Source organism: Musca autumnalis, unplaced genomic scaffold, assembly GCF_047663935.1.
Source record: "Musca autumnalis isolate F117 unplaced genomic scaffold, ASM4766393v1 scaffold_1, whole genome shotgun sequence".
Lineage (NCBI taxonomy): Eukaryota > Metazoa > Arthropoda > Insecta > Diptera > Muscidae > Musca > Musca autumnalis.
The window spans coordinates 151,314,488-151,436,304 of NW_027411644.1; the positions used below are offsets into that span (position 1 = coordinate 151,314,488).

General features: G+C 34.7%; 4 protein-coding genes and 1 long non-coding RNA gene across 16 annotated transcripts; 3 read left to right on the forward strand and 2 right to left on the reverse strand.

The window, feature by feature from the left end:
* Nucleotides 1-4,147: 4,147 nt before the first annotated feature.
* On the forward strand, nt 4,148-10,144 carry LOC141388447 (uncharacterized). The gene is made up of 5 exons (XM_073958364.1): nt 4,148-4,598; nt 5,407-5,696; nt 5,771-6,642; nt 8,444-8,563; nt 8,654-10,144. Exons 2-5 carry the CDS (start codon nt 5,513-5,515, stop codon nt 9,317-9,319), a joined length of 1,842 nt encoding a protein of 613 aa, XP_073814465.1. The 5' UTR covers nt 4,148-4,598; nt 5,407-5,512; the 3' UTR covers nt 9,320-10,144.
* An 18,193-nt stretch (nt 10,145-28,337) lies between these two features.
* CtBP (C-terminal binding protein) lies at nt 28,338-83,551 on the reverse strand. 12 transcript variants are annotated; one of them, XM_073958246.1, is made up of 8 exons: nt 83,408-83,551; nt 44,285-45,249; nt 43,916-44,221; nt 39,465-39,725; nt 39,238-39,378; nt 38,880-39,099; nt 31,258-31,457; nt 28,338-30,359 (listed from the first exon to the last, which is right to left on the reverse strand). In XM_073958246.1, the coding sequence occupies exons 2-8, from the start codon at nt 44,477-44,479 to the stop codon at nt 30,291-30,293; spliced, it is 1,392 nt and encodes a 463-aa protein (XP_073814347.1). In that variant the 5' UTR covers nt 44,480-45,249; nt 83,408-83,551; the 3' UTR covers nt 28,338-30,290. The 12 variants fall into 12 exon arrangements, with proteins under 12 accessions (XP_073814347.1, XP_073814343.1, XP_073814374.1 ...); XM_073958242.1 differs by having other exon boundaries at nt 82,620-83,549; XM_073958273.1 differs by having other exon boundaries at nt 31,258-31,433; nt 83,408-83,547.
* LOC141388299 (uncharacterized) lies at nt 74,512-82,884 on the forward strand. Its single transcript, XR_012408807.1, has 2 exons — nt 74,512-80,820; nt 82,524-82,884. It is a non-coding gene; the product is annotated as an uncharacterized lncRNA (long non-coding RNA).
* A 28,689-nt stretch (nt 83,552-112,240) lies between the features above and the next one.
* Nucleotides 112,241-120,949, forward strand: LOC141388310 (protein MEMO1-like). Its single transcript, XM_073958306.1, has 8 exons — nt 112,241-112,376; nt 112,437-112,503; nt 119,613-119,694; nt 119,761-119,829; nt 119,894-120,006; nt 120,072-120,183; nt 120,242-120,461; nt 120,525-120,949. Exons 2-8 carry the CDS (start codon nt 112,455-112,457, stop codon nt 120,762-120,764), a joined length of 885 nt encoding a protein of 294 aa, XP_073814407.1. The 5' UTR covers nt 112,241-112,376; nt 112,437-112,454; the 3' UTR covers nt 120,765-120,949.
* LOC141388326 (uncharacterized) lies at nt 112,568-113,554 on the reverse strand. The gene is made up of 2 exons (XM_073958307.1): nt 113,367-113,554; nt 112,568-113,294 (listed from the first exon to the last, which is right to left on the reverse strand). The coding sequence occupies exons 1-2, from the start codon at nt 113,444-113,446 to the stop codon at nt 112,634-112,636; spliced, it is 741 nt and encodes a 246-aa protein (XP_073814408.1). The 5' UTR covers nt 113,447-113,554; the 3' UTR covers nt 112,568-112,633.
* Nucleotides 120,950-121,817: the final 868 nt, after the last annotated feature.

Below are 121,817 nucleotides of genomic sequence, written 5' to 3' on the forward strand. Positions count from 1 at the left end.
CTTGCTAGATTTCGGAGTACTGGAACGCATTTCTAGCACTAAACGGCGGGGAAAATACTGCAAGTAGTAATATTTTGCAGTTTCTGAACAAAACTTTTATGTATCAAAATTTTTATTATAATGTCTTAACGATAAAATCATTTTTTAGTTTTAAATTTCTTAGTATTATAAACAATTAATACGATATATAGATAATTTTACGATCATTTTCGAAATAAAGCAGTAAAGTTCTATATTGTCGTAAATTTTTGATGATTAATTCAATTTACAACAACTTTTTTCTAAAATTCATGTTTGATCAGCTGCGCATTTGCATCTACCTTGATTATTGTGATATGCTTGAAATCAACAAAAAAATAAGTGTAAACACCGGGGTGTATTTCAGGATTTCGTGAAATCCTCTGGATTTTAGAGCGCAAGTGTAAACTTGGCATAAAATCAACGAATTTGTAACCATTCCCAACACACGACGAGATAGTCAAAATAATCAGTTTCTTATACTATGTTTACATTTACGAAATCCACTCGATTTCAGCTGTCAATTCCATTGCTCAAACGTCAAATGAAATCGAATCGATTTCAGATAAGTTTTCATTTGACGTATACACAAAGGAATTGACAGATGAAATCGAGTGGATTTCGTAAATGTTAACCAAGCATTACCACAACAACGCTAATGCCAAGTTTACACTTGCGCTCCAAAATCCACTGGATTTCACGAAATCCTGAAATACACCCTGGTGTTTACACTTATTTTTTGTTGATTTCAGACATATCACAATGATCAAGGTAGATGCATATGCGCAGCTGATCGAACATGAATTTTCACAAGTTGTTGTAAATTGAATTAATCATCAAAAATATAAAAATGTAGAACTTTACAACTTTATTTGGAAAATATCGTAAAATTATCTATATATTTTATTAATTCTAACAAATGAAAAATAAAAAAATGATTTTATAGTTGATACATCATAATAATAAATTTTGATAGATAAAAGTTGTGCTCAGAACCAATAAATGGGATTATTCGTGTTATGTTTCCAAATACATTATTCTTGTTCTTATGCAGTAGTTTTCCCGTTTAGTGCTAAAAATGCGTTCCCGTACTCCGAAATGTAGCAAGACTTGCACTTCTCTTTAAACAAAAATAGCGCCGAATAACACCTTCCTCTCCTGTTTTCTGCCATACAATTTTGGCCTAGTAGAAACTAGCAGCAAGTATTTTCATTGGCATCTAATATGATAGCTGATACGTTGATTTTGACATTTATGCCGGAGTTTCTGCAATTTCCGTCATTTTCACGTTCCCGAATTTTTTAAGAAATTTGTATGAGGAAGCAATTTTTGACAATTCGCTCTTTTTTCTAACATTGCCATTAAAAAAGTACGGGAACACAATAAAAAAATATCATTGTAACCATGGAACAATTACCCAGGTAGTGGCATCGTAAAATTTTGAATATATTATGTCAACACTTTCTTTATGTTGTTGGGGAAATTACAACAAAAATATTTTTTTTATAAAGGGATTTGACTTTTCATATTCGATCAGCTGGTGTGATACCACTACCTGGTAGTTCTGCCATGATTGTAACAAAGTAATTTAATAATTTTGTCACATTGTTTACAAATTTTTATACTAACATTTTTTGTTGCAGCAATTGACCATCTACCTTATTTATTATGATACGTGAAAAGTGTTGCAACTTTTGGTACTTTTTAGGCAAAACCAGGGTTGTATATCATGTGTACTGTGATTTCGATGTTGATTTCGCTGAAATCACGAAATGAGATGATTTCATTTTTGTATGCGAAATCATGATAAATTTTGCTTGATTCCGCGCGAAATCACAAAACGGCTTCGAAATCACGAAACGACGCCGAATGTAAACCAAACATAACTAGGCGTTTACACACAGACAGTATTGGCAAGACAATAGCAAAGTTATAGTACATTTACGGAATCGAGTGGATTTCAACTGTCAATTCGTAAAAGTAAACCAAGCATAAGAAACTGATTATTTTGAATATCTCGTCGTGTGTTGGGAATGGTTACAAATTCGTTGATTTTATTCAGCTATAGCCTGATTTAGACTATGCTGGATTTAGCAAATCCAGTGGATTTAAGTTGTAATTTTCATACAACATATGTCAAATAAAACCAGATAATTGCTAAATCCAGCGTAGTCTAAATGACCTATATGAACAAATCAGTACTCTAGCGTCGATTCATGGCACAAATATTACAGTCACACATATGAATTGTTCCCGTACTTTATAAAGTGGTAAAAGTCGTAAAAGTTGTAAAAGTCGTAAACGATTTTCATATAAATTTTATGTACGGGAACGCAAAATGTGTAAATGTGGTAAAAATTGTAAAAACTTTTTAGTTCTGGAACAGAGCTATATTATTTTCTGCATCATTGATTTATTTGCAGCAATTCTGAAATGTCACGGCGAATCTATTTTCTCGCCTTGTTTACAAATTTTGACAGATTATATTCTGTCAAAGGTTGCATTTGTGTAGTAATTGTACCATGTGCACATTGTTTTGATTTAATTCAATTTCAATTCAATTTCAATAAAATGCCGAAGGATCCAATTGCTCTGAGGGAATCATCATTTCTTGCGGAAAATAACATCTATTCAGAATTGGAACATGAAGCCGATAAGAAACCAATTGGCAAATTTGAAGACATTGACGTGACAGAAAATGAAATTTGGTTTCTACAATGTCCAAAAGGAATGGATTGGTTAACATTTACGAAATCCACTCGATTTAAACTGTCAATTCCTTTGCGTTTACGCAATGGAGTTGACAGTTGAAATCGAGTGGATTTCGTAAATCCAAGCATAAGAAACTGATTATTTTGAATATCTCGTCGTGTGTTGGGAATGGTTGCAAATTCGTTGATTTTATTCAGCTATTGCCTGATTTAGACTATGCTGGATTTAGCAAATCCAGTGGATTTAAGTTGTAATTTGCATACAACATATGTCAAATAAAACCAGATAATTGCTAAATCCAGCGTAGTCTAAATGACCTATATGATTTAAACTGTCAATTCCTTTGCGTTTACGCAATGGAGTTGACAGTTGAAATCGAGTGAATTTCGTAAAAGTAAACCAAGCATAAGAAACTGATTATTTTGAATATCTCGTCGTGTGTTGGGAATGGTTACAAATTCGTTGATTTTATTCAGCTATTGCCTGATTTAGACTATGCTGGATTTAGCAAATCCAGTGGATTTAAGTTGTAATTTGCATACAACATATGTCAAATAAAACCAGATAATTGCTAAATCCAGCGTAGTCTAAATGACCTATATGAACAAATCAGTACTCTAGCGTCGATTCATGGAACAAATATTATGCTTGCTGCCTTCCGATTGGCTAACACGCCGACTTTGACATTTGTTCCAGTTTTTTTTTGACGTTTCTGCCATTTTTCCGTTCCCGTACATTTTGGAAAAATGTGTGCGTTGAACTCATTTTTGACGGTTTTCTCTTTTGCACATTTTACCATTAAAAAGTACTGGAACGGAGCTTTAACTACGAATGTAACTCATGTGCCAGACACTGAAAATAACACATGAAAATATTTTAACTTTTAGGAGGGAGCGCAAAGATGTCAATATTACAAGATAGGAAAAGTCAGTTGTTAAAAATTAACTGTAGAGGGAGTTAACCTCTGTTGCTACGACATCATAGCAACATTCTGTTAAACGAAAACTGTTACTCATTGGAATATTGACAAGAAAAACATTAAAACTCAAATTTTACGGTGTTGACTTTAGTTTTTTTATTAAATAAAAAATAAAAAATAGTGAAGAAATAAATTTCAGCCGCAAAACACGACGTTAAGGCCCCGGCACATACGGCGAGTTGAGCGTTGCGTTACAACAACCACATGAAAACTGCAAGAACAAACTTGGCATCACTTACACATTTTACATGTGGTTGTTGTTTTCAACGCGCAACGTGTCACAAAACGGACCGTATGTGCCGGGGCCATTAATGTTTTCTGCCGCGAAAAATAAGAATCAAAAACGATTGGCATTGCTGTTATCAATTCCAGTGAGTTGTGTAGCCATCTGTAACCAAAATGTGGAACTATTAGCATATGTTTTTGGAAAATGCATTTGTTCGGGTCTTTATTGCTATACGTCTTTGGGGAGCGTAGGTGAAGGAGCTCCCTTTCTCCCTTCTTACCCATAAGCTCAAAACATTTTCATGAAAATTTTCATAGTTTGGCACAAGACTAATAATGGGCCATAATAGTTCTTCTTCGATGTCGTCACTTGATTCCCTGATTCTCTTTTCACAATATTCCCTAAGATTCTCTCTTCTTCGTGATTTCCGATAAATTTTTATCGTTTACAGATCCCTAAAGAAAAATAAAAAGAAATAAGAAGAAAACTTTTGATTCGGTTTTAATTTTTTGGAATTTGCATTATATTTTATTATTTTATTTTGTTATAAATTGCCAAAAGACAACTCTTCAATTTTGCATACGGACATACACAGGACCGGATCCAACGGAGAACTATTTCCGTCGTAAACAACAACCAAACAACTAATAAACCAATGTAAATGTGAGTGTTGCGAAATGATTTTTTACAAAATGTTTCAGTTTATTTTTATGATTTTTATGTGTTTTTTTGTTCTGATGCAAAGATTTTGTATTCTTCGTGCCTTTTCTGGATGTTTATACGCTGATTGAAAAAAGTTATGTTAGTTCTTTTGTGACGTGTTCAATTTTCAAATCAAAGAGTGATAATAAAAAGTTGATAATACCACACACAAGAATACATAATACCGCTACAACCTGCATTTGTGGTCCTTAATTCATAAATCAGTACAATATACCAAGCTTCCCAAAACGACAACATATTTTGGGGAAACACATTGATGTGAAGTGTATAACATTGATGTTTTATTTACCATTTTTTGGACATAAGATGAATGTTGTTAAAACAGTGTTTTATTATGTTGGTATGTTTGTTCTCCTGTTCAATCTGGCTCTGGGTTTATCTCCAGTTCCAGGAAAGTAGCTACTTCGATGGGATGTAACCACAGATCCACTGGAGTTATATGAGTAGGTTTGGCGGGGTAGTTGAATATGTGCTTAGTATCGTGCTTGCCCATGCCGCATACTGGGCAGATGGCCTGGACGGTGCGATCAATTTCCGCCCAATAGGAATTTAGGTGACTGCAATATCCCAAGCTCCGATGACTGCATTCACACTATAATTGCTTATGGCCTTGGCAACTGTGTCCGTGTGAATGCTGTTCAAACCTGCCTGATATGCGTGTTGATTTCTCTCCTATATTGCTGGTCATCTGAGAAATTGTATCCCAATTTACGCATAATTCAATTTTTTCCATTTCTTGTTTTTGCAGCTTTTTTGACCACTTTCATAAGTCCCATTTTATTTTGCAAAAGCAAGAAGTAATAGAATACTATCCTCCGATCAAACGAATTTTATGTGCAACAGATTCTTCCAAAATGGACTTATCATCCTCATCTTCAAGTTCCACAACACAGGCAACAGCGAAGGCAACATCATCGACTAGTAGAAAACCTTTAAATGCGGATAATAGTTTAGAATCACTCAATAACGATACCGCCGGCAGCAATAGTCTGTATGACAGTGCAATGGATAATATGACAACATTTGTTTCCTTTACTGGTAAGTGCAATTTTGCTTCATATAAAACCAACAATTCTCATGAACACCATTTCATTTGGAAATTCAATTTACAGAGAGTGCCAATAACAATAGCAGTACATTAAATTCAACAACCAACAGTAGTACACCCATTACCACAACGTCCAGTGACAACTTTTCCCATTTGAACTCCTCATCTGCATCGTCTGGTTCTATGGATTTCGATACTACCTTGAACGGAGATTCGGAATCAGCAGCTTTATCCGATAATTTAGCAGTACAAAATGATTTTGGACCATCATACCCCGTTAACCAGCTTAACAATGATAATCAAAATGTTATTAATGCCAGTATGTTGCTCATACAGTCGGAGAGTACCGAGACTAATAGTACATCTCAAGAGGAAGTTGATCCCAAATCGAAGTTAGCTAATAAGACAATATTCAAAACGGATAATCCGGATTTGTCAATTATAGAAATTAATGAAAACTCCATTAGGGATCAGGATATAGAAAACTCTGTTTTGGTAATTGAGACGTCATCGGACGAAGATTTGTCCGAAACACTCGATCAAAAGCCAAAACAAGGTGATACAGCTCTAAATCCAGATACAACATTAGCCAACAAATCGACATCGCCTCACTCGACACCAGCTGAAAATGCAGCCGATAAACGACGCAGAAAGGCTGAAACGCTCATATATTCCAGTAAACAAAAACTAAATATAGCCATTGCAGAAGCCTCTGCTGCAGAAACTGCATCCCCAGCCTCTGTGGGTGATGCAAGTGCTGTTGGGAATGGCCCACAACCACAAACAAAACGTGAAATCAAAATTTACGATACAATCGAAGAATTTGAAAGGAATCTACCGTCAACGGTAACAGTGCTGGACACACCATTCGGTAGTAAAGTATATTTAGTTGGTACAGCTCATTTCAGTGAGGAATCGCAGGATGATGTTTCATTTGTAAGTATACAATGCTAAGTACAACTGGAATAACCTGTGTAAAAGCTTCAATACGATTTGAACGACTGACTGCTCAATCGAATATTAAGAAAAGACTTATTTTGAAAATGTTGAAATTTTTACGAATGATTTATTGCAACCTATACATTTTCTTTCACCTATACAAACGATAAAAACTTAATAGGAGGATTTGGAAGTCACTCTAAATTAATTTTAACGAAAAATAATTGAAGAAAAAAAGCTTAAATATTTCGGATAGATTTGAAATTATTAAAACGGGTAAGTCTTACAATGCTGATTGCGCCAATATATATCATTTCGCGGAAATCCATACTTCCCGAAATATAGAAGAAACCAACCCTACGATTTTGGCATAAATTTGATTTTAGGACACCTCATAGACAAGAGCAAATCTCGGGTACACGAACAAAATGTTCTTTAAAATTGAAATATATAGTCAGAAACAAATCCTGTTCAGGTAGACCCTATTACCTGCATAAATTAAGTAGATAATTACAATCAACACAACAATATCTACCTTTGATACAAATTTAATAAAAATTATGAGGTGGCATTATGTCCTAGGGCTTTTCCGATCTTTCAAAGCCGTAGGTCTTGGAAAAGCATGGATTTCCGCGTATGGTATATATTGGCGTATTCAGCACTGAAAGACCAACACGTGGTTAAATCCATTCCAAACATGCTTCTTGTGCAGTAAACCTCCATAATTCTGACGACACAAGCAGATGTACATATGTACATTAGGATTATGGCTTTTTGACTTTTTTTCTCAAAAATGATTTCCTGTAGCGGGAATGAATGAACTTTTGCCTATTAATCAATAAAATGACGTATATTCTATTCTACTAGGTGTGAAAAACTCACGCTTTGAAAAAAAAAAAATAAAAAATACTATGAAAAGAAAAAATGATTTCCTTTTACTCGAATGAATGAATGTATTGAAAAAGGTCCCACACGAACCACTATTAATTGATATGATATATGAAATAAAATAATTTAATATTTATAATTTAGTGAGAACGGCTCACTACCGTATCGTCAGATGCTTAGCAGTTTTTAAACTTCTTCAAAATATTTCAGTTGCAGACTTATGTATTGTTCCTTGAAAATTTAACTAAATGGATCAGAAATAAAAATGATACATGTTTTCCTTTCACCTGCTTCAAAAATGTGCAATTGTGACTTTTTGAAGTACATAGCTTCGCATTTGTTAAGTATTGCGGCGTAATGAAATACAATACATAAGACATTTTCGGACTTTTGCAAAGCATCTGACGATACGGAAGTCAGCCAAACAAAAGGTTATGTCATTTTGGGTCTGTCGTGTGGTTCCAAAGCTTATTTTCAGTTATATATGTATGTATATCTGATTATAGTGACTTCAAAAGTTTGTTCAAAAAAGCTCGTATACATAGAAAAATTTCCAAATGACTTTGTGAGTTTTTTTTATCGAATCACATTATAATTAAGATTTTATATAATCTTAGGTGAAAACTCATCAAAATATTATACAGGCATACGAGGTTGCAAAAAAGTCATAACCCTAATGTACATAGTAATTTCAATTACAGTTTCTATATACTCTGTATCCAATTTCATAAGTTCTGCAACCTGCGTCCACAGGAAGGCAAGTGATAAATTTCACGTGATAAATCTATAGATATAATTAATTAAAAACAAGACTAATTAAAGCTCTTTTGAGGCTAAATAAATTTTGCTGGTTGTGTGTGCTAACCGATAGATACACTATATCTTCCATAATAATTTTGTTTTTCTTTAGGTTATCCGTAATATCCGTCCAGATGTTGTTATGGTGGAGTTATGTCCATCGCGCATTCCAATTTTAAAACTCGACGAAAAGACACTTCTGGAAGAAGCAAAGAGTTTCAATTTGGCCAAGGTAATTGCATGAAATCCACAATTAATAAATTACATTATATATCATGCGTATTTTGTTTTTTGCTTATTTGTGTACTTTTAACTTTTTCAGATACGCAGCATTATCCATTCACACGGTTATATCAATGGTATATTCTTTATTTTGCTTCTCCAAATGAGCGCACAGATTGCCAAGGATTTGGGCATGGCACCGGGTGGCGAATTTCGTCGTGCTTTCGAAGAAATCCACAAATTACCCGGTTGTATGTTACACTTGGGTGATCGACCTATACGCATCACCTTACATCGAGCATTGAGAGCATTATCTCTGTGGCAGACTATGAAGTTAGTATGGCGGCTTACATCTTCGGATACCATAAGCATAGAAGAGGTTGAAGAGTGCAAGCAACGAGATCTTCTGGAGAAGCTCATGCAGGAAATGGCTGGAGAGTTTCCAGAATTTTCCGATGTATTTGTCAAAGAACGTGACTTATTCCTATGTCATTCCCTGCAAATGGCCGCATTGCCACAGCCTGCTGAGGGAACTGGTGAACCACGTCCAGTGCGTGTTGTCGGTGTTGTAGGTATCGGTCATGCCAATGGCATTGCGAAAATGTGGGGTCGTGTAGATCCGCAAATAATACCAGCCATTATGGAAATCCCACCGGCTAGTTTGAGTACCCGCATTTGTAAATACACAGTTAAATATGGTCTAATTGGTTTGACACTTTATGGCGCCTTCAAATTGTTAAAACCGCATTTGGGCCGCTTGCGTTAAGCGACAATTAAGGCCCTTCGCCACAACGCATTATCCTTGGTTCTGTTGGATCTTTTAGTTGGTAACATTCAATATCATAAATATATTTTGTTTTGAACAAATCAAATTAAAAAAAAAGAAAAACGTATACACATCATTCTTTAAGAAATTCAAGAGAAGAGATAATATTTACTATCTTATTTACAATATACATACATACATAATACATTCAAGCGTAAATATTCAATAAAAGCAACATGATCATGTCACGAAGAAGAAGAAAAATAATATGTATTCCATTCAACTTTTTAGACATTTTAACAGGAATATGTAATAAATTACAGAAACAGATTTTTATTCCAATAAATGTTAGTTCCTCTACGCCGTTTTTTTCCATTACCACCTCAAAACCCCACACCCCGCCCCGCATGTATCTTCAACAAAAAAATAATGTGATTTTGAAAAAAGTGATGTAAATTTTGAAACATTCCGCATTCGTTATACTTACATATACATACATACATCATACATATTTAATTAAATAAACATATATATGTTGCCTATGTCGTGTCCAATAATTTGCAGAGAAATTTTATGTGTAAATGTAAGCAAAACGCAAAATTCCTTAATAACAAAATTTTAATTACATAAACAAGAAAGAAAAAACAAATTCAGTTCGATATTATGTTAATAGTATTTAATTGTAAATGTTAAAAACAAACTGTACTCTAAACTCCCTCAAAATTGTAGCCTCTGTGCATTTATTACACATTGCATGTAGATTATATGTAAATGTAATAAATTTAGAATTCTAATAAAAAGCCAATCCCAACTTTTAAAATATAACTAAGAGGGATATGTTCTTGGAGGTTTTTAATATATCGTCGGTGTCATGCTTAAGTGTTTTTGACATTTTGAAATAAAGGTACCTTACAAGTTTTTGAAACATGCTCTTTTAGATTGTTTAGTCGATTTTTACCTATCTCTTATATATTCAGAGATATTCAGATGCCAATATGTTCCATATCCGCCTTGCGACACCGAAAAATTTATCATTTTGTTCCATATCCATAAAGCCTGGCGTATGGAACAAAACAACTTTGAACTTTTTAGTTCCATATCCATGTCGTTTGGCGTATGGAAATAAAAAATAAATAAAAAATAAATTGTTTTAAAGGACTAAGTTTAAAAACTGAAATATTGTACTGTTATATGAAACTACTTTTACTTTCGCTTAATTTTAACGCCTTCTCCTAACACAAAACATATAAGATAAAGGCTGACTTCATAAAAGCAGTATTTACATTGCAAAAAATGGCAATATCATAAAAGGATGAAGTAAATATGTGTGGCAACACTGACATTGTCAAAAAAGAGACGTGTCATTTTGCTGCATTCATGAACGCACACATTGCTTTACTTTTTGTAAAATTTCGTTTTTTGAAAATAAATTTATTTTATTTATTTATATTTATTTATATTATATTGAATAATTACCACAAATCCGCCATTTCTAATAGTTTCTTATGTAATTTTCCTGTTTTCTTTGCAAATGTAAGTTGGCATAACAGTACTAAAGAAAGGTCAATTGTTGTACAGTCCACTTGGAAACACTGCACAAATTCGGCAATTGCTGAGCAGTGTGATGTGTCGCGTGACATTTATGAAGTCGCGACGATGTCAATAAAAATACATGCTGCATTTATGAAGTCGCGACGATGTCATTTGACGCATCATACTGTATTTATCAAGTCAGCCAAACTAAACAAAAAATCGCGATTCTTCAATGTGACAAGTGGCAACCCCTTAAATAAATGTAAAGGAAAAAATGGTTTTTATTGCACTTCTTTTTCATTTCCCGTTCTCAGTAGCACTTCACGTAAGGGAGGTGGAACACAATTGACAAAAAGTTGGTTTGGTGAAATGTGACATAACGTGTTCTTCCATGTGAAGCAAACTGCCAAAAACACGAAAAAAAGAACTTGATTTTTTCTCGAATCAGGCAAATGGCGTATGGAGCACTTAAGCATGACACCGACGATATGTCTGGGGGTATTCTGTGGGCCTATTCAGTAACTTTTTAACAACTTTACTCATCGTTTATTTTACAACAATTTCATTTATTTTGTAGTTGTTTCAAAAACAAAAAAAAAATGGTCCGCTACAGGTGAGTATTGTGGTAATGGGTGATATTTTGTGAATTTTGTAAATGTTGTTTATGTTAATGTAGGAGGCATTGGACTTGGGAGCGTATGTCGCGGCATGTCGAGTAAAGACAGCACTGTACAAGTACATGTTACGTTGACTTCTCCGAAGAGTTGCGCAATAGGGTTATTACTTTTTTGCAACCTCGTACTCCTGTATATGTATATTTTAATGATTATATAAAATCTTAATTATAAGGTGATTCGATAAAAAAGCGCACGCACAAAAAGTTTATAAAGAGTCACTTTAAGCACATATGTATGTATGTATATAAAGTATCCCATACACTGTGGGCATGCACGACAGCATTTGTAATAGCATTGGTAAATTTTGAAGTTTTTGTCAATGTATGTGTGAATATTTTAAGCAGGATTGAAATCAAAATAAATTTTAATTTGGAAATTAACCCCCTTTCAATTTTTGAAAACAACAAATATTAAGTCTGTGTGGTTACTTCCCCAGCAAGAACTTTCTCAGAGAGTAAGGGATTTTTTATTCTCTTTTGCTAGAAAAATGTAAAAAGTAAACAGACACCTTCCCAGCAAAAACCAGCAAGCAAACAGCTGACTTGCCCGCCAATAAAGGAACCAAAGATGTTGCCTTTAATTAAAAATAAAACAGAAAATTAACCAAAAAGGATATTTCCGCTTTGCAAACTTGTTCTCAAAAAAAAAAAAAAAAAAAAAATATATTACAATTAGGCTTGCTATTTCCACAAAAAAATTGTTTTTTTTTCCGCAGTTAAGTTAAGAGTTTCACTCCTTGGCCCACTTCCTTAGGTGTTAACGGAGGTTAAGAGCCATGACCAATTACGTAGATCTAGTCTACATTATTCATCAAAAACATTGTGAATCCAGATTACAAGTCAATCTCAGCTTTTTTGAGAAATTTCGCTACAGTGGTTAGACCCTCTAAGCCTTGTGATTGCACGAAATCTTCAACGGTAAAGAAGTCGTACAACTTAGGGAAGTGCCTCCTCTGATAGTCATATTTTGCACAGTTGAAAATTATGTGCGCAGCATTTTCTTCTACTCTACACACTTCGCATTCGTTATTTTCGACGACACTCATTTTGGCTAGCGTACTTCTACAAAAACAGTGACCGCATAGGATTCTGTTCAATTGCTTTTGAACAATTGGTGATAAGTTTGAGTCTTTAAACCAAGGTTTTTTTAATAAGTTCGGAAAAATTCTATAAAAATGTGAGTTACCATTTCTTGATTTCTCGGCATATTCAACAGCCCACTCATCCCAGAGATTCTTTGCTATTTCATTGATTGCATCGCCTACCGTCCACATAAGGTCTAATCTATTTCCTTCATTAATTGCATTTTTTGCTGCCCTGTCTGCCAATTCGTTATATTTAATACCTGAATGACCTGGAATATAATGAAATTCAATAACAATATTCAGACTATTTACCTTACTAATCAATTCTTGGACAAGGAAATTCCTGTGCTTCTTATTACTTAGCGCTTGCATACCGCTTAGACTGTCAGCAAGAATGGCATATTTCCTGATATTATTCTCTTCGGCATATAACACTACTTGCAAGAAGGCTATTATTTCCGCAGTCATAGATGAAAGTCTTTTTTCCACAAAGAAAGATTTAGTGGTGTTAGAGTTAATATGTACAAAAGCTGCTCCGGTTAAATTATTGCTTACGGAACCATCCGTAAAGAACAGTTCAAAACCGGCTTCCTGTAACTTGTTTGTTTTTTCCGTGGCTAATTGGAAAATCATTTCCTGACTGGCTTCGGACTTTTTTTTACCACATTGTTAAAAAAGTTGTCGTAGATAGATATTTTACTCGCTGGACTGGAATATACTTTAGTAAGAGCCACATTATTGAGCACCGTTTCAAACTTTCTCCAGATCATAGCGTAGCTGGTATTGATTGGAGGCTTTGATTTTAAAAGATCAATGCACGGCAAATCATACGCGACCGCTTTTACCAGCTCCTTGGCTGTTGCGAGCTGGAAACGATAATGTGGTGGCAGTTCCGTTGCCATATTATATATTATTTCTACCGGCGTAGATCTTATCAGTCCAAGGGCCTTCCTGAGGTTCTCTTGCGCACAAACCTTTAACTTTCTCTCGGATTCTTTCGTCAAATTTGACAGCGCCGCTGCACCGTACTCCAATTTAGATCTCGCATACGCTTTATAAAAATGCAGGGCTCTTATCGGCTCTCACTGGCCTATAATTTTTGACTTCAGCAAGGTTTTTACCTTTCTTTGGAACCGGCGCTATACGTACCGTTCTCCAATCTTCGGGAAAATTGCCATCTATCCAAACCTTTTCCAGATGCTCAAAAAACTTTGTCCTTTCCGTTTCCATTAAACTAGATATCATTTTGTAAGATATCAAATCCGGCCCAGCCGCTGATTCTGGGTTGCGATTTTTAAGAAAATAATCCATCTCTTGTATGTCCAATTTTGGTTTTTCGTGCAACAGGTTGCCAAAAGCCACAGGTACCGGAGCCGATCCAACTAACGACGTTGATGTGATGTGTTGAAGAAACTCTTTATTCTGGTCCTCGTTCCAGCTGTTATTTAATGGTTTGACTTTCTGGTATTTCTTGATGTTTTTCATAATGCTCCATGTATTTTTGGTTGGGGGGCCTTCGGAAAGTTCGCTCTGGCATTTTTTAAAGTTTTTCCTCTTTAGCCTGGCTATTGTTGTGTATAGTTTTTTCTCTATATTACCAAGTTGAACTAAATCCTCATAATTTTTTGTACTCTCATACCGTCTTCTTAGCATAGATCGTTCTTTGTAAAGTTCGTCAACAACTGAGTTCCACCAGCATTTCGGAACATAATGATTCCTATTGTCCACAGTGATCGTGTTTTTATTGACTACTTCCTGCATTTTCCTTTGAGCCTCCTGTAGACTGTTGCCTACACTGGTGTTTGCCAGCTGTTGATGCATTTTGTTGCGAAGTAATATTTTGGTATTTTTGTGCGGCGTGCAGCTACCTTCTAATTCCATAATGACCGGCCTATGATTACTGTTTGTGAGTTTAGTGTTATCCACTCTCCAGTTAACTTTGAAACGCATGGTGTTTAGAAAACTAAGATCAATTGCCGACTGGGTATTGTTCAAAACAAATGTTGGTTCGCCTGTATTGAGACACTGGAATCCATATTTATTCAACATGTTGTTTATCACTTCGCCTTTATGATCCGTGTGAGAGTTACCCCATAGTGTAGCCTTTGCATTAAAATCCCCCGCCAACAAAGTAGGGAATTTCAAAGCGCTAATTTGTCTGAATATTTTAGAAATCATGCTACTGAACGACATCCTGTCTATGTTGGGAGGCATGTAAACCACCACTATGTTTAGCTTTTGCCTAAGATTCAACAAAGTTATTCCTATTACATCCGCATCATTATCAAAATTTATCAAAGAATACCTTAAGTTCCTCCTAGTATACACTCCAACACCGCCGTAGCCATCCGCTCGTTTTTTGCCATAAAAGTTGTAATTAGTTATATTTGTTGTTGTTTCATCACGTAACCATGTCTCCGTCAATAAAGCTATTTCTATTCTCTCATTTTCCAGGTATAATTCTAATAAATCCTTGTTTTCTTTTTTATTGATACTCTGTATGTTATACTGCATTATTTTTAACATATTAAAGATAAGATTTAAAAATAAAAATTAAGAATCTGAATTAATTATCTTCCTGAGCGCCGAACCATTTGGCAAAAGATATGAATTGGCATTGTTCTCTGCTAATGATTTCTGATGCTCCTCCATAATTTTTTTTGCATTCTCAGCCTCCCTTATTCTATTGCTGTTATTCCTTGTCATTCTTGCATAAGAGCCTCTATTATGAATATGTCTTGCAGATTCTTGATTATTGTTTATAGTTTCATTTAACACTCTTTCAACACGATTCTTTTTTCTTGCATTCAGGGCTGGAAAAGCGGCATCCATATCTTCCGCTAAAATATCGAATCTGTTGGAAAAGAAAGCAGAGTATTTATCCCTGGCTTCCTTCCTCGAGATGTTTTCCATTGTCATGATCCGTTTGAGCTGATATGCCTTCTCCCTGGCTGGGCATTTTTTGTCCCAAGGCTCGTGACTACCGTCACAATTTGGGCATGATTTTATTTCGCTACATAACTGATCTTTCTCATGAGGCATAAAACAAGTTTTACATGCTGGTACTCTTTGCTTACAGTGTTCAGCGAAGTGGTTGAACCGATAGCACTTGTAACATTGCCCGAAGGAAATGTAGTGATTAACCTCTTTCTTGTGGTACCCATACAATTTCACATATTTTGGGATCTCCAGCCCTCTGAAACATATTTTTACACGTTGGGTTGGTACTAGATTATCCTGATCCTTCCTTTTTACTCTGGTAATACTCATCAATGGGATATCGGACTCAATGGCCCTCTTTAATTCCTCATCACTGATTTCCGTAGGAATTCCGAAAATTATTCCTATTTTCGAAATGAAGTGTGGAAAAATTTTTGGTTGAAAACCCTCATTAATTATTTGTTCATTGTAAGCAAACATATTAGCGGTCGAAGCACTTTTTAAAACTACCTTGGCTCTAGCATAACCTATCTTAATAATATCGATTACCCCTTCAATTTTGAGGTTATAGACTATTCTAGCAAAATTGACAACATTGATTCCAATGCGGTCACCTTCCTTTTGTACCTTGTCTACATAGACTACATAGGGGCCTTTATGATTGTCGTCGTAAATAATATCACAGTTATTAATATTCTCTTCCTTACCACTTGACTTATCATTGGAAATACCTCCCATGTTGTTGTTGGTATTTTCACCGAGGCTATCGGATAACGGGTCACCACATTGCATAGCTACTAGTTCTCTCTGGCTTCGATTGATGTCCGCATCGCCTCTCTTCTTCTTTGCTGGTATGTCTTCGGTTTTTTTCCTCTGAATGCTGCGACTTCTGTCTCGATTTAATCTGCTCCCTTCATGACGCCTCGGCGACCTTGGAGGGCGCAAATTTTCGTCCTCCTCCATCACCACTCACACAACTGTATTTCGTTTCCACTCCCGCAGTTGTATGTATTAGTTATGAATGTTGCTCCAAACAATTAAAATTGATGAAGAATTGAAAAAAGGTAACGGGACTAAAGTCCCGTTGTTCTCGATTGCAATAAAACGAATGACAAAATGAATGTATTTGTCTCAAAATGTATTAAATTGTCTTTGATTTAATATTGATACTCAAATTCACAAAAATTCCGTATTCATTGTTTGTAAAAATCGCGCTGATAATTAATCAAATGCTTAACCGCAACTTCCGATCGGTTTCACAAAATTCTTTTACTTCTTTATTAATAGCAAACGAAAGCCACTAATTTATTTTGATCAACTTTACAGTTCGGCGTTTGGTGAAGTAAATGAAAAAAAAAAAAAAAAAATTGTTTTAATTTTCACAAACATAAACCAACGAAAAAATTACAACAGATGATTGATTGTTTTCAGGAAGAAGAAGAAGAGTTAAAAGTTCTTGCTAGAAGAAATTTTTCCAGCAAGAATTTGCAAACTCTCAGCGAAAGATCTGTCAAAATGTCTCTCTCGAATCGCTCTCTTTTGCTGGTTTTTTGTGTTAACAGACGACTTCCAGCAATAATTGGTACAAATTGTTACAAATTTTAGGGTAACCAGACACACCTATTATTTGTGAGGAAATTAAAAAAAATTGGAAAACTTCAACCCAAAATCGAGTTTTGGAGGAAAATTCATCATTTTTGGAATATGGATTGAAGGAATGTCACACACACACACTATTCAATCACACACGTACACAAGCGTTCATCGGTAGCTGTCCTGCGTTCCCATAGTGTATGGCAGGCATAACTCAAAAGAAACTTTAATTTTATCGCCATATCATTACATATATATGTATATCATATATAACTTTATTCCATATATCATATAAATTGATAGTGATTTGTGCGAGACCTTTTTTAATATTTAAATGGATTAAAAGTTATTTTTTTGCTTTTAAAGGTGCCCACTCACCTATCAGTTTGCCCGACAGGAAAAATTCCAAAAAAAAATAAAAAACGGGCAGAGCCCGGCTGGGATTGAACCCACGTCCTTGAAAATATAGGAAAAAAATGTTGGGACGGCGTGTTAGCGTTCAAAGCCAAACTCATAACTTCAAAGACAGCACAAAAAAGCATTTGTCATGAAGAAATACAATTCAACGGACAAATATCCGTTATTGTATAAAAACACATTTGAAAAACCAAAAGTTCTAGGAAAGAAGCCATTCCACCGTCGATATGTCTAAAGAGCTGCCCAACTACCAGCGAAACCGGTCACATAATTTGGTGACTATGCAGGTTCAAGTCCTTGGCTTTCCTTTTTCATTTGCAAAAATTTCAATCATCAAGCTTAACTCATTTTTGGTGGAAAATTTCGAGAATTGACTGAAGGCTTTGCTACACACTTGTCATGCACATACATACAAAAAGGGTTCATCGGCCCGACAGCATGACTGATAGGTGAGTGGAGGCCTTAACTCCTCCTTCAAACCATAGATCACACCGCTACCGCCATAAAGCCAATAAAATGGTGCAAAAAACGTGATAAAGATCCACGACAAAATGAGTAGACTATCTACGTCTGCTTTTCTTCTTAGTTAAAATTTCCTCTTGCGTTGGTTCTGTTTTAAAATTCAGGTATGTATGTAATAAGTTTAAGGGTAAGTGAACCAGTAGTCGGCAATTTAAGGATTCTCGTATCTTTAGCCGTATGTATTTCCGACTCTAAATGTCCAATCAAATTGAATTTAAGTTGTTATGATTCGTTATTTTGTGTAGTTTTAGATTATATAAACAATTTTTTTGATTATTTCTGTTCAACATGCAAAAATTACAATTTTAGTGAAATGCTGTTTTTTCACCAGTACTCGGCACCATTATCCAATAGTCGGCATGCTATGATCCAGTAGTCGGCATGTTATATTTAAATAAAGAAATAATGCATACTTTATATTTTTTCTCAAATATTTGAAAGAACAATAGCTTACGCATTAGTTATTTATACATTTCTGGTTTATTATATACATTTCTATTGATTTTACTTTAAAAAATAAGGAAATTTAAACATATTGTTTAAATAAATTAGTTCGTACCAATAGTCGTCATCTATACGTACGTACTTCAAATCATGGCTAATATTGCTTAAATTCGCTAAAGTTCCTTTCAAATTGAAACAATTTTTATTAATTAGCCTTTAAAGTAATTGTTTAGTACAGCCCTAGAAATAATTATATGGTACAAATATAAATATGTCCAAATTTTTCTTAAAAATGTACATAGGTTAGGTTGAAAAGAGGGGTGATACTAGATCACCACATGCCCATGTCGACATACGACATACACTTAAGCCATAAGTAGGCCTGTTGTGCGCTCTAATTTTGGGTTATGGAAGATTATCTTTTTTTGACTTAGTCTAGGATCTCTGTCCTATTTACATAGTCTCTGATCTTTTTGAACTCGATTGTCCTAATTTGGTCGAGTCCTGGTATAACGTCATTCCCTAGTAACTGGGTTCTCAGATTTGTGAAGGCTTGACAATGACAGAGGTAATGCTCCAACGTTTCGTCGTCCTCTCCGCATGCTCTGCATTCTCTGTTTTCTGCACAACCTATTTTGTGCAGGCGCGCTTTTAGACCTAGGTGACCTGTAAGGATTCCTGTCAGTCTACTAATATCTTTTTTACTTAGTAAAAGTAATTCTTTTGTTTTGTCCTCGTCTGGGTTTCCCCATAGGATTTTTGTGTTTTTTCCCTTCTCTTCACTACTCCAGAGGGATATATGTGCATTTTTTGCCCATGTCTTTAGTTCTAGTCAAAAAAAAAACATTGTTCCACAACATCCTATACGGGACAAGGGAGACTTCTCTCATATCAATGAGTGCACCCCGATTCATATTTATCTCAATGATATGAGACCTACTGTTTATCGCCGAGTCCGAACGGCGTGTCTTAAGACACCACTTATGGAGAAGTTTTTCAAGGCTGAAATACTCAGGAAATGTCGCCAACATTACTGAAGGGTATTTTGCTAGGCCGGGGAATCGAACCCCCGACCTTCTGCGTGCAAGGCGGGCGTGCATACCATTGCACCACGGTGGCACCTATTTAGTTCTAGTCGCGTTTTCTAGACTTACCGTGGGTTTCTCCTTGGTCCGGTATGCCCTGGTACCCATATAATGTTTACCTTACCTTAATTATTTATAGATTTAATACATTCCAAGACATTTCTAGATTTCACTGTCTTGGTTGATATAGCTCTAATAGCTGCTTTGCTTTCCGAAAGGATATTTACAGTGGTAGGCCTTGTGTGAGTATCAAACCAAAGCAGACACTCTGTTATCGCCCGGAGTTCCGCCTGCAGAATCGTGTTATGATCCGGCAGATGGAGGGAGATTTCCGGTTCCATTATATAAAGACCCAGTCCGGTTCTCCCCCCTAGCACAGCCCCATCCGTAAACCCACAGCTTCCAGCGGGAATTCTGTGCTAGAGCTCCCCCGATCCACATGTCTCTGTCAGGTATTTACACTTCACACAAGGCTACTTCACTAGTTTCAGGTATACGGTCCGCTACTACCTGATTTATAGATTCACCCGTTGTGACCTTTAATATGTTTTGGTGGCTCTTTTCGATCCACTCGCTCATCGACTTTAGCCTTGCAGCTGCGATGGCTGCCTCATACCTTACCTGAATATCTATTGGTTGTACAAACAAAATTGTTTCTAAAGCCCTAGTCGGTGTGGTCCTCATTGCTCCGCTAATGCTTAGGCAGCATGTTCTTTGGACCTTTTGCAATATTTCCACATTGCATTTTTTTTGTCCATGGCTGTCCACCATACCACAGACGCGTACGTTAGAATTGTTCTAATTACGCTTCTGTATAGCCAGTGTATCATCCTAGGATTGAACCCCCATTTTGAGCCTATCGCCTTCGCAGGTTGACCAACATATTTGGGCCTTGTTGGCCCTTTCTTGTATATGGTCTTTCCATTTAAGTTTCCTATCCAGAATTACTCCTAGATATTTAACTGTACAAAAGATATTTATTGTCTTATTTAGAAAAACTGGTTCCTCGTAGTGTCCCATTTTCGTTTTCCTAGTGAATAGACATAATTCTGTTTTTTCGGGTTGACATTCAGACCTCTCGGCATGGTGCGTTTTCATCAGAAGGCCTAGAGTATCTTCTGTTGTTTCAATCCTTTTTCCATTTCCATCGACCAATTGCTCGGTCTGTGTATGGGTTTTAGATAGAAACTTTTTAATCTTTGAGACGTCATTTACACTATCCACCTGTTCGCAGAAAAGCTTCCAGGAGTTTCGTTTGGCGTTTCTTGTTATTTTGTTGTATTCCTTTAATTTTGCCTGATAGTTGTCCCAGAATGCAGCTGCTTTCTTACGTTTGGCCCTATTATAAAGTCTGCGGACCTCCTTGCCCTTGTTACGAATTTCCCCTGTCATCCAGGGTTTTTCGTAGGCAGATTTCCTTTCTCGAAATGGACAACTTTCTTCGAACGACCTTACTAGTGCCTCGGTTAGCTTATGGACATCTCTCTCTCTCTCTATGTCCTCCTTACTTAGGCATTCCTCATCTGGTTGCCCAAGTCTTTCTTTTACTCGTTTTCCGAACTTAGTCCAATTTGTTTTGGATTTGTTTCGGAAGGTTATCGGGTTAGGCGATGGCCTAGCTATTTTAAATCTAATATACTTATGGTCTGAGTGGAGTGTTCCTCCAGGACACTCCACTCGTGTACCTCGTTTATTAAATTTTCTGAACATATCGTTATATCTAGTACTTCCTCCCTAATTCTATTAACAAAGGTTGGCGTATTCCCGGTGTTAAGTGTAATCTGGTCGTTAGTATTTAAGTAATCTATAACGGCTTGACCCCTTTTGTTAGTGTTAGTACTACCCCACGAGATGTGGTGAGAGTTAGCATCGCTTCCTACTAGTACTTCGTTACCTTCCGACGAAGGTGGTAATGTCGGGGAGTCGAACGGCAGGTATAATGATGCTAGGTATATGTTAATATTCCCCTGCTTCAATACTGTGACGTCCGACGATGACAACTCTGGAGAAAAAAGAAAACATAAGTTTTTGTGACATATAATGCAGGTCCTCGGTCGGGATCCCGTATTTGCGTAAAAAAGTTGATAATTTATATGGTTAAGTCCAGAAACCTTGTTTTTTATGGTCCAAGGTTCTTGGATTAAACTAATATGTATATTACCTTTAGTTATTTTGTCCATCAGGGCTAGTGTTGCCGTTTCGCTCCGATGGAGGTTGATATGGATGACCTCAATCATTGGTCCTCCAGTAGGTTGGCTTCTTGGGAGTCGCTAATTTCGTCTGCTCCTCCCTCCTGTAAGCCTTTTGGTAGGTTGACCTCCTGGTTGTTTGGTTTGGAAATCTCCTCCTCACCAACTCTTGCCTTTCCAATTTCGAAGAAGACCGAGTTCGAGACGAAGAATGCCTTACCCTTGGTTTTGACGAGCCCGGCTAGCGAGAGATCGTCGATCCCCATCACAAGGAGAGTGTCGTCTTCCTTCTCCTCCCTGTGGAAGACCTCTTATCTTTCCATCTTTAGGGCCTCGTTTTGTACGCCAAAGACCTCGAGCATGCGCTCCGTCTCGAGCTTGCAGCCATACCCCTTGACGTACACCGATGCTTTGGTTAGATGAGGAATTTCGTTTTTCCTCACCAGTTTTAGTCTGCCACCTTCCCATGGAGTTCCTATACTGCTGACTACCTCCCCCGAGAGCTGCAGAGTTTGCGTGTGAGTCCAGGTGGTACAATAGGAGGTCCCCCCTTAGCTCACAGACTCGTCCTTGCAGGATTTGTTCCAATATTTTATCTTTGATCGATTTCTCGATCTCCGATAAGTACTCTTTGTGTAGCCTTCCAGATCCTTTACTAGTATCGATTACTGCGTAGCACAGCTCGTCCTTGTAGTATCTCTTGGCTACCTTGGCGTAAGTCGATGGCGGCTCCGTTCCGGTTTCAGCGTCCATCTTCCACTTCTGGGTGGTAGTAGGCTTCTTTACTGAGTGCTTGGCCACCGCAGAAGATTCCGTCGTCGCGCTCACCTTCTTTTTGTCAGAACTCGCCTCTTCAGTATCATTTGAAGGATCCTTTTGGCAGTCTCCTTGGCTTTTGTCCTGACGAGGTTTGTCCTGGGCAATTGAAGGTGGGAAGCTCTTTTTCTTCTTACTGGGTTTTGCCACGCTCTGCTCCTCAGGAGACCTTGTCCTCTTCGCCGCTTCCGAAGAAGTGGAGGGACTGTCTGTGGTAACCTTTGAAGCAGCCAGCTGTTGTTCCTTCTTTAGTTTAGCCTGGTTCCTCTTATATTTCTTCCTTTGGGCCCCAGACCACTGCACTCTTTTCGTCGTGAGCTTTGCGATGCTCTCGCTCACTTCCTCTACCATCTTGTGGACTTCCTCTTTCATGGGATTTTCCACAACGGTGGTGTTCGTTTTGCCGCAGCTATCGGATTCGGAATCAGGTTCGCTACCATCATCAGATAGTTGGGTTAAGTTAATCCTCCCCCTGTGCTGCCCTTTATCCTCCTCCGTTTTTACACTAGGTTGTGTGCTTGTAGCATTACCTACGACCACAGATGCGAAGGCACCAACATCTATGGGAGATTGCTCACGATCGCATGATATCGACGGGGTGTGACCAGTGATGCCAGATTTGCCGATTTATCGGCATTTTGCCGATTTTTAGTCCAAAAAATAGAAATGCCGATTTGCCGATTTTTACCCCTAAAATGCCGATTTTTAGTTAAGGCAACTTGTTCACATAAGATTTCCGTTTTGTATGAAAATTGTGGTTGCTAGAACTAATTTGGTACAATAACAAAGACAACTACATACATACATATATCGTCAAGAGTAGTTTGATTAATAATAATAAAATTTTTTAACATATTATAAAAACAGTTTGAATTTTCTTGATTACCAAAACGTGTACTTCAGTATATACGCTAAGGAAATTATTCAAAAAACGTAATTGTCGAAAAGTGGGTTAGTGGAAATAATTAAAAACTGCACAAACTTTTACATTGAACTTTGTTGTCAGATTTTGAAGCGGTTTAATTTAGAAAATAAACTTAAGTGCCTACCTTCAGTAAATCAAAGTTTTATAATAAATGGCACAGAAGATTCATTTTTCGACATTATAAAGGAATACGAATGCTTTATAAACATAAACGATAAACATAAATTTCAGAAATTTGTTTAAAGATAAGAACGTAGAGTTGCTAGAATTTTGGAAAACAGTGTGTGAATTAATATGTGCAAATTCTGAACCATTATTTAATATTTTGTCCAAATTTATTAAACATATTTTAGTCTTGCCACATTCTTCAGCAAATGTGGATAAGTTTCTAGCTAAAGGGCTGTTTACACCATCTATCAATGTCATATGAGCTGTCATTTCTTTCACCCATTCGACATTCTCTATGTTTGTCAAAATTGACGTCATCCATACAACTTTCAATTTGTGGGTTCATACCTACAAGTGTTATTTTCGTATGACATAACCTATAAATATAAAAACAGCTGTTTTTGTCATTGTTTACATTTATTGTTGAGTTACAAATTTGCCCAAATTTTTAATTTTGGTTGAAGGAAAATGAATATCTAGCATGTTTGTTGTGGTAGAATAGGTTTTTGGGGTTATAGAGACATTCATGTTTTGCCACAAAGCAATAATTTCCAACACTGCTCCTTTCGACCAATCCATCTGAAAATAACAGTATAAACACCCTTTATTTACTTTTCTAAATACTTAAATATACATAACTTTCCATTTTCTTTTTTAAAAGATTTTGTTTTTCATTTTTTTTTTTTTGAGAATGCCAGAAAACAGCTGATAAATTTATGTTTACATACGAGAATGCCGTATCAAATAGAGCGCTCCCTAAATGAAAAATGTACATATGAGTTGCCAAATCATTTTGATAGATGAAAATTTTCATAGTGGTCACACTATGTGTACAACATTCGCAGGTAGAAAATTTGACATCTCATACGACATTGATAGATGGTGTAAACAACCCTTTAGTAAATTTAAATAAAAACAAGTGCCGAAATCGATTAGTTAGGGACTCGGTGGAAGGAATTCTCTTTAAATTAAATTAAATAAGTCTAACTGTTATGATGTTGTCATTGAAAATGATTTGTTACAAATATTTATTACAAGATATTTATTACAGAAATTGAATTTAATTGTAAACCATGGTTTAATAAGAAAGGTTAGCCAAAGCTTTATGACAATTTAATTTTTTTTCATTCGAGTATGCCTAAAACTTCAAAACAATATAAACAAACTGTGTATGTGTGTGTGGTGTTTGAATAATATGCCAAACAATTTTAAAAACAATCGAATTCAATGATTTTTAAAATTGTTTTTACACCATTTGTATGTAAGAAATTGGTGAGATTCGCATTGAAACAATCAGTTTATCATATTCACAACGCGATTATGTGGAGAAAACTTAACTCTTCATTCATTTTTCGCGTTTTTTATAAAATGCTCAAAAAATGCATTGTAAACAAACCCAATTGTTGCTTTTATTTTGAAGTTTTAGGAATACAAGAAAAACAAGGGTTCTATAGATTTTTTTCATTTAAATCTACCTCTTTACTTATACCATGATTGTAAACCAAAATTTCAAAATTCCAATACAACTAGTATGAAAGTGTCAGTCGGCTTTGCTGACAGAGGCCTCAGCCTATGTGAATTGAAACTTTATTCGGACAGATCGAATGTTTTTAAGGTTTTTTCAGAATTTTGTGGCCATTTTTAGACATTTGAACTTGCCGAAAAATGTGGATTAAAATTTAAATTCAAAAGTGTTGTGGAGGTGGTACTTAAAGGACTGGACCGACATGAGAGTTATATATTTTCGATAGATATCGCGCCCACTAGTCATTTCAGTGGGTCATCGTATAACTTTTGGAATCGGTTGATCAGTTCGAGAATTATCGTGCTCTACAGCCACTACATTTGGTGCCGTAGGGGGTTTTACACCTCTCGGGCTATATTCTCATGAAGTATGGACATGCCCCTGAAAAAGCTTTTACTGTCATAATGGAGGCAGCGTATACAAATTGTTGGAACAAAAACCAAAGCGATTCGAGAGCAGGCCCTAAACTGAACTTATCCGAAATTTTGTGTGGAAGGTTCCCGAAGGAGTGGACCGATTAAGTGCGTATTGGAACCTCATCTAAGTCTGGTAGACATTTCACGATGTGCAAAGTATGAACCAAATAGGCTACTCCCTTCAAGGGTTATCGTACGCACAAATTTTCCGAACATTTTCGAACTTGTGGGAGAGGTACCTGAAGGAGTTGACCGATAATGCCCATTTTCGAACTTAAACTAAGTTTGGACAAAATATTACGAAAGCCAAACTGTGGAAAAAGTCGGCTCATCCGTTCGAGAGTTATCGTGCACACCAGTCAGCCAAACAGACAGACTCCAAATTGTCTGAAACACATTTCGTCCAAACATACTTGGGGTCTTAAACCATTATTTCGATGAGGCACATTTTGCCAAAGTTTATATACCCTCGTTAGCATAAATGCTGAGGGTATAAAAACAATCACCTTATTAATTATCCTCTTAAGGCAATATTTGTATACGTCTTGTTTAGCTTGACTGAATTGAAAATGTATTGATCTCATATATACACGTACTTATAAAAATATACTACATATGCATATGGTAAAACCATTTATTTTCATACATATTTTGAATTATTGCCTTGGTTTATGAATTGTTAATTGTTTTGTTGTACTTAAAATGTTATTTTTTAAACTTATGCTTATTAAATAAAGTGATAATTTGAACTGAAATAAATCTTTTTTAATTTGCCGATTTTTTTGCCGATTTTGAAAAATTTTTGCCGATTTTGGCACCCGAAAAGTGCCGATTTTCGACCAAAATTATCTGGCATCCCTGGGTGTGACTCGTAGGCAGATCACTTATCCCCGTCGGCACTGGGTTTTTTAGGCCCTGCACCGTAACTTTTTCTTCCTTTTTTCCTTCCATATTTGTTTTTTGTTTTAGGGGAACACCCCCATAGTCAGTTTTTTGTCGGCGGGAAACTCAAAGGTGGATAATCCCACCCCTCTGCCCCAGACCCACCATGCAATAGGTATTGGACAGAGTGGTACGACCATCCTCCTCCCCCTATCCGCCGGTGGGGATGCGCCCGGTAGAAGAACTAACAAACTCCCGGGGGAAATTTTATATAAAGTCAGCTAACAATATTGTTAAAGCATTATTAAGATTATTTTCCTATTTTTTTTTCTTAATTTTCAGTTCTTTGAGTTCAAATTCAAAAGGTGCCGACTACTGGGTGCACTTACCCTATTAACATTTTTCTTTCATAATTTTGTTTTTTAGTTCTTGCCATGGTTTAATAAGAAAGGTCATGGTAGAACAAATACAAGGTAAAGTTAATACTACAACAAATACAACTCGAACAACAACCACAAAGGAATTTGTTTTTGTTTGTAAACCTTAGTGTCAACGTAAATGTAAACAAAACAAGGAAATGTCTATAAATTATTGGAATTTAAAAAACTAATAATTTTTCACATTTTATTGAATATTTTGGAAAACATGAATGAAAACTCGTTAGATTTTCAATTTGAATGTTTCCATATCATTCCACTAAATGCATAATTTCTCGCAGAAAGTAGAATACTTGCAAAAATGTTTCGGGTCGCTGGTAATTCATTGAAAAAAGAGAAGCTGTTTCAATCATTTGCTTTTGAAAACAAAAAAGCACATGTTTATTAGGGCTTTATTCTTTTCAAGTTTAACAAAATTCCACACATATTAACAAATATTGTACCGCCTCTATAAGCTGTGCTTTAGTGTGCGGCATGTCGTTCGGACCTGGAGGAGGTTACATGTCAATGATATGAAGCCGTCTTTAAGGGAAATAGTTTTTTTTTTCTGATGAATAAATTTGTTCTTCAAAAATATATATCCCTAATATACATCGAACATAGAAATAAATACATAAAATGTCGAATGGAATTTGACACTAACACTACAACCCAGTTCAGTCAGCTGGGTATTGCTGCTACCTTTTCTTGTTCTACCATGAAGAAAGGTTAGCCAAAGCTTTATGTCAATTAAAATTTTTTCATTTGAGTATGCCTAAAACTTCAAAACCATATAAACAAACTGTGTATGTGTGTGTGGTGTTTGAATAATATTCCAAACAATTTTAAAAACAATAGAATTCAATGATTTTTAAAATTGTTTTTAGACCAATTGTATGGAAGAAATTGGTGAGATTTGCATTGAAGCAATCAGTTTATCATATTCACAACTGGATTATGTGTAGAAAACTTAAATCTTCATTCATTTTTCGCGTTTTTTATAAACTGCTCAAAAAATGCTTTGTAAACAAACCCACTTGTTGCTTTTATTTTGAAGTTTTAGGAATTCAAGAAAAACAAGGGGTCTATAGATTTTTTTCATTTAAATCTACCTCTTTACTTATACCATGGTTCTTGCTTTCAAACAAACGCCTTTTTTACATCTACCTTCATAATAATACCTAAAGTATACATAGGTTTTCAAAGTTCGATTACCGGTTACTCTCGAAACATTCGATCAACGATTTCGACCGAATCATTTTCGCGAGCAAATACTCGATCGAATCGAATCACGTAATTAGGCCACAGGATACATTGCCAATTTTGAAGGTGACCATCACCGCCGACAATTATTCTATCCCGTTTTGCAATAAAACACCAAAAATGTCGGTTTTTAATATATTTTATTTGTAATTATCGCTTATGATCTTAAAACTACCAGAATAATCTGAATTTAAAACTTGTTTATCAATAATTAGAAATTTCTTTGTTTTCAGTTTTTTTTTTGTTTTGTTTTCATTTTAACATAGAAATGTACCAAAAAAGCTTATTTCGAACATAAAATTAAAAATTATTAGAAAATAAAGATTAAGACATAAGTTTAATATACTTAAAATTAACGTATATTTATAGATACAGTAGATGTATTTTATTTTAGACATGTAAATAAGGACTTTTAGTTTGAATCTTTTTCTCTTTACAAAATAAAGAATTAAAAAAAAAAAATAATAAATTAAATCATAAAGAAAAAGTTGAAGGATGATCGGTCGGTCGGTTGGTTGTTATTGTTGGATGGGAACATTTTTGTTACTAGCAAGGAAAAAGGGCAACACTCAAAGCCAAGAGATGTGGAAGTATCCCGTCGTGTTAAAAAACGCCACTAAAACAAAACATTAAGGAACTCATGTGAAGATAGTTCGCCCTTTCGCCGCATAAGTGTTCAATTCGCAGTTATTAATAGATTTTTTAAGGTTTATAATTAAACTATATAAAACCGGATGAATAATTTGCAGGTTAAATTGATTTTTGCAAGCTCAATTCATATATTGAGCATTCAAATAATAAGAAATGCTATTATCATTCGATACTAATGTACGAATTTCAACTTTTGGCAAATTTCGGAAAATTCTGTATTTAGGAGACCCTGCGAATATATAAACACCACTCTAGCCAAACAAGTATATCGCTATTGCGTGCGATACAAAATTTTTTCGAAACCGAATATGGAACAGTTAAACATCGAAGCTTTTTATTATAATGTATGTATGTACTTTATAAAGTTAGTATCCACTACACATCGTGGTGCTTGGGCCGTTTATTGATTTATGTTTTTTATGACCAAACTGTGATTATCACTTTTTGAAAGACACAAAAATTGTGAAAAGTTTTATAGTATCATATTTTGGAGGACATATTCCTTGAAGCGTTATTAAATTCACGAGTACAGCAAGACAAATATGCAATATTAGGAATTGTATTAAATTCTTAAACTCAATTCCAATTAAAAAAAAATAGTTTCAAAAATGTACAAATTGCCCTGGCATAAAAAGCTTTCTCGGATTTTGTATTCAAATTGACAAAAACATACAGTGTACATATATATGACATGACATCGGATGTAATCTGCCCAAAAGGGTGTAAAAGTTCATTTACAATCAAAGTAAGTGTACGTTTACATTAGCGCTCATTAAAATGGCAATCAATGTTTGGATTGATGCGTCAAATAGATGAAGATAGAAATATATGTCACCATAATAAGCGCTAGCGTAAATGCTACATTAAATATTATTTTAAATCAAATACAAATCTAAATTGAGGTCAGAATACTCAGGAAAATATCAGAACTGTATAATCCATTCCTTAAATAGTATAAATTCTTATTTGCACATTATAATTCGAAATAATAAATCCTTTTATCCTATCCGTCTGCCTTTTGCATTTAAGTAAAAAAATTTACATTTTTAAAATGATCATTCCTACTCGACGAATATTATTGGTTGGCTTTTTATTGTTCATCGAAATCAAAGCAATCTTATTAAATTGTACGGTTATATTGGAAAGTAGCGTTTTCTTTTATTGTTCACATACTTTGTAAGGAGAGAAAACTGGATTTACACAAAGTGGCGTCGAGATTGTAAAATAAAATAGGGGAGTTGGGGTTTTGGTGATGGTTGGTGGTGGTGGTTTAGATGAATCGGTGTTTACATATATTCCTGCTGATTAAATTGGTTTCCAATGGCACTTCTAAAGTGTCTCTCCATCGAATATCCTTAGATGAAATGAAGCATTGTTATTGGTTTCAATTTTGTTGTTGTTAAAGTTGGTGGCGCTTTTGAACTATTAAACCTCCGATGACTCTGGCTTAGATGTGGATGGATGATGATTATTAAGGTCGGGCGCCGTCTGGGGCTGTAATAAACAAAAGTTGAAAATAATTTAAATTCCTGGATATTTTAATAAAAAATATACATTTATATATGAAAAGTATGCTTGTATGTATATTAAATCAACACAAATTTAAACATATGGAAGGTGATAGAAAAAAAAAAACAACAACAAAATACTAATTTAAAAATATACGTAATTAATTTTTCTCAACTATAGGAAAAAACACGTTTTCCTAGAATTTTCCAATTCTTCAAGTTTTCAAACAGTGCCGATTTTTTTTAAACAACAATTATACCAACTTTAAAATACTATAGTGAGCTGAAGGGTGTCTGTGTGTTAATGTGTTTGGCGAAACAAAAAGAAACATTCTTTCTTCTTGCCAGACTTTTCCAACAATTGGACAATTGTGAACAACCAACAATAACAGTATTTAACTAAACCATAATTCATTGCATGTAAATATAGCCGGAAAATAACATCAACAACAATTTAACACAAATACACATTTTTAATAACTGTAGTAAATAAAATGAGAAATTAACGTATGTTTATAGGTAAGGTAGGGTGGATGGTGGGGGATTTGGTGGTAAATAAATAGATTAATAAATCGTAAATAAATCATTTTAAGACACATACTAAACTAAAAGAAAGATTGAAACAAAAACAACACACTTGTAACAAAATAAATACATATATCAAATCAAAGATATTGGGAAATTGCAAAACGAAATCACAAATTGTTTAAAAAGTAGTAATAGTACTTGGATAAAACAATACGAACGAACAAACAAACAACAATTTAAAGTGTTGGTGTGATGTGTATGCACAGTGGGATGATGAGAGATAGAGACAAAAAAATGTGATTTTTTTTAATTGATTTTCAGATTCAGGTTTAAACAAGAAGAAGAACTGTACCTACCGATTTACTACTCACAAGTCCTAGCTGCAATCCAACCTGTGGCAATACATGTATTGGCGGTACCGTTGGTACTGGCGATGGATTGATATTTGAGGGGGTGGTTGGCGGTGCCAGAGCGGCTCCTACACTATGTGGGACATCATGAGGTGTAGTACTGTGAGCCTGTTGTAGTGCGCCTGCATAATATCCGCCATTTAATCCTGTTTTGTATTGATATTCAAGTTTTCAATGTAAGGCAAATACGTGTGAAGAATGTTTTGTTTTTGTATTTATCAAGATTTCTACGTATGTTTCTTGTTTCTTCATTTTAGATGAAATTTTCAAATTATCAGACGTTTTCATATTCAATTCAAAAAGTTATCTTTGTTTTTCATATGCAACGACATTTGAATATCTTTAACAAATTAACTAATTGCGTTCATAGATTTTATCTTGTTTGTGTGTGAATGAGCCCATTTTAAGGAATGATTTTCAGTTATTTGTAATAGTATGATTAAAAAAAAAATGATAAAATGGCAAGAGTTACATATGTAGCAATTTTGGATAAGTTACCACAAAAAAATCATAACACTATTTAGACATTACAATAACCCTTCCTGCCCATCACCGCCACTAGAAATGTGGGACAAATAACGTATTGTTCCAACTGAATATCTCATAATTACAAACTATTTAACTGGCACAAACAATTATTTGGATGGATTCCGCCGCTAACAGCTAAACTGTAAACTATAAACTAACTAAAACTAAACAATTTTCCACAAGAACTCCTGAAGGGACAAGAGCATTTCACAGAATTTTTAGTTCAGTACTGTAGCACCAAAATGTAAATTTTTGCGGGGGACTTAAATTTGTTTGGCCTATATAGTGGGCCATCCAAGTTGGTTCGTTCCCAAAACCATGGCTGTTTTTTTTAACGTTGCTTTTTGGAAGAACATATCGACGCCTCCAAACAATAGTATGCTAAGTCGACTTAGCATGTTTTCAAGTTCTTTACATTTTTTATATTTAACGTCCTTTAACTTAAAATCTGTCAAATTTTGGTAATAATCGGACAATCCGAACAGAAGTTATAAACAAATATTTACTTAGCATAGTACTGAAGGTCAAAGAAATTTTCAAACTTTTAGAGCTTGTCCTGCAAAACTCACTGTTCAGAATTAGCAAACTATTATTTGGAGGTGTCGAACGTCCGTTTACTTAAATTCTGTCAAATTTTGGTAATGATCGGTCAATCCGAACAGAAGTTATAAACAAATATTGACTTAGCATAGTACTGAAGTTCAAAAAAATTTCCACACTTTGAGAGCTTCTCCTGCAAAACTCACTTTTTTGACTTAGCTTACTATTATTTGGAGGTGTCGATATCGCCTTTTAAAAATATACATGGTAGGGTAGAATGAAAAAATGGTAAATTAAGAACGTTAAAAATGATTGGATGGCCAAATTTTCTTTACAAAATCAAGTTCTTTACACTACACGTATGTTTAAAAGTTTGATTCGCTCATTTACTCAAAGAATTCAAAATTCAATTTCATAAAAAACGCGTTTTATGTTGCCGGCTGAAACTAGACTTCCCAACTTAAAAAAGATTATTACACAAAAAATAAAAAAACTACTTGGACCATCATTTGCAAGGAGCTAGTCATATATCAGTGCTAAAGTTCGGTGCAATATCAGGTATGATTTGAAGTGTTGAAGCACTAAATAGCTTCTTAAACAAAATAAACTTTTTTGTTGATTTATGAAAAACTCCCAGTAAATAAGCTGTAACTCGTTGAGTTTTAGAGATATCAACATGAAAATTTGATGATTTGAGACCACCACTCTTTGAGTAAAAGAGCGATATGTTGTAATACCAACTTTCAATACAACGGAATTTTAATATTTTTAAAACAAAGCGTCATTACTCCCAAATACGAAAGAATATTGCACAAAAATAAATAGATTGAAATCAGTCGGTTCCCGTCTTTGGCTATTTCAAACGCAGGATACAACACAGCAAACATTAAGAAAAAACATTACGTGGGCTTAACATTGTAGCAAAGTGCAATTTACATACATCTATAATATCGAAAGCCGAAACTCGATACAACTTTCATGGGTTTTGAAGTCAGTCCTAATCTACAAAAAAAAACTATTTCCCTCAAACATTTAAAGATATATATCTATATCAAATGAAATCCGATTCCGTTTTAACTCCTCCTTATCCTCGAGTTCGAACGGCCAGCTTGTGAATGTTGGGGTAATTTTCTTCTTCGCAGGTATTTCAGCCATATAAAATTTCTCTTTTTTGTCGTGTTACCTTCATTTATTTATGTTGCTGGGAAGAAGAAAATTACCCAACATTCACAAGCTGGCACATAAATAAATATAATAGCGGTATTCACTCATGTTAGTAAAGTGGCATTGTAGATCTTGTACATCTTGTTAATATTGTAGATCTACAAGTGTTTACAATACCACAACAACAAAATACATGAAAGCTTAATTTACCACAGGGTTGTTAATTTACTCGGCCTAAAAGTATTGTAAATATTCCATTGTACTTTTACAAGGGTTAGAACAGCTGACTGTTGTGTCATCACTTTGTTGTGAGTTTTATTTACATATGTCGGAGTTTTGTTTTTTTTTTTTTTTTTTGTAGAAAAATGGGAAAAATAAGAAGAATAAAAGAATGGAGGCCAAGAAAAAAAAATTTTATGAAAAAAGTGTAATAAAACTGAAACTAAAAGATAGACTTACAACGACGTCAAGTTGCTTTGATTTGTTTACGATATTCCCAAAAAATACATTCACACTTCGTTGTAAAAACCCTGGTACATATAGTACATTAACAAGAGTTGTAAATCTACCATAATGAGTGAATACCACTAATATTAAAAAATAATAATTTACACTAGTTTCGTTCCAGAACTAAAGTGTTTAAACAAATCTTAAAGTCGGTACAATTTATATGGGCGTCGCACACCACTTTTAACACTTTATAAAGTACGGGAACAGGCCAAACAAAGAAACAATTGTAAAACTAACGAAAATAGTTAATTATGGGACAGACCAAATATTGGTATGTTCCAGAACTGCAAGAATCTATTTATGTTTACTACCTTTTTGATATCATAAATGAACAATTAATAACAATTGTTATCGTAGTAAAAATGTGTAGATTCCTGCAGGTTCTGGAACAGAGCAAATGTTTTCTATTGATAATTGATTTGGATAAAATCCACACAACTTGTATCATACACCCGGGACTTAGTGGAGCATGCCAATGTCCAAATTGATGTGTTACTGGACCCTAACTAACTAGGGGTGGATTTAAACCTAATTTTGTGGATTGGATTTCGAAATTGTGTAAAAGCAATCATGAAAAAGTTGTTGTTGCCAAATTCTCGTTTCAGCAGCTGAATTCGCCGTAGCCAGTTGAAGAAATCTATTTGAACCGCAAGTTCCATAATCCAGCCACAAATTTTTGTTTTTAAAATAGTCATTGACTTAAATCTCATACATGTTCTAATATCTGAGGAATTAACTAAAAGTCAAGAGGAACGACGAACCAAACAACAGAAAACAATTTATTCGCCCCAAGGCAAAATGACTTTATTTTGTTTATGCTAAGCAGATGCATGTGCTCACAGGATTCCTTGTGTGAGTAGAGTTTGAAGTTAAAAATAATTGTCTTCGTCTTTCGCTTTTTACTGATACAAATATGTTTGTAGTTGTGTGGCTACTTTTGGACTTAGGTCTTATGAACCACAACTTAATCCATAGAACCTGCAAGAGTCAACTATTTTTTTAGAAGATTCTTGCAGGTACTGGAACAGAGCGCATACAACAAAATACAATAATGGAAATCACATAGTGCTTCGGGGAAATGAACACAAAATGATATAATAGAGCCCAGAATACATTGTGAAGCACACACAACTTTTAAACATTGAAATAAATGGAATGATGGAAACGATTGAATATATATTGAATAATAACAATTTGTTAAAAAATATAAAGCTCTATGCAGCTAAAACAAGGCATAGTTGTTTGTTACAAACATATCAATTCTACTATTTTGACACAATATTTTTTTTTTATATCTCAAATGGTGAGTTGTTTTGTTGTCCACTGTACAAATATTACTGACTTTCTTCTTAAATTAATTAAACAATTAAAACTTACAATTTTTATAAACATTTTTCTTTGAAAATAATATTGCTCTTTTTAAATGATTCCATCATCCCAATTAATTTCAAGTTTCTAAAGGAATATAAAGGAGGAAAGGATGTATTTTTAGTTTTTATTGCGGATGGGAGGAGAAAATGTGTGTAACGAGGGATTCAGAAGGGTGGGTCCTTACCAAAAGTTAAAACAATTTATTTGGAAAATAATTTACGCGTTTTGTTTGTGGTTTTTATAACTTTCGTATTTATTTCTTGTTTTTCATTGTTCTTTCTTCTTTTGGAAATTTATTTTTTTTGTTTGTTTGTTATTTTATAGCTTTCACAGTTATTAAAAATATTTTTATACATTACAAAATAACAGTTTTTGCTTTGTTTTCTTTATTGTTATTATTTCTTTTAATTTTCATCATATCATCGTCTCTAAATTATATGGGGATGGGGTTTGTTTATAAAGAAACTCTCATCTTGATTTTTGTTTTGTGTATATAATGTATATAGATTTTACGATATATTTTTTGTTACTCCTTTTTTTAATATATGTATATGTATATATCAACTTAAAAAACATGGATATTATTATTTTGTGGTGTAGTGCCTATGTGTGCTATGTTGTAATTATTAATTTGTTTCATGTTTTAGTATACTCAGAGAAAATATGTGCTGTCGGGTGTGAAGAAAATAAAATCAAGTGTTTTTGTGTTTGAAGCTAAATTCTTCTTCTCTCTTAAAAACGAGTATAAATGGAAGGAGGTAATAATATGATCTGGATACATCTTCATATTTGTATGCATCTAGACAATGTGTTGTATAAAATTTGTGCAATATAAGGACATTTTTTAGCTGCTCGTAATGAAACGACGACGAAAGAAATTAAATAATATTTTAAATTTTGTTGTTGTTGTTGCTGTTACCTTTTCTACAACTATGCTGTTATTTTAAACATTTTAATCTCGGCTTGCACTTTTTTTTCGTTATTAACTTTTCTGTATAATTATGTTATATATTAATTATATATAAGTATCTTTCTTTTAGACATCATAAACCTAATTTAATTTTATTTCATTTATTGAATGTACATTTATATACTAACTTTTGTCGCCTAAATCTATTATTTGTGAACGATTTTATTTCTTGTTCTTGTGTTGTGAAGCATTGATTTTTTTATTTTATTTTTTGCTTTTGCCTAGAATGTATGACGAATTGCGAAATATATTCGGAAAGGCGAAAATAATCACGGATGATGAGGATCATTTAAAGACAGAGCAAATGTTTAGTTCTCAGTACTATGTTATTTTATGCCAAGTTATAATTGAGGTCACAACATAGGTTTTCTTTTTCTTGTTTTAACAATGTTTATTTTTAACAATTTTTTGTTTGTTTTAAGCTTGGTCTTAATTGTTAATGTGTAAGGTCGACAAATCAAGGAAGAAAGCCAGTAATCTCTATTGTAGATGTGTTATTTTACTATACAATACTATCGCTGTTGTTCTTCTTTGTTCTGCATTTCTTTTCTGATTTGATACAAATATTCAAACTGTGCAATCAAAAGATTGTGAAACTTTTGGGAAAACGGTATAGTTGGGATCGGGTTTCTTAAATTTAATTAAAGTTGACACTAAAACGACGAAACTGCTATCTTCTATAGGAGGCAAATAGGACTAAACGAAACGAAAACACACGTTAAAACATATACATGAACAGTAAATACTGATAAGGAATGATATATGTGTAAAAGCAGTATAATTAACATTATATAAATATTACGTTTTATACGGAATAAAAACATTCAATCAGATCAAATCAAAAAAGAAGTTACAACAACAAAAACGCCAAATGTGCTTACTTTCACCTCACTTTATGAATGATGACTTCATTTCTGCAAAATGCTTCTGTTTTATATTTGTTGTTATTATTTCTACATACATACGTTATTTACTCATTTATATTTCATACATACATGGGTATGCACGTACGATTTATACTTTTAAATAATATTGTTTCTTTTCTGCAGATGAAGTAAATTCTTTTAAATCTACTTGATTTGAAATGTATTAGTCTTTTGTTATTGTTGGTTGTTGTAGCGAAATATGAATGCACAAATAAAAGATAAATACAACCAAAAAACGAAAAATGTTTGTTATACATGCTTAAAATGAGCATTTACAAAATTATTGTGTAATGCAAACTAAACTAAGGACGTAGAACTATTACAAATGAAACGAATCTTTCAACACTTGACAAAGAAACACTTAAATTTATTCGGAATAATATGAACATTATTATTATATTTTTATTACTCCAAATTGTAGTAAATACAAAATATTGGAGAAATACAAACCACAAATGTGTTAAAAACTAGTGCCACACAAGAATAAGCTAATTATGTTTACATGAAAATAAAAGGTAATCATCCAGATTGTTCAGTATGCAATTCTTTACCACGCTATTCAACTGCAGGGATGGATGTGGATTAAGTTGAAATTGTACTAACCTAGTTAGTATCAGTCATTTACAGAATCAGTTTGAATGGTTTTAAAAATCACGTTTAGACTTCCGATTATAAACATTCCCAAATGACACCAATTTGAAAAAGTATCCAAATTCGAAGACATTGGTATATCAAATATGAAATTTTATGAAGTTTGCTAAAATGTTTTTTATACAATTAACTGTGCCATTATAAAGCATTTTGTCCTCTAAATAACCTTAAAAAATATTTAAATCGATCTAATCGTTCCATGATAAATTCTATTTGAAACCATTACAAATAAACTATAACAACGGTGTGGCCACAAGGATTGCTAGCGAAATGTATTGTATTGTATATGTATGAATTTGTACAGGAATATTGTATATAATTAAATAAAAGTGCACAATGAAGAAGGCTCATGCATTAACATTTCGCATACATCAACATTATTAGGATAACTTATTTCTCTTCTTAAGAAATTGCAGAAGTTAAACTTCAGTAGAGAAAAAAAACTCATCATGTTGTTGCTGACAACACAAAAGGGGTGCATTACTGGTTATAGTGTTTCAAAGGTGGCACAATCCTTTTTTAACAACAATACCTTTTCTATTTGTCACTGTTTCTAACAATCGTCTTCTTCTTATTGTTGTTGTTATCTCAGATTTGTAATATTAATTAAAGGGATGGTGGTTTGTTGGTTGGTAGTGGTGGTGATGGTGGAGGGGGGAAGAATAGTGTGTATGAAAAAATATTTTTCTTTCCTTATGGTTAAAAAATTAAATTTTTAATTTCTTTTGCTTAATTTTCTGTTTAATCTTTCTTAATCATTTCTTTTCTGCGCAGTATTACTAAATAGTAGTAGTGGTTTGTCGTATGTATTTGTGTTATGGTAATTGTAAACGTAATAATTGTAAATTTGTAAGATGTATAGTTTGGTTTTCACTTTTCTTGATTTGATAATATGGGTGGTATTTTACCTTCTGAATAAACTGACGCAGCGGCTGCAGCAACTGCTGATGCTGGTGTTCTCATGAAGTATTCCTTATTAACACAATTCCTTAAAACATCTGGTATATTGCCGACAATGGCTCGTCGTATTTCCGTAGCAGCCATTTCTCGCAACTCTGTTGCGGATGCATCACTAAAGAAGGCGGCATGTGGTGTACATATTAGGTTGGGAGCGTCTTTCAGGGCGCCCTAAATTTGAAAACAAAAAATAATATATGACAATCGTGTTCAATTCAATATATGTGCAAAAAATATGCTTCAAAATGTATGGCTGAATATTGACATTGTTTATATTTGAAGAGATCAATCAATCCTTTATCATCTTACTTGGAATACATTGAAGGGTTCATTTTCGTGTACATCCAGTGCAGCGGCTCTTATTCTACCTTGCTTTAGGGCAACTGCTAGTGTCTCATCATCTACCAGACCACCTCGTGCAGTATTTACTAAGAATGCACCAGGTCTCATCTACAGAAGAAAGCACGATAAATAGATAATTTAGTTATTTTGTACCTATAGGTATGTCAATATGGATTGGCTTGTGTCATCCTTACCTGTTTAATTGTGAATTCATTAATTAAATGATGATTATGTTCATTAAGAGTACAATGCAGTGATACACAATCTGATTGGAACAATAAATCTTGCAGAGTGTAAACACGGGTTAGGCCCAACGATTTGTCAATACCATCTGGTAGGTATGGATCATAGAATATTACGTTGAAGCCGAATGCTTTTGCTCTCAATGCAACTGCACTACCAATTCGTCCCAAGCCAACTAAACCTAATGTATCCCCCCGAATTCTTGCACAACCCTGAAAAATATAAAAGTATATATATTAGTTTTTTATGTTTTAGAATAGAAATATTAAACATCATCTATAAAATCTTGTGCATTAAGCTAGCTTAAGCAAAAAGTTCAAGCGCCCGTCATTGTATCTTTTTTTAAGACTCACTTATCATTTTGGCAAGAAAGTGCGGTCTTATGATACAGTCCGTTTTATTGCTCTATAAGTCTATTGCTTGTAGTACACATTAAAGGTATTGCTTTGGCAGATGTACATTGCAAAAAATTACTTCCATTTTAGAAATTTCATTTGTTGACTGCTTCTACTTTCAACAGTTTTCCACCTTATCTAAAAGGAATTATTGGTCGTCTGTAAAACTTACCCCAAAATATAACTTTAAAAAGGCAAATTGGCGGACATATTCAACTACTGTCGACAATGAATTGGAAAACAAATGTTTTGAGAAAAACCCAAATAAAATCAATGGCACAATAACCAAGGCTATAAGAAAAGCAGCAGCATTAAACATACCAATGAAAAAAACCAACAACAAACACTATGTCCCTTGGTGGAACCTAAACCTACATACTTACCGTCAAGACAAGGTCAGAAAATTTCGTATATTCCGGAAAAGTCCAACACGCGACAATTTAATTCTCTATAAGAAATCTAAAGCAAAGTTTAGATACAAATCCAAGAAAGCGAAGGCTATCTGTTTTATGCGCTTTACCAGCACCATCAGCAGAGATTCCCCTCTATCTAACATATGGAACAAAGTAAACAGAATATCCAACCGAAACACATCACAGACCTTTACAGCAATGGAAACCAATAATGGCATTCTAAACGACCCCATTGACATCACCAATTTATTTGGTGAACAATGGTCTAACGAATCTGCTGATTCTAATTTCTGTACGGATTTCCGGCTGTCAAAAAATGATATTCCTAACAATTTCTCTAATAATGCAAGGAACAGACAAGCACTGATTATAGAGAACTCCATAACCAGCTCTGAGTTAGCCATAGCTTTAAATAAAGCTAAAGGAAATACACCCGGGCATGATCGGATAACATATTCTATGCTACAAAAATTTTCCAGTTACAGTAAGGAAAAACTTCTTTCGTTGTACAATCTCGTGTTTAACACAGGAGTTATACCTTTTTCATGGAAATCAGCAATAGTTGTCGCGATCCCAAAACCCAACAAAAACAAAAACCTCTTTTCCAGCTATAGACCAATATCATTGTTGCCATGTATTTCAAAACTACTCGAACGCGTAATTTCAAATCGCCTGGCATGGTTCTTAAAAACCAGGAAACTCATAACAGTAAACCAAGTGGCTTTTAAGGCAAAACAAGGATGTGATGACGCTTTACTCCATATTGATTTCTTGGCAACAAAAGCTCTATCAACCAAAAACCATACATCTATACTTGCAATAGATTTTGAAAAGGCTTTCGATCGTGTGGGCATTCATGTTATTCTTTATACATTGACATCATGGGGCTGTGGATCTAAGATGTTAAACTTTATTAAATCATTTTTAACAGGTCGAACATTTAGAGTTAAAATAAATAATTATCTCTCGCAGAGATTCACCTTAAAAAATGGAATACCACAAGGATCACCTCTTTCAGTAATCCTTTTTCAAATAGCTTTTAATCAAATAAGCCTCATAATTAACAAATACAATAAAATTTACCATTGTCTTTACGCGGATGATGTGTACATATTAAGCCAAGAAAGAGACAACAATAGTACAAATGATACCTTTTCAAAAATAATCGCTGAAATAATGAATTGGTGTAAATTTTCTGGAGCAAAAATATCATCTTCAAAATCATCTATTCTACACATCTGCAGAAAACATAATTGTCATCCCCAAAACTTTACAGTCAACAATATAACTTTTCCATACGTAAATGAACTAAAAATTCTTGGATTAACATTTGAAAAGAATTATCGCTGGAAAAAACATATCTTAAAACTAAAAAAAGATCTTATTCCTAGAGCTAACATAATCAAATATTTATCCAGCAAATGTTATACCCATGTCAATACACTCACCTACCTGGTAAAAACGCTTATTTTAAGCAAAATCGACTATGGTTTCTACATATTTGGAAACAGTCCAAATTCCACATTGAAATATATAAAATCAATTTACCATGGATGCATAAGATCTAGTCTATTTGCTTATCGGACAACGCCGATTAAAATTCTTTTTATAGAATCTGGACTGCCGCCTTTGGAGGAAAGGTATATTGAGATCCTGAATCGACTATTACCTAAAATTCTTTCCATAAATTCATCGATTATAGATGAAGATGTTAAAAAAATTTTATCCTCAAAGAGGAAGCCCAAGGTGCCATCTGTATTTTATGAATGTATAAACAATAATATTGTGAATTTTAAGGGCAGAATAACAAATTATATTACAAGGTACCCTGTATGGATGTTCTCGGAGAATTCTTGCAATATGTCACTATCCCTGCACAAAAAGGATAATACATGAAATCTTTTTAACACATTTCAATGAGCTTATGTCGCAACATGGTGATTGGTATCAACTTTTCACAGATGCTTCTAAAAATAATTCCGCTACAGCATATGCTGTAGTTGATTGCGATGGAAAGCTATTAGCATCTAAAGTTTTATCAAAATTTAGTTCAATCTTCACTGGTGAAGTTGCATGTATCTTAGAAGCCATCAATATTGCTTTGGAAACCAAAAAGAAAACACTGATTTTATCTGATAGTCTATCGGCAATAAGGAGCATTACTAATATATCCAACACTAAATGGTCGTGTATTAATAAAATAAGGGACCTACTCATATCTAATATGGGTAAGATAAAGCTAGCTTGGATTCCTGGTCACGTCGGAATACCAGGTAATGTTTTCGCTGACAATGCTGCAAAGAATGCCTGCATCGCACCACTTATCGAGGATATTATCATTGAAAGACTCGATCTAAAAGCACACATATCAGCAAACTTATTTAAGCTACACATAGTCAATATGGCTCAGTTCCAACATTATCACTACACAGATGTCAATCCACATAATCAAATTGCAATTTACCCCACAAATATTGATAAAAAGAAAATTAGAATTTTTTCTCGTTTACGGATGGGGCACACTGTTACAACCCATCAATATCTAATCAACAAAAACGCAGATAACAAATGTCCGAAGTGCGGTGATGTGGTTACCGTTAAACATATACTCCAAACATGCAGATTATTATCTCAACAACAACGACGCCTCTTACAAAACCAAGGATTCAATATGCTTCAAAACATAAACAACCTAAATATTGATAATATATTTCAGTACATAAAGCAGAATAACATAACTATTCAAAAAAATTGTTCAACTCTTTCGAATTTATATTGTATATATGTATATAGCTGATGGCCATAGTAGCTAATGCTTTTTACTGTATATAATACTCTTATATTTACTATAAGTTTATAATAATAATAAATAAATAAATAAATAAATAAAAGGAATTATTTACTCATTGTACATAGTTAAAAGAAATATCTCTTTGTATGCTAATATCATGAAATGTAATTTAATTAATTGCGTTTTTTTCATTTTTTTTGAAGAATTTTTGTATAATATTGTTGAAATGTAGCTTCCAAAATGATTTAGCCTGACTTCGAAACGTCAGTTGCTTTGCAAATTACTTAAGTATTGTGTTTCATAACACCGTTATACTTGACTACAGGAAAGCTATGTAATTCGAAACGTTAAGTTGCGCAATTTTTACGCAGCAAAAAGCAAACATGCATCCTTTTTATTACTGATGCACTCGCAGTTGTATTTTTAAGGAACAATGCAATTGTGTGCTGCTTAAATAGTTTGATGAAATCTAAAAATTGCACAGTATTGGTACATTTCAGTATATGCCTGTATATTATATTGCCTACTCAAATCAAACTCTAACCGTTTGCCATAAAATTTTATATATAAGGTTTTTAGGCCAACTGCAAAAAATAAGGGGGTAGGCGTTTCAACAAAAAAAATGTCGTTTTTTGGTCCGCCCTAATACACATATTATTGAATTAAAGTAATTTTGAATTTTAAGTTACGAAAAATTATTTTATATTTTTGCTCTTATCTTATAGTAGTTTCTATCAAGTTATAGCCCGTGTGAGACCTTTTTAAATTAAAAATAAATGAAATAATATTCAATTTCCACTTACATGTGCAGCTTCTCGTACTTGTTCGGGGCCGGTAAATTTTTTGCCTTCTCGCACCATATTCGCTAGCCAATAGGTTCTTCGGTATAAATTTAATATCAAACACATTGTCGTATCAGCAACTTCTTCCACGCCATAACCGGGTACATTGCAAACCGCAATGCCAAGTTCACCAGCTGCCTTAACATCTATGTTATCAGTACCACTGCCGATTCGCACAATAATACGCAATGCTTTAAATTTTTCCAGATCTTCTTTTGTTAAAATTATTGTATGCCACATAAGAGCGCCGACCGCTTCATTTAAAACCTACAAGAGAGTGTCACAATTATACATATGGTAAAATATATATGTCGAGTTGATTAACATTACCTTTTCGTGAATTTCTGATGTGCTTTGAGCATCACAAAACGCCACAGTGGCAACATCTTTTAGTATTGGCATTTCAATAGAACAGTCTCGACCATCTAATAAAGCGACCAACGGCCGAGCCTGCATGGGACCATTGGCAAAGGGGCCTTTGACATCCAAACGTGAACGTTTAGGTAACATCATGTTCTTATCCATGATGACAGGAGGGGTGGTGTTAAATTTTGACTTCTTAAAAGTTGCCTATTTCTTAAATGTTAAATATTGTAAACTTTCTCTCTGTGCCTTGTAATTTCGGCGGCGGTAAGTATTCTCCCCAGCGAATAGTTATAACTACTTCTTTCCTCCTCTTCAATAAAATACTTTTTTGCTTATCACCTAGCTGTTGCTGCTATCCAAGAGTCGTAGGAAAGCACATACAGTGTTCTATCTTCTCTTTGCAGTTGGTATTTTTGTTTGTTGAGGGAACACTTTCAAATTAAATTCATTTGAATGTAGAATTAAAAAAAAGAAAAATAATATACACTACTACACGAATCTAAACAAATGTGATGATTTTGCAATTTTTTCCTAGTCTATATTCTTGTTATTGGTGTGTGGTTATGGTTGGTGTTTTTTCAGTATGTTTGATTGAATTCAAGTTCAATGCAATTTCTTTTGTTGATTTTGCGACTTTCCTCCAATAGCGTGCTACTGCTGTTTTTTGTCGACTCTTTTCTTTTTTGTTTGTTTTGTGGCTGCTTGATGTTTTAGTTCTTGTGTTGTTGTCTTATAATTCATTTAAAGTTTGATGCAATTTATTAAAGCTGTGTTCGGTTCACGTTTTCTTGTTTTCTAGTTGCGGCGTTTGTGTGAAATTTTGTTGATAACTGTTTGGCGCTTCGACAACTCCATCACGTTGTGTGCTCCATTATTAGGAATTATATCAGATCATCATCACGGCGTTACTATGATGATTATCTGGAAAACTAAAAAAGATAAACAAGAGATTAGTTATAAAATTATTATGTATTTATGTATGTTTTTGTCGGCTAATTTTAGGATAAACATATAATATGAATTTTTAAAGTGTCGATTCATTCGCGTTGTTCTTTAAATGGTGTCACCAATTGCGAGAAAAAAATCAATGGCATGATGACATGACAAGTATATAGTGGAATCTACTTCTGGAAAAATGGTTATTTTGTTGCATAAATACATGCAGTTTGTCAAGAAATTGTTTTCGCAATAAGAAAATGAACACTTGTATTATTTCAAAATGTAATGGTCGTTCCACAATACCCCGTGTTTTCGGTAAATATTTGATAATTACGACTTTTTAATGTGTTTTATTGTTAATGAGTATCAACTTCCAACATATATCAACAGGATTAGCGTTATCATAGCCTCACTAATAGGGTTACCATATGGACCAAATAAGTACCAGATCCAATTAGAAGTTAACAATGTCACAAAATGGAAATATCGGAAATAAGTCTTCTTATTATTAGATTACCATCAATGATAATAAATATTAATTAGACAAGGAAAAGCTTGCCATATTAACTAAAACAAGTACCAAGATATACAAGGCTACCTGTAGTTGGATTCCTTAACGCATTTTTGGTTACCGACAACAATTATGCAAAATTATGAATGAAAAGTATAAATACAAGTTGGCAACACTCTTGCTATTGGTAGGACTTAGCGACAACTTTACTTTGGTTGCTAACTTGCCGACAAATTTCGCTAATTACCAAAATTATAAGCATTTTAATTTTGTCGGTAACCAAAACATTCGTTAGAACATCCCACTACTGGGCCCATAACAAGGGTCCAAAAGGGTTTACTTATCTTTGTTTCAAAATGCAGAAGGAAAACTGATAGTTTTTCACAATCGGTAGAAGTTGGTGTAGGTTTTAAGTATGTATATCTGTACCCAGCAAAATAAATTGGAAGTAGTGCAATGTGGACTAGTTCTTTCACGGCATGTTTTGATGCAGTTCAAACGGAGTCGTGAAAAAGGCTCTCCATTCCTCTCATTTTAACTGCATTTGGATGCAATCCAAAGAATCACATCCACTTGTCACATTTTAACAACATCCGGATGCAGTTCAACGGAGTCGTGAAAAAGGTACTCCAATTCCTCACAACTTAACAGCATCCGGATGCAGTCCAAACGGAGTCGTTAAAAAGGCACTCCGTTCGCTACATTTTATTAGCAGTTGTTAGAGATCCCTACAAGTACACAAATCAGTTTGTACATCTCTACAGGCAGCGGCATACATTTTCCAAAAAGAGATAAGCGTGTCAACAATTCCAAAAATTTTTTAATATAAAATAAAAAATATTTAATTTGCGAACATTTTTTCGGTAAGAAAATTTCCCAATGGAGTGCTGTTGGAGTACATGTCGAAATCTTAACTGCCCAGCAAAATGTTCGATGCCAAAGATGCCATTCAATCATGGGTGAAAGTGATCTGGCATGTCATCTTTTTAGCATCTTCATCGATGAATTTTATATGAGCGTGGACCCCAAAAGATGCTATTCATTTTTGGATCCAAAGCATGCCATTTACACCAATGCTTTACATGTCATTTCCACCAATACTTTGACATATCATTTTCACCAACCCTTTGCAATGACATTATCATTACGACGAGAGTTTTAACAACATTGGTTGTGATTTCGAGTCTCCGACAACATCAAGCCTATTGTAAATAATTAATCTTATATATTTAGAAAAATTTGTATAAATAAAAACACAAAATTCATCTCTATTGAATCGATGGAATGGGTTAAAATGCTGATGAAAAGATCGGATCTTTCAAGACTTCCTTTGCAAGGGTTCAAATGCTGATGAAAAGATCGGATCTTTCACGACTTCCTTTACATTGGTTCAAATGCTAATGAAAGGATCGGATCTTTCACGACTTCGTTTGAACCAACGCAAAAGATGCCATGAAATCACGTCATCGCATGGAACCCCTTCCTTCAAATTTTGCCGGGTGGTGATGGGAACACAACATCAAACCCATTTAGCAGTTAAAGCAAGAACAGTTCAGCTTGGATTAAATGGAGAGCGGAGGAACCACGCATGGTTGCGATTGAATTCAATAGAGAATTTTCATAATTTGTGTTAATGTAATAAAGTTGTCCCAATTTACATTAGGCGAGTTTACTTGCGGCAATTGTCAGTTTGTAGGTGAGAGAGGGTGCTGAGAGGCAAAGGGTTACCATATGCCTCACCTCTCTCTCCTACAAAATGACAATTGCCGCAAGTAAACTCGCCCAATGTAAATTGGGACGTTCTTAATATTTTTGTTTTACACAAATAATAAATGCATTTTATTTTTTCTGGGATATTTTGTAATGGCTTTCACACATTCCGCAGAATGTATCAAAACGCGTGCTTTGGACTGCATCCTATTCTACCCCCAAAGGATTAGTTAAAATGCAGTGCCAAAGGGTCAGGTAAAATGCAGTGCAATGGAGTGCATCTTTCAGTAGTCACGCTCTTGTAAAAATCTTGAGTGAAAATGCATAATTTGATGCACTTCCAAATCACTTTTGTTGGGGTATTACCCTAACCTAGTAAAATGTACGATCCCAAAGATGATTTTAAATCATGGGTGTAATGGTCCGACATGATATATTTTTAGGCGACTCACCCATTCCTTATACAAGATTGTGACGCCAAAACATGCACTTCATTTTCTATCGTAAGCATTTCATTTTTATCAACCCTTTGGCATGGAATTTTTAATGATATTTTTTGTCTAATAACAAAGCAGAGGATATGCAAAACTGCGAATTGTCCCGTCTTGTTCTATGAGCGCCTTGCCTGGCGAGGCTTTAGACCCTAGTATGAACATACGGGCGTGTTCTGAAATTTACCGTGCATCCATTCCACATTACACTTCCCTGTGAAAGCAATGGCGTATACAAAGAAACGAACTTCTACAAGAGCGTACATGTATATGTAACTGCTCTAAAGCCATTAGGGTCCTTCTCTATCTGAAAAACTTGTGGTATAGTTGTTAAATGTTGTTGGTTACCAGGGTAATGCAATCTTAACGGAATGAGACAGTAGATGAACTAGCAAGACGGATTCCCAGTCTCCTAACCTTCAGATGGAGGACTGCGCCAAGCCAACGTCTTGCTTTTTCCAACCTCAACAACCTCAAGAAGCTGTACGTAGAGAAAACCATCGAAGTCAATCTGGACTCTTAACAATTCAGAGATCAGAACTGCTTACTTAACAATTCAGAGATCTTACTGCATAAGATCTTTAACATGTGAGTGGACAACATTATTGAGTACTGTAGACTATGTGAAGATGTGGAAGAGACTGAAACAATCGAGCACATTCTCTACCGGTGTTCTAGGGTGATAAATAAAGTACAAAAGTTGTTTGCGGTCCATGAAATAGCATCTCTCTTACTTCTCTTCCATAGATCCTGTTACGATATTGCAAGAGCCTTAAATGTCCATGGGGCGGGTCATTCTAGACTCTAATAAGTTCAACCAATCCCCTGCAAGGTTCGCAATGGAACAATTAACCGTATATATAAGGCGTCCAATATTAATTTATATTCTAAACTTATGGATAGAAAATATCGTACATATATATATGTAAACTGTTATTACAAGACTAAAATAAATCTTCCCTCTTAATATAGGAACTAATTAATTTTCGTCCGATGGAAAACAAAATTTTCGCTACTACCCAATCAATCTTTATATATAGACATGTTCTTATATACATATTAAGAAACTACATTATCATTTGATTTTTACCCACACCAACAAATTCTATGCATTTGTATTTCAACCTTTGAAAGACAAAACGTATTTTTGCTTTTCACCTTAAGAATTTTGAAACAGTTTAATCATATGAATAACACACACACAATGAGTTCATCAACCGTACCTATCCAATTAAAAGGGGGAACGAACATTTGCAATTTCTACGTAAAGAAAAAAACAATTGATTTTAAAAATGCATGCTAAACTATAAATTGTACCTACATGTCGCTTTGTATGTACATAGTATATATATACCTACAATGATATTCTTATTAATAGAAATATAAACTGTGTAATGCGATAAGAATATGTGACATACTGTCGACGTCGTCATCGTTGTTGCCGTTGTGGATTAGTAATATATTATTACTGTTCTTCATTCTCTTTTACTTTGTTTGAAATGTACAATTGTACATATTCGTATAAAAAATATACACATGTACAACCATGCATACAGATGTCTTTTTGCGAGAACCTTTCAAACATGAATTGTGTTTGATATTTAATGTGTTTAATCAGCATTTGCCATATTGAGTTAAATATATTAAATGCTGAAAATGCACAAATTTATTTATACACTATACGAGGCAGGAGTTATTTGGTTAAGGAAGGTATGAGAGATGAAGTTTATATTGTTAATATTGTTAAACATACAAGCGAACCAAGTTTACAAATTATAGAGGTTTTCAATAAATATACACATACATATCTCACAGGGAGGCCTGGACCCACAACTCCCCACCTCTAGACTGTATAGAGATTTATACTGATGACTCAAGACTAAAACTGAAACAGGAACAAGCGTCTATAGGGAACCCACAATTACAACAATTAGCTACGCGTCCTTAAACCTATTCTAAGAATACCATAAAACTACACTCATTTATATGAGAGTAAGTTACCGCTATTCATAAATAATAGGTTAGGTTAGGTTAGAGGATGTGCAGCCACTAAATGTGACTGCGCCACTCGGAGACCTTATGGTCCATTGTGATCATCCTTTAGAAAAGTGGAGAGAGATAAAAAAAAAAAAAAATAAATAAATAATAACGTTTACGTCTAAAATACATATACCTATTCTTAAATCAGTTTTCCGTATTTTATATTCTCACCTCGTATTCAATTTTTACAACAAAAATAGCAAAAAACCAAAATAACCAAGACAAAAATAAAACATCAACATTTTTATTTATTTATTTATTATTATTTTTTTTGTTAAGTTGGCCTACTGGTGCTGTTTTATATGCACGTACGTACGTACGTTGTTTGTACGTAAGAATGATTATGGGAAAAAAGAATTTTGTTTACATTTTTCCCCCGATTAAACTTTTTTTAACAAATACAAAGATTGCGATTTATCGAAAAGTCGTGTAAAAAAATCAAAAGCAATTAGCAACTGTTTGAGTATATTCAAAAATATTTATGGTATAACCAGTTTCCCCTTTGGATTCTTGTCTACACCGTTATCGATGACCATAACTTGCAAAAGAAACAAAACTATATCAGAAGAAAACACCGGTTGGTTAATAGATGATAGCTTGTCAAACTACTTGCAGTTGTTTTATAACATAAAATTAAAGCGCAAAAAATCAAAATAAAAACAATAAATGAATTATAAAAGAGAAGTGATTCATATATTGGTTAAAACTTAACGATTTTTAAAAGATTTAAAAAAATATATTTTTTTTATATTGTTGATTTAATTGTTCGAAATTTGTTGATGATATTTGAGTTTAAATTAAATTCAACTAATATGGTAGGAATTTTGTGGATCTGTTTGATTCCACTCATTCAAAAATTTTCGCAATAGCTAGATTGACTTATTGTCAACATCAGGATTTTATGTGTAAGCAATGCCAATTTCGACATCATCGCCGCGTCCGAGGGGGACAAGGTGAGGACTTGTATAGTAGGTAAAAAGAGCTTAAATCTAATCTTTCTATCTAATTACAGCAACGGTGACATGTGCACCGTCAGGCTGGAGCATGGTACGGGGATGGCCACACTAATGTCATCCGTATACATGCCTTCTGAGGACCCAGACCCACCAAACCTAGGGCCTAATTATGTGATTCGATATCGAGTTGTTTCGACCTGAGTACTCAAAGTTGGGATGACAACATTCGTTATCGAGTAAAATTATCGAGAAAATGAGCATAAATTTGCGAGTAATTTCTCGAGGCCAAATTACCTATCGTAAACAAATAAAATGAAAGATTTCCTTATTGTCTTTTTGTTTAAAATGTAAAAATTGTTGTTTGTTGTCGTTTTATAGAAGAAAAACGATGTTAGTAAATAATTGGCAGCATTTTTTAGACAATATAACAAGAGAAATTGGGAAAAGTCCTTTGCAGTCGTTTTGAGAAATTGTGATAAATTTAGAATTAAAATGCGTGCAATCAATCATTAACCAAAAATTACTTTTGCAGTCGTTAAAAAATAAGTTGAAAAATAAGCATTACTGGAAAAAAAAATATTTAATATTAATAGCCTTTTAGTCCGGTCAAAATAGACATGCGTATAAGGGAGAAATAGCAAAAATTCCCACAAAGCTGAATTTTGGTGGAGAGCTAGGGTTGGCCATTAGAAGCAACGTCCTAAAAGTCCCCATCGATCCCATGTGTGCAAAACAAGTTACTCGGGGTCAAAGGTCATTTTTGGAGGCATTATTCAGTTTTTTTAATTTTTCTCAAAAACGGTAATATTTAGCAAAAGCCCGCTAAAGTAAAAGTTGTAGATTCAATAATTGTCTACAAGATTGGTCTTTATGATTCTTAAAAAAAGACTTACCGTTTTCGAGATATCTCGATCTAAAAGTCAAATAAAAAATTAGCCGTGTAAGTACATTATGAGGCGAACCGGTTAAAGTAACGACACTATGTGTTAGATACTTCCGTAAGCTTTCAAACGATATCCACTTTGCAGTAATCGGTTCAGAAGAACCGGGTCTAACCCGGTTTTTAAATTTGGCCTTTCGGGTCTAATAACCGGCGAACCGGATCCGCAACCGTTGAAAATTTTACATTTCCGTAATCAGCGCAACAAACACTACCTTCAGACAAAACTTAAAAAAAATCGGAGAGTTTTCGTTGGGGTCGTTCCCGTTGGGCTTTCGATTATACATGTGGGTTAAATGGGCTATTTTTGCATAAAATGACTCAACATTGAATAACTCAACTAAACACACTCCAATTTTGTTGGATTTTTTTTAGAAGATAGCTATAATTTCGCTCTTCAAGAAAATATATATTTTTTGGGGGGACAGACCCGATTACTTCTCTTATTTTAGCCGGTTCGTCTGAATATGTGCATATTTCCCTTATAAGTGCATAAAAATCATGTGTTTTTTAGAACAGCTATATCTCAAGAATGGTTCCTTCTAAGAAAAAAATTATAAGGGTCAAATTTGTAGATAATTTTTCTGTCTACAATATTTACTTTAGTCACTTTTTGATTAGATCAACTGTTTTCAAAAAATAAATCCGAAAATCTAAAACCCTTAAATTTTGACCTTTGACCCCGAATAATTTTTTTTGCACACATGGGATCGATGGGGACTTTTAGGACGTTGCTTCTAATGGCAAACCCTAGCTGTCCACCAAAATTCAGCTTTGTGGGAATTTTTGCTATTTCAATGTCTATTTTGACCGGACTATTTATTGTATAAGGGAAGTACATTTTAAACATTTCATCCCCCGTTGTTTACCAAAGGAAATATTCTCTCAGAGAGGCTAATGCAAAACATCCACCAAACTCTCTTTCATTTATTTTGAGAGAGGATTATTAAGGTAGATGTATCAGCAATCCGCTACAACAATGTCAAAAAGATTTTGCAAGAATTAATAATTTTCTTATTTCCATAGCACAACTTCATTCCGAAATTATTATTGAATGTATTATTCAACAAATTCCACAAATATTTACATTTTTCATTCATAATTTAGTTTTTTTTTGGTTCTTGCTTTCAAAAAACACCTTTTTTACATCTACCTTCATAATATATATAGTACACATAGGTTTTCATAGTTCGATTACCGGTTACTCTCGAAAGATTCGATCAACGATTTCGATCGAATCTCGTCATGCCGCTTTTTTATCGTGTCGAAATCTTTTTCACGAGCAAATACTCGATCGAATCGAATCACGTAATTAGGCCCCTGGATGTCCGACGGTTGCTCGATGATATGATGGGTACCTGCAACGTGATCCTGGGATGCGACGCAAAAGCTCAAAGGGGCAGCAAGGACACCAAAAAAAGGGGTGAGTCTATATTCGATTTTATTTTATCATATAATTTACGAAATGATCCAACTTTTTAAATTAGAGATAGGGAGGAGGTCATCGACCTAACCCTCTCGAATCTAGATGACTCCCGTCCTAAGGAATGGGAGGGTATCTAAAGAATATTCCTTCTCGGATCATATGAAAATATTCTTCGAGGTCTTTTTTAACGGAGGTCGCCAAACTCCTTATAGGAACCCGAGAAGAACAAACTGGGATAAATACACGGAACTAACGAGTTCTCATCTGACTCTTAATATTATCTTACAGGCGTTCTTCTCCGTTGCCATAAGGAATCCTGTCCACTTACCTATCCTGGGAAGAAATCTCAGCCGGTGTGGTGGAACAAGGAACTTGGCGAGCTTATAAAAACCACCAGGTGACTGTATAAAAGGGCGCATGAGACTAAACTCGACATTGATTGGGACTCCTACAAGGTGAGTTTCAAGAAATACAAGAGTGAAATCAAGCGATCAAAGAAAAAGTCTTGGACGAATTTCTGTGAGTCAATAGAAGGAGTCAACGACGCAGCTAGGTTTCGAAGATTGCTCTCCAAGGACCCTAAATAAATCGGGAGTATCAAGAAACAAGATGGTGCGTGGACAGACTCTGGTAAAGACACTCTTAATCTCTTGGCAGGAATACACTTCCCAGGATGTAAGGATGCGGACGCCGTCAACGGTGAGTGTGTTTAACCTTAACACCATGTCTAACCTTCTATTCAACTGTGGAACCTGCTGTAATCTACAACATCATCAGAAATCTGAAGTGGCTGGGACAGCGCAACCTGAACACGTGAACAGTATTTCAAATACTCTATCAACCATCACCACCCAAACTTTTTCAGGTGTGGAACTGCCGAGATAGAGTTGCTGAACGTATACATCCCGCCGAGAAATAGCTGTATCTCAGATTACGTGCCTAACATTAGCCCGCTTTTGGAAGGTCATAATCTTCTGGTCCTGGGGGACTTTAATGCGCATCATGAGATGTGGCATTCGGCCCTCGGAAACGACCAGAGAGGTACAGCGCTGGCTGAGCAGATTGACAGCTCTACGTTTTGCACGGTCAATGAGGACGCCCCTACCAGAATTAGAGGAGAGTGTCACAGCTCGCCAGACATAACCATCGTGTCACCTGGTCTGACAAATGACGTTACCTGGCAACCCGTCCTGGGGGAGTTTGCCATTCTCCTACCAGGCGCGTCTTCCCGGGTGGCGGATGGGAAGGGGGTCACTGCTTGTGTAGAGTCGGAGCCGTCCTTGGGTAACCAAAGCCGGACCCGACCCCGCACATTGTGGAGACCCTGGGGGTCCTCGGACCCCCCGTGGACCAAAAATTGGATCGGGGTAGTTCCCTTAAACAAATTAACTAAAATGGGTAGAAAGAATAGGAGAAATAAAGTTACGGTGCAGGGAGTTAATAACCCAGTACCGGCGGCAAGCGTTGGTGTGACCACAAGCCATGTGTCGTCGAGATCAAGTGATTGTGATCCGGCTGTTCTAGGTGTGGATGCCTTGGCACCTACAGCTGTACCTGCTACAAGTGCATCAATTCCAACCCCCAAATTAGATGACGACCCGGCAATTCAAAAGGAACATGATTTAGCCAGGGCTGGTGAAAGCCGGTCTACGGCAGACAGGACCGCAGTTGTGGGCGGGGACGACCTTCACGGGACCCTCAGATTGTTACACAATCTAACCCTGACTGATGATGAGCTGGACACCACGGTGATCCCGGCCAAGTCTACACAGGAAGGTTGTTGTGACACTGATAAAGGGAGTGCGAACCCTGATACCCAACCGGATGCAGGTCCGATTCCGACTGGTTCTGTGTCGGCACCTGCCGACAATAGGCTTCAAAGGCAGACTGCAACAGAAATGATGTCCGACGACGGGGATTCTAACGAGACCCCGACAACGGGCAGCGACTCAAAAGTTGCATCTGCACGAGAGGCATCGGATGCGAGGCACTACAAACGTGCTGTATCCTATCTTCGCAAGTTCGTAGGGAGAGATGCGAACTTGCATTCGGCGAGGGAGGTCCACCTCATCAGGGGTAAGCTGAAATTTATAAGGAAGTACGAGAGAACTTACCCGCATGCATTTCATCGCGAGCTCCAGGTGGAACGGATCTTCCTCCCGGATAAAGTAGTGGAGCCGGCTAAGCCTACTGCCACTGGCAAATGTGCTACGCCTAAACCTATTCAGAAGCTTAACCCGAACCGACAGGTAAAGGAAAAGGCTATTGAGTGCACCCCCAAACCTACAGGCACCCCTAGTGATGACCGACCGGTGAAGGACTCTGCCTCAAAGCCCGATTCTGCTCCGAAAGGCAAGGGTGAAGCGGCTGGAAATGCTGGTCTCAATAGGAAGATGGTTAGACCAGCTAAGGAAACATCGTCTTCTGGAGGAACGAACAATGCCCCGCAGAATAAATATGTGCAGCGCGTTCGTTCCTCCGAGGGTCCACAGCCCTCACCAAAGAAGACGATGACTTCTCAGCTGGTTGAACCATCAACCTCGTATGCGGCGGCTGTTGAGCGTACTACCAAGGGGAAGCAACCGAGTACAGAGAAGGCATCCACGTTCCGAAACATCATCACTGCTGCAGCCGCTCGCCATATCCCTGCTGGTGGAATACCCGAAGTAAGACCAAATTTCCCAGCCGAGGCGACGGGATTAGCAAATGAGCTTGATGAGCTTTGTCGAACCAACCCCAATGACCCCAGAGTCAGGGAGCTGACACTGGAAGTTAACAGGCTGGTCGGCGAGCATAAGCGGAACAAGTGGTTAAATCATCTGAAGAGTTGCAACATTGGAGCCGGTATAGGTGAATTGTGGACAACGGTTAAGTCACTCTCGAACCCTGGAAGAAGGTAAGATAGGACCTCAGTCACGTTTGGCGACGTTACGTTGACTGACCCGAAGAGGTGCGCAAGTTTTTTCAATCGACAGTTTGTCGAGCACCCCGAGAGTGACAACGCGAAGAGAGGAGTATTACGTCGCATCAGATCTCTTCCTGCCGAGGAGGAACCACCACAGTTTACAATGGATGATGTTGCCAATGCCATCAGGAACGCTAAATCATCCAAAGCGTTGGGCCCTGATGGAATCTCCATGGTAATAATGCTGAAACAGCTGGATGAGCCGGGAGTGGAGTATCTCACTAAAGTTCTCAACTTGTCGCTATCCAACCTCATTGTTCCCGAAGTCTGGAAAATGGGCAGGGTGTTCCCACTACGGAAGCCCGGCAAGGATGCCAGCAAAAGTGAATCGTACAGACCGATTTCGCTTTTGTCGCCCGTAGCAAAGACCCTTGAGGTCTTAGTCCTCCCCAGTATCAGAAATAGCAGCACAGCACGACAACTGCTCTGCACGCCATTACCACACATATTTGTCAAGGACCCAACCAGAGACGGCCGTGCGATAGAACAGTGATAGTGGCGCTTGACATATCAAAAACCTTTGATACAGTCAGACACTCCACGCTGTTTGAGGACATTGATCAGACAACCCTCCCTGCAAGCTTGAAACGTTGGATAGTCAATTATATGTGTGGACGCCAGTCGTACGTGGAAGTCAGGAACAAGAAGTCTAAACCCCGTAGATTGAAACAGGGAGTTCCCCAAGGTGGGGTGATATCTCCGGAACTGTTTAACCTCTACCTGTCCTGTATTCCGCCCCCTCCAGACGGCATCGAGATCGTAACGTATGCGGATGATTGTACGATCCTGGCGTCGGGTACTTATCCTGATGACATCTGTGAGAGACTGAACAACTATTTAACCGATCTTACCACCTTTTTCCATTCGAGGAATATGCAGATTTCCGCCACAAAATCAACAGCCACTCTGTTCACCACATGGACAGCGCAATGGTAGACGGTAACAGAATTCCGACCACAAACTGCCCCAAAATTTTAGGGGTCACATTCGACACTACTTTCACGTCGTGCGCGCTCGCCACAGCTATCTGCGACAAACTGACAGCACTTGGGGTGCAGATAAAGAAACCTTGTTGACTACATATAACGCGATAGGTCGGTCTGTGGTAAGCTATGCGGCGCCAGTCTGGTCCCCGAGATTATGTGATACGAATTGGAAAAAGATTCAAACTTGCCACAATGCCGCCCTGAGAACAGCAACAGGGTGCCTCCTCAAATCTTCAGTGGACCATCTACATGAGGCAAAAATTCTTCCAGTAAAGCAACACAATGAGATGCTTTCGTTGCAGTACCTGCTTGGATGTTACCGTGTGAGCCATCCCAATCACCATCTTGTGGTTAGGCCCGGCACATACAGGCAGATCAGGAAGGATATCCATGCTCTAGAGGCAGAGGTCCAACGATACAGGAGAGAACCCCTAGATCAACAAGCTTATCGAGCAGGTTTAAATAGTATTCACACGGATGCAGTTGCCAAGGCCTTAAGCAATTATAGTGTGAATTAAGTCCTCGAAATACAACCCCCATCTATTGCAGCTGAGGAGCGTCAGCTGCCACGACAAACTAGAGTAGTTTTGGCTCAACTACGCTCTGGATATTGCAGTCGCCTAAATTCTTATTGGGCGGAAATCGACCGCGCCGTGCAAAACATCTGCCCAGTATGTGGCATGGGCCCGCACGACACAAAACACCTTTTCAAACCTACTCATCTAACTCCAGTAGATCTGTGGTCACATACCATCGAAGCAGCCACTTTCCTGGAACTGGGGATAGAGCCAGATTGAACAGAAGAACAAACATACAAACATAATAACAAACACTGTTACAACAACAACACAAACTTTTTCTCCATTAAAACTAGTTTTCTTTTCTAAAATGTTCTACACAATTACTTCTTTTACACTTTCATAGTAGCTTACTTTTTATTTTTTGCCTCTTTTCTCTATCATTTAATTTCTTTACAGTACATTGCTCGTTTTTCCCCCGGATGATCACAATGGACCGGAAGGTCTCCGAGTGACGAAGTCACAAATTAGTGGCTGCACATCCCCAAACCTAACCTAACATATACTAATCTTTCCACCGTTTACTTTTCATTCGTGTTTGTAGTTTTTCTAAAAATGTTGTTTTTCATAATTTTTTAAATTTTGTATATTGTCATAATTAACTTATTTCGATAAATACTCTCATTTGCTGAGATGGGACATATTTTGTCGTCGTTCGGAGAGTAATTTAAATTGAACAATGTACAAAAATCGTTCTTCGCTCTCAAAATTTTGTATGGAAAATGAAGTAATACATAATTTGGGCTCGAACAACGAATAGAGAGCGAATTACCGTCAGTATGAACAAGGCATAAAACTGACTCGTCCCATTTTTGTTTAGACTTAGACATATTTCCATTTCTTGGATTTTAAATTTAGATCTCTTGGTAGGCCAGACGTTAGTTGTAATGTTTACAGCCTTTTCGGAATTTTAATACATTTTATTTTATTTGTGGTCAGATTTGCAATCAAACTTTTTCGAGTACGCTCATTAAGTGTATGAGTAGTGATATTATAATATGCTAATGAGCATTAACTGACATTTGGCGTATTTCTACTTTTAACATCAACCTAGTACACACATTTATTCATTTTTTATTTTATTTTAAAGTGTGTTGTTTGCTTATAATTTTATACTTAAAGTCTGGTTGTTTGGCAGCTGATAAACGACAATATTACCTAAGTAAACACGTACCGACAACGACGCCGACAAATAGATAATAAAATATGTATCTCTATCTACAAATAAATATTCATACTCGTACATACACTTCGTCGTACTCAAACCCACAAAAATATTATTTCAAAACTAAATAAACGAAAAATTGACAGACAAGCAAAACAATATTGTATTCATTGTTGCTTACTACGACATATCGATAGATAGATGTACTCTTGTTTGTTGTTAATGATGGTTGGCGGCATTAGGCATGCGTCAAGTGACGTGGCGCATTCACTCGTTTGTTTCTGACCGAAAAAAATATTTGTAACAGCATTCCACCTTCTGTCTGATTGTTAGCCGCCATAGTCTATCAGAAACTAGCCCCTATGTATCTTCTGTACTTCTCACCACACAACAATAGTGCAACAATTGTAATACCCCCCATTTATCGGGAGATAATTTACACACATATAAAATCGTGTAATGACGTTGTTGTTTTTGTTCTTGGCATAGACAATGTTCCTCTTTGTGTATATCAGTTGCATTAAACGAAACAGGCTGACATAAAGCTATGTCGTGTTTGCGCTGAAGAAGAGTGGGTACTAGTTGAACAAAGTACATGTGTGTTTTTTTTTTTTTTTTACAGTACTATTCAATTGGCCAGTTTTGTCTGATCGTTGTGTAAACACGCATCATAATAGATAGTCGTGAGTTTTTTTTTATAAAATATCAGCTGCTGTCATGTTTCCCGCCTTTTTATGTTATGAAATGCCTTTTTGAGGCAAATCACAGTTAGGTTATATTAAATGTCTCTGTTTAATTTGAAATTTTATGGCTGTTGTAGGTTGTTTGTGGATTTCTGTAGTTCAGAAAAGAAAAATGGAATTCTTCTGGATGACTTCATAAATGTAAATGACAGATGGACCCTCATAATCGGGAAATCATTAACTGGAAATCTCTATTATCGAGGAATAAATACCGGTTCTTTTTCTTTATTTTACTTTGATTAACCTTAATGATCTAAAAAGAGAGGTCCAATGTAACAAGAGAGATCAACAAGCCTATCAAGCTGGTTTAAATAGCATTCACACGGATGCATTCGCTTATGCCATAAACAACTATTGTGTCAATGCTGTCCTCGAAAAACATCCCCCATCTATCGCAACTGACACGACAAACCGGAGTAGTTTTTGGCTCAACAACGTTCGGGAGGTGCAGCCGTTTGAATTCCTACAGGGCAAGGATCGATATCACAGTGTAGAACATCTACCCAGCATGCATCACAGGCCTCCATGACACATTTCACCCTTTCACCTACTCTCAGTAAGCGCACACTGACGGTCGCTGAAGCAAATTTTTGCCTAATGTGACCTTACCTTAACTCTAGTAGATCTGTGGTTACATCCCATTGACGCAGCAACATTCCTAGAACTTGGGATAGACCCAGAGCCAGATTAAGCAGAAGAACGAACATACATACATATCAAATAAAAAAAATCTTGGGCGCCTTTGATATTGACACAACACAGAACAAACGCCACTCTGATACAATTTTCTAGTAATATGGAAGCTTCTGATTTCAAACGATCTAATGATTTTCCCCGTTGTTATCATTTTGTGATTTATAGTAGAACAATGTGCCCGAGTATGTTGAACCTGTCAACACTAGCTTGAATTACTATATGTTGCATTAATATTAAAAAAAAAAATAAATAAATTAAAATTGTAAAGCGAATTTAAAACCAATCATTTTGTTTTTCGGCAACAACCGAACAAAAAAATCCCGTAGAAAATCGATTAGAAATTATATTGAAGTAAATAAATGAAATGAAATCGGAACGAAGATACTTAAGAATATTCTTCAGAAAATGTGCAGAGATTCAGAAAAGCGGTACAATTTCTAGGAAAATATTAAAGAAATCGACAAATTTCCAAAAAGTATTAAGAAAATCTCGAAAAAATAGAAAATCAGAGCCCTCGGAAAAATTGTCGCTGGGATTATACATTTTTAAGCCAGACTTTCTCACTTTTCGAAATCACAGCCACTTAAACTTAAATATTTGAAGTTGATTTTCAAGACCATTACTCACCAAAGAAATCATACGGATATGTTCTGAGACACACTTCACCTCTCACTTCACGATTCAAGCATTTTGTTCACCTCATTTACTCCTATTTTTTGCGAATTTCTTGGGGCTAAGATTCATTAGGGTATTCAAAAAGTATAGTACACCCTAGTCCGCCCAAAAAATGCTCGAAAAATAGGCGTCAATGGGGCAAACAAAATGCTTGAGGCGTGAAGTGAAAGGTGAAGTGTGTCTCAGAACATACCCGTTAAAATTAATAAAAATAAATAAATTAGATAATAATATAAAAAATTGCAAAAAAAATGATGATGTGTTTGTAGATAACACTGTGCAACATTTTTAAGGTAATCTTGTGCAAACAATTCGAACTGAGGATTTTTTGAAAGTACAGACCCAAACGACAAGAAACCCTAGTTGGGTTTTGTTGTGTCAGATCCAGCTCGGATTTTATGGCCCCATCTAAAGATGGTTAAATATTGAGTTTTTAAAGAAATTCGGGGCTATATCTCTGAAACCAATGCGAATCTTCCTCTGACCTCTGAAGCAAATTTGTAGATAAGGACAAGAATACAATATTTGGAGAAATAATGAACTCGAGAAACTACATTTATTGCCTCAAATTTCAAAATATATGCAAAAATACCAAAATGTTTATACATTGCGCACCATATCTCCAAAACCGTTAATTTTTTCTGAATATTTTCTGTTGGTAAAATATTCCCTGGAATGTAATACACAACTCTTCAGAACATGTCATTGTTGTAAAATGCCTCTATGCCGTTGTTTTCAGTACATTTTTCAACGACGATTTAATAAAAAATGTCAATAATGTAGTGAAATTCGAAATGCGAGAATAAACTGTTGGTAAGAACTGTGTTTGAAATACGTGTTGTAAAAGATATCATGCAAAATACCGCTGAAACAACATGAAGTAAGCATTTTAGAGTTTCAGAATGTTCTAAAGAATTGTTGAGAACTTTATTTGGAAGATTTTTGCAAAGGGTTACTTGGTTCAACTCCAAATAGTTTAGCCGATACTGACCATAATTTCAGCAGTTATGTAAAATGTTCTATATTTTATAGATTTTGGTGCCATAGATGGAGTTTTTCTCATGTGGTTTCTTCAAAAGATAAATGCTACTAGTTTAGGGGTACAATATTGCTAAAGACTGCAAGGCCAAATTCCTTTTCGTTTCTGAGATAAAGGCCTGATAAATACAAAAAAGTGTAGATTTAGCCCGGTTTAGATGAGGCCATAAAATCCGAACTGGATCTGACAGGACAAAACCCAACTAGGGTTTTTGTAGTCTAAATATGTACTTTCAAAAAATCCATCCTAGAAGTTGTTTGCATTTTCAGTGTTGCATAGTGTAACAGTCGAAAGAACACTTTAGCAAAAAAAAAATATTAAAAAATTATTGTAATTCTGCCATTTTTGCCGATGCCGACTTTAGGAACAAATGTAAAGTTTGCCAGAAGTCGGCAAGGGGTGAAAATCATGTGCTTTGTTCATTATTTTTAGCACAGAATTATACAAAAATGTTAAATAAATACTTTAAAATCTAATTAGTAAAAAAAAAATTGATTAAATAAAATAATGAGTTTTAAGTGATTTTAGGCATGGTTAAAAATGCCTATGTTTGTGGCATGCCGACAATTGGGTAATAGTTGTCGACTATGCAACAAACCACTTTATTTAAGCAATATATTTAAAATTTCTTACATTTATAATACAAAATTAGATGGAAAACTGCAAATACTATTTAGGTTTTAAATAAATTGGTTTATGTTAAAAACAAACCTAAAGACAAATTTTTAATGAATTCCAAATGTTAACCAAATCTTTAATTTATTTACTTTTTAAAAGCAATATCGATTAAAATATGAAATATTTGTGTAAAAGTATGTTTTTTGTTATCTAAAATAATAAAAACGATCAAACGTATAAGATTTTTTACTAAAATACAAGGTGCCGACTATTGGAACATATGATGCTGTCTATTGGAAAATGGTGCCGACTAAAATTTTTTGAAATTCGTAAATTTCATAAGCTTTATAAGAAATTATTCAAAATTTTTTTATTTCATTGAAAAGTAAACTAAATTTCGAAGCAAATAAGCTTTATTTCATTGCAATTGGAAAAATATTCTGGGAATGGCGAAGGATTGAAGTTAGAAAAAACCCTTAAGTGCCGACTATTGGTACATTTACCCTATACAAAATTGTAATAGGGACCTGAAGAAATTATTCAACTGTTAGTTCTCCAACATTGTTCACCCACAAAATTCGTGACTGTGAATTATTATTTAAAAATAGCAAAGACGACTATTTTTCCAACATAATATAAAATAATTTATGTTAATGCACATACCCCACACGTACATACCTACACACACGCACAATAACTAACAAATTAGTGTGTTTTATCGAAAACTGGCATAAAACCACATATCTTGAATAAAACCACAAAATATATATCGAAATGTGATTAAAGTATGCCCAGTAATAACGACCATAGCCGGCAACAATACAAAATAGCCGAAATACAAACATGAATTACGAGAATACTCTGCAATTCAACAAGTTTAATTTGTACACTGTACGCTCTAAACAAATAAAAAATCAAAAAACAACTCTATTTTTTTTGTTGATGCAAGAAATGACAACCAACCAGGAGAGTCTGACAGGCGAACAGGCATACTGGCAGCCACAAAGTCGTGCGAACGAGGAAAAAGTTAATTTTTAAAGCGTTCAACAGCAATATGTAATAAAAACAAGTAACAATAAAACCCTGTTAAAACACCAACAGTAATACTAAAGGCCGGTGGTGGTGTACACAAAACTCACACCGCCACGTTAAACATATCGAATAGTACGTCGCGCGTCCGTTGCTCGCTCAGTAGCACATGACACATTCCCCACAAACAAATAACAAAAAAAAAACTAAAAGTCCAAAACCAGTCTTTCTTTAACTTTCCATTCTGTGCTGTGTAGTAGATGAATCTGAATTCGAGTCGAATAGAATGGCGGTATGTCGGTGTGGTTGACTGGTTCGGCAACAGCAGCAATTGCAACAATAAAATGAAACAAAATATGCCCATAACAACAAACAAAAGTATACATAATTTGTACATTAGAGTGCTACCTAATGTGAAATATGAAATATATAGCAGCAAATAATTATAAAAAAATTAAATCAAACATTTATTACTTTATGTAATTAACTACACAATATTAATTTAAATGTTATGGCCTTTTTCACTAAGACGATTCGAATACGAATTCGTTCGACCTACTACCAAACTTCTGGTATTTTTGAAAAATATTTGAATTGTTTTATTTTCAATCAAACAAACATTTCCTACAACAACATGAGTTTGGTGGTAAAGAAACAGGACATTAATACTTTTAATTTTAAACAGGCCAAGAATTTTAACAACATTTTGGATATACGGAGCATTATGCTGCAGATATCACTCTATTGATGAATAACGGGTACAAAATGAAAAGAAGCACACCAAAATATTACTTTTGTAATGAATACTATGAGTACTATGCGAAATAAAGCTTAAGATTTATCGCCTAAATGTTTTAACTCTTGTGGGGATGTACAAACATAAGTGGATCGATATAGTCCATATTCGAATTTGACATACGTTTGGAAGAACGATTTTGATGTGTAGAGATTGGAACAAATCGAGGACTTCCATCCCTCCAGGCCGTAGGTTTTTTACAGCTTTAGTGTTGGTCAATTTGATATTCAAATCGTAGATTTTGTGCTCATCTGTCATTTGAATTGGTGCCGGCAAGGTTATGTGGAGTTTTTGGAACACTATGTCAGGAAGTTTGGACTTGCCCTTTTAATGTTAGATATAAGTAACTGAGAGCAGTTATTGTATAGCTGTTTTTGGAACCGCTCATGGCCCTATGGACTAGGTTACTGTGTTTGTCAAATAAAAATTAAATTAAATTAAATAAAAAAAACATACCATAGCGAAAGAGACCTCGAGCACAACCTGCTGCATACAATTTCATGCCGATCCGACAAGAGACTACACTTGTGCCAAAAATTTTGAAAAATTGTGTGGGAGGTATTCGTAGGAGTGGTATGATATAACCCATATTCGAGGCAGATCTATGTATGAAGGAAATAATTACAACGTGCAAAGTTTGGGCCCAATCGGTTTCTTCATTCGAGAGTAATCGTGCGCACCATTCTAGAAAAAAAGTTGAACCTTTGTGTGGAGGTAACCGAATCTACTACTTGATCTAAGTTTGGACAAAATAATACGAGTACCAAATTTGGACAAATCGATAGAATCGTGAGCTCCAGACAGACGTACGGATAAATCAACTCCGTATTGTCTGAAACGGATTTATGAACATACTCATGTCAAAACCATTATTTCAATGAGATACACTTTCATCGTATCAAAGTGTGTATACCCTTATTAGCCTAAAGGCTGAGGGTACAAACGGTTGGTTGGTTTCATTGACTTCATGTTGAAAGACGCATCATTCAGACTACCAAAATAATATACTCTGACGTAATTATTTATAAGAAGTAGTTGTTATAAAAACTTCCAAAATTTTAAATATAAATCTTAATAAAATCTAAAGTTTCCTTGAACAACCTACTGTCTGAAGTTGTGTAGATAAATAATTCTTATACAGTTCTTTAAAACAACCCTCCAACTAAAGTCAACAGTAACAACTAAAGTCATAACAAAAAAAAAAAAAAAAGAGAGAGAAAACAAACAAGAAAATTTATGTTTGGCTGTTTAAAGTTTTTTTCCGAAAAAAAGCGAAAAGCAAATCAGAAAGTATTTCTCATACCCCATAATACTAAACTTAACCGCCCTTTACATTTGCCATTCCAAACTTTGTGTCTGCTAAATTGTAAAACAGCTGGCTATATACAACACTACATACACATCATCATACCTACAACATTGTTTTTGTCGTCTTCATATAAATGGAAATAATTGAATAGAATGTTAAATGCGACAAATATAGAAGAGATGAAATAAAAGATGAAAGGGAGTAGAATTGAACCAGGGAGTAAGTAGATGGAGACGTTTTTTTATACAAAAACTTGTTTGTTTGAAAAAGTTTTATTTCGTAACTTTTATTGTTGTCATTTTTTTGGGTATTGAGTCTGTATATGTAATCCTTTGTAGAGCTGCCAAATATTTTAAAGAATATGACCAATTGCCAATTTGAATTTTAAAAAGTTTTTTATCGGTGCATTTAAATAGTAATATTTTGGTAGAAACGAAAAGCAACAAAATACATACGAAAGGAGTGCGTTTCGAAGCACATACAGTATTTTCGACCATCCAAGATTGGACTTGGCGTTTGATGCCAAGAAGTTTACAAACAAGAAAACTAAACTTTTATTTCTGGTCCGACGTTGAAGTCCACTCCGAGAACTATAAACGATAGCCTAGAGAAAGCAAGAAGGATTTTTATGCTCTCAGCCTTTAGGCTAATGAGGGTATATAGGGTAAGTGCACCTAATGTCGGCATGTACCAGTAGTCGGCACCTTTTGAATTTGAACTCAAATAACTAAAAAATAAGAAAACAAAATAGGAAAATAATCTTAAAAATGCTTCAACAATATTGTCAGCTAACTTTATAAAAAATTTCATTGAGCTAGGACCAATTATTATATCGAAATTTAAGTTTTTGTCAGTGAGGGTTTTTCACCACAAACGAAAATGCATGTTTCTTAAGAAAAAAATTGTGGGGATGTTATCCTTATAAGCTCTGTAATTATTTTAAAATGAAGAAATTTTCCACAACATTTTTGTTATATAGGTAGAGAACAGTTAAAAGAACACTTTAGAAAAAGAATTTTTTAAAAAATATTTATAATTGTGCAATTTTTGCTGATGCCGACTTTAGGGACAAAAAAATATAAAATTTGCCTAAAGTCGGCATGGGGTTATAAACAATGATTTTTATCGATTACTTTTAGCTAAAAATTATAAAAAATAATATAGAAATACTTTATAGGCTAATTAATAAAAAAATGGTTTCAATTTGAAAGGAACTTTAGCGATTTTAAGCAATATTAGCCATGATTTGAAGTACGTACTTTGTGGGGTGCCGACAACTGGGTAATAGATGCCGACTATTGGGTACGAACTAATTTATTTAAACAATATGTTAAAATTTCTTTATTTGTTGAAGTAAAATCAATAGAAATGTATACAAATAAACTAGAAATGTATAAATAACTAATGCTTAAGCTATAGTTCTTTCAAATATTTGAGAAAAAATGTAAAGTATGCATTTTTTCTTCATTTAAATATAACATGCCGACTACTGGATCATATCATGCCGACTATTGGGGAATGGTGCCGACTACTGGTGAAAAAGCAGTATTTCACTAAAATTGTATTTTTTGCATGTTGAACAGAAATAATCAAAAAAATTGTTTATATAATCTAAAACTACACAAAATAAGGAATCAAAACAACTTAAATTTAATTTGATTGGATATTTAGACTCGGAATGACATACGGCTGAAGATACGAGAATCCTTAAAGTGCCGACTACTGGTGCACTTACCCTAGACGAAATAATGGTTTTAGAACCCAAATATGTTTGGACGAAATCCGTATCAGAGAATTTGCAGTCCATTTAGTAATGTCCGCCTGTCTGGCCGGCTGGAATGCACGATAACACTCTAACGGATTAACCGATTTCTTTTTTGCTAGTAGTCGGCACCATTTCTTAATAGTCGGCATAAAATGTTCCAGTAGTCGGCATATCGTATTTTAGTAAAAAATTGTTATAAGTTGGTCATTTCTTTTATTCTAAACAACAAAAAACACACTTTTACACAAATACGTCTTATTTTAATCCATATTGCTTTTAAAAATTAAATAATTTTAAGATTTTGTTAACATTTGGAAATCAGTAAAATGTTCTTTTTTAGGTGTTAAGAACATCAACATAACCCAGCAAAATGCTTGAAGCCAAAGAAGTAGTTAAATCATGAGTGCAAGTGATTCCGGACTACATCTTTTTACGTGAAAGAAGTCATGATTTTTACAAGGGCATGGTGCAGTGAGGATACTGTCTAATTTACTTCTTAAGCACACATTTTGCATTAGTTCTTTGTAGTGAATAAATCACAACAACATATGATTCAACTACTTCTTTGGCTACAAACAAAGATGTAGTTCGAAATCGCATTTATTATTTTTTGTATACAAATTACTTTTTATGGATGCAAACATATTGCTGTTATTATAATTAACAAGAAACAAATTAAGTTCTTTGTCTTTTTAAGTTTTTTTTTTTTTTTTTTTGCAAAATTTTGAAATTTCTAAAATGTGAAAAATTTATGAAATGGATTCAAATCGGACATTGTCAAAATGTGAAGAACGGACTGCATTTTTCATGACTCTGCGTGGACTGCTTCAAAAAAAGCTATTCAATCAATACTTCACAAGGAACAACTTCAAATAAATTTTGCTGGGAATTATTTGAAAGGCAATAGTTTTTTTGCATTTTTTGTTCACATTCCGTTTAATTTTGCATAAAAAAGTAAGAAAATTTAAAAATGTTGCTTCAATAAATTAGTTATTGTCTATAGTTGGTAACTGTTAGAGTTTTGCCAAAGGAACTATATGGAACTATCTAGTTCACTTCGCAGTTCCAATGGCCCACATATTTTCTTTGAACAAACTGCGTATACCTACTTACTATCACACGTTATATTTCATGGTGTTACTCATACGTTTTGGAACTAGTACAAGGAACTAGGAACTAGATTACCCAACTCTAGTAACTGTAACCTAATTGTCTGTATGCCACAAACGGACGCACTTCAAACTAGGCCTAAAATGGGCAAAAATCGCATAAATACTCATTTTTAATGAAGTTATTTTAATTAATTAGACTTTAAAGTATTTATTTAAAATATTTTTACAATTTCAAGGTAAAAATAATTGACAACGCTCAATTTTTTCAACCCATGCCGACTTCTGGCAAACTTTACATTTTCTTGTCCCTAAAGTCGGCATCAGCTAAAATGGCAGAATTAAAACAATTTTTTTAATAATTTCTTTTTCTAATGTGTTCTTTTGAATATTATCTATCATCACAACAACATTTTATTGAAAATTTGCTAATTTTAATACAATTACAGACATTTTTGTTGACGTATCCACTAATTTTTTTCTTAAGAGACATGCATTTTCGGTTGTGGTGAAAAACGCTCACTAACAAAAAGTTGAATTCCGATATAATAAATGAAATTTTACCCAAATTAGCTGACAGTATTGTTGAAGCTTTTCTATTATTACTTTCACATTTTGTTACAGTATTTTTGAGTTATTTGAGTTCAAATAAGAAAGGTGCTGTCTACTGGTACATGCCGGGGTAAGGAGCTTTTACCCTATTGTGTCCAAATATAGATATGTTCAAAGTCCAAAAGTTTTCGCTAAAATGGTGCATACAATAACTCTCGAACGAATTTATCTATTTGGGCCAAAAAATTGTTTCTGAGGTACCTCCCATACAAAATTTCAAAATGTCATTAAATTTTTTGCAATAGTTTGCGCTTGCGGGGTCCTTTTACGACGTTTCAATTTTTTGTCGGGGGTCAATCCGTAGTTCTTCAGATAATGTCCAAAAAGCTCTAAATAACCCTACTGGCTCAAACTCAAATGACTGCTGAGCACGAAAACTTACAAACCCTATATCTGATTTTGCCGACACTTTGCACATCATGAAATTTCTTCCAAACGTACATCGAGCTCCAAAAAGGTCTATACGAAAGTTCAAAATTTTTCTTACATACAGTTTAAAGGTTGTTCGCGGATAATTCCCAAATTTTTACCGAAAGTACTTCTTTTGGTCCCGCTTGCAGAGATATAATATTGTTCGTGTACAATTCCTTGCTTCCTGACATAATGGCCCAAAAGCCTGACAAGCAGGATAACTATCGAAGGGAGTTATTGACATTAGTTCAAACTTTGCGCATCGTAATATTTCTTTCATACTTAAACCATGTTCCCGCACACAATATTTTAAAAATGTTAGCAACTGTGCAGTTTAGCAGGTGTTCATCGCGGCTCATATTACGACAATATACAGTCGAAATCGTTTATAACGACATATCGGTTATAACGACGAAATCCAAAAGTCCAAATATTCTGCAAACGTATAGCCTATTTAACCTATCGGTTAAAGCGACCAATTCTGTCGTTCCCTTTATAGTCATTATTAGACATCGGATTTTAGCATGTTTTTATTTCTTATCTGATTGGACTCAAATTTTGGATCTAGGCGTTTTGAGGGTCAATTTTTCGATATTTGGGGTCATATCAAAAATATGCAAAAACTATGCAAAATATATGCAAAAAATATGCAAAATATATGCAAAAAATATCCAAAATATGCAATAAATATGCTAAATATGCAAGTGTTTTTTTGACAAAAATAGTCAATTAAATTTGGAAAATCATCAAAAGAGCATTCTAAATAAAGTTTTTTGACGTTTAACATAGTTTTTTGCAGATTATTATGTTATTGAGAGTCTCCAGATATTCCGCACAGCAATAAACCTAGACTTCTTCTTCTTTATTTGCCTATTCGATTTTCGAATGTTGGCGACCAAAATGCAAATATAAGTATATTACAATAGTTTGAATAATTAAATATTGTTTATAATATCGGCAAAAGTCTCTCTGTTTCTAGCTTCGCTTAGCAGGTTTATGACGTCACGTATGCCGGTCCATTCTTGGATGTTGTTGATCCACAGAAGTTGTTTCCTCCCTCTTGTCGGCCTTCCTTCAAAGTTTACACGGATAATACTTTGCAGCAGTTTGTAGACTAACAAGACTTAATTCAGTTTTCACAAGGTGGGAAAATGTCAAATAACCCAGCATTCCTATTACAACATAATTTGCTTCCTATACAAATGTAGATAGATAATGGAAAAATTTAAAAAACTCAATCAGAAATGTCAAAATCAACATGTCTAAATATGATGATAGCTTCTAATCGGCCAAAATTGTCTAGCAGAAAAACAAAGGAGCTAGAGTTAGTCATCGCTATTTTTGTTTAGATAAAAGCGCATTTTTTTCTACTTTTTGGAAAATGGGTTCGTTTTTTAGAGCAAAATGGGAAAAAGTACTAAAGTACCATTTACGATTCCAGGTTCTGGAACATAACTATAATTAGAAGTATACGTTTTGAATATCCACATATTAGATTTGAATATATTTTATAGTGTTTAGTCCTATATTTGTGGTCAAAAAGCTTCTTTGGAAAAATGCTCTACCTGCCGCTTTAATATTGATGACATGGTTTTAGTTTAATGCACGCAAAAATACAAAATTTTATATGTATATTGTAAGCATACAACCGCTTAATGCAGAATTGGGAAATGTTCACTCCTCGGCGAAAAGTAATGCGTAATGCATTATTTTTAGATTCACTTTTGGCAGTTTTGTTGAGATGTGTATTATTTTATTGTTGTAAAATAATTTCAGCTTAATCTCGGGTTTTGTTGTTATGAAATTTTTAAAAACAACAAGTTTTATTTAAAGTGGGATGTAGTTAAAATTGATGTGAAGAACACCAAATTATTAGTGCAAAATGACATCACTCAGAAAAACCACACAATAGCGTGGTAGTGGTAAAATAAGTCAAACCCTTGGAATTATCTTTAACGTGGCAAAACCACTCACATATTTCTTCTAGAAAAGCATTTGGAATGCTAAAAAATATAGTTCTTTCATTCCTACTACAGGAAAACAATTTTGATAACACAGTCGAAAAGAAATTATACAATTAAATAACTTATACCTGACCGTGTACTCGATAATTTGAACTAATTATTACAAATGTTTCGAATTTGGAAAGTTGTTTAATGGAGGAGTTGCTGTAAAAATTTTTCAGCTACATTTAGAAAAAATTGTCGAGTACAAGGATATAACACCTTTTATAACACATTAGTCTTGTTGTCTAGGATATAAATAAATATATTAAGAAAAATATTCGCCGCAATATTGTCATTAAAGTTGCCAAAGACACTATACATCTAAAAGGCAAAGATTTCAAGGAATCTTAATTTTCAAAAAAATGACATTTCACACCAGTCCCGTGTTTTGCTTACACCCTGATGTATACTTTAAAAACGTCATTTTTCTAGCTATACTTTCACAATCTGATTGGCGTTTTCTGTAATTTGGGAAAATTGAGTCTTGTTGCATGGTAAATTGGTAAAAAGTAAGGAAAGGAACAAATACGGGCAATGCCAATAAAAATGTCCGGATTGTCATATAGAAAAATCTCACTATTTTTAACACTTAGGGCCGTTATTATATGTGTTCTTTTACTATCTGATGGATTTGAAAACGCAAAATAAACCGAATTATAGGCATTAAAAATATAATTTTTTCATAGAAAGTTATTGCCAAGAAGCTCCTCCTTGAAATTCAATCATCACTTTTAACTTAATATTAACCGGAACGCTATAAATCTGTTCGGTAAATCCAAAGTATAACAAAAGAAGGCTTATAATAATGGGGATTAGAGTATTATATAACTACCACGAGTTATTTAATCATAGAAAATAATTTATTTTCTTTACTATTCGTTAATCCGGACAATTTGATAATTCGGACACCGCCGAAACCTGTGGTGTAGGGATTATCGAGATTATACTGTATATATGGGTGCAATATCCAAATCTGAATCGATTCTTACCAAAATAAACAGGGATCGCCCAAGGGCAAAAAAATCTCCAATTTTTATGCGAATTGGTCTATAAATGTGACCTGTACTTTGTTTTCAAAAAGACCTGGCCAGATGGATAAGTGCGAATCTATGCAGATCATCAAAAGGAACTGTGGGTCTATTTCGTTATAGTCGATTCGACTAGAATAGAGTAGTTTTCAACTTTTAACAAATATTGATTTTAAAAGAGTTTCACTTTCTAAAATTATTTTCCGTGCGGAAAATTCGGAGGGAAATATTCATGATTGCTCTGTATATGTTTTTATATGTTATATGTTTTTAGTAAAATATGAAAGATTTTATTTAATATTCAATATTGTCTTAGTCTTAATTTCTAGCTCATTTGATATTCTGTCAGACAATTTGGCCGAGCAGAAACTATCAACATATTTGGATACGTTCATTTTGACATTTCTGATTGAGTTTTTGAACAAATTTGTATTAGAAAGCAACTTATGTTGTAATAAGAAGGCTGGGTTATAGGAAATTTTCTAAGTCTTTTAGTCCAGATTTATTGCTGTGGCGGAAAAATAATTAATAACATAATAATCTGCTAAGATATCGACGTTTAACGAAAATAAACTTAATTTAGAACACTTTTTGATGACTTTCCAAATTTAATTTGATGATTTTCGTCAAAAAATTAGTTGCATATTTTGCATATTTTTTGCATATTTTGCATATTTTTTGCATATTTTGCATATTTTTTTGCATATTTTGCATATTTTTTGCATATTTTGTGCATATGCAAAATATGCAAAAAAATAAAAAATATGAGCCTGTCATTGCATTCAGTTTTCTTCAAAACGAATTTTGGTCCAATCAGAATTTTCTTATCTTTATTAAGAAAAAATATGCAAATATGCAAAATCCGATGTCTAGTCATTATAAGCGATTTCGATTGTAATTTTTATAGGAGGTAAGTCCATACAGACCCTAAAACTGTAAAAATTCTACGGCCACCAACTATGACTGTTAGGTTAGGTTAGGTTAAAGGACGCGCAGCTGTCGTGTTGGACAGCCACTCCACTCGGAGACCTTATGGTCCATTGTGTTCATCCTATAGTAAGGGTAGGAGAAAAGAAAAGAAATAATAGCATAGGAGGTATCGAGTTTAGAAGTAAGAAAAAGGAATAATTAAGTAAATTAGAAGATAGTTGAGAATGATTAAGTAAGTGCTACGGATTGAGAAATTATTTGTAAAGAGAGAGAGAGAGCGAGAACTATGACTGTTAAAGTGGGTCATAATCATTGCATATCGCAATTGTTTTTCCCAACTTATTTACCCGGATAGGATAATAAATGCGACATGTACTTTGTTTACAAAAATACATGGACAGATGGATGAAAGGGTATCGTGTAGCCTTCTTGTGGAATGCAACGAACGTATAATCATGCTTTGTGAAACTTCTTGAAAATACAAAAACCAGGGCAAAATAGTACATAATTTATTGGAAAACTGCTTTAAAAATGATAATCTTGTTCTCGAGACATGACTCTGAGTTAAAGATTATTTAAGGATACATAATACACCCAGTTAATTAATTTGTTCCTTTTAAAATATTCAGTAATATTGGTAAATGTACTTGGTATTATATATGCGTGCGCTCTTACAGGGAAAAAAGTGAAGAAACCAAACCGTTGTTGTAAACTGAAATTTTTTTTTTTTTAAATATCGCCTTGTATAGACATGGCAGCCCTGTTCCACAGCAGTTACTAAATGTGAAGCTTTGTCAATGCCTTACTTTCTTACAAAGTAACAAACAACAATGTCAGTGAGTGTCTGTCTGTCTGTCTCTACTCGTAGGTACACACAAGTTGAAGTTGCTGAACATGAAAAACCATCTATTTCCACAATTGCGTGTGTTTGTAATGTTTGTGTCCGCATAATTTTTTGGCGATTCATTCAATTTTATTTAAAGCGAAGATGAAAATAAACAAGACAAGTTTTATTTTTAGCACACATTTAGGAAACGCGGAATACGAAGATTTAAAGGAAAGGTCGACAACAACAATGTTGCTTTGTTGGATCTATTTGAGTTACATAAATAAAATATCCTTGGGAAAATGTAAAATCATTTTTTGGCAGATGTAATAAAAAATGTAGTCTAAAAGTGGTATTCTTATTTTTGAACAATGAAAATTAAATCATGTAGTTAAGAAGAACGAAACTTTTTTTTTCTTCTTATCAAATTGCAATGATTTTAGGTGGATGATATGTGTATTTCTTCTAATCACCGAGTCCAAACGGCTAATCGATCATAGAAGGCAGGCAACACACTAATTTACCTATATATGTTTTAGAACAGTGGTGGTGATTGAATCAATAATCCAATAAAATAATAAAAAGCAATTATCTGGGACTTGCTTATAGTATTCCATTTCATTGTGAATGTTTCCAAATCTGTATCTAACAGGCATGTCTCAAAAACTAATTCCGATCGAAAGTGGAATTAATTCCGTATTTGGCTTCTTCAGAAAACGAAAAAATGATGATGAATGAAACCACTTTTGATTTTGCAAGTGCAATTTTTCTTTTTGTTTTTGAACATGTCACTTTAAAACCCTCAAAGAAAAACTTAAAACCAATAAAAATATTATTTTATTAATACATTTAACCACATTTAATTTCATATTTTTATCATTTTATTTAAAACCTCGCAAATGTTCATTATTTCTCAATTAACGAAACCAATTATTAGCAAAATATTGCCACATATCTTTTTCGTAAAACCACTTGTTTTTCTTCAAACAAAAATTGATCATCTGGCATTACGAATTTAAAGCAAAGATAAAGGAAAACAATATAACAAAGCACTCAAACAAGGAATTTTTCAATGTTATGTTGATTACTCCTCGATTACAGAAACAATAGAAAAATTCAAATTCCAATAAAAATAAACTTTATTTTCGCACAAACTTTCTTTAAATACAATATTTTTACAATTCCCAGTGTTTTCTAATCATATGAGATAAATAAAGAGATTCTCGAAATTAGCCAAATCGATCGAAATCTGATGAAGAAACGAAAATGATCGAAATGAAATTACGGAATTGAAACCATTCCAATCGGAATCTCTGACATGCCTGTAAAGATGCTTTCTTCATGTGCATATTTCGAATATCTACACAAAATAAAGCATTGTATCTCTAATAAAGATTTTCCCTAGAATGGAGATTATTGATCTGTCTGGACTGTTGTGAAAATATGACTGAACGTCTTTTTTAGAAAGCAAAAGAAATAAATATTTAAACATTCTTGGTAAGTTGATAAATGGTTTGTTCCAGAACTGCAAGAATCTACTAATTTTTACTATTTTTCCGATAACACAAAGGGAAAAATGTTATCGTAGTAAAAAATAGGAGCTTTTTTTTTGAAAATTGTTTTCTAGTTTTTGAAGGCAAGACATAATAGCAGAACGAAAGCATTGTCAAGAAGAAACGCCCTTACCTTTGATTTTGACCCTTACTTTGCGGAATGAAAGGAATACCCATTTTGTTTAAGAACTTTAAACGCGCCCGAGACTGTTGAATATATTCTACAGGTTTACAGGAGTTTCAGTCAAGAATGATCAGAACTCACATAGCCCTTTATAATTAGATGACTAACTATGAAATGAGTTGTAGCTTCGGATCCAAATGCGTCAGCGAATTTCTTTTTTACATTTTCGACTATCAAAAAGTTCTAAACGTCATATTCTCGTATAAAAGATAGGGTAAGTGCACCTAATGTCGGCATGTACCAGTAGTCGGCACCTTTTGAATTTGAACTCAAATAACTAAAAATTAAGAAAACAAAATAGGAAAATAATCTTAAAAATGCTTCAACAATATTGTCGGCTAACTGTATTTAAAATTTCATTGAGCTAGGACCAATTATTATATCGAAATTTAAGTTTTTGTCAGTGAGGGTTTTTCACCACAACCGAAAATGCATGTTTCTTAAGAAAAAAAATTGTGGAGATGTTAACCTTATAAGCTCTGTAATTATTTTAAAATGAAGAAATTTTCCACAATATTTTTGTTACATAGGTAGAGAACAGTTAAAAAAACACTTTAGAAAAAGAAATTTTTAATAAATATTTATAAATGTGCAATTTTTGCTGATGCCGACTTTAGGGACAAAAAAAAATATAAAATTTGCCTGAAGTCGGCATGGGGTTATAAACATTGATTTTTATCGATAACTTTTAGCCAAAAAATACAAAAGAAATACTTTAAAGGCTAACTAATAAAAAAATAGTTTCAATTTGAAAGGAACTTTAGCGATTTTAAGCAATATTAGCCATGATTTGAAGTGCGTATGTTGTGGGGTGCCGACAACTGGGTAATAGATGCCGACTATTGGGTACGAACTAATTTATTTAAACAATATGTTAAAATTTCCTTATTTTTTGAAGTAAAATCAATAGAAATGTATATAATAAACTAGAAATGTATAAATACCTAATGCTTAAGCTATTGTTCTTTCAAATATTTAAGAAAAAAATTTAAAGTATGCATTTTTTCTTTATTTAAATATAACATGCCGACTACTGGATCATATCATGCCGACTATTGGGGAATGGTGCCGACTACTGGTGAAAAAGCTGTATTTCACTAAAATTGTATTTTTTGCATGTTGAACAGAAATAATCAAAAAAATTGTTTATATAATCTAAAACTACACAAAATAAGGAATCATAACAACTTAAATTTAATTTGATTGGATATTTAGACTCGGAATGACATACGGCTGAAGATGCGAGAATCCTTAAAGTGCCGACTACTGGTGCACTTACCCTATTAAGAGTAGCAAACGTCCGGCACAATAGAAAGCAAAGCAGCAGGGGAAGATGGTTTACGGTAGAAGCTCTACAGCCCGACGCCAGAACCGCAACTGATGAAATGAAATTAGATGACACACTGAGAATAGAGAGTACCCTAGAAAATAATCCGAGAAATAAGAGCGATGTACAAGGATGCAGAACTCTTATTTCTTCACAACATCAAGATAAAGCAACCGCTTCAATCACACGTGGGAGTAAAACAAGGATGCACAATTATACTGGATGAAAAAATGAATTCTACTCTCAGAGAAGACGTATGTATAACATGGAGTCTCTCGCGACAACTTGAATATGTGGGTGACATCCGTCTTCTGTCTCACAAGATATCCAACACAACATGCAGTCAAAATTAGAAGACGTAGAGAAACTGGCTTGTAATGTTGGACTTGATATTAATATCAAGAAAACTAAGGCCATGAGAATTAAAACTCCTAGGAAGCACTGTAGCAACGAATGGTGGTGCAGAAACGGACATAATCAATAGGTTAATAATGGCGAGATCAGCATCCGGGCAACTGCAATGGTGATACCATAACAAGTTTGGTGCTCGAATGAATTCCCCAAAGGATCATGAAATCGATATCGACCAAGAAACGCCTGGCAATGAACAATAACCCAAGAACTAAGACAAAATAACTTTACATACGAAGATGCATAAACAACGGCAACTAATAGTGTAAGATGGCCAAGTTTTGTGGAAGTCCTATGCTCCCAAGAGTTGTAAAACGTCATACCTAACCCTAAAATCTTTCGAACTAGGAAGGTTGGTTATGCTTCCGAATCCCTCCAAAGCACCAAGAGGGAGGAAGCAGTAAAAGCTTAGCTTTGTGCAGATAAACCTGGATCATTACAACGCCGCTGCTGCTGACTTCCTAGAAACCCTCTAGAACGATTTGTAAAAAATTAGGGGAGCAGAAAGAGCTGTACTGTATTGTCTGCCTCGAATGTGGATAAGGTGAGAGCATGTATAGTTGATACAAAAAACCTTAATTTAATCCTTCTGTCTACTTACAGTAGAGGTTACATCACTGTGGAACTGATAAGAGGGCGTAGCAGGCCTTTGATACTGTCTTCGATCTACATGCCTTATGAGGACCCCGAGCCACCACTGGGGGTTATCTTTCTTATGGCCGTAATTTTTAGGCGTAGATATCTAGGAGTACATAGATATCTCCCGTGTAAGCAAAATTTTATAATTTCAACTCATAGGTAATGTTACCAGGTCAAAAACGGCCGTGTTACACCAAGGATTTTACCTGGTTGATCGTTGCCATTGTGTTAAATGTTTAAAATCTTTCCAATGAAGATTTTTATTTTTATTTGGAACTACATGGGTGTCGCCAGAGATCCTTATGAAATATGGGTATAATGTCATCACTTTTTCGATTGTCGAAACCCCAAATATTCTAGGTATACGCCGTTGTAAACTTATGTAAATGTTATATAACTTCCCGAGACCCATATCTCGGGAAGTATGGACTTCTCCCGGGAAAGCTATATATAACGTTGAGATCAGGATCCCAAGGACTCTCTATGATAAAAATTTCAGTTCGATCCGAGAGGTGCCACTAACTGAGACTTAAGCCCAAATGAGCCATTTTCGGGTTAATAACTTTAATAATATGAAAGTTCCGGGCCACACTAGGGTAATTTCACGGAAATTTTGCATTTTTTGCGAAAACACATAGGGGGTTATCATGAACGGCAATTCCCCGTGAATTTTTTCACTTTCTCCCTTAAGTTGCAATGGCGGAAAAACAAAACTCACGGGGAAATTTCATTCATGATAACCCCTATAATTTCAAGAAACTAGTGTACACTTGTTACAATATCCGTTTTATTTTACATTTTCTTTTAATTTCACGTAAGAATGAAATTACTGTAGTGTGGACCGGGACTTGTATTCATTGTCCCCTAAGGCGAAATAAGGCTATAAGAAATTATAATCGTTATCACATAGTATAGTATAAACACTTTATACACATATATTCTAAAATGAATTATTTTGGCGCACTATGTGATAACAATTATGATTTGAAATTTCCAACTCTACCTATATTTATATTGAAAACATACAATAACAACATATATTTTTGAATGCTACATACACAGTATTTGCTTTAACAATAAGAGGAACAAAAAGCAAACGAAAAATGAATAATTCTATTTATAAGTATTTTTCGATTCTATTAGAAACAAAGCAAGAGAAAAAATAAAAGCAATACAAATAAAATTGGCGTGAAACAAAAATAATCTATAAACTATGCCTTTCAAAAAAAGGAAAAATAAGCATATTTTCCCACATACAAGACATAAACGATTCATGATAGGGCATTGTAGCTACGGCTTCGATCGATCATTTATTGTCGCTGTCGATGCCATTAAATTGTTTTTGCACAAACCACAAAACAAACAAATTATCAAAAGAAAGAAAAAACATGTGCTTTCTTCAGTTCTGTTAACCTGCATCATAAACACAACTTACAGTTACGAAATGGTCTCAATAAAAATACACACACACACACTTAAATAGGGGTAGTATATAGTATATAACAAGGAGATAACAAAATACCGCGCTCACTGCAATGTGTCAATACCACCAGCCAGCCAGTCATCCAAATCAACCAAATAGCTTACCGCCGACTGCAATATAAAATACATGAACCGAATGTCAAAGAAAACAAAGTAGGCGAATTTATGAAAATATTTTGTACGCTTAGTACTCGTTACCGCTGCGGGGTTAAGTGAATGTGTGTATTCAAAATATAAAGAGAGTAATGCCGAGCGAGATAGAATGAATGTGTCCGATTAGTGTGGTGTGTGTGCCTGTGCAAATTTCTTGTCAACGAACTAGTGGAGATAAAACCAACTAACGACTCGGCGAATTGGCGCTGACAAAACGCAAAAACACAACTGTGTATATAGATATTTATTATATTGAAGGGAAATGTATGTGAATGCATAAAAATATGTATAAAGCGCACCATACTTTAATTTTGACTTCTCAACTTTAATAAAAAACACACACTTTTTTCCCCCCAACAATAACAACAACAAAAGCACTGCATTTTTAAAAGTATTGGGTTATAATCATTAACTGCCAGCATTTACACACTACTCTAGGTACCAGACCAGAGGTGGAAGCGAGTCGACTTTCAGTCGGCGGCGCGTCGCCGCCGATCATTTTTTAGGGGTTTAGCCGCCGCCGACTACATCGGCTCAAATCGGCTAAAAATGCGCAGCTGTCAATTCGAGCGAGGATGGCGCGCGCCGAAATTTTTTAGTGAATTAATTTTTTTTTTTTATTATTGTCTTTTTAGGACGAAGGCCGTTATTTATGAAAGTTTTTAATTAATTAATTGGATTAATCGAGCTGACATGGCCTAAGGAGTTTTGCATTGAAAAATGAATTCTAGCGAAATACCACACACTCAACCATTACGCTACGATCGTTTCGCCAGGTGGTTTAAGCCAGGCTTATCAGGCGTATTTGAATGCTAATGGCTAGAAGACAAAGGCTGATTTTGATAACTTCTATTTATACAAACATTTTTACAAATTTGTAATTATGAAGTATTTATTGAAGTCTTTTTCTTTATCAAGTCACCCTAGTGTCTTGTCTTTTCTCAATACATACACATATACAATCGAAGGGGGGTTTCCTTCATGAATTGTAATGCCTTCAGTTTTTGAAGTTTTGGATATCATGTCGACTAATTTTTTGTTGGCTACGAAAAATAATCTTGCAAAAAATGCAATGAATCCAGTACGCTTACATATAACCGGATTTATTAAACACATTGCGTTTCAAATATCATTTCCATATGTCAAAAAATCGCGGTAAAAAAGGTTCACCCGGCAAGAAGCTATAATATTGGCCTGTTCCTGTACATTATAAAGTGGTAAAAGTTGTATAATTCCCAAAAGTGGTAAAGCGGTTTCTACACGGTATGTTTTATGCAAATAGACTGCCACTTTTTTAAAAAAAAAATCTTATATCACTTGTGAGGATCAGTTCCAACTCGGTTTCTTATATAAAACAGAATGATATGAAGTTTTAATACATTAACAACTTTTTTATACCCTCCACCAAGGTCTACAGAAGATTGGTCATTCAGAATACGGAGCAAGTTGAATGTACTCACTATGCTAAAAAAATTGGTTTAATTGTAATTCTTTAATTAGCCGGCCTTCGGCCGACATTTTAAGACTTTATCCTTTGGACAGGTGCAAACCTAGAGCAAGGGAGCAACATTTTTTTATTTTTAAATTTTTGTCTTATTAGGTGGCATTTTTTACAAGGGAACTTTTGGAAATTCAAAGGCCCCTATCTCGGGAAGTATGGATTTCCGCAACAAATGTTTTATATATTTGTGATCAGGTTAGTTTTTTTACATTTTTGCTGGTGTGGGCCCACAGAGTAAATGGCGTAAGGAAAATCTCCAATATTGCATGTATTAGCGAATATATAACGATGAAAAATTTCATGTCATATGACATTTACATGTAGTGTAAACTACCCCTTAGAACTATGCGTGTTGCGTATAAAAATACAAAAACAAAATACATGTAATTCAATTGAAATACATGTATTTTGTTTTTGTATTTTTATACGCAACACGTATAGTTCTAAGTTTTGGCCTTCTAAAAAATAGCAGTATTTCGATATTTGAGGTTCCAAGAGGTAAGAAAATTAGAGTATGTATATATTTGATTTTTAACAAATTGCGCCGAAATTCAGTCGCCGCCGACAAAAATACGAATGGCGCGCCGCCGCCGTCCTTGCAAGTGATGAGCCGCCGCCGCCGAAAAAATCAATTCGCTTCGTTGTCTGTACCAGACAAGTTAGGCAGTTAATATCAAAACTTCAACAAAACCCCGATTCTATTTGTTTAATTACTGTACTTTTTCAATCACATTTTTTCCAGAAACTCACCGCACTAAAAATAACGAGCGAACAAATCGAATGGTTGGCAAACAAAAACTTTCACAAATTACTTTTTCTTTTTTTCTTCTTGTGGAAAACAAATCGACAACAACAATAACACACTTGTTTAAAAGACGACAACGGCGATTAAATAAAAACAATTTTTAAACATTAAATTGCTGGTTGCTTTCCACTTTTCAATGCTTTTTTTCAGCAGGGGTCTTTCGCTGTTATATGTATGCGTGTTTGTGTGACTTTTTCGTTCGAGTTTTTTCTTTGTCGCGCGGCGGCGGCTACTCTTTTAAGCAGCAGAACGTAGAAGAAAAATGATGTTTTTGTTTTTCACAATTTTAATGCCAGAATTTCATTGAAATCACTTGTTCTCCACCAGTCTTCGATTATTTACACAATTATGACATATTTTTTGGCAGATTTTTTTCAGAAAGAACACAAAAACTTGCCGATATAATTCTCTTTAAAGCAACGCGTCCATAAAAATTCCAACTTTACACTCGTATATTTCAAAATGGCGGAAAATGGTAAAGAAATCAACGAACACACGGCAACTTTTTCTTGTTTTAGTACAATTAATGACGCCGATTGCAACCAATTCGCCACTCTCTACCACATCTTCTTACTCGTTAGTTTCTGACTTTTTTCTACCTCCACCAAAACACCATTGCTACCCGCTGATGAAATTCTATTTCAATCGATATTATTGACACTTTATACATTCAATTTTAACATTTACACTTTCTCGATGAAAAATATCAAAATTATATTGTAGCCAAAATTACCATAAATTAAATTTTCGTGCGTATTTGTTGTATTTTTTGATACCCGTAAAAATAAAATTTAGTGGGGTGTCAAGAAAAATGTCTGTAAATGTACCAGACCAGAGAGAACAAGCAACTAGGCTATGACAAGTAATGAATTGACATGTTTTAGTACTTCTCTTGTACAACTAATAAATATGGCAACAATTGGCTATCATTCGAATTTGATGGCAACTTTGAAAAAGGCAGTTACAAATGATTCAAATCGAGTCAGTAATAGCATGTTCCCACGAGCGTTTGAATTACGTTGTCCGCCCGTCGAGCGATGCACACGAAGTAATAGCACGGTTACACTACAGCTTTTTGCCGGGTTAACCCACTTCATGAGGATTTATTGCTTAATCTGGTCAAATCTGACCAGATTTGCCATACAAATATTAAATCCACTCACGACTGGGTTTATTTTAAATCCGGCACAAATCCACCAAAAATACAGTGTTGTATTCGGTATTTGTGCAAAAAAATCCAACTCTACTCAAAAAGTACCAAAAGTTGCAACTGTTTTTGCAACAGAGTTAGTCGTGTTTTACACGTTTACGATTGGTCGCATGAGATTTTATGGAGTTAATAAATCTAAAAATATTTGAAAATCATAAAATTATTTATTTTTTTACTTTAGACACTTTTTTAAACAAAAAGTACGCTTGATACCATGATACAAAAATGTATCCCTGTGTGTAAAATATACCAATATGAGAAATTGTCATACGAGAAATTGTAAAAGTGTAAAACACGACTTTATTAGTTATTTTGTATGTATACGTAAACAAACATCAGCTGACAGTTTATATCCTCGAAAAGCTAAGTGTAACCAGCAAAGATTAACCCACTGGATCTATTAAACCCAGTGGGTTAACCTTCAATAGTGTAACCGGGGTATAACCCGTTTCCACGGCATCATTAGTCATTCATAGTAACATGTTTAATTCTTTCTCACTTCTTGTTCCCTGTTTTTAGGGAAATTCGAACAAAAATGCACATAATATACACTAAATTGGGAATTGGGCAGAACAGATAATACATTAGAGTTTTTTGCCCAGTTAAACAACTTCATTTGAAGTTTGCACTATGGAATTGACATTTGAAACGGTTACATTAGGGTTTTTGCCCGGTTAAACAACTTCATTTGAAGTTTACGCTATGGAATTGACATTTGAAACCCAGACCCACTGGGTTAACCTTGTTATATATAAACGGCCTATTACCGGGGTATAATCTTCCTTTCTAAGGCCATGTTTATATTATAGCCTTTTGCAGGGTTAACCTTCTACATGAGGATTTGTTTGACGTATACGCAAAGGAATTGACATTTGAAACCCAGTGGGTTTGTCAAATCCGGTTATATATAAACGTGCTATTATTCTGCAAATTTTGGTATTTTCAATACATTTTTTATGTTTCTATTTTCAAGATTGAGGAGAGAGAGAGAAATATAAAAACAATGTTTGTGTATACAGACTTTCAGTTATGGGTTTCGTTTTTGTTTCTAGTTTTTTACACAATTTTGAACTAATGGACAAGAAATGAGTATGGGATTAGGAATGAAACACCTCCTTCTGCATCTAAATAAAAGGTTTAAGGCCAGTACAGAATCAATCGTCGCTTGCTTTGCTTGCTTCCCAAATGTCAAATTATAAAGGAATGCCAGAGCCTCCTAAAGGGTTGTTTACACCATCTATCAATGTCGTATGAGATGTCAAATTTTCTACCTGCGAATGTTGTACACATATGGCCTGTTCCCGTACTTTATAAAGTGGTACAAGTCGTAAAAGTTGTAAAAGTCGTAAACGATTTTCATATAAATTTTGTGTACGGGAACGCAAAATGTGTAAAAGTGGTAAAAATTGTAAAAACTTTTTAGTTCTGGAACAGAGCTATAGTGTGACCACTATGAAAATTTTCATCTATCAAAATGATTTGGCAACTCATATGTAAATTTTTCATTTAGGGAGCGCTCTATTTGCTACGGCATTCTCGTATGTAAACATAAATTTAAAAGTTGTTTTCTGGCATTCTCAAAAAAAAAAAAAAAATTGAAAAACAAAATCTTTTAAAAAAGAAAATGGAAAGTTATGTACACCAAGACCTCGCTTTGCGTCGTAGATACGTTCCAAAAAAACACGACTCAAAGTGAAACGACGCAAAGCGAATTAAGATTTTCTATGGAAAACCATGTTAAGTTCGGAGATAGGTTCTAGGCTAGAACAACACTATTTTTTCTTATGTCCACAATTTTAGGTGGAAAAATTCCTTAAACACTAGGAACCCTAAACGCCAAATGATAGCTATTTTGGTCTAATTCGGCCAGAAAATATAGCTAAATCAGTCAAAATGCTCGGGCGGTATCGCTTTGTGAGGGCTATAACAAAACGTGGACCAAGTCAAGTTTCTACATCACTGGGAACACTATATGGCAAATTAAGCTAATTCGCTCTGAAAGTGTCGCCAAAAAGGTAAAAACAACTGAAATTGAGCGGTACGGTTATATGGGGGCTTTACTAAAACGTGGACTGACGTAAGTTCAGACCAAAATTTTGTGGAGGGTATAAAAAGTTAGACACTCAAATTTAAAACAACGCAACATCGAAAATCGAACGACGCAGAGTGAAAATTGGTATTAACTAAGCAACGACGCAACTTCGAAAACAACGCAAACTGAAACGACGCAAAGCGAGGTCTTAGTGTATATTTAAGTATTTAGAAAAGTAAATAAAGGGTGTTTATACTCTTATTTTCAGATCGATTGGTCGAAAGGAGCAGTGTTGGCAATTATTGCTTTGTGGCAAAACATGAACGCCTCTATAACCCCAAAACCTATTCTACCACAACAAACATGCTAGATATTCATTTTCCTTCAACCAAAATTAAAAATTTGCGCAAATTTGTAACTCAACAATAAATGTAAACAATGACAAAAACAGCTGTTTTTATATTTATAGGTTATGTCATACGAAAATAACACTTGTAGGTATGAACGCACAAATTGAAAGTTGTATGGATGACGTCAATTTTGACAAACATAGAGAATGTCGAATGGGTGAAAGAAATGACAGCTCATATGACATTGATAGATGGTGTAAACAGCCCTTAAAAGAGAACGGATTTGCAAAGAGGCTCTGGCATTCCTTTAAAATTTGACATTTGGGGAAGCAATACCTTGGTTACACTATTGAAGGTTAACCCACTGGGTTTAATAGATCCAGTGGGTTAATCTTTGCTGGTTACACTTAGCTTTTCGAGGGTATAAACTGTCAGCTGATGTTTGTTTACGTATTAAAGGCGTGCATTGATGGAACTGTTTGTAACAGAAAAACAAATAACACAGTTACATACCAGTAACTGTTGGTATAAAAGAGAGAATGAGTGTAACAGTTATGTTATGATTTTGTGTGTGCGAACTCACCCTACCATAACAGAGAGAAACAGTTGTGTGTTGTATAACAACAAGTAAGATCAGTATTTGTTTTTTCGTTCTCAAATAACTGTGGTACCACAGATATTTTTCAAATACTATAAATACCATTGGTGGAACAACTGAAATTGTGTGATTTATGGCTTCTTATGCATAGCAAAAAACATAATAGAAATTGGAAATTAAGGGATATAATAATAATAATAATAATAATAATAATAATAATAATAATAATAATAATAATATTAATGAAAATAATTAATTAAAAACATTGTCAAGTAATTGTTTTTGAGCCAAGAAAACGAAACTTTTTTGTATTAATTTATGAAAAATATCTGATAAATGTGATAAAAATGTCGGAGTATGTGCAAAAAATAGTTGGTCGACTTATTTAAAACAAGATTGTATGGATAAACAATTAATTTAAAAATTAGCTCTGTCGATTTTATTTTTTTTTTTTCTTCTTATCTATGAACATTGTAGTTTGAGGGGTTACCCCTAGTTGTACAAGCCAAAAAAACTTAATTTTCATAATTTTTTAATGGGGAAACTATCAACATTTTTAGGTAGATATTTTTTTTCATATGAAAGAACACATCTTAGAGTATCTGTAGAATTTTTGTTGCTGAAAAATATTGCACAGTTTTGTGGTTACCTGCGAAACCCATTTTTTGTAAAAACCAGCGATATCTCGAAAACGAATGGGCCGATCTTCATATAGTTTGGTGCGAGACAGAATTTTAAAAAATCTATTTTGGCAAAATATGTGACCTGTAAAAGTCAACATTTCGATTTTAACGAAAAAAAAATTAAAAAACCTGTCTCGCTTAAAGACAAGGTTTTTATGTATTAAATAAGCTCTCCAAAATATACGAAGATCGGTCTATTCGTTTTCGAGCTATCGTTGGCACCGATTTCAAAAAGGGCCTTTCAAGAAAAACGCGTTTTAAGTTTGTATCTCAATTTATATGAATAAAACATATATTTTTGGTAAATTTACAAGGACATCTGGAAATGAATGACTGGCCGTCCACATTTTTATTCATAGGTAACAAGTGTACTAATTTCAGGGAATTCCCAACAGGTAGCCATTTTAAGGTATATTAAATTATGGAAAAAGAAGTGGTATAATAAACCAATTAAGTACGCCCTAAAAACACTTTTAAAAGTCATATCTCAGCCAATTTTGTTCCGATCGACTTAAAATTTAAATTTTTAGTGTCATAATCTATATTACCTGTACTTCAAAATAAAGACCATAAAATTTTTTCGATTTTTTGAAACTACCCTACTACCCTTTAAGAATGCCTGAAAACTTCCCACGTGTAAGCTCTTTTCATTTAAAGTTGGTTCAAGAGCACCGTGTTTCTTTAGGGATCGAATAAAATATTTTGTTATACTTCTTTGCTTATGTTTGTCCTTAAAGGGTTGAATTATATGTTTTTGTTATACTTTTTTATTTCTTTATTATTTATAAATAAAAACCATTTTTATGTCATAAACAAACATGAAATATCTTAGACATCTTGGATTAATAATATTAAAAAATATCGATGCAAAATATGGAATTGTTTTGCAGTATTTCTTCACAACAGCTTGAAACAATCAACCACCCTTTCACTCTGACAACGCACAGCAGATACCTGTGATATCACCACCAGTAACTGTTTGTAACAGTTTGGGCGAAGCAGATGGAAACAGATATGTTACTCTCTTTCTCTCTTTAACAATTCATACCATAACTGTTTGAAAGAGTAACAATAACAACCAGTAACATAAACTTCACAACACTCATCAATACTCACTGGTTTCTGAAAAACATCAAAACTGTTGCATTCAGTTGTAACTGTGCACGACTTTATTACGTATACATACAAAATAACTAATAAAGTCGTGTGTTATAGCTCATTTAGACTAGCGATAAATCCTCGACTGGATTTAATAAATCCAGTACAAATCTCATTGCATTTAGATATACATTTTGGGGACTTAAATGGCAGTCAGCTGATTTTTGTTCATAGCACAATTACCAAGGTCGATGCATCAGCCCATCTGATCGAATTTGAAACATCAAAAGATTTTTTGTAAATTGAATGCGTCTCAAAAAACATACGTCAATTTACAAATTTATTGTTTAATACTTGCTGTGTCTTTTTAAGTGATAATTTGTAATAATTATTACTAATGTTGCAGATTTTGACAGTTTTATAAAGAAAAAGTTGCTGAAAACTATGTTTCAGCAACATTTAGTAAGTTAAAAGACACCCATGGTACAATCACAAAGGTAGATGCATCGACGAATTGCTACAACAAAGCAACTTTTTTTGTAATGTAATCTGTCAAAATTTTCACCAAATGGTCTCTTGTTGTCTCTTTTTATAGCTTGTGTTTGTCTACAAAGTGTAGACATGCTATCTCTTACTTACCGAATCATATGGTTTTTGTTTTGATTTTTCATGGCGAATTCCTAGTTTTTTGACGTTTTAGATTCGATCAGCTGGGCTGAGGCATCTACCTTTTAATTGTACCATGAAGACGCCCCTACTGAAAAAAGTCGTGTTCCTTTACGTGCCAGAGTTTACCAGTTTTTACCACTTTTTACCCGCAAAGTGTTCCCTTACTTAAAAAAGCATACAATTTATATGATAGCAGCTCACCACTTTTATCATTTTTTGCCACTGTTACCATTTTTCAAAGTAAAGGAACAGACCAAAAGTTAGCACATTATGCTACTAAAGGTAAGGTCACATTAGGCAAATATTTGCTCCAGCGACCGGCATTGTACGCTTACTGAGATCAAGTGAGTGTTAATAACACACTGAATTTATGCTAACTTGCTCCTAGTAAGCGCACACTACCTGTCGAGGGACCAATATTTGCCTAATGTAAGTCCCAATTTACACTGGGCGAGTTTACTTGCGGCAATTGTCATTTTGTAGGAGAGAGAGGTGAGGCATATGGTAACCCTTTGCCTCTCAGCACCCTCTCTCACCTACAAACTGACAATTGCCGCAAGTAAACTCGCCGAATGTAAATTGGGACTAACTCTACCTTAATACTAACTAAAGAGCAAATAAAGAATTATTTTATCGCAGTTTGCCCATCTAAAATATGTTTCAGCAACATTTAGTCCCGGGCCACACTACAGTAATTTCATTGAAATTTTGACATGAAATTATGCGTCTCTTGATCGACGTCCATAGTAGAGTAAAATCATAAAATTGCTGTAGTGGGGAATTCGATTTAAGAACACCTAATTTCATGAAATTTTTGAATGAAATTTACGCTAGTGTGGACCGGGACTTAGTAAGTTAAAAGACACCCATGGTACAATTACAAAGGGAGATGCATCGGCGAATTGCTACAACAAAGCAACTTTTTTGTAATGTAAACTGTCAAAATTTTCGCCTAATGGTCTCTTGTTGTCTCTTTTTATCGCTTGTGTTTGTCTATGAAGTGTAGACATGCTATCTCTTACTTAGGGGTAGTTTACACTATATGTAAATGTCATATGACATGAAATTTTCCATTGTTAAATATTCACTAATATGTGGAATATTGGAGATTTTCCATACGCCATTTATTCTGTGCGTCCACACCAACAAAAATATAATAAAATTACGTCTCCACATTGCCTCCGTGGGTAGATATGGAATGTTTTTATTTCGTGCCATATGACATTGATAGATAGTGTAAACTACCTCTTATAGTACGTTTATATATAACCGGATTTAACAAACCCACTGGGTTTCAAATGTCAATTCCATTGCTTATATTTCAAATAAATCCTCATAGAGAAGGTTAACCCTGCAAAAATCAATAATATAAACATGGCCTTACCGAATCATATGGTTTTTTGTTTTGATTTTTCATGGCGAATTCCGGTTTTATTTGCTAAATCCAGCCAAAATCTACCAGATTTCCCATACAAAAATAAATCCTCGTATTGAGTGGATTTGTTTTAAATCTGACATAAATCCTCGTATACAACTCTGTTTTTTTTTGCAACATGTTGCTAGGAAATACAAAAAGTTGCAAGCTGACACAAGAAACAAGGTAGATGCATCGGTGAATTGCTACACTAAAAATAATTTAAAATGTAAAAATTTGTAAACAAGGCGGAAAAATTAAATTTGTTTTGATGTACAAAGTTGATTTTAATCAATCAAAACTAATATTTACGATGTCTAAACGATAAAATAATTCGTTTATTTATATTAGATGGGCAAACTGCGATAAAATAATTCTTTATTTGCTCTTTAGTTCGCATTAGTAGCATAATGTGCTAACATTTTCAGTATTAAACAATAAATTTGTAATTTGACGTATGTTTTTTGAGACGAATTCAATTTACAAAAAATTCTTTTGACGTTTCAAATTCGATCAGATGGGCTGATGCATCTACCTTGGTCATTGTGCTATGAACAAAAATCAGCTGACTGCCATTTAAATCCTCCAAAATGGATATCTAAATGCAATGAGATTTGTACTGGATTTATTAAATCCAGTCGAGGATTTATGGCAAGTCTAAATGAGCTATTATACACAGGGATACATTTCTGTATCATGCTATCAATCGTACTTTTTGTTAAAAAAGTCTCTAATGAAAAAAATAAATAATTTTATGATTTCCAAATCTTCTTCTTCATTTGCTAATTCGATTTTCGAATGTAAGCGACCATACAATTATATCGAGGTACATTTCATTTACTTATTTATACACATATTAAATTTAGTACTATATGTTCATAAATTATTAACAATTGTCTCAAAAGTGTTTCTGTTTCTTGCCGCATTTAGAAGGTTTGCCGAATTATTATATTTTGTCCATTCTTCTGTGTTCTTTAGCCAGGTCATCTCTTTTCGGCCTCTGGTACGCCGACCTTAAACTGTTGCTTTCAGGATTTTTTGCAATAACCTATATTTTACATTTCTCATGATGTGTCCCAAATATGAGGTTTTTCGTTTTTTGATTGTAGCTATGAGTTCTCTTCTTTGATTCATTCAACACTTCGGCATTTGTCACGTGCGCAGTCCATGGTATTTTTAAAACTCTGCGGCAGACCCACATTTCGAAGGCTTCCAGTCGTCGTATATCAGCAGCTTTAATTGTCCACGTCTCCACGGCATATAGTAGAACTGACCACATGTAGCATTTTATAAACCTTGCTTTTGTTTCGATGTTTATATCAAGATTGACAGGGACTTTCTTATATTTAAAAAATGCATCTCTTGCCATCTCTATCCGACATCGTATTTCCTTCGAGCAATCCCATTGGTCATTCGCTACATAAGGTGAGTTGGGTTACTAATTTTTGGAGTCCTGATATACTATCAGTGATTATAGTAGTATCATCTACATATCTAATGTTGTTTATAAAGGTGCCGTTTATTTGTGTTCCTTCCCGGATATTTGTAGTGGATTCTTGGAAAATATATATTAAATAGGAGTGGAGATAATATACATCCTTGTCTGACTCCTCTTGATATTGATATCTCATCTGTCAGATTTCCATTGACATTTATCTGTGCAGTTTGCTGCCAGTATAAGTTTCTAATACACCGGATTTCTTTATCATCAATTCCGATAGACACAAGTATTTCCATTAACTTATCGTGTTGCACTGTGTCAAATGCTTTCTCATAATCTGTGAAGCATAAGAAAATGTTCTTGTGAACATCTCGGCATTTTTGTATTAGGACCTGGACACAAAGTAGAGCTTCTCTCGTCCCCATCCCTTCCTCAAAGCCAAATTGATTTGATCCCATAGCTTGTTCGCATTTTTGATATACTCTTTTGTGAATAATTCGTAGAAATATTTTAAGGGAGTGGCTCATTAGACCGATTAGGCGGAAGTCGCTACACTGTTTGGTGTGACTTTTTTTTAGGGTAGAAGCCTGTATTATATATGTGGTTCATCAAACTTGTCAGGAGATCAATGTTATTTTCGTCAATCATTTTTAGCAACTCAGCAGGAATTTCATCTGGTCCCGTTGCTTTCCTATTTTTCAGTGATGTTATAGCACTTTCAACCTCCATCTTCGTGATACTTGAACCAGTCAACGGTTCTGGTGTTTGGTCATTAAAACATGTTCTGTTATTATCAGTAAAAAGATGTTGGATATACTCCTTCCAAATTACTTTCTTCTCTGATTCTTCAAACACTGCTTCATTTTTGTTGTTGTAAAGAATTGGCGAAATTGTTCTGCGATATATTCCTGCTGTTTCTTTCAGTTTTTTGTGCAAATTAAAATCGTCGTGCAAGCTTTGCAGTTTTTCTATTTCCTGGCATTGGCTATTTAAATGTTTATTTTTTGCAGCTCGCATTTGTATTTGAATTTCTCGGTTCAATTCCCAATACTTTTCATAGTTCGAGTTTTTATATTGCCGTCTTTCGTTTAATAGTTCCTGAATTTCATTTGTCATCCAGTCTTTTGTTTTTGGTCTTACAAAATTTCCCAGCGTATTTTTTCCAATGTTGTGAATGGTATTTTTGATTTTATCCCATATATTTTCCACATCTTCCCTATGGATGTCATTTAGTTCCGAATTAATAAAACTTTTTACATGTACTTTAGATGTTGTTTTTTCTTCAGCGGAGCCCTAATTTTGATGTATATATTGGCCATAAGGAGATTGTGGCCAGATGGTACCTCTGCTCCTGGATATGTGGATATTTTCGATACTGAAGTCGAGTAACGTTTGTTAACCAGAATGAAATCGATTTGGTTTCTTATTATGTTTCCAATGCTATCCTGGGGGGATTTCCAGGTGTAGAGTCTTCTAGCTGGTAGACAGAACATCGTGTTTGTTATCTTCATCTGGTATTCTTGCAGAACTGTATGATTCTGCCACCTTTCTCATTTCTTTCTCCCACTCCATATTGTCCAGTAACTCCTGTTACTGCCTCTTTTCCTACTTTAGCGTTAAAGTCGCCTTGGATGATGGTTATTTCATGTTGTTTTGTCAGATGTAGTAATTCTTCGATTTCACTGTAGAACGCCTCTATTTCTTCATTGCTTTTGTCCGACGTTGGAGCATAAACTTGAATAACATTGATGTTGAGAGGTTTCGCTTCAATTTGTATCATCATTGTTCTATCGGATTTTGGTATAAATCCTAAGACATTTTTAGCTATGCGGTCTGTTACAATTTTTCCAACCCCATTCCTATGCGTTTTGTTGAGATTGCCTGAGTAAAACATTTTCGAGTTTTGCGATATAAATTCTCCACAATCTGGCCACCACGTTTCGCTTATACCAAGTATATCAATGTGAAGTCTATTCATTTCGTTTACAGTATTAGCTAGTTTCCAGCTTCGTAAAGACTGCGTACGTTCCATGTACCGATGTTAAGTTTTGATTTTGTTTTACCTCCGGGGATTCTTAGCACCATTGTGATGCCGGAGACTAAGGGCCGTGTGTTTTTGTTTGTATTCATGATTGTATGGTTTTCTAGGGATAGTACTTCAATGGTTTCCCGTTGCCTTCTGAAGGGTTTAGAATTTTCCTTTTCTGTATTCAGCCGCTCCTCCTGGAGTTCAGACGCTGTTTGTTGCCGCTCAATATGAGACAGACGCCGCATTGATGTGATCAGTTCATTCGCCGCAGTTGTAGATAACTCGCACCGATGACTTCCCACGTTGTGGATTGTTCTTAGCTTCAGAGTTCACCATCGACCTTTCCGACATGGGTGGCCCTACCAGTAGCTACGCTACCGCCGGTATCGCTCTTAGGATCTTCACGCTTACTAGACCTCCCCATCGCGCTTGAGATGACAATCCATCGAGGAGGATTTTCAAATAACTTTAGATTTATTAACTCCATAAAATCTCATGCGACCAATCGTAAACGTGTAAAACACGACAAACTCTGTTGCAAAAACAGTTTCAACTTTTGGTACTTTTTGACTAGAGTTAGATTTTTTTGCACAAATACCGAATACAACACTGTATTTTTGGTGGATTTGTTCCGGATTTAAAATAAACTCAGCCATGAGAGGATTTAATTTTTGTATGGCAAATCTGGTCAGATTTGAGCAGATTAAGCAAATAAATCCTCATGAAGTGGGTTAACCCGGCAAAAAGTTGTAGTGTAACCGTGCTACAAGCAAAGCAAGCGACGATTGATTCTGTTCTATTAAATTGTTTAAAAATAATGGAATTAAAATTTATAATAGATTTCCCAAATGATGAGCCTGATGCAGAGATTGGCACATAATTTATCGAATATTAAAAAAACCCCAAGTTGACTGAAATATCTGGTGATAGAAATCATCTGTGTATTGATTTCTATCATCTGTGTATTGTATTCAACAAATTACATAATTGCAAAATGTCATGCCCGTGTGGGGCTTGCTAGATCCTCCATCGGGACCCTCCCATTGGCGAATTGGGGACGTTCGGTGTGTTTCAACAACATACAGGACTTCTTCTTCTTCTTTATTGCTTATTCGATTTTCGAATGTTAGCGATCATATTACAATTGTCAAAAAAATTACATATTTATGTTTTTTATAAATTATTAACAAAATAGGAAAATATATCTCTATTTCTCGCTATGCTTATTAGATTTTCGGCGTTCTGGAATTCTGTCCATTGTTGGATATTTTGAATCCATGACATCTCTTTTCTTCCTCTGGTACGTCTTCCTTCTATGTTTGCTTGCAGTATTTCCTGGAGAATGATGTATTTACGGTTTCGCATAATGTGCCCTAGATATGCCGTTTTCCGTTTCTTTATGTTGTTTAATAATTCTCTTGTTGTATTCATTCTTCGCAATACTTCAGTATTTGATACATGCAGGACCCATGGTATTTTTAGTGCTCGACGGTACACCCACATCTCAAATGCTTCGAGTCGTTTGATATCTGCCGCTTTTAACGTCCACACTTCGACTGAATATAACAAGACTGGCCATATATACGCTTTTATTAAACGAGATTTTGTTGCAACATTTATATCATGGCTTATTAGAACTTTTTTATATTTATGAAATGCATCTCTTGCCATTTCTATGCGACATTTGATTTCTTTTGAGTAGTCCCATTGATCGTTTAGCAAAACTCCCAGATATTTGAAACTTTGTACCCTCTCAATATGGAAATTTTGTATTTTTAAAATCAGCTCGTTGTGAGCGTTGTTCTTACTTATTATCATAAATTTTGTTTTGAGGGTGTTTATTTTTAGCCCATACAACTCACTACTTGATGTTAGTCTATCAACAAGATTTTGTAGGCCTGATATGCTGTCGGATATTAATGTAGTGTCATCAGCATATCTGATATTATTTATGTAATTGTTGTTTATCAATATACCTTCTTGGATGCCATCTACTGCTTCGTGAAAAATTTTTTGGGAGTAAATATTGAAGAGTAGTGGGGATAAAATGCATCCTTGCCGAACTCCTTTAGATATTGCTACATCTTCAGTTAAATCTCCATTTATGTTGACTTGGGCAGTCTGGTGCCAGTACAAGCTTTTAATACACCTTATCTCTTTCTCATCGATTCCAATTGCTGTGAGAATTTCCATGAGCTTATCATGCTGCACAGTGTCGAATGCTTTTTCGTAATCTATAAAGCATAAAAATACGTCTTTGTGGACACTTCTACATTTTTGAACGAGTATTTGTATGCAGAATAAAGCCTCACGGGTTCCCTTTCCTTCCTTAAAACCAAATTGAGTTCCTCCCATTTCCTTTTCACATGTCTCATATATTCTCTTCTGGATAATTTTAAGAAAAATTTTAAGAGCGTGACTCATTAAACTAATGAGACGATAGTCATTGCATTTTTTGGCATGGGGTTTTTTTGGTATTGTTATAAAGGTGGATTTTAGCCAATCCTGTGGGTATATACCAGTATCGTAGATGTAGTTAAACAGTTTTGTCAGTAGCTCAATGTTGCTGTTATTTAGCATTTTTAATAATTCAACTGGAATTTCATCAGGCCCTGTAGCTTTTCCATCTCGAAGGGATTTTATTGCTGATTCTACTTCATTATTTGTGATGCTGTTTCCTGTCATATAATCTGGTGCATTGTTAACGTAGCTTGATCTGTTATCATCCTTAAATAGTGTTTGGATATATTCTTTCCAGATATGTTTCTTTTCTGCAATTTCAAAGACCGGTTCATTGTTGTTATTGAAAAGGATAGATGGATTTGTATTCCTATATTGTCCAGATGCTTCTTTCAATTTCTTATGCAGGTTGAAATCGTCATGTAGGCTCATAAGTCTTTCAATTTCCTGACATTGAGTATTTAGGTGATTATTTTTTGCGTTACGTATCTCCCTTTGAATTTCTCTATTTAGTTCCCAGTACTTTTCGTAATCTTTATTTTTAAATGCTCTTCTTTCATCCATTAGCTGCAGGATTTCTTGAGTCATCCAATTTTTGGTCTTTGGTTTTATAAAATTGCCTAGGGTGTTTCTGGCTATTGAGTTTATAGTATTCTTTACATTATTCCATATATTTTCTATATCTTCGCTGTCGACATTATTCAGCTCTGTATTTATTCTTGTACATACATCCGATTTTAGTGTTTGGTTTTGAAGTTTTCCTAAGTCAAGTTTTTTACTTTGTGCCTTTTTAGTATGAGTTTTTAGTTTTATGCGTATCTTTGCCATTAAAAGGTTATGATCAGATGGTACATCAGCACTCGGATATGTTGTGGCCTTCCTTATTGATGAGCAGTGTCGCCTGTTGATAAGAATGAAGTCAATTTGGTTTCTAATGATGTTGCCAATTCTGTCTTGTGGAGATTTCCAAGTGTAGAGCTTTCTTGGCGGTAGAGTGAAAAGTGTATTTGCTATCTTCATGTTGAATTCTTGACAGAATTGAATGAGTCGTTCACCTCTTTCATTTTTTTCGCCCAATCCATATCGTCCTGTAACACCAGTTACTTCACCTCTCCCTACTTTTGCATTAAAATCACCTTGGATGATATTTATATCATGGGGTTTTGTAAGTTTAACAAGACTTTCTATTTCCTCATAAAACATTTCTACTTCTTCATTGCTTCTGTCTGATGTGGGAGCATATACTTGAATTATATTGATGTTGAGCGGCCTTGCTTTTATTTTGATCATCATGGTCCTATCTGACTTTGGAAAAAATCCTACCTCGCTTTTGGAAATGTTCCCTCTAATGATAATCTCAACACCATTCCTATGATTCTTGTTCGAATTTCCAGAGAAGAAGATTTTGGCACCATGGGATACGAATTCCGAAACATTCGGCCACCAGGTTTCGCAAACACCTAGGATATCTATATTCAGTCTTTCCATTTCAGATATTGTGTTGCTTAATTTGCCTGACTCATAAAGGCTTCTAACATTCCAAGTACCAATGTTAAGCGTCTTTTTAGTTTTACCTCCGGGGATTCTTAGCACCCTCGAGTTACCGGAGATTGAGGGCCATATGTTTGTTTCTGCATTCATTGTAATATGGTTTTCAAGGGATAATACATCAGTGATTTCCCCTTATCTTCTGATGGGTTGTAAGTTTTCCGTCCTCGTTTCAGCCGCTCTTCTTAGAGTACAGACGCTGTTTGCAGCCGCCCACTGTGGAAACAGACACCGCTACCTGTTGGTCCGCGAGAGGTATTTGATTTCCCTCTTACCACCCATATCTGGGAAGCATTCCCCTATCCGCCACCTGGGGACGCGTCCTCTAGGGGTTACAGGCTCCCCCGAGGACACCGGGAAATAAAATACAGGACACCGGGGAAATAAAATACCCGGGGGTGACCAAAATCTAGCCTAAGGGACGGCAGCTGGTCCCTTAGTATCACTGGCGGGCAGATGTCGAGTCGACTAATATGGTCGCCTTTGGAGAGTGGGTGGCGTAGCAGAAACTGCGAAAGCGGCACACACACAGCGAAATGTGAATATCGGTTTGGAGCAAGCCAAGCACATTCCATTTTCATCGGTAGCGTCTGACCCATATTGGGCGGCTACAAACAGCGTCTGTATTCCAGAGGAACGGCTGAACAAATAAGACGGAAAACTATAAACCCTTCAGAAGGCAACGGGAAACCACTGAAGTATAATCCCTTGAAAACCATACAATTACAATGAATACAGGAAATAACAAACGGCCCTCAGTCTCCGGCAATTCGAGGGTGCTAAGAATCCCCGGAGGTAAAACCAAACTAAACATAGGAACGTGGAATGTCAGAAGTCTTTACGAACTTGGGAAATTGGACAATACCATAAACGAGATGAAAAGGTTACAGATAGATGTGTTGGGCATTAGTGAAACTTGGTGGACGGAATATGGAGAATTTGTATCTCATGATATAAAAGTTTATCACTCCGGAAACCCGGAAGGAATTCATAGAAGAGGTGTCGCAATTCTGATCAAGAACAAAATAGCTGCCAGCGTCGCTGGATGGGTTCCAATATCAGATAGGGTCATGATGGTGAAAATATCTGGAAAACCAATTAATATAAACATAATACAAGTTTATGCACCCCCCTCTGATAGCAATAACGACGAAATAGAACAGTTCTACAACGACTTGGAAAAATTGTTGAAAATGACAAAACCGCACGACATCACAATAATCCAAGGGGATTTTAATGCCAAAGTCGGGCAAGAAGTAACAGCTGAAGTTACAGGCAAATTCGGACTGGGAAAACGGAATGAAAGAGGAGACAAATTGATTCAGTTTTGCCAAGAATATAAATACAAAATCACCAATACATTATTTTGTCTTCACCCTAGGCGACTTTATACGTGGAAATCACCTCAGGATAATAATGGCAACATAGTAAGAAACCAAATAGACTACATTTTGATAAATAAGAGGTACTGTACGTGTGTGTCAAAATGTTCTACCTATCCTGGTGCTGATGTCCCCTCAGACCATAACCTTTTAATGTGCAATTTAAGAATTAAACTTGCTACCACTCGCAAGAAAAAGCCGGAACCAAGAATCAATATTGAAAAACTGAATGACCCATTAACGAAACAAACGATAAAGGAACAATTAAATGCCGACCTCACTGAAATAAATGGAACAATATGTAATGTCGAAAACCTATGGAACCAAGTGAAAAAATCCATAAAAGATGTCACAAAAAATATAATCAGAACCAACATGCGCAAAAAAGAAGATCCATGGATAACGGATGAAATTCGAGCACTTCGGAAAGAAAGAAGTAAACACAGAAATGTAAACTATGAAAGATATTGGGAGATAAACCAAGAAATTAAAATCGCAACACGTGCTGCAAAAAATGAGCAAATAAATAAGCAATGTCAGGAAATTGAACGACTTAAAATACTTCATGACGACTTCAATCTCCACAAAAAATTAAAAGAGACATCTGGTATTTATCCAAAGAGATCGTCAACATTTATCTACAATGATAATAAAGTAGCAATTTATGAAACTGCAGAAAAGAAAAAACTATGGGAAGAATATATTAAGCAATTATTTATCGATCACCAACGAACATCCTTATCCAACTCTGGGGATGAAATTAATTTTACAGGGACACCCATTACTGAGAATGAATTACAACTAGCTATTACGTCAATGAAGGATAAAAAGGCAATGGGTCCAGACGAAATACCTGCCGAGGTACTTAAGTTAATAGACGGAAATAACACCAAGCTTCTTTTAAAATTATTCAACAATATATATAAAACAGGACAATATCCCCAAGATTGGCTCAAATCAACATTTATTACAATACCCAAGAAAAATAATGCGAAGACCTGCAGCGACTATAGACTAATAAGTCTAATGAGCCACGCTCTTAAAATATTTTTAAAAATAATACATAGACGAATCTATTCGATCTGCGAAGCACACATGGGACAAACACAATTTGGATTCAAGGAAGGCATGGGGACACGAGAAGCGTTACTAGCTGTACAAGTATTAATACAAAATTGTCGAGAGGTACAAAAAGATGTATTCTTATGTTTCGTAGACTACGAAAAAGCGTTCGATACGGTAAATCATGATAAATTGATAGAGATCCTACTTTCAATCGGATTGGAAGACAGTGACATAAACTGCATTAAAAACCTATACTGGAAACAGATAGCAAACATTCAAGTAGATAATGAATTAACTGACGATGTTCCAATTTCAAGAGGTGTAAGACAAGGCTGCATATTGTCCCCTCTTTTATTTAACATATATTCCGAGAAAATATTCGAAGAATCTGTACGTGGAAAGAATATTGGTATCCAACTAAACAACACCTTAATAAATAACATACGCTATGCTGATGACACCGTATTAGTAGCAAGCAGCATAGCTGGACTACAAAAATTAATAGACGCAGTAACACAAAATAGCGAAATATACGGATTAAAAATCAACGTTAAGAAAACAAAATATATGGTAGTACGCAGGAATCATACCGACAATAATACGCCACTAAAGATAAATAACGATGAAATAGAGCGAGTGACAACCTACAAATACCTCGGTATTCAAATCAACGATAAATGGGACATATCAAGAGAAATTAAATGCCGAATAGAAATGGCAAGAAACAATTTTTTCAAACATAACAAAGTTTTACTTAGCCACGACATAAGTCTTACTACAAAAATACGATTTGTAAAATGTTACATATGGTCCGTTTTATTGTACTCTGCGGAAACATGGACTTTGAAAGCTGTAGATGAAAAAAGACTGAACTCGTTCGAAATATGGATATATCGTCGAATTTTAAAGATCCCATGGACCGAGCGCATTACAAACGACGAAGTGTTAGAACGCATGCAAGTCGAACGCCAATTAATAAAAATTATAAAAACACAAAAAACCGCATATCTTGGTCACATTATGAGGCATGAAAAATATAAGCTTCTGCAAACAATTATCCAAACAAAAATCGATGGGAGAAGACCGAGAGGGCGACGGGAAACATCATGGCTCAAAAACATTCAAGACTGGACTGGACACCATAATGAAAGAACTCTTCTGAATGCCGCTAAAAACAGAAACCTATATAAATTAATAAACTGATTTGTTAAATATACCAAATTATCATTATGTAATTGTATGATCGCTAAAACCCGAATACGGAATGGCAAATAAAGAAGAAGAAAATGTCATGACAAAGAACTGGTGCAAGTTGCCATGACAATGAACTGGTGCAAGTTGCCATGACAATGAACTGGTGCAATTTGCCATGACAATGAACTGGTGCACAATGCCATTACAATGAACTGATGCAAAATGCCATGACAATGAACTGGTGCAAAATGCAATGACAATTAATTCGTGTGTCATTCCCTTGTAAATTTCATCGGGGATTCACCCGAACTTTCATTGATGCCATGTCAATCATGATTTGTCATCCAACATTTTGCTGTGGTGCTAGTGTGAACGCAAAAACTAAAAGTGGTAAAAGTGGTATGTACTTTGACAAATATAAAGGATGTCGTATGAATAAAGTTTGTGTCATTTCGTCGTTCTAATAAGCCATTTAGATATAACCTCATTAGCAGGATTTAGCGCATTATCAGGATTTATTTGCTAAATCCGGCTATAATCTACCAGATTTCCCATACAAAAATAAATTCTCGTATTGAGTGGATTTGCTTCAAATCCGGCATAAATCCTCGTATACAACACTGTTTTGTGCAACATGTTGCTATAAAATACAAAAAGTTGCAAGCTTTTAATCAACCAATACTAATATTTACCATGGTACAATCATTACAAGGTAGGACACAGCAAACATATGATTACAATTTTTTCCTGAGGTCCTCCTATTGTGTCAAAATAGTTTTGACAACGTTGACAAATGACAAAATAAATTTATTGAAAATCAAATATAGTAGATAGACATACATAAATAAAAGAAAAATACATTATTCAAAAGTAAGAACGACTTTCAATATTATAGAGGACTGCTGTCAGTAAGCAATGGATCCAGATGAGTAAAATATGCCGTGTCTGCTGTGATTGCTGCTTACCAATGTCCAACTTTTATGTTGTGTCTGTTCCTGCAACAACGTGGTAGTCCGGACGATGTTTGCTTCTCGGGACACATCCAACGCGCTAGATGAATGCCTTCCAGAAATGATAATAACAGTCATGTTGCCTTATTAAAGCAACTAACTACCATGTATTTTGTCGCTGCGAAGTCTATTACCACATTCCGTTGTATGATTATCACTGTATAGACTACATTTTCCGACTGTTGTGCTTGGTTTACATTCGGCGTCGTTTCGTGATTTAGAGGGCTTTTCGTGATTTCGCGCGGAATCAAGCAAAATTTATCATGATTTCGCATACAAAAATGAAATCATCTCATTTCGTGATTTCAGCGAAATCACAGTACACATGATATACAACCCTGTTATTGCCTAAAAAAGTACCAAAAGTTGCAATACTTTTCACGTATCACAATAAACAATTTAGATGCTCAATTGCGGCAACAAAAAAAATTATTATCAAAATATGTAAACAATGTGAAAAAATTATTAAGTTACAACTTTGTTACAATGATATTTTCCATTGTGTTCCCGTACTTTTTTAACGGTAATGTTAGAAAAAAGTCAAAAATTGCTTTCCCGTACAAATTTTTTAAAAAACACGGGAACGGAAAAATGACGGTATTTGCAAAAACTCCAGCAGAAATGTCAAAATCAAAGTATCAGCTATCATATTCAGATGCCAATAAACATGTTGCTAGTTTCTACTATGCCAAATTTGTGTGGCAGAAAACAGGAGAAGAGGGTGTTTGTTATTCAGCGCAATTTTCGTTTAAAGAGACGTGCAAGTCTTGCCAGATTTCGGAGTACGGGAACGCATTTGTAGCACTAAACGGGAAAACTACTGCAAGTAGTAATACTTTCCACGTTCTGAACACAACCAAAATTTATTATTATGATGTCTCAACGATAAAAATCATTTTTTATGTTTTCATTTGTTAGTATTATACACAATTAATAACATATACAGATAATTTTACGATAATTTTCGAAATAAAGCAGTAAAGTTCTATATTGTCTCATTTTTTTGATGAATAATTCAATTTACAACAGCTTGTTTTGAAAATTCATGTTCGATCAGCTGCGCATATGCATCTACCTTTATCATTGTGATATGTTTGAAATCAACAAAAAATGAGTGTAAACACCGGGGTGTATTTCAGGATTTCGTGAAATCCAGTGGATTTTGGAGAGCTAGTGTAAACTTGGCATTGGGCCGAAAATTTTCTCCCGTTCAACTTTGGAATTAAAATTGCATAGAAAAGTTGTAATGTCGTGGGCAGTGCACTATAAATATATCTTTGGTCTGTTCCTCCTTGTCTTCTGTTGGAACATGAGCGCAAATAAAACTAAGGCTAAATAATTTATCGTTTTTTTTAATTGTAGCAAGTCTTTTACACATCCGGGGGAATCTGGGGACCCGATGTTTTAACCTCCGACTAACTGCAAATCTAAAACTTATGCATTATATCATGATAGCTAAAATACAGTGCGCCAACTTTAGGTGTTGTTGTGAAGCATTTCCCTGTCTATCGTATTTACTGTATAGTTATAATATCGGTCCTGGACTTTGCAAACACATCTGCCACAACTGCATCCGAACACTTAAGGTGTAGATTCGCAGATCATGGCCCTTAACGGTTGCGGTAGTCAAATAAAAAACGATAATTTCGTGTGGCCCCATATGGGGGCTATATCAAAACGTAGCCTGATATACTCAATTTTTCAATACCAAACATTCTTGGAGTAATAGAAAATTATGTACCAAATTATAAAGCTCTTTCTTAAATATTGCGTTTATTTCATGTAAACATTTAATTTAAGGAAAATCAGTATTGGTTTGTATATTACCAACCAATGGCTCTCGAATCATGCTCTTCCGAGTGGAATAACCTTGGGGTGCTTGAAATTTGTAGTGAAGTTATCACCAATATTCTTGATTTCAAAGAGACCAGAACGGACATACTGTGCTGTTAATTCTGACGGCACCGCAGGTACGGTCAATGCGCAAATTATCACTTTTGCACAAATGTCTAATTCAAGTAATACAAATAAAATTTAAAATAAATGTAAACAATACTCACGTTGACAATATTTCAAATAAACAAAACTTGTTGCATTTGTTATTAGTATTTGAAGTTTTAAGCAAACCACCTTCAGAGTTGTTTTTTCGAAATTTTGAACCAGGATATTTACGATGTCTAAACGATAAAATAATTTATTATTTGCTCATTAGTTACCCTGCGTTTACACATGAGTACATGTATTGATTGTCAAAAACCCAAAACTTGCCTATGTGACGTAGGCGTCCAGACAACTGCAAAGACAGTTGTAAAATTATCAATGAAAATCGTAGATTTCTTTTTGTTTTCCTTTCACATATTTTGTTTTTGTTCATGTTTTTTTTTCAACACATTTCAATTATTTTCTCACTCATATTTACAAAAACGTCAAAAATTTGTTAACCCGACTGTCTGTAAAAAAATTATGGACAGCTGGGAGACAACCGACAAATGTATGTACACTGCACCCCGGTTATCTACCTCTCTGCTTAACTGCCTTTCCCGTTTAATTGCCTCACAACTTAAATCCCCAACGTTTTTTCATATAAATGAGTTCAAACTTTCCCGGTTAACTACTTTTCTATAAGTACCCAATTCGGATATTTGCCCGTCAAATATTTTCCCCAAAAGGAACATACAATAATACTTTTATCGGTTTATTACCCCCGCTGATGTATTTCTGAGATAATAAATTTCGATGTCTACCGGAATTGTGATGAAGATGTCCAGTGATATGTTATGCTCACTGATGACTAAATTTCTTATGGGTTAAATAATATAACTTATATATATTTAGACTTGAAATTAACTATTCTACTATACACCGTTTTGTTTTTTGGCGATTATGTTCTTATTGTTGTCATTTTTTGTAAGGTTGAGATGAGATTTTTATAACTACCCACATGAGGTAGCTATGCGGGATTTTCGTAACTGCCTTTCCCGCATAACTGCCTCATTTTTTTGGAATTTTATGAGAGGTAGTTAACCGGGGTGAAGTGTATTACTATGTTTACATTTACGAAATCCACTCGATTTCATCTGTCAAACCCTTTGTGTATACGTCAAATGAAAACTCATCTGAAATCGATTGGATTTCATTTGACGTTTGAGCAATGGAATTGACAGTTGAAATCGAGTGGATTTCGTAAATGTAAACATAGTCTATGTGTTAGTAAATCAGAGTTGTATTCGCAGACGATCTGTCTTGTGTAAACGCCTAGTTATGGGTACTTTACACGATATGTTTTTTGCATATGACTTGTCACTTCTGCCATACAAAATGTATATGCAAAGTGACAACTCATATGTAAAAAACATATCGTGTAAAGTACCCATTAGTTAGAAGCATAATACCCTAGACAGACGGTAGCGTTAATTTGCATTAACTGCCTTAACTCAAATTAATTCGTGCATTATCCACATAATGTGCTAATATTTTCAATATTAAACAATAAACTAGTAATTTGCCGTATGTTTTTTGATACGAATTCAATTTACAAAAACTTCTTTTGACGTTTCAAATTCGATCAGACGGGCTGATGAATCTACCTTGGTAATTGTGCTATGAACAAAAATCAGCTGACTGATATTTAAATCCTCCAAACGTATATCTATATGCAATGAGATTTCTACAGGATTTATTAAATCCCGTTGAAGATTTCAGATTCAAGAGGACTATGTCGTGGGTGCTTCGGTATGTGAAGAATTTGTTGCGCAAAACTAAAGGCCAAGAGAAGATATGTGGTGATCTGACTGTCGAGGAAGTAGAAGAAGGTGAGAAGTATCTCTGCCGATAAATACAAGCAGAAGCTTTTGGGGATGATTTGTCGGCTCTTACCATAAATGGCAGAATATCCGCAGACAGTAAAATTAAGATGCTTAATCCCTTTGTTGATGGCGATGGACTATTGAGAGGCAGGGTAATCCAGTTGTATGTGGGCAAAGATGGAGTGGCCCGATCAGCCGAAGTTCGAACCAGCACAGGCACATATAGACGACCAATATCCAAACTGACTGTGCTAGATGTCGATAGAGGTGGTGAATCCTCCCCCACCGGGTTAGTTCACGGGTGTGGGGATGTTGTTGAAAGCAACCCTATTGATGATGGCAACCCGGCTACTACCAATATCCTAAAGTAAAAAACGAATGTCATGTTGAGAAAAACAATGGCTCAAATTTTCCCCAGCCGTTATTTATTGTGTGTTTATATTGTCTATGTATTTGTTAACAAACTTGGTATAAAAGGCCTATCAGGCACATACTTACTTTCTTTCCAATTGTAATACCAAGTAAAAAACATAGCTTTGTTCCTTTACTTTTTTAATGGTAAGAGTGGTAAAAGAGAAAAGTCTCAAAATTGTTCAAAATTGCTCTCTCATGAACATTTTTACCAGAAAAGTAAAGGAACGGAAAAATGGTAGGTCTGGCAGCAATGTCAGAAAAAACATAAAAAAATAAATTTTCGTCTTTTATTTCACAGTTTTTAATTTAGTGTTGTCAGTGTTCGACTTTTTCTTCGGTTTTTCGTCCATTTTGTGAAATAATCGTCAAACAAAAGTCGAAAAATCAGTTCTGCCATTTTCTACCTGCAGAAATTTTGCTGGTAGCCTGTGGTAGAAGAGAAAGCCATTTTCGCTCTCTCTCCCCTCTCACTCTCTTAAAAATTGCTTCCAGTTTTGCCACTTTTCGGGGTTAAGGAACGCTTTGCAGGTTAAAAATGGTAACCTCAGGTAAGTAAAGGAACACAGCTCATGTAAGTCAAAGTCAGATTTCTTAATTTAAGGGTTGTTTACACCATCTATCAATGTCGTATGAGATGTCAAATTTTCTACCTGCGAATGTTGTACACATAGTGTGACCACTATGAAAATTTTCATCTATCAAAATTATTTGGCAACTCATATGTAAATTTTTCATTTAGGGAGCGCTCTATTTGATACGGCATTCTTGTATGTAAACATAAATTTATCAGCTGTTTTCTGGCATTCTCAAAAAAGAAAATGAAAAACAAAATCTTTAAAAAAAGAAAATGGAAAGTTATGTATATTTAAATATTTAGAAAAGTAAACAAAGGGTGTTTATAATGTAATTTTTAGATCGATTGGTCGAAAGAAGCAGTCTTGGAAATGATTGCTTTGTGGCGAAAACATAAATGCCTCTATAACCCCAAAAACCTATTCTACCACAACAAACATGCTAGATATTCATTTTCCTTCAACCAAAATTAAAATTTGCGCAAATTTGCAACTCAACAATAAATGTAAACAATGACAAAAACAGCTGTTTTTATATTTATAGGTTATGTCATACGAAAATAACACTTGTAGGTATGAAAGCACAAATTGAAAGTTGTATGGATGACGTCAATTTTGACAAACATAGAGAATGTCGAATGGGTGAAAGAAATGACAGCTCATATGACATTGATATATGGTGTAAACAGCCCTTTATTATTTGTGTAAAATTTTCTGATAAATTTAAAGTATTAATAATTTTATTTATTTTTAAATTTATTTGTGTTAGTGAATAAACAAAAGACAACCGACAAACCAACAATTGTATCCTTTGTGCCGTTTAAACGTACCGCCATTAAAGACCGATATAAATAAAACCAGCCGATATTTTTATATTACAAACAAAAAGCCTTGTGTTGTTACTTTGAAAGGAAATAAGAAGGAAGTCGACGTTTATTCATTTTGGTTTACACATTTGGAAAGCAGCAACAACAGTATCAAACGAAAAATAGTTATTTAAAGCCATTTTCGCACTTTGCCGTTTTCAACCCCAAAAACTAGTCTTTTCGCAATATTCACACATTGCGCGAACGACTAGACCTAGAATTAATAGTTGGGCAATCTAGTTCTAGGAGCGGATCGATCTTTCTAGTTCCTTTTTCCAAAATAAACATGACCGTATTTAGATACCAATGAACATGCTACTAGTTTCTACTAGTCCAAAATTGTATTGCAGTAAAACAGGAGAAGAGGGTGTTATTCGGCGTTATTTTGTTTAAAGAGAAGTGCAAGTCTTGCTAGATTTCGGAGTACGAGAACGCATTTTTAGCACTAAACGGGAAACTACTGCAAGTAATATTGTTACGAATGTAACTGATAGGTTTAAGTTAGTTTAGTTTAATTTCCGTTCATTTAAAAATTTGAATTGTAACGTAAAGTTTTTATTACGCAGTTACTTTATTTAAGCAACAACAACTACCATGTAGAACTCTCTTCATTATTCTAGATGTTACTTTACCTTTCATTAATGTGCTTTTATTTTGTTTTGCCATAATCATGTAATTATTGTTTAGTTTGTTACTTCTTTGCACTTGTTTGTTGTTGTAATTACGTTATTACTGTGCTTGTCGTCCAATTGTATTCCCCCCATGTATGTATGTGAGTATGGTTGTTCGCTTAGTGCGAATGTGCGTCTGTGTGTTCGCTGCACAGATTCGAGGTGTTGCCATATGCTCTAGATATTTCTCGAACAGGGAGAATATGGGATATAAATACAGGGGAACTGGCAAGGACGGAGTAGTTGTGTTTTAAGCGTTGAACTGAACAGATCGGTTAAATAAGAGCTGCGTGCTAACTAGAGACTTGCTGTGTGCTTTGTAATTAAAGTCGGTTCTGAATAAGTGTAATAAAGTAAATAAAGCATTGTAGAAACGTAATCTAAAACGAACCCTGTTTTATTTGGTACAAATCGTATCGGGGAATAAAACAACGTCTACACGGAGATTAGTTAAATCTAATTCCGTAACAATATTTTGCAGGTTCTGAACACAGCTTTTATGTATCAAAATTTATTATGATGTCTCAATGATAAAATCATATTTTATTTTTTCATTTGATAGTACTATACACAAAGTTGTAAAGATCTATATTGTCGTATGTTTTTGATGACTAATTCATTTAAAACAACTTGTTTTGAAAATTCATGTTCGATCAGCTGCGCATATGCATCTACCTTGGTTATTGTGATATGTTTGTCGATGGTCAGACTAGCACGATTTCAACATGGCGACGTCAAGTTTATAGGCGAGGGGTATGAAGTAGTGAAACCCATGTACATGGTTTTCTGTGTTTGTTGTGTTGCCTCTTCTTGTTATTCGTTGCAAGATTTTTTCTTCCATTTTCTTTCATTTTTATTTTCTCAAGCAAACGTTAACAACAAAACAAGCATAAAAATATTTAATTAATAAAATAAAATAGTGAGGATTTAACTATTAATCATGGTACAATAATGTATAAGGTAGGCCACAGCTAACAGCTGATTACAATCTTTTTCTTGTTATGGCCTATTCTGTCAAAAGCAGGGTTGATATTTTTTACTGTTGTTGACATTATGCAATTATAAAGGTAGATGGATCGGTGAATTGTTCCAACAAAAAAAAAAAAAAATGTTTTAACACTATAAATAAAATTATTGATTTTTTAATAAGCAGTAATACTTGCGAATGAAGGATTTGTCAAGTATTGACATTTATTGAAATTTGTTCTAAAAGTACGGAAACGGAAAAATTACAAATACTGTAAAATTTCTAAATGCCACTAATCACGATGTTAAGCTGAAAACACATCCAACGTTTGGGTAAAGTTTTGTGTCGTTTTGGCCGTTTTTACACTGTTCGGCATGATGCCGAAAAATTCAAATTCATTTGATATATATGCCGACAAACATATCAACGCTGGACTTTGGTGTCGGCGTCGCCCTGTTGTTGTTGTTTTTTTCTCAACGCCCAACACAAAACTTAACTCAAACGTTGGATGTGTTTTCAGCTTTAGATCAGCCGAACTTTTCAAGTAGAAGTTAAAAGAATGGCATTTTTGTTTTCGCTGTCTTAAGTTTTGGGTAAAATTTTTGATATTTTTGGAGCACTTATCTAGCAATAATATTCTGGAGCATAATTGAAGTGATTTTTATTTTTTACTCTATTTGGTACTTGTAAAATAAACAGTGAAGTTGTAAATTTCATATGTTATTGTAAAACCGACTAACTATGCATACACATCTACCTTTATTATTGCTCCATGTCATTTGACGTTTTAAGCTATGGCTACAGGGTTGTATTTTTCAGCGATTTTCATACCTGGTCTACTTCTAAGTGTACATTTACGAAATCCACTCGATTTCAACTGTCAATTCCATAGCTCAAACGTCAAATGAAATCTCATCTGGATTTCATTTGACGTTTAACCTATGGATTTGGCATACCTCTACTTTATTATACCATGCTATTAATACACTATGTTTACATTTACGAAATCCACTCGATTTCAACTGTCAATTCCATTGCTCAAACGTCAAATGAAATCCACTCGATTTCAGATGAGTTTTCATTTGACGTATACGCAAAGGAGTTGACAGTTGAAATCGAGTGGATTTCGTAAATGTAAACATAGTCATAGGCCTATTCGATAGCTTCGCAAGTAAAAAGTATTTGCAAGTTCTTGCAACTACTTCTCATTTCTCTTTTACTAAACAAGTTTGTTATCGAACAGCATTTTGTAAAAATTTGTACAAACTTTTGAGTTATCGTACAGACCTAATATTAATTAAATTATTAATGTTAATTATTTTGTGTTGTCTTTTAGTTTATCTTTGTTTGTTTTGTTTTTATTGGTATAAGAAACACAACAAACGCGAATGGAATGGAAGAAACCTTGCTAGTCTGACCATCGACTTTGAAATCAAATAAGTGTAAACACCGGGGTGTATTTCAGGATTTCGTGAAATCCGGTGGATTTTGGAGCGCAAGTGTAAACTTGGCATTACTCAAAAAAGAATTTCCCCAAAAATTCCATTTGGGGAAAAATACCCAATACTGACGCTGACAGAACTGTCAAAAAATCTCTCTCAACTAGCTCTCTTTTACTAGACAGTTTTGTTATCGAACAGCATTCAGTAAAAATTTGTCTGAATTTGTACAAATTTTTTGGTTATCGTGTGCCATGGTACAATAAGAAAGGTAGATGCATCGGCGAATTGCTACAACAAAGCAACTTTTTTTGTAATGTAATCTGTCAAAATTTTCACCAAATGGTCTCTTGTTGTCTCTTTTTATCGCTTGTGTTTGTCTATAAAGTGTAGACATGCTATCTCTTACTTACCGAATCATATGGTTTTTTGTTTTGATTTTTCATGGCGAATTCATAGTTTTTTGACGTTTTAGATTCGATCAGCTGGGCTGAGGCATCTACCTTTCTAATTGTACCATGTTGTGTGCGTAAAATTGTCGTGTACAAACATCAGGTTATCAACCTAAACGTCTGATTTGAAAACATTTGATGTAAACGAAGCTTTAATAATAAGTTTTGACAGGTTCACGAAAATGGTGAGATTATCAGGGAACAAAAAGATTTGGCGAAAACAGCGAGAATGTCAGGGAATCAAGTAATTATATTTTTACATTACCCCTTCCCAATTATTACAAACAAAAGAAGAGTTTTAGGGTTTAATTTCATTCATCGCGGAAAGCAAGGTATTGCCTATTTCTGAACATGTTTAATATTATTTATAATGTATATTGTCTATATTTCAGATTTTGAAAGCCTATAAAATGTCCAGCAGAAAGGCATCTCACGCAGGCAGTTGGTATAACTCTGATGGTATGTATAGTAACTAGTAACTCAGATGATAGTCCTAGATTTGCACAATTCTATCCCCAGTATATAAAAGGTAATAATTTTTTGTGTTTTATTTAAAATGCAAAAAGATATGTAGATCAATGAATACTATTTAATTTTTCTGCTCATTGGCTTCGTCTGCTTGCAATTTTATAGAAGATGTTGGATACTCTGACTCTAGCTCCAACTGTTTCTGAAGCTCATTTACACGATTGCAGGAGGACTCAATTATATGAGACATGCGTTTTGTTATGTCTTGTACGTCATTTCGTTGCCTCTTCAGTTTCTCCAGTCCATGTTGCAGTTGTGTACAGGCCTTGAAAAATTCGCTTAACTCGGGTATATCTCCAAACTCTCCCGGATGTCTGCGAAACTTTGATCCCATTTCCTTTGTCAAATCGCCCAGACGATTGTCTACGTACTTTTGATCGAATGTGTTTTTCAAATCATGAACTATACTTTTAATGTCACTGTTTTTGTCATCCAAATGCATGTCCCTGATACGTGATTTTAAACAGGCAAAATTGATATTTTCAAATCGATCTCCTATGGTTTGGAACAACTGATAACTTTCTTTCAGATTTATATTCATCCTTTGCAAATCTTCGTCAATGAGACAATGTCCTTCCGGTTGTGGCAAGTTGCAACGATAAGTGATATTATCAATTTTAGCCGTAGGCATCATAGACTTGGTATCTCCAAGGGTATCCTTAGCTACCGTTCTATTAATTATGTTTTGCTGTTTCGGCTCATCATATTTAGATTCCAATGATCTGGATAAATCAAATTTGTATATTAGAACCATCAACATGAAATCATAAAAAAGGATGTGCCAGTATTCTTACTCTTCATCTATAATTGCCACCAATTCATTTCTTATCGAATCCAAGAGGAAATTAGTTTCTTTTTCATTAGTGTGTTCCATTTGTATGTTGGGGTTTCGATTTAATTAAAAACTGTTATTTTTTTATCCTTCAACACAAACATATCATTCAAACGATAAACAATCAAAACATACAAAAAAATGGGAAAATTAAAGTTGTTTTTATAAACAAATATTGTTGGCATAGTTATCACCATGGTAGAACAAAGAAGGCAGAGTAAACACTACAACAAATACAACTCAACAACAACCACATAGGAATTTGTTTTTGTTTTTAATGTTAGTGTCACCGGTAAATGTAAACAAAACAAGGAAATGTCTATAAATTATTGGAATTTAACTAATATATTTTTACATTTGATAGAATATTTTGAAAAGCATGAAAGAAAAATCGTTACATTTTCAATTTGAAAGTATCCATATCATACCACTAAATGGATAATTTAACGCAGAAAGTAGAATTCTTGCAAAAATGCTTGGGGTCGCTAAAAATTCTTTGAAAAAGGAGAAACTGTTTCAAATTTTTATTTTTGAAATCAAAGGGCTTAATTTTTTTTCAAATTTAACAAAGTACCACACACATTGACATATTGTACAGCTTCTATAAGCGGTGTTATAGTGGAAGAGGTTACATATCATTGGTATGAAGAAGTCTTTACGGGAAATTGTTTTTTCCGAATGATATATTATTCCATCAAAAAATATACCCCTATATCCCTAATATAATCGATCATAGAAATAAATATATTAGGGCAAATCTTAAAACTTTGCGTGTGCGTTCTAAAGAACATAAACAAAATACATGTATTACAAATACATGTATGTATTTCAAAGGAACATTTATTCTAATAGATGAAATTAAGAAATCCGAAGGAATATAACCCGTTAAAATTTTTAGCACCATCATCTAGTTCAACGTAATGCGTCTAATTTTTAATGTAGGTAATCGAATTAATTTTAGCCTGCCTGTATATGAAGGCAATACAAAATCGCTGCTCCAATGTAAACCTGTCAGCGCAAAAAGCAAAAATTTTTTCTGCACTGATTTAATTTTATCAGAATAAATTGCGTATTGAGGGTCCCATACAACAGAACCGTATTCTAATATAGGCCTAACAAGAGATGTAAAAAGCTGTTTTGTTATATAGGGATCTGAAAATTCTTTGGCCCGTCTTTTTATAAACCCTAAGACACCCTGAGCTTTATTAACAATAGAAATTCATTGGAAAAAAGGAAAATTCGGATCTTTTCCCGGCTTGGAATGGGACACAACATCACAACACACCTACATCTGATAAATAAAAATGTCAACAACAAATGCCAAAGATGCGACACCGATATCATATGTTCGATTGAACACATTTTTAATGAGTGCAGTTCACTACGCCAAAGCCAAAACACATTTCTTCAAAACAAAGGAATTAGCATCCTCCAAACACCTACAATGGATAATATTAATTCAGTATTTAATTTTATATCTTCTTGTAAAATCCGTGTATAATATCTACAACCATTTGTAAATTATTACGTAGCTGATAGCCTTTGCTGCTAATGCTATGTCTTTCCATATTATTTATCTTATATTAAATATAAGATAAATATCAATAAATAAATAAATAAATAATAAGCTCGGTACACATTTCCAGTTGTGAATGACAACATTAATCAAATATAGCTTGTTTGACAGTTTGTCCATGTTTGTCAGTCATTCACCTACATTTTGGTTGTTTGACAATAGGAAATCGATAAAAACTGTCTTTCAAAACCGACAGATTGAAAGCTTAAAGATAACATTGGTAGCAAGTTAAAAGCTGGAAAGCTGGACACAATTTCATCTTGACAACTTTTTATACCCTCAGCATTTATGCTAACGAGGGTATATACACTTTCATACGGGCAAAATGTGCCTCATCGAAATAATGGTTTTAGTATGTTTGGACGAAATGTGTTTCAGACAATTTGGAGTCGATTTATTTCTTTGCACACGATAACTCTTGAAGAGTGTAACCGATTTGGTCCATACTTTGCACCAGGGCTTTGGAGTCGGAGTTGGAGTCGGAGTCTAGCAAATTTTGCTGGAGTCGGAGTCGTGAAAAAAGCTCGACTCCGACTCCGGGCAACAATCTGTTCTACATTTATCAAAATTTGTCAAATCAATTTAAATTATTTAAATTATCATAATTTAAAAAACTCTTAGTTCCAATTTACATTGGGCGAGTTTACTTGCGGCAATTGTCATTTTGTAGGAGAGAGACGTGAGGCATATGGTAACCCTTTGCCTCTCAGCACCCTCTCTCACCTACAAACTGACAATTGCCGCAAGTAAACTCGCCTAATGTAAATTGGGACTAAATCTCTATTTTGACTACAAAATGCATATCGGAAACATTTTTGGGTCAATTGATTGAAATAATGTTTGCATATTCCAAATATACCTAGGGAAGATCTTTTAGAAGATTTACAGGCCATTTTATAGAAGACTCACTGGTCTTCTCTTGTTGTTTTTTATTAGAAGTCATTTATGTCTGCTGCGAATGAGCCTGTTGGACTTCTATGAAAGACATTGTAGTACTTTAAGGGAAATCATACGAAACACCTACTAGACTTCTTGCTGAATTTGTATGAGAAAAGTTAGAATCTTCTTAAAGTCGATGTTCCTGCTATTTTCTAAACGACATATTCAGTCTTTTGTAAAGAAGTCTGCTTTTTTATAATAGCCATAACCATTTCTCTTTCTATTTAACTATAGGATGGTGGATATATAAATTTCTAGAACAATTTAATCATTTCCGATTTTCAGTTCGGCTTAGCCGTACTAAACGTTGTTTTTACTTGTATTCTTTTTGAGGTGGTAGACAAAAGAGACTTTCTACCATAAGATACTAACATGTCGTTCCGTTTAAAAAACATTAAAATATTCGTCGGGAACTTTATAAAGTATAAAGATGTAAAATTGCCGGTATAGGGTTACGATTTAGTATAACGGCACGCCCGATTTTATGTGTTTCAAAGGTTTTCTTTTGTCACATTACGCGGTGCAATACGTAAAAAATAACTATGGATGGACAAGAATGCGAGAGATTATCCTTGAAGATGAAGAGTTACATATGTAGGCAAAGGCCTACAAGTGTAAACCAAAATTCTTAACGGTTTGAAGAAAATTATCACTTTTGACATAAAGGTTTCAAGTAACCTTAACCACGAAAGTGTATGTTAAGAGGCAATACGCTATTTTAGTCTTCTGTAACGTTGCGGTGTTAACATATCATTAATTTTCCATAACTCAAGAAGTTACAAAGAGTGTTACCGTTCAGTAATTATCGTAATTTGGTATTTCGAGTTGTTGTTGTTGTTGTAGCAGCATATAATGCTGGGTTGGCAGCCGCTGGCCGAAACACTTTTGGTTTCGGGTCAATCCGGTACGTAAGAACCCGCTGCCGTGGGATTGGGTATTTCGAGTCTCATTGGGTACATAAGTCAAATTCGGACAATTGTAAATATACTCGAACGTCGGTGTTTAGATAGAGGAACCTTGTAAAGATACCGTCCGATTGCAGTTGCTTTGAAGGGTTTTGCTACATGTTCTGAAGTGTGAAGTATGCTGAAGTGCTTGTTACTTTGTATTCCGTATTGTCAACGAGAAAAAACGAACAATATAGGTCTGTGTTCTGGTATCCTCCCAATGCACAGTGGATGCGCCCAACGACAAAAATCAAAAAATTCATGTCGTCGTTTCAAAAATTTAAAAATGCAAATAGCTTCAAAACATTCCAAATTTTTCGAAACTCAACTTATTTTTTCCATTTTTCGCGGTTCTTAAGGAAAACACGCCTCATGAACATGACTAATTTTGAAGAAAAATATGTATTTAAAAATGAGAAAAAATACTTATATTCTAAGCGAATTTATGAAGCAAAGGACTATTTTTAACGCCTTAACTAAAGATGACTCATTCAGTAAATTGCCTAAGCTTCATTTTTCTAGTTATGAAAATTCCTCTAACTCGCAAGGGTTGCCAAATATTTTGGTTATAATATTGGTAAAAATGAAATTATTTAATATAGATGTATGGATTTCCTTAAACTTTTAGTCAGTTTCGACAAATTCGAACAAATGGCCACTAGTGCCAAATTGTAGCCTAGCGCCTGTTGATTTCAAAACTGTATAGACTTTTTGCGGAAATTTGCGGTTTTGGGAGTTATGGCCAAAAGTTTAACTCCCTTTTTTAGTTGCTGAATTTATATTTTTTGCATTTTTTAAATTATCCTTTCTTATATTTATGTTCAATATAATGTTTTTGTACTATTAGAGATTTCTATTGTCATGGTAGCTTAGAGCCGCATTGAAAACTCGTGAAAGAAAAAGACAAAGTTTTGGGCGTGTTCGCTTCAACAAAATAATTTTCCTTTTTTGGGACACCCTAATGTTGGGCCACGCCTGCACTGAGAGCTAAAAATACATTATTACAAGTAATGCTGCAGAAAAAGGTGATTCAAGTTTATAAAGTACCGAAAAAGTATGGCAACCCTATATGGAGGCTGTAGTCAAAAGTGGACCGATATAACATTTCTTTATAAGGTGGTATTCTGAACTCTGAGTTCATTATTAAAACCTATTCGGTTAGAATATTTGGTTGACATATGCCCAAATAAATCGATATAAATCATATGGGGAGTAAACTGAATCATGGACCAATACTGAACATTTTTCGTGGGGATCCTTACTATGCAATAATAACTCCTGGTACCGGATTACAGCAAATTTGGTTGAACAATGTCTTGGTAACAGTAAAATACTTAAATTCAAGATGATTCGTTACATGGGGACCACGCGAAATCTTGGACGTAGGACTGCAATATTTTTGTTGGAGTGTTTTTTGGCCACGAGGACCCATTGATAAAAATTTCAGTTCGATATGTTATCTAGAAGTATTTTTGTCACACCTTCCCATGTAGGTGCCACCACTGTGCAATGTAATGTATCTTGAAAGTTCAAACTTAGATGACTGTAATTTAAGTTATGAACTTTATTTTATCTATTTTCGGAGTCGACTCCGGAGTTGGAGTCGGAGTCGAAGTCGAGAAAAAAATTGGACTGGAGTCGGAGTCAGAGTCTGAACAAAAATGGCTCGACTCCGAAGCCCTGCTTTGCACATCGTGAAATTTCTACAAACTTAGATGAGGTTCCAATATGGACTCAATAGGTCCATTCCTTCGGGTACCTCCCACACAAAATTTCGGAAATGTACAGGTTAGGACCTGTTCTCGAATCTCTTAGATTTTTGTTGTAGCAACTTGTATTCACTGTCCCGCTTACGACGGTATATGTCCCATTAGGGGCAAGTACATACTTCCTGAGAAAATAGCCTGAAAGATGCAAAAAGCCCCTTTTGAAGGGATTGGTCCATAATTTATACATCCTAATATATCTACCAACTATAGATCAGGTTTGAATATGGACTATATTTGTCCACTCCTTCCGGTACCTCCCACACAAAATTTCGGATAAGTTCTTTCGTGAAAAATTGGTCAAAATATAGTTATGTTTTCTTTCATCCAATGAAAAATCGTCATTTCAGACCATAAAATCGTCATTTTTCAATTTTTGGGTCAAAATGACGATAATCGTCAAGTTCGGCAACACTGCACCCAACACAAGGTAACAATTGATTTTAGCCTCTCCAGAAAGTCTTGGCGTCCAAAATTGCCGCAGACTTGATAGTATAGGAACTTAGTGATTTAAGGGTCGCCTGACTTATCCAACAGCGGGTTCTTACGTACCGGATTGACCCGAAACCAAAAGTGTTTCGGCCAGCGGCTGTCAACCCAGCATTATATGCTGCTACAACAACAACAACTATGGCCCTTTTCATGTTGCCTATAAGTTCTGTGGCTTTTTGATTACAAAGATCTCGGCTTAAATTCACTATAATTTTCGTTCAAGCTGTATCAGAGCCGTAATTTGAGGCTATAGCTGTAGACTCATGTTCCTGTTCTTGGATTCATCGGTATATACCTCTATACCGAGTACAGGTGGAAAGTTGTGAATCCAGACCTCCCTGTCGAGTATTTGTACATTAATCTGGTCAAAGTGCAGTTGTGGTGATATATAATCATTGATTACCCCGATCCCAGTTGTAGTTCCGATCGTCGTAGAATCAAGACGATAATCGGATTTCCATTACATTTATTTTCTTTTGTATTTACAGCTTCCGAACTTTCCCGCCAGCTTGATAATTGGTTGGGAGCAGCAACACTCTCACACGGACCTGCTAGGGCTATAATAGCCCCGTAAGTATTATTTTTCCCCACTATAAACATTATACAACAGCATACATATATTTTTATTCTTTGTAGACACGCTGGTTACACATATTGCGGAGCATGTGGTGCTTTTGCTTATCGACAAGTTAGTCCTGCTGTAGTGTAAGTCTACATATTTTGCCTATTTAGCGCCTTTCCAGTCTATGTTAATGGTTTTCTTTTTTAGTAAACGCGTATTTATTTTGGGCCCATCTCATCATGTCCGCCTTCGAGGCTGTGCCTTATCAATTGCCAAAAAGTGTAAAACTCCACTTTATGATCTCAAAGTTGATACAGACGGTATGATATTCATTGAATAACAAAAATTGAAATTAGAAATTTTGCATATATTTTTGCACAAATAGTTAATGCTGAATTGGAAAAGACTGGACACTTTTCTTGGATGGATATGAAAACTGATGAAAATGAGCACAGCATCGAAATGCATCTACCTTATATAGCCAAAGTTATGGAAGAGTAAGAGCTTTTTTAAATATTTTTACAAACAAATTCTTTACTAATATCCATTGTCCAGCTTTAAGGACCAATTTACAATTGTCCCCATATTGGTGGGTTCTTTGAATCCCGATCAAGAGGCACTTTATGGACGATTATTAGCTAATTATTTCACAGATCCTCAGAACTTGTTTGTGATATCTTCAGACTTTTGCCACTGGGGTCATCGTTTTAATTATACATACTATGACAAGACGTGTGGCCCAATTTACAAATCTATTGAAAAGCTGGATAAGCAGGTGTGTTCAAAATCAAATCGAAATTAATACTTTATTTATGGACCAATGTTTTATTTATTATAGGGTATGGATATAATTGAAACATTAAAACCTGAAACATTTACTGCCTATTTACGAGAATACAACAACACCATTTGTGGACGCCATCCCATTGGCGTAATGCTGAGTTCAGTTAAAGTTCTCCAAGAACAAGGATATAATATGACTTTTAAATTCTTAAAATACGATCAGAGTAGTCAATGCAAAGTTATGGACGATTCAAGTGTTAGCTATGCATCGGGTTCTTTAGTATTTGAATGCTAAAGATTATGCAATACAAAGTTTTTTCTCTAACTTATTAGGCCTTTTGAAGTAAAATTAAGAAAAGCCGGCCACCACCATTTTATTGTTCAAACAATAGAAAATTAATTACAATATCGTCTGAATAAGCAGATTGTATATAATATAAATGTTTGGTTCTGAATAAAAAACAACAGCTTTAAATCGAATTTGGTTGGTTTCTTTTATTTTGTCGGGAAAGAAATTTAAGAAATTTAATGTAATGTGCATTTTGTGTCCTTTACAAATTGAGATCTCCAGTCCGATCATGAATATCAACTCTCCGTGAGTTTTCTCACTCTCTCCTTTAAGTTGCAATGACAGAAAGACAAAACTCACGGGGAGAGTACATTCATGATTGGTCTGTTCCTTTACTTTTGAAAATGGTAAAACCGGCAAAAGTAGTAAAAGCTGTAAACTGCTCTCATATGAATTGTATGGTGTCAGAAGTAAAGGAACGCTTTTCGAGTTAAAAGTGGTAAAACTTGAAGATTCTTGAAGGTAAAGGAACAGAGCTTATATTAACACAAAATATTTCTTCGTATCATTTACAAAAATGGTTGTTGTAAAATTGTTTTTATTTTATGTTTGTAAGTTCATTTTCTGCTTGATCTGGCTCTGGGTCAATCTCCAGTTCTAGGAATGTGGCTACTTTGATGGGGAAAATATGGATAAACTCCTCAGTAGAGTGCCTGCTTTTCGTTCGGACTTGACGACAAAATTCTATTTTATATTCGTATATTTCATTTTAATTTGCATTCGGCAAATTTGATCATCGATGCGGGATTTGATTTTTGAATGCGGGTATGTTCTTGTTTCTGCTTAGGGATACATTATCGATAGCAATTATCGTTGAGTGGAGTTGTCAAAATTACTTTATGTATGGCAACCTTCAACTGAAGTTGCGAATCTCAGTTGACGAAGCGGCTATTTTTCAGCAACTAGTTATTTTCAGTTGCAGTGAATATTTTCGAAGAAAAAAGAAGTAAAATTGAAAGGAAAAAAACATTATTTGAGTTGTAGTTTATTCGACCTTTT

Excerpts from the sequence above, each read along its gene's own strand:
- LOC141388447 (XM_073958364.1), top strand. The coding sequence starts at position 5,513 with ATGGACTTATCATCCTCATCTTCAAGTTCCACAACACAGGCAACAGCG. Across the intron at positions 5,697-5,770 it reads AACATTTGTTTCCTTTACTG|AGAGTGCCAATAACAATAGC; the intron begins GTAAGTGCAATT and ends TTCAATTTACAG. Across the intron at positions 6,643-8,443 it reads CGCAGGATGATGTTTCATTT|GTTATCCGTAATATCCGTCC; the intron begins GTAAGTATACAA and ends GTTTTTCTTTAG.
- CtBP (XM_073958246.1), bottom strand. The coding sequence starts at position 44,479 with ATGGATAAGAACATGATGTTACCTAAACGTTCACGTTTGGATGTCAAA. Across the intron at positions 44,222-44,284 it reads CATCAGAAATTCACGAAAAG|GTTTTAAATGAAGCGGTCGG; the intron begins GTAATGTTAATC and ends ACTCTCTTGTAG. Across the intron at positions 30,360-31,257 it reads GACTTGTGAGTAGTAAATCG|CCCCAGACGGCGCCCGACCT; the intron begins GTAGGTACAGTT and ends TGTTTATTACAG.
- LOC141388310 (XM_073958306.1), top strand. The coding sequence starts at position 112,455 with ATGTCCAGCAGAAAGGCATCTCACGCAGGCAGTTGGTATAACTCTGAT. Across the intron at positions 112,504-119,612 it reads CAGTTGGTATAACTCTGATG|CTTCCGAACTTTCCCGCCAG; the intron begins GTATGTATAGTA and ends TTGTATTTACAG. Across the intron at positions 120,007-120,071 it reads TCTCAAAGTTGATACAGACG|TTAATGCTGAATTGGAAAAG; the intron begins GTATGATATTCA and ends TTGCACAAATAG.
- LOC141388326 (XM_073958307.1), bottom strand. The coding sequence starts at position 113,446 with ATGGAACACACTAATGAAAAAGAAACTAATTTCCTCTTGGATTCGATA. Across the intron at positions 113,295-113,366 it reads GTGGCAATTATAGATGAAGA|ATCATTGGAATCTAAATATG; the intron begins GTAAGAATACTG and ends TGATTTATCCAG.